Consider the following 126723-nt stretch of genomic DNA (forward strand, 5'->3'; position numbering starts at 1 on the left):
TAACAACACTTACGCTTTCTGCGTATGACGTCAAAGTTCATCGCATTTCGTGTCTGAAGTATCGATTTTATTTCAGTGATAAGAAGCAGGATTTTCGTGCAATTGATCGACGGCCAGTCTTGGTGTTCGGCTTCCGCTCCGAGAACTCTCGGATAATAATCAAATATTACTCATTTATTTTAACTGAGATCAAGAATGTGATTAATAAAATGAATGAATGAATCGATCGTTTTACAAGGTCTCATCTGGTGCCCCCAGTGTCCTTCAAACGAAGAATTTTATCAAACCAGGTGTCCTCTAATGCGGTGACCACCAACCGCCAATTGGCTCCTGATGATGGTAATCGTTCCCAAGTGTTCGCACTTTACTCCTGACGATGGAGACGCCTGACCTGCTGAGTCCCTCCAACATTTTGCGTGTGTTACTGCGAGCGTGCACAATGAATGCTGGGAATGTCGGCTTCCTTCCTATCACTCTAGTTACTTCTCAAATGCACAGTCCCAGAAGGGGTGTACATGGTTTGCATATTGAGTGACATAACGTACACGCAACGTATTGCCCCCCGTGGCCATTTTACAGGGTATAATATCGGAACCCCGTGTGGATTTCTGCGCCTGCAGCCCATGCACGGCAAGGTACTATGTTTCGTGCCTGCAGGGGTGTTCTCAGACACACTTTTATTATAACACGAAATTATTTAAGTTCCTGTTACAATCCTGTCACGTTAAACCGCCATTGCCGTTCTCCTCTGAACTCCACCACATCCCCGAGAAACAGCCTTCGCTGGAGGTTTCACTTCTCTTTATTTCTCGCACTAACTCTAGAAACGGTTCCGCGTGAGAATCCCATGAGATTAAGTTTCTGAGACACACATCAAGGTCTCAAGACCATTGGAGATTCCTCACTCAGGATCACATGAATCACATTTAGTCCCCACTCCAATGTTTGGTCTGATGTGAACAGCAATCAAACCATGTCTGCATGTTTTAATGCATTCGGCTGCTGCCACGTAATTATCTCATTGTACATGCACCTTAAAAGAACAAGTGAAGTGTCCACTGCGTGAATATTGTACAGTGAAACACGTAACCAGTTTAATTTAATCCAGAACGAAATGCTTCTCACTTCATGTAAGAAGGGCAGCACAGTTCTGTCCAAACACATTATTCTGCCATTTCAACAAACTTTTTTTAAAGAAAGCCAATTATAAACGTTCTTCCACGACTGCCGTTCTGTCAATTCCGAGCCATCGCACATTGCACAGGATTAAGTGCGCGTTAAACAGTGCCTTCGCATTTTAACAAGAATATGAACGGGAAAGAGCACCACAATCCTCAGCTGCTCCCTGAATTTGGTCTGGGTCACGCCGTAAATGAAGGTGTTTGTGCAACAGCTGAAAAGCTGAATCACTGCCCCCGCTTGCTGCGCCCGCCACAGTCGGATTGAGGTTTCCAGGTCCGTGTAGAGGCACCGCAGCAAAATGAAGACAAGCGTGGTTGTCGCCCAGCAGACGAGGAAGCTCCCCGACAGGGTGAAGAGTAGAACGATGGACTGTCTCCGGCTCTTCATCTCCGGATCCTGCCGCTTCTCGCTATTTCTCTGTCCCTTGAGCCCCTGGCGTATTCGGCTGGACGCCAGGATCCGTCTGACGGTCAGAATATTGAGGAACAAAATGAGGAAGAAAGGGAACAGCGGATTCAACAGACGGTCCACCCAGAAAAACCACTCAAGCGCTGACTGCATCTGAAGTCCACCTTTGGAGATGCACGTCCACCATTTCTCTTCCCGAAGAGTAATTCCTTCTTCCCTATGCAGGAAGTAATATGGGACGTTCTTAAAAAAGAAGGCCGAACATATTGTGCCAATAACCCACCCTGCAATTTTCGGTGTGCAGTATTTTGGTTTCACCTTGGGCCAGCAAATGGCCACAAAGCGATCGAAAGTGAACGCCACCATAAGCCACACGGAACAATCTAAAGCCACGTAACAGAGGGCGAAGTGGGCGAAACAAAACGGAGGTGGAGGCATAAGCCAGTACGCTCGGTAGGCATCAACGATCTGGAAGAACACGACTTCGATGATCACCACCGCAAGATCGGCCACGGCCATCGCCACCAGATACCGAGTGATACCTTTGGAGAGACCACACTTTCCTCGGCTGAGTATCCCGATCGCCAGCAGGTTAACTGGCTGAAAGAAAAGAAAAATAGAATTATGCTATGCATAGCGTAGAGTCGAAACGCATTTCTGAAGATAATTCTTCCACTGCAGTATATCTTGTGATTATATGCTTCTTTGAAGCCACTATAGATATTTGCAAAATATTTTGGGACACCGTCGCAGTTTGAGATTTCATTCCAGACCAGGTCGTCATTCAAATCTGCATTGACTGCAATCGCTAGAGATTCCTGTCACTGAAGCTTTAATTAGATCAGCAGATTCTGATCTACTCACACCACTCGACCGGGACCAATCATTCCACGGTCAAGGTCACTTAGATCACATTTCTCCCTCATTCTGAACCTCTTGCAGTGGCCTGCATGTTCTACGGTGTATAGACGGAAATCAAGGGTCCCACCAAAGCGACGACTGCTTGTTCATTTCCATAGATGCTGCCTGACCTGCTGAGTCCTTCCAGTGACTTGTGGGTTTTATATTTGATTTCAAGAAAACGTAGCAGTGTGTGTAAAAACACAACTACTCCCACCTCATTCTAAATCGATAGAGACTCTCAACACCATGATCTGCTGTAGATACTGGAACACCATGGAATTACAAACTGCTGGAGGATCTCACTACCTCACACGGCAGGAAGGTATAAGCAGTAGAAGTTTTTGGACGAGGAAATCCATCAAACTTTACGACTCCTCCTTTTGCAGAAATCGACACGCACCAACAAAGTTGGCCCTAAACTGTTTATTCAGTTCAGGGACAAGTCGGGATTTAAAATATGTTACTTTAAAAAAAATCACATAATCAGCCACATTCGTATTTCGAGAATGCATTGACGGAGGCAAAAACCGAATATGATTCAGCAATTCACTTTCGGTACGATATAGAAGAACATACTATATATTGTATGAATGGGAGTTCTGAACCTCAGTTAATAGCAGGGGGGTTATGGTATAATGAAAGACCGACCACCTTTGGTCTTATCAGAAAGCTGCCCAACACTGGGAGAGATTGTAAAAGAATCAGTTCCAGTATCACCGAGGACAATCTGTAACAGAGGACTCCGTGCATAATGAAAGCGTGGAACCACCGTGGAAAGACCTACAATAAGTATCAAAAGATGCCGCCACCGCAACACACCCAACATTGGAAAACGGAGAAAGGCACACAAAGTACTGGAGTAACTGGGTCAGGCAGCATCGACGAAAATGCACAATGAGTTTGCGCTTCGGACGGAAAACATTCAACTGGTATCCTTGATTCCCACATTCTTATTCTGCTTAGCACCCCCCCCCCCCCCACTAAGCACCTACCCACTTCAATTCCCCCCCCCCCTCCCCACCCCATTCAAGTCTTGATAAAAATGTATCGGCCCGAAACCTCAACCGTATATTTTCTCCACAGGACAATGCTTCCCAATCGAGCGTAAACAGCCACCTCTCAGTCACGGCATAAAAATAAGTTTGGGAACCGTGCCGTAGATGCTGCCTGGCCTGCTGAGTTCCTTCGTTACTTATGTGGGTGTTCTATTGGATTTCTCGGGTTAGCAGTATTCCACGTGTTTATAGTGAAAACCATCCGGAATGACCATGGCAACCCTCGACCATGTCGCGGCGGTTTAAGCCCGAAAAACCGTTGCGATGAATCAGGTTACCGGCGAAATGTGCAAAGCATTCTTCACCGTTCAGCAGACGGCTATAGGAATGAGGTTATACTAGTATAATTCTACAAGCTTATAGCATCATAAAGTTTACTGAAAAAGGAAACACAGTGGGGTCCAAGAAAAAAATAAAAAGCATATTAATGCATTAAATGGGAGGACAAATGACGAGCGCGATGCATAAAGCAATACATCACAATCTGGTCAGCAGTAACCGTTTGACAGCGCCACGCATGGAAGGCTTACCTGGGACACCGACGGCTGCGATCACAGGGTAGCATATTTCCTCTGCTCGCTCCATGCAGTTTAGTTTTCCCCGGTCGGTCTATTGACTAATATCCAGGTCTGCAGAAGATGTTCGGTTTATATTTCGCACTATTTCGAATTGATTGATGCACACTCACAGGAGGAAGCGGGGTGGGGGGGTGGTGCAAGGAAACGCAGTGTACAATCACTAACAAATTTCAGCGAAATAAAAGATGCTCCCTTTAAATTGCGAGAGGTCTGATAATTCGGTGCCGCTCAGTAGAACAGTCGCAAGTGCGGCAAAGACAACGAGATGCCCACCTTTTATAGAACATGATGAAAAGAACTTGCATAATCTTTGGTGTTAATTATAGTCACTTCGCAACTAACCCGCCATTTTCTGCCTCACGGGATCTGGATCCCAAGTGACGAGACATTTCTCTCCTGCACCAAAGCAAGCGGCAAGAGTAATGACGGCGTTTTCGCTCTAATGCTTCACAATCTCCGGCTCCAATCAAGTTGAAGCAGCGAGAATTCTATTCTCTGATCATGACAATATCTGTCTACATCGATTTGGTACAAATCGGGTCGTGACACTGAAGTTCTCGCTCTCGTCCAGCTTCGAGCCCCTCAACGTGACAAACACGTTATATTTATTTTGAATTTCAGTGGAATACGGCATTAACGTGGCTGCAACACACACAAAATGCTGGTGGAACACAGCAGGCCAGGCAGCATCTGTAGGGAGAAGCACTGTCGACGTTTCGGGCCGAGACCCTTCGTCAGGACAGCCACATGAACGTGGCTGCTCGTTTTCCCATTCTGACGTCACTGCTACTTCTGAGAGACGGGCGGTAGTAGTGCCGTCACTGCGTTGCGTCACCGTGGTCACAGCATCACCGCGCTGTAGAATACGAGAGCACAGAACGAGACCCTGCAGCCCATCTAGTCCGTGTTGAATCGTGCTCCTGCCTCGTCCCGTCGACCTGCAACCGGGCAATCCCTAACATGCACCTGCCATCCAAGTTTCCCTTAGATGTTGAAATCGAGCCTGAGTCGAGCATTTCTGCTGCCAGCCTCTTACGCACGTTTACCAAATTCTGAGTGAACAAGTGTGTCCCCCTTACCGAGAACAGGTGAACGTGTCAGTTCCAAAAACAACAGAATATCGGACAACGGTTTAACTTTTGTCGAGGTGGGGGAGGGTTCCTTCGTAGGCTCCATGTTATAAGCTATTCCAAATATGGATTCGTATATATAACAGAGGGAATATTGTTAGCTCGCGGGGACCAGAGTATTAAAGCAAGGATGTAATGCAGGGGCTTAATCACGCACTGGCCAGACCCTAGATAGAGTATTGTCAGCATTGTGCAATCTGGGACCGTTATCTGACACCAAGGATAAACTGCTATGGAGCCGGACCAGAGGAGATACAACATGAATGATCGAAGGAATGAAACGGAATTGAAGCATTCGATACCTCTGGGGCCTGTACTCGCAGGAATTTCGGAAAAAATGAATAGGGAGAGGGGATGTGGAGAAGGTGTCAGAGTCTCGGGACAGAGGGCACAGGCTCAGAATAGTAGGCCTCCTTCTCCGCCTTTAGGCGGAGGGTCGTGAATACTTGAAATTCATTGCCACAGACGGAAACGAACATAGAACATTGAACGCAGACATTTACAGCGCATCACAGGCCCTTCAGCCCACAATGCCGTGCCGACCATGTAGCCTGCTCTAGCGATTGCCTAGAATTTCCCTAGCGCATAGCCCTCTATTTTTCAAAGCTCCATGTATCTACCTAAGAGGCTCTTAAAAGACCTCATCGTGTCGGCATATTGAGTACATTTAAAGCGGCTGTTGAATGGTTCTTGATTTGTTAGGGCGTCGAAGGTTAAAGAGAAAAGCAGGAGAATGGGGGTTCACTTACGGTGCACAGTCTGAAGAGGCCCACATACATTGGGGCATTACTCTGTCCGGCAGCATCTGCTTAGGTAGACATTTGTAAAACGTACGGAATTTTGGTTCTCACCGAGGAGCACACGGAGTTTAAAAGCAGAAGTTATGTCAGGATTTTCCACTGCAGAAATTCAACGGAACTATCTATCCCAGAGTTCATTTACTCGCTTGGCTGCGTTATTTCTTTTTTTATGCTTTTGCGCAGCGTGCCTTCTTTTGCAAGTTGATTTTTTTTTTCTTGGCAATCTTCGCCTGTGTATAGTTCTTCGTTGAGCGCGATGTAGTCATTATCGGCTCTCCTGTGAATGCACGCCTGAGTTACCGTGGTATTTTCTGACCTTTGCTGTACGTACTTCGACGATATTTTTCTACCAGCTTTGAGCTTTCAAAATACAGTGGAGTGTTTCTCCGTGCCTCCGGCGCTGTGAGCACCAGCTGCCGCACTGTACTGAGAGACGGCTGGGGGAAACAGGAGGGAGAGGTTGCGGGCCTTGTGTAAGATGGGGCATCATGTCATTCGTTTTTTTTTTTCCCCTGCCATAAAAACTGCGCAGGGGAAGTGCAACTCCGCAGCGCCGTGACATCTGAACGCATTTTTGCCACTGCAGTCAACTCCAGCGCGATGCGCTGTGAAATATCTGTCCTCTATTTCCTCCGTCCACGGAGGATTGCTCATCATCAAAGCAGATGCTTAAACTGAAGCAGGCTTCGGGGCAATGTTCAGTCTGTTTGGAATCTGGGAGGGAACTGGATCACCCGGAGGAATACCACGCGGTCAGGCGGCGGCGGCGGCAGGACCAACTCCTTTCGGAGGGCGGCGGGATTTGAACCCTTCACGCTGGCGCTGTGGCAGCGTTACGGCCACCACGACGCTACTTTCTCGGAAGCAAAAATATATCAAGGAAGACGCTTTATGATAAACCTTTTCTTACTGCGTCCCGGGTGCAGTCCAGTCGTGAAACGACCCCAGCAAAGAAAAGAGCAGGTGAGAGACCGGGTTCGGTCTCCAGAGGCCCCCGGACATAATCGGAGTCACAGAAGCCGGGGGAAGGCGGGAGTGAGACAGTCAACTCGCAGTGTCTGGACATACGATGAGAAGGATGATGATTCCAAGGCGCAGAGGGCTGAACATGCCCTTGATGGATCAAACCTTCTCTTCCATCGTTTTCCAATGATTGAGGCCGCGGAGCTGAAGAGGTTTGATGCAACTTGTCCGCCTTGTTTTGTCTTCCACTGCTTCCGTGATGATTATTGGATTTATTGAGCACGTCCGGAAAAAAAAAACTATCTGCTATCAGCTTTACGTGTGGTGACGCGTCACGGTCTGTATCGTCGTCAAAACTGTGACTCTGGGGACGGCCCCCTTCCGCTGATTTCGGGCAGGTGCCTGATCCTTCTCAAAGTGAAATCAGAAAAGGCTGGGGAGCGTCAGGAGGAGATAGGAGCAGAATCCGAATGGTTCAGGCCAGTGATCCAAGCCTCCCACTCTTTCGAAAAACATCAGTTCAAACCGGCCCCTCTTCTGCAAACCCTCTTCCCCCGCCTGGCGCTTAGGAGGGAGGAGAAGAAGGCAGCAGCTTCTGCTTCATCGCTATCATTTCTTGCAAATCTGATCTGTAGCTGCCGGTCACTTGAACTGGCTCGGTCTGCACCTGCCTCTTGTCTTTTCTTTTTCCAGCCTTCTCAGGAACTCTTTTGCCTCCTGCACCGAGCTGATTATCTCCACTTAACCAGCTTTCAAACGACTTGTGACCCGCCCTCGCGTTCACTCGGACCATCTCGGCTACTGTTTGCCCCTTTTCCTGTTCTTCATCTCAAGAGGCAAACGAATCGCATCGCTTAGCGATGTCACCGACTAACACAGGTGTAGAATTTACACCACTTCGCTCTTGAGCCCATTTTAAAGGGCCCATCACTTCCTTTCAATTTCTCCGTCGCCGACGCATCTATTAACTAACTGAGTCCTTGGAGTCCCGGTCTTCTGAGCCTTAATCTCATCTCCAAGAAAAGTGACCTGCTGCCCGCCCACTGCTGTATTTTTTTTCCAGCCCCGATCCGAACCCCATCCGTGTTATGCTATTCCCTGGAAAAAAAAAGAAACAAATATTGGTAGATCTCCCCTGGCCCGCACCTTTGTCCCCACCAGTTTCGGCCTCTGGCACATCGTGTTTGATATTAACGTCAGCGACCACGTGGTCCCACCAGTCGCAACTTCCCCTCCCGATCAGTTTCCGAAGACACCGCACTCTCCGTTACCGTCTGGTTCACTGATCTCTCCTCGGACACTTACCACGCAGCCTTGACAGTTTCCCTCTGTGCTCTCATTGTGACCCGCTCTACATAGAGACGAGGGGACCGCGATGCTGAGCACCTCACGCTGTCGGCCATAGATAGCCACAAGAACTGCCGGATTGTCGGTCATTTTTAAATTTCTTTCCGATTCGCACACCTACACCATCAGGGAGCAAGCAAGCGAAAAGCAGGGGAACAGCACACCCTCTTCCACCTGGGTCGTTCACAGCCCGGGCGCGCACATGAACATCGAATATCCCAACTTCAGATAACCTGCTCGCCAGCCCTCTCCCTTTCTCTATCAATGTGATTCACCCGTATTCTTCTACCCGACTCCCACACACGACGTTTCTCTGTGCCCAGTGATTCCAGCGCCCCGTTGCCCAGGACCTCCTCCTCGCATTGTCCTCTCTGCTTCATGTGCCCATTTGCTTTTGCCGCCACCCTTATTTTTTTTTTCGTGCGCCGCCATCTTTTTTTTCCCCAATCGGATTCCATTATCTGCGGCCGCGTGTTGCCGCCCTCTGTCACCCCGCAGCCTCTTTCGCTCTTTCCGCCGTTCTCTCCTCCGTCGGCTGGGTCTACCCGTTTGTTCTTGACCCAGTCCTGACTATACTCCCTCTACTCTATTCGTGCAAGGGACCGGTCTCCATCCGAGAAATCGTCTGCGCGTTTTTGCTCCGCAGACGCTGACTTTCGCGTGAATCCCTCAGGCAGACTATGTTTGCTCCGGCGCATCGATGCCAGAGCAGAGCCGGCCGGGGTGATGTAAAATGATTATAGATGTCAAAATGTTACTGCATTACAGATCCTTGCCGAAGTATTATTCTGCGGAGCGCCATCGATCTGCTCCTGGACCATAGCCCTCCATAACCTCAGCATCCATTCACTTCTGAACACCTCCCTTGAAATCGAATTGGCATGTACCAATTTCGTTGGCAGCTCGTTCCACGCTTTCAGAGCGCAGACGATTCCTCTTAAACATTTCCTTTTCCACCCTTAACCCGTGAGCTCTATTTCTAGTCACACTCCGCCTTAGTGGAAGAAGCATGCCGATATTTACCGATATCGATACTCTTAACTGTGATTGCCTCTATCACATATGTGCTCATTCTCCTACGCTCCAGGGAATGAAGTCCTAAGCTACTCCATATTTCCCTTTAAGTCAGATCTTGGAAACGTCGCGCTTTGCTTTCAGATTAGACACGTGTTAACCGCCAAACCGGGGGGCCTTACATTAGCTTATTGTTTTCACGACGGCGGAATCTACAAATTAAATACTGAGTGGGCGGTCAATATGTGAGCATTTGGAACTCATTACCACAGATGGCTATGGAAGCCTTATGGGTATATGTAAAGCGGAGGTTGATAAGTTCCTGATTAGTCAGCTCATTAAAGACTACGGGGAGGAGACAGGAGAATGGGATTGAGGTGCAGAATAAATTAGCCATGATGGAATGGCGGAGCAGACACGATGGGTCTAATATACAGATTCTATCCAGGGTCTAATATCTATGTGGTATGGTGTTTTGTTCAAATGCAGTGGACTATCCTTGCCATGGGAAAGAAAAGCGTTGTCACTTAACGGTCAGGTCACTGGGAAGCTTCGGCGAGTTTTACCTTATAGTATGGAACAAGCCCTACTTCGTCGAGTTAAATTTAATCGAGTAATATTCCCGTTAAGCTAGTTTACGGGAAAGCAGTGTCAGGAGTTTCCTAAGTGGGACTGAAGACGCTGATCGTGAATAAGCAGATAAACCATTTATTTAGAAGCAGTAAAATATTCCACCGAACATCTACACTTTGCAAATCAAACAAGTACTGTACTCATGTAAGCCACTGTAAGCACTACACATTCAGTAACACTTTAAACTCAATGGATACTTCTTAAAAGTCCCCGCAAGTTAAATAATTACAAAATCAGACATACGAAAGTCTGCCTGCGCTGTTCTACACACTGCTGTTGCAACGCGCGGCTGTGTGAGTTGATCTCGCCTTCTCGACAGCTTGAACCACGGGTCTCGCTCCGAAACGACCACTATTTATTCCTCGCCAAAGATGCAGCATTGTTTCTCAATGGTCCTTCAGCACCGATCGCTTCCTCCGTGCACAGCGCAGTCCCTGGAGTCGAAGAAAAGCGAGCGTGTCTCTCGCGTACAGTACTCTTCCATCCCTTCTCCGTTGGTTGCCACCGCGGGCAAGGCAACCAATGGGAAAATTTGCTGCGTTACCCCGGACGGGCCAATCAACGACCGGCATGGCGGAAGCGGCTGGCAAGTAAGCTAACCATGCACGTTGTACGCCTTTGTCAAACACGCCCAACTGAACCATCATTGAGCTTAAGCTCTGAGATATATAGAACACTTGGCGAGTCATGGAATCCTACTGCAGAGAAGCAGGCTCTCTGGCTCAGGTTGTCCAATTTGCAAACATTTGCCCCACTGTCGTGGAATATTCCTTTAATCAAATAATCGCTGGACTCCGTGCCTCGGTCCCGGAACTTTCCTTCGCCATACTGGGTACCAAGGAGAGAGAGTGCTGATCTCCACGGGCACTCAAGTCTGGGCACACAGGAAGAGCAGGCACACTTTCGACTGATAATGCATCACGGGATACGTTTTACAGCATCCTCCCGACACGGGCTGGGCAGCGAGCAAAGGTAAGATGTAATGCAAGCCACTTATTCCATTCTAGGTTTGTGACTCACAGCAGGGACACAGGGCATCCTAAGGGCCCGGTGCCAGATGTATCCAGTCTGGAGGTTATCACATCATGTGATTGACGCAGTTCCAGCCGAACAGCTTTGGAAGAACAGCTAACCTTGCACCAAGCCCCAAAGTTAGTCAGGACACTTCTATGTCAAGTATCCCATCGGATCTTGCCAGATGACCTTTTTTTGTTGTCCATCCTCCCGCACCCACATCTTCGGAAAAGTTTCCTTGATCTGTACCTGGAAGTCCCAACGAGTGGGTGTAATTTGATATTAGGGACTGGTTCCGGGCAGGTGACGGACGCTCGTACAGTGGGAACGCATGCCATCACGTGATCACAATGCCACTAAGTTCAACGTAGACGTCTGGTCTGCGAGTTGAGATTCTAAATTGGAAAGCGGCCGATTTTGATGGTATCGGAAAGGATCTGGCAAGTGTGGCTTGGGACAGGCGGCTGTCTGGCACTGGTGCCCCTTGTAAGTTGGGACCTTCGACTAAACTTTTTAGTTCAACTAAACTGGCGACAGGTACGAGTCCGTCAGAGCAAAACATGCTGATAGCAGTTTCAGGGAACCTTTGCTGTCGAAAGATACTGAGGCTCTGATTTAGAAGAAAGGGGGTGCATAGCAGTTCCTGGCAGGTCGGAGGAAGTGAGGTGGTTACGGAGTATAGAAACGGCAAGAGGACGCCTCAGGCAAAAAAAAAATCTGAAAGGCTAAAAGAAATGGTGATATTGACCTAGCCCACTAGGTGAAGGACAGTCCTAAGGGATTCTGGAGACACGTCAGTAACAAAGCGATTGTATTGGACAAAATAAGTCCTCCATGGCGCCCATTCACGTGCCAGTCATCTCCTCAATTTTTTTTTTTAGCTCCTTTGCATGGTAACTACTGTTTCTGGTCGTTCTTTCCACCAATCCTGTCCGACATGTTTTGCAAGCACAATAGATTCTGTGGGCACTGATATGCTGGAAACCCAGCGGAGCGAACACATAATGCTGGACGTACTCGGCAAATCTGGCTGCACCTCTGGCGAGGAATAAAGAGTGGACGTTTCGGACCGAGACCCGTGATTCAAGCCGTCGAGAAGGCGAGATCAACTCGAACAACCGCGCGTTGCAACAGCGTTGTGAAGAACAACATCTCTGAACGTAGAGGTTACTGCTGAGGGATGGTAATTGTTTCTCTTAACAAAAATACAACCTGAATTAAGGTGTTCTCTAAAAATTTTCCCTGCCTTCGTTCTTTAAAACAGGCAACTGCAGTCAAGCCATACACAATGCTCTCCACCCCACCGCCCGCCAATGTGGGTACCTTGACCAAAGCTGAGGAAAAACTCAGTTCCTTTGGGCAGCATTCAGTTAGGAGGCCTGCAAACAAGTTAACATCTCCCCGGTCCACAGAACGTCTATATTGCAACGCAGCTGACCGACGGCATCACGCTCTGGAATGGAAACACAAATGCGCTGAAACTCAAAGGTCTAAAAAAGTTAGAGGATACATCACCACCAAAACTCTCGTCGGGAAGCAGCATCCATCGTCAGTTAACCCCAAACATCCAAGCTATGCTCAGTCCTCGGTGGTGACTTGAGGTAGGAGGTACAAGAGTCTCCGGTACAGCAACAGCATGTTCAGGAACAGCTAGTATCTTCCAGCCATCATTCTGCTGTAAGTAGAATGGATAACTTCACTCACCCCAATAGTGAACTGATTTCACGACATATCGATTCACTTTTAGGACTCATATTTTCAATATTATTCATTTATTCGCCTATCTATCTATCTATCTATTTATCTATCTATCTATCTATCTATCTATCTATCTATCTATCTATCTATCTATCTATCTATCTATCTATCTATCTATCTATCTATCTATCTATCTATCTATGTACTTATTATTTATTATTTTGTCTGCATTTGCACAATTTGTTATGTCTTGCACAGTAGTTGTTTGCCCATATTTATTGCGTGGCCATTTCTTCACTGGTTCAATTGTGTTTCATTGTATTTATTGCGAATGCCCGCAAAATGAATGCCAGTGTAGCATATAGAGACATATGCGTACTTTGATAAAAAATTGCCTTTGTCCTTTGAACTATAAACTCCACGTCTCACTGCCTTGCGACACTCTCAAGGAGTCCTTCCCTCGATTTCTTGAACTCCTGCATATACATTCAGGCTTCCGAAAAAGGCCATGCCTCCTAAACGGCCCCTAGAATACACCCTTTTACGCTTGTGATTTCAGACCTGGAGAACTAATTTGTGATAATGTTTATTGGACGGACGCATGGTTCCAAGACACAATGATCTATTCAGGCAGGTCTGGAAATAATCCATCCACTTTTATATATCTATATCTATATCTATATCTATATCTATATCTATATCTATATCTATACCTTTATCTATATCTACAGCTATCTATTTATCTGTCTATCTACCTATCTGTCTATCTATCTATCTATCTATCTATCTATCTATCTATCTATCTATCTATCTATCTATCTATCGATCAATCGGTCTATCTATCTATCTATCTATCTATCTATCTATCTATCTATCTATCTATCTATCTATCTATTTGTTTATTTATTTGTTTGTTTGCTTGTTTGTTTATTTATGAGACATCTCTCAAATTGTTGTCATTCTGAAACAGTCCACAATTATTTAATTAAAATAGAAGTGAGCGAGAGAAGAGGCCATTCAATTCGCCATGCCTTTTACTGTTCCTGTACCCCATAAAGAGGCCACTGAACGTATGCCATGATCTTCTACCCTTCTGTCCCATCTACTTCCGGGGTCGACGTGTTACTGTGTGTTAAGAGATGCTGTTCTGCCTCCTAGAATTACAGTCACCTTCCTGACAGCTTGAAGTAGATGATCATTCGCCTTTGGCGTCTTGTTAACGATGCGTTTTCGCCCAAAGTATGTATCTTTGTTTTTTTTCGCGCGGCTCTTTGAAAACCCTGGAGACTGATTCGTGAGAAAATCCAAGGAGATGGACGGTTTATCAGATTCTCAAGCCAGCCTGTACACCGGCTCGTTAACGCAAACGCCTATTCGGCCATTCACGCGGCAGCAACTCATCGCATAACAGCATGCAGACATGGCCAAGAGGTGCAGCTTGTATTCAGACCAAACACCAGAATCGGGGAGAGAAATTCTGTTCTGTGACTTTGCCATTGAAATGATTGTTGATGCCATATGGGATAATTTCAGCACGGAAAAGAGCATCTCTGAACGCCAAACATGTTGAAACTTGAAGAGGATGCGCTACGGCAACAGAAGACAGGAACGTGCACTCATCCGGCCACCTTGTGATGTCCAGCAGATACCCAAAATGATGGCATTCGCCTTTCCCCATTAAAAAAAAAGGACTTCCATCGGTAGTTGTTTCTATATTTATCCCGTAACTTCCCCGAAAACAGGGGTAAAGTACTGCAGTATATTTGTCATCCACTTCCTGGGTCAACGTGATACGGAAATGTCGAATAGTCACATGGCAATTAAGTGCATCTTGACCTCCTGTCCCCAGTGTTATTTATGACGACCGTGATTGTTTCTGCACTTCCGTTCAGTTGGTGACTCCTTCCGGTCTTTGGCTGAAGGATGGACAACTTCCGTACAGAGGAAGCTCCAAATATCGAAGACCCTAGAACATGCAGCCCCGGTGGCATCCCGTCCCAGTTCACTCGGGATAACGTCCTCCATCCCTTTCCCCGCTATTGCCCTTGATGAGAAACCTCAGTTAGTTTCATTCAGCTTGCTTCACTTTTCCCAATAGCAGCACACCGTCCTGAGATAACCCCTTCTCCGTTTTTACTCAATTCATCGCGTCGTACATCTTCGTCAGTCTGCTGTAGCCCTTTCGAAACCGGTCAGCCTTCAGGCGTCGCAGTTCAAAGACAAAACTGGAATGCAGCATTCAGGAAACAGCTGTAGCAACCACCTCACAAGCTGCTCGTGTGGCAAAGGCCCGTAAATGTGCGGGCAAGTTCCCCGTCCCGGGGGCCGTACCGCTCCCGGTGGCTTGCGAGAAAGTGGCGAATGCGCATGCGGCCGACCAGTCAAGCGGCGAGTCGATCGGGCCTCCTTCGTGCGGGAGGCTCTCACAATTTGGCGGGGCTTTCGATGGCGCGTGACTTTCCTCTCGGCGGGCTTGCTTCCTTGCTCCAACGAGAGTGTATCGTTACTTGCACGACAGTCATATTAATAAGAAGTTTTTAATCATGCGACGAAGTTACAGTTCTTCTTGAGCGCGTATTTAACTGGCTCCAAACCCAGATAAGCCAATGCAATTAATATTGAGGTTGCGTACAAAAAATGCTTGCAGCCATCTTTACTCCCGATGCTGTTGTTCTACAGCCACTGTCGTGACACGCGCTCCTGACGCAGAGGAATGAGGAAAATCTAAAAAACAAAAAGCAAGTGCTAAGATGTACAGAAGGCAAGGTGAGCAGAGGGGCGTGCCACCAGTTTCTAACTCATTTACCGGGTGCCGAATGGGGGTTGTTTACAGCAACAGAAGTGGGTGAGGTGGAGTCGCTGGTTTGCTACCGCCGCTGCGAGGAAGCGGGGTACAAGAGCCTTTTTACCGTCACTCATTCCTTCAGGTATGCTTCTGTTTTCGTGGATCTCTGCCAGCTGCAAGAATTTCCGGTGGCATATTGTATCCGTTGTCTGATATTGAAGCACGAGAACTATTGAGAACACGCTATGCATCAGCAACGATAGAACCGACAATGAGCCATTCAGCTGGTCTCGTTACTCCCAGCGGCCAAGATGCAGATAATCTGTATAAACTCTCAAGAAAGTACCCTTTTCTCTTAACTCGTGACCCAATTAATTCTTGCACTCCGCATGATCAGACGATTATCAATTAATTTTTCCAACGAACCGGATTCTGTTTTGTTTTGCTGTGTTTAATTTTTGTTTCTTCGTTTGTTTCTCGAGGCCCGTATGCATCCCGGTTCTCCAGCAGAGATGCTGTTTAAATGTTACTGGATGATTTGTTTTCTTTCATTCAGCATAGCAGTAAGTCAGATTTGTAGCAGCACAGACTCTCTCCTGCTAGCACCGGCACCCCCTGAGATGAAGATTAGCTTTGCCGGTCACGTGTATATTGAATTCCACAGGGAAATGCGTCACTTCCTTAACAACCGGCATACCCGAGGGTTTGCTGGGGGAAGCCCGCAAGTATCGCCACGCTTCCGGTACCAACAGAGCATGCCCACAACTTGCTGACGTTCAGGGCTTTCGAATTTAGGAGAAATCCTGAACACCCAGTGGAAACCCAGGCAGTCACTCGGAAATGCTTCCTTGAGGCGCCATCGGGAAACGAGGGCTAACCGGCAATCCCTGGCGCTAAAGGGCGATTGCGCTGACTGCTATGCTACCGGGCGTCCTGGAAGGCAGTGTGGAGATATGTCTCTACCAAAGGAGGTGTAAAGCGCTCCCTCCCTCCGCTGGTCTGCAGGCCATCATAGGGCACGGTGCAGCGCCTGCTTAGCCTCCGAATTGTGAGGCCGCGGGAGCAGGTTCTGGACGGTCGCCTGAGCAACTGAAGCATGCCACAAGTCCTGGTTATGCGAGCACTGACGCCAGGCAGACAACCCCTGCGGAGTACTGGCAATGGCTGGAGGCGAAAGCGTCTTGTAAAGGCTCCGCCCAGACGAACGCAGTGGCGAAGCACTTCTTTAGAAAAAAGATCCCAGGAACAACCATGGTCAAGACCATGATCGTCTGCGTCATACGACACGGCGCAAAATGATGATGAGCGTGCAATCACGAGCAGCACGTTGCTATAACGTTGGGGATGTTTCGGACTGTATTCAGGGCATTCCGCAAGGGCGGGTTGATTGGACATGGGTCGGTGTATACGCCTCAAGCGACAGCTTGCACCCACAGTAGGATGAGATCCTGCAAAGGGAAGTTCGCGAGTGGAGTAGCTTAAAGATGTTAGAACGTTAGAGGCAGTGTGGCGCACGATCGCGACCATTGGCATAAATGATACTACCGTCTTGCTAAGACGGGATATAGCAAGACCTGAGATTGCTGGGACGACTTGCAGGCCGGTGGGGTACCTATAGAAGCAAGACGGGTTGCCCGCAAATCGGAGGAGATCCAATATCAATGCGGTGAGGTCTGTCCAGGTCGAAGAGGAAGGTTCGGTTTCATTTGGCAGCGGGTGGAATTCAGAACAAAGTGCAGCAGGCGAGGAGAGAGTTTGCAATACAGAAGCCCAGGAGGTGGAGATGCCGAATGCACTAGGCCAACACGGTATCGTGTAAGCAAATAGGCTGGCTGGTAAAATTGGTGAGCTCAGTTTATCAGTCAGCGCACAGGAATATAATGTTATTCCAAACACGGGAACATGATTCTACAAAGTGCAAGGCTGGCAGCTCAAGGGTCCGGGATGCAGAAGGCCCAGGAGTCCCCGAAGTCCCCGACAGTATCTATGGTAATAAAAAAAAAAGTACAGTCGAAGTTTCGGGCCGAAACCCTTCAGCAGGAGCCCTGGGTCGAGGTGCTGTGCGTTCAGAGATGATTTTCTGTTCATCACTATTGTCAGGCATGAATTCTTGAGGTACTGCCGCCTTCTTGTCGGCTTCAACCGGTCGGGCCATTCTCTCCCACAAAACTGTCTCTCGCGGGGTGTTCTTTTTCCGCGCCATTCCCCGTTTGCTCTAGAAAGTGCCGCGTTTTTTTGCCCCCATGCATTGAGTTGCTGCCACATATTTGGCTGATGAAACACTGCACGAGCAGGTGTGTACATACGTGGCCAGTAAAATGACCAATGATTGAAATGAGTGATTTGCCAGCGGCACACGATGTTACGTCGGGGACAGAGAGGATAACTGCTTAGCAGGCTTTCTTTCTCGCCACTGAGAGTGGCCGAGGCTGCAACCAGAGGTCACGGGTCAAGGGGAAAAGGCGAAATACATCATCAGCTCCGGGGAATAAGTTCTTCACTTAGAAGGGCGTGCGAACGTTGAACGAGCTTTCACCGGAAGCAGTTAGAGAGAGGGGTTCAGCTGCACCATCTGAGGGAAGGGGTCCGGTCCGGTTGCAGGTGGATGGGACAAACCTGAACATCAGGTCGGCCTGGACCAGATGAGAAGACGAACGATAGCAACCGATGGCTCATAGTCAGCGGGCGACAGCAGGCGTGCAAATCGGTCACGCACAAGCAATGGACGACAGGTGCGGAATATGACCTCTCGGTGCTACTTGGAATTGCTTTGGCGAAATACGCATGGATTGGAGATGAGGAGCAGGTTCCTTTTATCTATCTGTCTATCTATCTAATTTATCTATTTATCGATCTATCTATCTGTATACCGACCTAGCTACCTAACTCCCTGGGCGCCTGTTTGTCCGACGGACCGACCACCGGGCTGACACTGTGTCTATATATTTATCCGTCTATCTCCTTATTTGTATCTTCATGTACAGTAGCTATTTATGTGCGTACTTATTTACTTATTTGTTTCGTTGCTTGCTGATCGTTTATTTATTTACTTTATAGCCAAACGGATTGACAGGGTCTCTTTGCGTGTACTCCGACAATATAGCAACATTCATGTTTGAACGTGCTTCACAAGTCTTACAAAGTTTCGGAGAAACTATCAGGAAAGTCGATGAATTTACATGTTCGGTCCCTCAGAGCATCTGCCAACGATTTTACTGCCTGGGCCGGCGGACCAGGTGAGGTGGAGCGGGTGTCGACATAGCCAGCCCTGAGACATCGGGCAAGGTAACTTGATACCAAACAATTCGTTTCTGATCATTACAAAATGTCTGGCTGGTGCTTACCCCTCTACCCCCTTTTTTTTCCCCAAGCCATGATATCCCTCTCCCGGCCCCCTTCCCACGCTCAATCACTTATTGAGACCCATATCCGAATCAGGTTTATCATTCAAGTGTGTCACCAGAGGGAGAAGCAGTATATGTGCAACGGACTTTTGCACATTAGTGTACTTGTTGTGTTATTGAAGGAGGCAAGAATCGAGATTATTGGGTCTTTGGCGGGTATCTCAATGGCCACCCTGAGCACGGGCGAGGTACCGGAGCACTGGCGAGTGGCTAACTAGTGCCTCTATTTCAGAAGGAAACAATGGAAAACCCTGGGGATTACAGACCGGTGAGTCTGGCGTCAGTTGTTGGGAAATCGCTGGAGAAAATTCTTCGGGATCTGGTTTATCAGCACTTGGAACCCGTGGCATTAATGGGGAGAGTCAGCAAGGCTTTGCGCTGGGCAGTTGGATTGGATTTTTTGATGAGGTGCCGGGAGGGATGGATGAAGTTAGGGCAGTGGATGCTGCCTACATGGATTTTAGGGAGGGGTCTGCCAAAATCCCTCGTCTGAGCCTAATCCAAACGGTTAAGATGCATGGGGTTTGCGGAGAATTGGATGTTTGGATTCAGTACAGGCCTGTGCATAGAAGGCAGAGGGGAGTGATTGAAGGGACTTCTTCGAGCTAGAGCTGTGTAAGTAGTGGCACCTATGCTGGGACTTCTGCTGTTTGTGATGGACTGGAAGAAAGGGAGGTGGTTGGGTTAGTAGGTCTGCCGGTGATACCAGGATTGGTGGAGCTGTGGGCAGTGTAGAAATCGGCGCCATCTTGATCACTTACAGATGTCGTCAGAGAAAGGCGGTTGGAGAACAACCCAGGTAAATGCGAGGTGTTGCACCTTCTTAGTTACATTGTTACGAACATGACGCTTAACAGTATTGCTGAGCAGAGAGATCTTGCGATTCAAGTTCATAGATCCTTACAAAATGTCCACAGAGGTCAGACAGACAGACAGCACGAGTGAATCTGCAGATGCTGGAAATAAATAAAATAAATAAATAAAAACACAAAATGCTGGCAGAACTCAGCAGGCCAGACAGCCTCTATGGGAGGAGGTAGTGACGACGTTTCGGGCCGAAACCCTTCATCAGGAGGGTACCTCAGGACACATCAGGATACATACCCTCCTGATGAAGGGTTTCGGCCCGAAACGTCGTCTTACCTTCTCCCATAGATGCTGTCTGGCCTGCTGAGTTCTGCCAGCATTTTGTGTTTTTATTAGACAGACAGACATGCTTTATGGATCATGAGGGAAATTGGGTTTCGTTACAGTCGCACCAACCAATAATAGTGTAGAAATATAGCAATATAGAACCATAAATAATTAAATAATAATAATAAGTAAATTATGCCAAGTGGAAATAAGTCCAGGACCAGCCTATTGGCTCACGGTGTCTGACACTACGACGGAGGAGCTGTAAGCTTTGATGGCCACAGACAGGAAGGTCGTTAGGATGGTAAAGAAGGTTTATGGAATGCTTGCTTCTATTAGTCAACGCATTGAGGTCGAACTTCAGGAGGTTATTTTGCAACTATATAAAGCTCTATTCAGGCCACGTTTGACCTATGCATACAGTTCTGGTCGCCTCAGTATAGGAAGGGTGTAGAGGCATTGGAGAGAGTGCAGGAGAGGTTTACCAGGATGCTATCTGGATTAGAGGGCTTTCGTGAGAGACTGGACGGACTTGGGCTGTTTTGTTTGGAGCAGAGGGGGCTGATGATCTACCGGGAAACAGATGCTTCCTGTCTGCTCTATCTGTGCCTTTCCTCATCTTATTAACCTCAGAACTCATACGAGAGGGCATGCGTGGATGTGAGGGATGCTTTTGTCTGTAACTCAGAGAGTGCTGGATATCTGAATTGCGCTGCTTGGTGGCAGAAGAGGCAATTTGGAGGTTTCGAGGAGACCTTTAGATAGGAACATAACTGTGAGGGAAATGGAGGGATATGGACATTGTGTGAAGAGGAGGGATTAGTTTTTGATTGTTTTTGATTCACTATTGAGCTGGTTTGGCACAACGTTGTGAGCCGATGGGCCTCTTCATATACTATGATCCATGTTTAAGACAGATTTTCTGCGTGCCTATGTTCATTATTACCGAGGAGTAACTCTTGTGAGAGACCTCAGTGGGCACCAGGACCAATGTCTCCGCTGAAACAGTGGGAGACTTGAGACGGACCATGTTGGTGAAGGGAGGACAGATCTGGGGCTGGATAACTGGTCATCATTCAACCATGATGAGGAATTCAGGGAATTCTGCAAGTGCGGATGACTTGGACTGTTTTTGCTCGGAGGGCATTTCCAGTGAAATATATATTGCAGCAAATGGAAATAATGCAGGGAGTATGGTAGTCTCACCAGCACTGAAGGGAATCTCGGCGGGGAATCTCGTGGGAAGATTGCGCGAGGGGAAATGGCTAGACGAGGAATTTAAATGACCACTGAAAGAGGACCGGTAGCTGTTTAATTGAGGATTGGATAGAACGTCGACAGACAGTTAGCATAGAATGAACAAAGACCAAAAGACACGTACAACCCTGTCACGTACACGCAACCCTGTAAAAGTATCAGCAGAAATGGAACACACGTGGAGTCTGGATTTGCTGTTAACAAAACACTGTTTTATTCGTAACTACGTAAGTTAAACCAGGGAAATCAAGAGTTAACGGTGTTATGCATATATTGGTGTAAATCAAGTTCCCAAACTTATTCAACGTCAGGTGGCAAGAGTTACAGTCTTACGATGGTATGTAAGAAAAGCTCAGTTCAGATGCGCGGGATTGAAGTGAGAGAGAGAGATATTTATAATCTGAATAAACAGGTGACGTCGATCTTTATCGATGTCCTCCAAAACATCCAAGTCAGCCAAACGTGACCAATTTAAGGGGGCCATCTTCGAGTGATAATCTACCAACCCAGGCAAGGGTTACACACACCGGCAGATTCCACAGAGTCGCCCTTCCACGCACTAATAGTCACGGATCGATTCCTCTTAATCGATCCTCAGCCCTACCCTTTGTGGGTATTTACAAGTTCAGTAGCAGTTTCCACCACCAGCTTTTCTGCCTCTGCGTGTCCGGTGAACAAACCGTAACGCTCTTTTAAATAACATTGTGCTGAGCACCAGCTATCCATCATCTCTTTTCCTCTCTCTCTCTTTCTCTCTCTCTCTCTCTCTCTCTCTCACACACACACACACACACCACACACACACACACACACACACACACACACACACACACACACACACACACACACACACACACACACACACACACACACACAGACACGGTATTTAAAGGCACAGTCCATAATGTATAAAACTTAAGAATCCATCACAACCCAAAGAGGAAAAGGTATTCTAACTGCAGAACGTCGTAACTGTGGTTGACAAGGGATGCCAAATTCAACATAAATGCATTAGAAGGGGTACAAAACGGACCAAAATACTAATGGTAGCTAGAAGATTGAGAGCCTTTTAAAAGCAACAGGAGGCAACTGAAAAAAAAACATACAGATGGAATATGAATGTAAGCCTAACCAATGACATCAAAGAGGATACTAAAAGTTTTTTTTTAATCAGTAGTAAAAAAAAGTAAAAGAGAGGCGAGAGTAGATATCAGAGCTCTGGAAATTGACGCTGGAGAGGCAGGAACAGGGCACAGGGAAATGACAAGCGAACTGAATAAGTATTTTGCATCAGTCTTCACTATAGGAGACACTAGCAGTAGGCTGGAAGTCCGAGAGTGTTGGGGGCAGTATTGTGCGCAGTTGCCATTATATGGGAAATGGTGCTGGGGAAGCTGAAAGGCCTAAAGATAGACATGTCAACTGGATTAGAAGGAATTCAGTCCAAGGCACTGTAAGTGCTAGCTGGAGATTGTGGAGTCATTAGTCAATATTTGCAACGATTAACAGATTCTGCCGTGGTTCCGGAGGACTGGTAAATTCCAAATGTGACCGAAGTGCTCAAGAAGGGAGGGGTGCGGCAGAAAAGGAATTATTGGCCAGTTAGCCCAAACTCAGTGGTTGAGAAAATGTGTGGAGTCTATTGTTAAGGACGTGATTTCCACCCACATAGATTGAGGAACCTCTTCGCCAAACACCTACGCTCTGGCAGCCAGAATTATAAAAAAGGATCTCCCAGTGGCCGCCCATTTTAATGCCTCTTCCCATTCCTATTCCAAAAATGTCTATCCAAGGCCTCCTCCACTGTCGGGGTGAGGCCATACTTTGGTTGGAGGAACAACACCTGATATTCCGTCTGGGTAGCCTCCAACCTGATGGCATGAACACCGATTTCTGAAACTACCAACAATGCCCCTCCCCCGTCTGCTACACCGTTTTCCATCCCCTTTTCCCTCGCTCTCCTTAACTACTTGCCCGCCCATCGGCTCCCTCTAGGGCTCCTCCCCTATTCATTCTTCAATGGCGTTCTGTCTCTTTCACCTATCAACTTTCAAGCTCTTCACTTCATTGCTCTCCCTCAGCTATCACATATCACCTTGTGTGTTTCTCTCTCTCCCCCTCCACCCCACCTTTAAAATATACTCCTCAGCTGTTCTCTCACTCTCTCTCTCTCTCTCTCTCTCTCTCTCTCTCTCTCTCTCTCTCTCTCTCTCTCTCTCTCTCTCTCTCTCTCTCTCTCTCTCTCTCTCTCTCTCTCTCTCTCTCTCTCTCTCGCTCTCTCTCTCTCTCTCTCTCTCTCTCTCTCTCGCCAGTCCAGGAAAGAGTCTCGGCCCGAGACGGCGATAATTCCGTTTTTCTATAGATGCTATCTGGCTTGCTGAGTTCCTCCGGCATCTTAGTGTGTGTTGATTAGATTTCCAGCATCTGCAGATTTATTCTCGTGTTTGTATTGGATTGCTACACTGCGAAGTCTCTTCCAGGAATGCCTACCCTGCCGAAGTTTAACCTCTTCCCTTCAACGGGAGTTCAGTGAACCCCTCTCTCAGTCCACCCACAGTGATCCCTGCGGCTCTCCGACTCTTTGTCCATGTGCTCAGCCGGACCTGCTACTACAGCCCACGTATCCTTTCCGGGAACATGGCTTCGCCGACAGCTTAGACCACAAGGCTTCCAGATTCATTTTCAAGCTTCTCGGTTCCGACCCTCTGAGGATTCCAGGTACTCACATTCCATTGACTGCTTCGCCCACCATATTCAACGCATCACGCTTTTTCCATAAGGAGGCTGTCCCTACCCCAGTCACTTCCACAACTCTGGAATTCCCTCTCCACCACCTGTAATGGACCTGTACTCTACTCTACTCTCCACCGGATCCACGTCCTGCCCTGGTCTTCTGCCTGTTCTGGACCTTTCTATTTCCATTTGCCAAGTGGACATCGACTGTCTAGACTGCAACACTCCTCTGCCCAACTCCAACATCACTCCTTTTGAAGGCTCGGCTCTGCTCTCCCTCCGCACCATTCATAAAGTCACTAAGAAACCCGCAGACGAGGGAGGTGTGGTGTACAGATCTCTATCTTGCTGAGGTCCAGCGCCAACTCTCAGACAATTCCTCTTGCTAGCTCCCGAAGAGGACCCCACTAAAGAACACCAGGCTATTGTCCCCAACACCATCAACAACCTTACTGAAACTGGGAATCTCCCCTTCACCGCTACTGACCTCATAGTTCCCGCACCCCGCTACTACCTTCTACCCAAGATTCACAAACACGCGAGCCCAGGTAGGCTCAGTTTCAGCTTATTCCTGCCCCACTGAGCACATATCTGCACACCTCGACTCTGTTTTATCCTCCCAAGTTTAGTCCCTTCCAACTTACATCCGTTGCACCACACACTCTGGAAATTTTCAATGATTTCAGGTTTCCTCGTCCCCATCATCTTATTTTTACTATGCGGGTTCAGGCCCTGTACACCTCCTTTCATCCTTAGCGAGACCTCAAAGCTCTCCGATTCTTTCTAGACACCTTACCTAACCAGCACTCCACCATCCTCACGTGACATCTCTGTCCCCTTTCTCGATCTCATTGCCTCTATAACTGGAGATAGTTTATCCAGTGATGTCTATTATAAACCTACGGACTCTCGCAGCTACCTGGACTATGCCCCTTTTCATCTTGTTCCTTGTAAAAACACCATTTCTTGCTCTCAATTCCTCAGTCATGTGGCATCTGCTCTCAGGATGAGGATTTTCATCCCACCATCAAACACATCTTTCCCTCCCCTCCCCCACCCCACCCAACTCTCTGCTTTCTGCAGGGTTCGCTCCCTATGCGACTCCCTGGTCTATTCGTCCTTCCCCACTGATCTCCCTCCTGGCACTTATCCAGGCAAGCGGAACAAGTGTTACATCTATCCCGACACCTCTTCCCTCACTACCACTCAGTGCCCTAAACAGTCTTTCCAGGTGAGGCGACGCTTCACCTGACAGTCCGCTGGGGTCGTTGTTACGTACCCGTGACACGTGACAGTGGTACCCTTGTCACGTGACTGGGGTTGAAGTTATACTGGACATGAGGTAATGGTGGAGTGATGTCATTTTCCCGCCAGTAGAGGTCATGTGACAGGTTTTTTCTACAGGGTATAAAAGGAAGACCCACCCTGTCAGGTGGGGCAGTTCGTGGCAGGATTTGCCAAGATGACTTCATGTTACTGTGTGATTTAATGTGATGACGCAGTTTAGTTAAAAATGAAGTTTTATATAATGCCTAAAGTTTTAAAAGGTCAGAGCCAACGGTTTCTTTGCTAATGGAGAGTGAAGTTTGGAAGACAAATCGAGAAGAATCGATTTTCGACGATGGATTGACTTCGACCTTGTGTGATCCTCATTCGGAAGGATTTCGTTTACTATTCTCATGATAGTCTCCGCTGGAAAAAGCGGGAGATTGAGAATATTGTGGAAGGAAGGTCAGTCACTTTAAGTTGTTATATTTAATAAAATTCGACGTGGGAGTTCGACGCTGGGAATCGAAGGACATCGACGTGGAAGAGAATTTACATCGCTTTAAAAAGTCTCTCCTTTTAAAAGTACCGTGAGCTTTTGAACTGTCGGCATATCGTTTTAAAGTCTGTTTTCTTTCGGCATACCGTTTTAACGAACTGAGTTCTCTTCAATACCGCTTTGAAGACTGTTTGGGACTGCAACGCTATTAAGGACTGTTTGAGCAGCTGAGCTCGGATCATTGTTTGGGTTTGTTTACATTTGAAGGGGGTTTGTTATCAGTGTTTAATAAACGTGTTATTTGTTATAAAACCCTTCGTCTAACTCATCTATAATTATTGTTGCCTGAATACGTAACAGTCGTATACAGTGTCCAGTGCTACCAGTACGACCTCCTGTATATCGGTGAGACCTGATGTAGATGGGGAGACCACTGCACCATCCTCCGGAAGAAGAGTTGGATCTCCGACCAGTGGCCACCCATTTTAATTCCACTTCCCATTCCCATATGTTAATCCAAGGTCTCCATCACTGTCGTGATGAGGCCTTAGGTTAGAGGACCACCTGATATTCCGTTTGGGTGGCCTCCAACCTGTAGGCATGAACATCGATTTCTCAAACTTCCGGCAATGCCCCTCACCCCTTTCACCATTTTTCATCCCCTTTTCCCTCTCTCACCTCACCTCCTTGCCCGCACTTGACTCCCTCTGGTGCGCCTCCCACTTTTCTTTCATTAATGGCCTTCTGTCTCTTTCACCTATGAACTTCCAAGCTCTTTACTACTGTATATCCTTTCCCCTTCAGGTTTCGACTATCACCTTGTTTTTCTCTCTCCCCTCCCCCCACCTTTTTAAATCTACCCCTCAGCTTCATTTTTTCAGCCCGACCGAATCGTTTCGGCTTGAAGCATCAGCAATACTCTTCACCATAGATGCAGCCTGGACTGCTGAATTCCTCCAGTATTCTCTGTGTGTCTGTTGTTCGGAGTTCCATCAGCTGCAGATGTTATCGGTTTTTTTTTCAGGACAAAATCAATATAGTTAAAGGCAAAATATGGCCTGGAACATTTGTTGGAATTCTTTGAGGAAACAACAAGCAGGTGAGGCAGAGTGAGCCCCTTAACTTTAAAAACATGAATGTGTTAATATTGGATGGGGTTCAGAGGGGGTTCATGGGAATGAGTTTGGGAAAGAAAGTGTTGTCGCAAAGATAAGGTGGGTTTGAAGGCTCTGGGCCTGTACTCGCTGAAATTTAGAAGAATGGTGGCTGGAGGGGGGGTGCGGGGAGAGTCTCATTGAACTCTATCAATACTAAAAGGTCCATGTAGAGTGGATGTCAGAAGGGGGGGTTTCCTATAGTGGATATGTCTAGCACCTCAGTACACAACGTCAGAAAAGACGGACATCGATTTGGAATGGAGATGAGGAGGAGTTGTTCTTATTAGCAAACGGATGATGAATCAGTGGAATTTCTTGCCATAAGCGGCTGCAGAGGCCCACAGGCAGGACCATGGGGTTGAGAGGGAAACGGATCAGCATGATGATTTTTTTCTCCACCAAATATACTTTATTCACGAATATTACAAAATAAAGTTATTTACATAGAAAAAACGTTCCTTAAATCCGAGTCTTTATACAATAAATAAAGTTATTTACAATAAATTATGCGTTGGCTCTCTGCTCCTATTCAAATTAAAGATGTTTACAATAAACCATTCATTGACTCTCAAACTTTCGGCAATGATTAAAGACTTATTTACAATAAAATAAAATTATCAAGAATAAACATCCGGTCGTGATGAAATGGCAGAGCAGGCTCAATGGGCTGAATGTTTATATCCCATCATGCCCTGGAGACTTGGCCACCTTAATGCCATCTAACTAATCTGTTACATCATAATAGCCTTACATATTAACATGCTTAGCACTGATCACCCAACCCTCCATATCCTATGGTAAATACTGATGCAAAGTACTCTTAAGACACCACCCCCCCCACCCCCGTATTCAACCGTTTCCCACTTTATCATTCACTACTTTTAATCTATCCCTGATTATCCTCTTGCTCTTGACGCAAGTCTTCGAATTTGCTTTAATCCTACTCTTCACCAGCATTTCATAGCCCCTACTCGCTTGTCTAATTCCCTTATAGATTTTTTTTTAAACTTTGATTATTTTTGGGCATTTTTATATTCCTTAATGGCTCTGTTTGATACAGAGCTTGACAGCCTCCTTAGCTTTACAAACCTTTTTTTCTTGGTGACTAAAATCATACCTTCGATCTCCAAGGTTCCAATACCTTACCATCACTGTCCATCCTCCTGACAGGAACATATCTGCCCTGTACTCTGTGCTGTTGTGTGGACTGTACCAAAAAGCAGCAGTTCCCAATGAACTCTCCATGCTCCTGACCAATATTGTAATTTGCCCGGCTCCAATCCTATTCTCTCCCGCAAGGTCCATATTTAACCTGATCTCTTCCTATCTTAAAACTTATTGAGTTCTGGTCACTGTTTCCTAACTGCTCACCACCTAAGTGGCCAATCGCTGGGCCGGGTCCATTGCAAATCCCTCCTCTTATTGGGACTACCTATATGTTGATAAACAAAAACACCCACTCTCCACCCTCCATATCCCCTACATGGATCTAACAAATTGTCCACTATTTGCACCTCTTATATCAAGATCCCGCATTATATTAGGGAAATTGAAGCTCACCGTGACAAATCTGCTGTTATATATTTATTTTAATCTTCCTCAATTCGTGTGTGTGTGTGTGTGTGTGTGTGTGTGTGTGTGTGTGCGCGCACGCGCGCATAGTGATTCTGATGTGACAAGAGGCACATAGGAAGTTTTTAGATGGAACAGGGAGGAAATGCAAGGATATCGATCATGGAAGTGCTTGGTAGCTCTGGGACTCTAAAGTACAAATGACCAGTCACCCTGGAACTCAGCAGGCCAGGCAACATCTGTGAGGGGAAAAACCTACATCACTTGTCAACCGTCAGTCCTCATCGTTTCAGTGCTCTTTTCCATAGATGCCGACTGGCCCGCTGAGTCCCTCTAGCATTTTGAGTGCCTCCCTTGGATTTCCGGAGTCTGCAGACTCTCGCTCGTTACTAACTGCATCCTTATTTTTGAGTTCCACCCGTATGTTCAGTGGACAAGCCGTCCATTCTGTTCCCTCTGATTGCAGCTGTGATAATTTTACTGGTTTGTTTTGCGGAACCCCGCCCCCAAACTACTTTCACCTCCCACCCCACTTTCCAAGACATCTGAAACCTGGGACAGTAAGCAGCCATTCCTGTCCCTCTCTCAACAGGTCCCTGTAATTGTCACGACATCACAGTTCCATGTACTGATCTACTACAGACAGCTGCTACAGATTTCAAATGGGCCAATCAATAACAGGCACGACAGAAGCAGCTTTTGACCAACATGTAGACCCATACATAACTTCTACCACCTTCAAGGGGGTAGAGACCTTTATGAGTTCACACCTCAGCCTCATCTGCTGCAGGGAAACCTATGAATTGTTTGATGGTCGTCACGTGTGCCGAGTTACAGGGGGAGCTTTGTTTTGCAAAGAGGTACTGCACGGGAAAATGCAAGAACGCAGAATACTGTTATAGAGGCAGTGCCAGTAGCCAATTTGGTGCAAACTTTTAAGGCATACGTTGTGAGGTTAGGAGATCATTCCCATCTGATTTCTGACAGCTTTCCATGCCTCCCTGATCCACATAGTCCTCCACACCTCCCCCAGAAGGGCAGGAGCTGTCACACTTGTTCCTGCACCTCATTTCCCCTGCACACTGCTGAGAACAGGTGTAGATTAGCAGACCTCTTTCACCTTGCTCCTCAGCTTTGTCCACCATGGTCGCTTGGTCTTCTCAGTTGTGAGCAATTTTAAATCCCCTCTCAGTTACAAGGCCCACCCGCCTGCTTTCGGCTTTCTCCATCAGAGTGAGGTCAAACACGAACTGGAGGAACGGCATCTCATATGCTGCACAGCTGGCCGTCAAGTCCCCACCACCGTGATTTGGTTCTTTGCTCCATCTTCCATTCCTATCAGGTTCCTTTATCTCTGTCCCTGCGCTGCCTCACCTATCACCACACAGCCTCTGGTACTACTTACATCTGTCCCTCCTCCATCTGCCAATCACTTGTCCACAGCTGGATTCGGCCAGCTTCTGCCAGCACTTCTGCAGTATTCCTCCCCACTTTATACCGGCTACCTTCCCAACTTCTCTCCGGTCGAGATAAATAATCATGTCCCAAAGTGTCAACTGTCCACTTCTTCCTCCTCAGATGCCACATGGCCCGCTGAGTTCTTCCAGCCGCTCATGATTGACTGCTATGTGGAGCAGGCAGGAGATGGCCGCACTGCAGTGGCGCTGCTCTGCCAGTGGGGGGCGCACTAGACTGCTACTGTAGGGCAACATTAAAACAGCGGTTTAACGATTTCATCACTACAATTGTAAATTATACAAGGTGTGCACTGGCAACATGTTTAACAAATATACTCACAATTTTATATACGAAGTTATGAACATAGAAATCTACAGCACATAACAGGCTCTTCGGTCCACAAACGGCCTTTTACTATGACCCTACTTCACTTCCAACGAGACACAACTAACTGTCCAGCATCAAAGAATGTCAGGCTGAGTATTCAGTCCCATTTCCCTTTTTTTACTTATAAGAAAATCACACTTCAGGACAGTGACTCAGATCTGATCGAGGTATTTTGTGAAACTGACATCATTGTATTGGCCACACTCCTGAGTGTGCCGTCCTCAGTACAGTGAGCAAACGATGCTCTCCCCTGAACATCTCACCGTGGGACACGAGTGTCCCAGACTAAGCTGCACCCCTGGCTCTTCCAGCCTGTACAATTCTCCTCTGGGGGTAACGGACGCCAGGCATCCAGAAGCAGAGCGCGGCTGACAGGCAAAGGAGTCACGTGGCTGCAGCATCACTTCTGACATCACAGGAATGAATCTTGTCGTTTAGCTCCAGTATGCATGCTTGTATGTTTATACGTATTATTCCATGATTGTTCAGAGAGTTTTCCACTTGTTACACTCGCCTCTGTAGTTTTACGGAAACTTCCTGCTTTCAGTGGTGGGTGACACCACTGGCTGTTTAATCGGTTAGCTGTTATCTGTTATCCATGGAATTTCAATGGGACATTAGTTATCTGTAGCCTGGTATGAGAAGACCACAATACTTTGAACCCCTCTTACCCTGTTCTTCTCGTTGCCTGCTTTCTCTTCTTTACCCCTCGTCATGTCTCTGTGTTTTCCCGCTCACTCTCTTAACACTTTATAAAAAAGGATCGTAAGCAACAGGCTTTACGCCCCGTTCTGACCTCTGACGTATCTTCTGATCGCAGAAGGACGAGTGCCTGGCTAGAGCCAGAGTTCATGAAAACCACCGGGACCGAAATCTGGATCATCATCGTCAAAGATGAAGAAGGGATATCCACTCCTGAATGGGGAGATCCGTCGGTGCATGCGTCGTCTGTGCATCAGAAGTTCCAGATAGTGCTTCGCTCCCTCACTGAAATGATTGCCCAGCAGCCTGAGACAGAGTGAGGAAGAAAGAGGAAACAAAAATTACACAGAAGTGTCAGTAACGGGACACTGGGATGAATGCCTCTTCAACACTTAGAGACAAATATCACTACAGATGCTCGTGGTTCCACTGATATGTTACCACATTAAACATTTGCTCAAACACTCACCCGATCTGCTTCAGATTCGGGAGGTTATGTGTGAGAATTCTGAGGCTGTGGACAGACTGGTCTGTGAGTGAGTTGCATCCCAGCTCTAGCTCCACCAGTGAGTCATTTGGAAAGAGATGGTGGATGAGATCCTCAATACCAGAATCTGTGAGACCGACATCCCGTAGTCTGGAGATGAGAGAGTGTGAGGGTAAGGGAAAAAATCATGAGACAGTGCAAATCCCCACTTATTAACCAGGAACACCAACACCGATCACATGAATGTTTAATGTCAGACACACAGTGACAGTAAACACAATCTCCCGCAGTCTGGTACTTACCCCAGTTTCTGTATTTTGCACTCTGGGTTCCCCAAAGCTGCAGTCACCATTCTCACCCCTGAATCTCCCAGGCCGTTATTGTAACTCAGATCCAGCTCCGTCAGTGATCGGTTGGCACTGAGAGCGGAGGAGAGATCCTCAGCACCAGAATCTGTGAGATGGACTTGGTCCATCCTGGAGATGAGAAGAAGCGAGACAGGAGATGGTGAGAATCCCCAGTGTTCATCAGTAACACGACTACTGATCACAATAGTGTTCAGCATCAACTACCCAGCGTCTGTAAACCCAATCTCTCTCCTTCTGGTACTTACCCCAGTTTCTGTATTTTACACTCCGGGTTCCTCAGAGCCGCAGACACCAGCTTCACTCCGGAATCTCCCAGTTCATTGTTCCCCAGTCTGAACAGAGAGAGTGAAAAACAAATTGACTCACATCCTGCGTCCAACAGCATACAACTTCGATATTACGGTAAGCTCTTCGGAAAGCTAGTAAAGCAAAATTATTGTCCTCAGAACCTTGTTTAGTGGTTCATGGAATGTCAGTAATTGAGTTAAGGAAGAGCTGTCAGTGTGTCTCCTGTAAAATTTCCTCGTTCAGTCCTATTCAAAAGACTGACCTATTCGCGTACGAGAGGAAGAGAACCATGGGTAGGGTAAGCTGGAGGGTTGTCAGGCACAGTTGGGACAGTGGGGGGAACGGAGTAAGACAGGGTAATTCACACACAGGGTGGGAGAGAGGGCAGAATGCACAAGCTGAAAGCTTGGAGAGTGGAAACTATAGGTGGACAGGGCAAGGGAGTCAACAAGACAGTGCCAATCCGGAGCAGTAAGGCATTGGTCAGGGAAAACCCAGCTACAGAAAAGATCAAAGTGGGGGAAAATACTACTATTCAGATTTAGAGACAATTAAACAGTTACCGCAACTCCAGGCATTTGTGCAGCACAGGTCCCAGCCGCTGGAGTCCCTCACACTGAATGCGACAGTTCCACACATCGAGGTGCTTTATTGTCTCACAGAGTCCGATGATATAGGACAGGACAGCGCAGTCAATTGGCATCAGTCGCAATTCACTGAATGAAAGGGTGACCACAGACCCCAGTGCGGCCTGAGCCAGTCCACGATTCTGACACTCAAATAAGTAGTGCAGTGTGTTCAGGAGGCTCCTTTTACTAGTTTCACTCCCTGCGTTTCCAATCTGCCGTTCAAACACCTCCTTCACCCAGTCGATCACTAGGCAGATTGTTTGATGAGGAAATGGACCCAGAAACTCCTGCAGGCCCTGGGTTGTCATTGGGGAGGAGAGACCTACAACAAAACGGAGAAACACCTCAAATCGCCCATCCTCTTCACCGTGAGCTTCATTGAGGGATTTAAGGATATCTGCAGGATGTGGATTCAGGAATTGTGCGAGTGCGGCTACAAACTCTTGGAAGGTGATGTGTGGGAATGTGTACACTACGCTCCAGGTGGAATCCTCTCTCTCCAAAAGCTCCGTCAGGAACCCAGACAGGAACTGAGAAGGCTGTAGATTGTAGCTGATCAAATCTCCATCCGTAAACACAACCTTCTTCTCAGATACTCCCCTGAAGGCCATCTGACCCAGGCTCAAAAAGACATCGCGGGGACTTTCAATCTCACGGCCGTGGTTTTTCAGGATGTTGTAGATATAGTAGGAGTAGAGTTGGGTGACGGTCTTGGGAACTCGCTGCGGGTCCCTGACTCTTTGTGTGAAGAAGGGGCCCAGTGCCAGAGCAAGGATCCAGCAGTAGGAGGGATTGTAGCTCATGGTGTACAGGATCTCATTCTCCTGCACATGTTTGAAAACAGCTGCTGCCACTGCCTGATTTTCAAAATGCCTGATGAAATATTCCTTCCGTTCCTCACCAACAAATCCCAGGATTTCAGCCCGGACACTGATCGCCGCCTTTTCCAATAAACGTAACGCAGTGGGGCGGGTGGTCACCAGCACTGAACACCCTGGGAGCAGCTTGCCCTGGATTAAACTGTACACAATGTCAGACACTTCACACCACCACTCGGGATCTGGGCACTGGTGCTGAGGTTGTGTGAACCTCTGACTGTTGGCAAAATCAATACTGTTCTCGAATTCATTTAAACCATCGAATATAAACAGCAATCCCTCTGGATTGTTCCAGATCTCTGTGAGGTTATTCCCAAAATAAGGATACTGATTCAGAATAAGTTCTTTCAAGGTTATTCTGCATTTAATTACGTTTAAATCCCGGAATTTGAAACTGAAGACAAATTGGAATTGTTGGTATATCTTCCCAGTTGCCCAGTCATAGACAATCTTTTGCACCATTGTTGTTTTCCCTATTCCAGCAACTCCAGCCACTACTGCTGAATTCCCAGACTGGGATTTACTTCGGGTAAAGCTGCTCTGGAACAATTGATCAGTTCGGATTTTTTCCAGCTCTCCACGGAGATGTCTCTTTCTCCATCGTTCATGCTCCCGGCCTTTGGCCAGCAGCTCACGTTCCACCAATCTCCGATCTCGAAGAGTGGAAATAACCGTGAGCTCAGTGTAGTGATCAACCAGCTGGAAAACCTTCACCTTCTCCCTCTTCAGGATCGTGTTCACTCTCAATGTCTCAGTCTCTGACCGTAGAGTCTCCTTGTGTTTCTGTTGAACATCTTCCATGGAACAGAGAGAATAAAAATCATGTTAAGTTTGGCATAAATTAACCTAGAAACTCTAACCAGAACTCACTGCTAAGATATCAAGAATTAATTCAATGCTTCTTCAGATGAGACAGAGTAAAATGATGTTCACAGGCCACTAACACAACAGTTATCAATGACCAGAGTATCAGATCTCTACAAACTGATATTTGCTGAAAATGAAGATGAAAAATTCCTCTTCACATTCCTTGAGTCACTGTGTGTAGTTTTTCCATAGATTCAGCTGTGTCTTTGTTCTCAATTTAATTTAATTATAATATTAATGATGACTGTTTACACCTTCAAGTTCTTCACAGCTCCTAACTTGTTGAAGATGAGAAATTGTTTTAAAACACAGAAAACCTACAGCACAATACAGGCCCTTCGATCCACAATGTTGTGCCGAACATGTCCCTACCTTAGAAACTACTAGGCTTACCAATAGCCCTCTGTTTTTCTAAGCTCCATGTACCTATCCAAAAGTCTCTTAAAAGACCCTATCGTATCCACCTCCACCACTGTTGCCGGCAGCCCATTCCACGCACTCACCACTCTCTGAGTGAAAAGCTTACCCCTCACGACTCCTCTGTACCTACTCCCCAGCACCTTAAACCTGTGTTCTTTAGTGGCAACCATTTCAGTCCTGGGAAAAGCCACTGACTATCCACACAATCAATACCTCTCATCTTATACACCTCTATTGGGTCACCTCTCAACCTCCTGGCTTGATTTATTTTCAGTCCTGGCTGCTTCTGGCATCTCCAAGCCTGAATGCTTGAAACAACATTGAGGAAAACATCTCTAAGTTGTCTTAATGCGCATGTCTCGCCAACTATCAGTGAGAAAAATCACTGCCTTTTGAATACAAACACACACAACTGATGATATTTAAAACCTCTTCAACAGCGGTGAGGAAAACAACTCTAAATAGTCTTACTGCTTATTTCTCTCTATCTACCAGTGACAAAAAAATCACTGCTTTCTGAACACAAACACACGCACCTGACATTATTTAAACACTGCTTGTTCTCAGGACAGTGTGGAGTCTAATGGCTGCACACGGTCACTCGACTGATGCTAGTTGGAAACTGTTCGACAACGGACTCCTGTCCCAATTAAGTAGCATAGTATCTCAAATAAGACTACACTGGGTTCCACTCATCAGAAATGAGTTCAAACGTTCATGGACCCATTTTGATTGGCTTAACTGTACTGGACCCTTTCACTTCATTTCCTGTTAACTGTTTGTTAAAGTTGAAATATCTGAAACTGTATTTCCATTTTAATGTTATGCTGGTGTAAGCTCTGCTACTTCCTGTTGAATGATAACCTTGCATGTCGCAGCATTTACACAGCATTCACCGCAATTTTCTTTACCCGATCAGAACATTTCCACTTTCCTGTTTGGTTGAACCTGAATCATACCAACCCTTGACCCTGCTTATTGATGGTGACCTTCTCACTGTTGCCCATGCAACACTGACTCATGTGGCTGTTAGGCGGAGTTAGATAACAAGCCAAATCTGCTACAAGCCACAGAGAGGGGGTTACAAATGACATGAAGTGTAACTTAAGCTCAGAGTACAAATAAATGATGGTTAAGTCAAATTTATTTTAAAAGCACATTTTAAAAACAACCCATATTGACCAAAGTGAAAGAACATCCCTTTCCCCAAACGCTGACATCTGGGCTCTCAGCTTCAATGATCCGCGAACAATCGCAGATCAATTTCAATTATGTGAAGTAATTGGTTTGTAATCAAGGTTTTCATTACTTACCCTTCAGAGAAGTTGATAAATCCCAAAAGGGTCGGGTGATATTCATGTGTTCATATGGATCAGGACCTGTTGACATCAAAAAGCTTCCATGAAATATCATCCAACATACTTCGTTATATCTGGATTATTTCAATAAGATTTAGGACTGCATGAGTTATTTAACCATACCGAATTCCTGGATTTCTTTCAGGATCTTGTCCAATTTTGGCAACTCATTCCTCATTTCCGCAAAGTATTCCCATGTTGCTCTTCGGGCTTGGGCTCCTTTCTCGATCACCAGACTGAACAAGAGTCTGGAACCCTCTGTCTGGCACCCTTTCTCTGTAAGCTCAATAACTTGCTGTGGAAAATATATTTTGGAGACACAGAACAATGAAGAAAATTTTAAAGTGCACAGTAAATTATCACCACATACTGCCCTGAGATTAACTTTCTTACAGGCATTCACAGTAGACACAAAGCAACATAACAGAAAAACTACATGCAAACAGACAACGTGCAAAACAATGCAAAGGAGGACAGCCGACATTTCGGGCCAAGTCCTGATGAAGCCTGCTGAGTTCCTTCCTCCAGCATTTTGTGTGTGCGTTGTGCTTAGATTTCCAGCATCTGCAGATCCTTTTGTTTGTGGTAACCTGGCTCGATGACTATTGTCTGGTGGCACTTTGCTCCACTGATAAAGTGCTTTGAGGAGTTGCTGATGAGCATATGAACTCCTGCCTGAGGAACGACATGGATTTTGCCTACTATCAAAGCAGGTCAACAGCAGATGTAATTTCATTGGCTTTTCAACAGCGAAGATGTATGATCGGGGTGGGCTTCATAGATTACAGCTCAGCATTCAATACTATCATCCCCTAAAAACAATTAAGAAGCTTCAAAGCCTTGTTGTTGCAAATGTGAACTGACTGGATTCTGCCACTGAGGAAATCAAGGAATTAATTGCACAAGACAGTATTGAGGGCAACAGCTTAAATAGGATGGAATTTGTTAAGTGTGCTCGGAAACTTCCCCCCACTCCCCCAGGCAACATAGTTGACGCCTTATCAGGGAGTCGACAAATCTTGACTAACAGACTGCAATGTCAGCGGGGATCACTTTGGGACTGAAGCCCTTCAATTTATTAGTCTTAAATTAGATCGATTTAGGGTGGCAGAGTAGAGACAAATCTCGACCAAAGGAGTGCAAGGTGTTCCTTCCCTTCAGTAGCCTGCAGATCTGGAAAGGGATGGTTTGGTCCACAAAGTTAAAGTTCTAAATTGGAGCAATGCAATTTTTGAAGGCATTGGGAAGGTGTGGAAGTTGATTGAAGTTGTTTGACAGAAAAAGCCAACATTTCTCCTCTGATTTACCATGGAGAAGGAAATGAAGGCTTTGGAAATTGAGTAAGTTATCGGGATATCTTGCATGTATCAAGAAGTTATCACTTTAAATATACCAAACAACATGGCCTCCGCGGACATCTGTGCCAATGTATTCCACAGATTCACAACCATCTGGCTAATGAAATTCCTTCTCATCCGTTCTAAAGGGACTGAAATTTTAGGGACAAATTTAAGAAAGGCTTCGAAGAAAAACCTGGCAACTATTGAGCAGTACACTTAAGTTAGAAGAGTGGAATTTGGAGATGATAAGACATTTGGAAATGCAGGATTTTTATTCTCTGGAGCATAGAAGGTTGAGGGGGGACTTGATAGAAGTATTTAAAATTATGAGGGGGATAGATAGAGTTGACATGGATAGGCTTTTTCATTGAGAGTAGGGGAGATTCAAACAAGAGGACATGAGTTGAGAGTTAGGGGGCAAAAGTTTAGGGGAACACGAGGGGGAACTTCTTTACTCAGAGAGTGGTAGCTGTGTGGAACGAGCTTCCAGTGGAAGTGGTAGAGGTAGGTTCAGTGTTGTCATTAAAAAAAAAATGGATAGGTATATGGACAGGAAAGGAATGGAGGGTTATGGGCTGAGTGCGGGCCAGTGGGACTAGGTGAGAGTAAGTATTTGGCACAGACTATAAAGGCCGAGATAGCCTGTTTCTGTGCTGTAATTGTTATATGGTTATATGTTATATATCGTTTGATTTAGTCAGCATGGCTTGATAGTAGAAAACAGTGGGTGGTGGTGTAAAGGGCATTTTTCATACTGAAGGCTTGTGACTAGTTGTGTAAACCATTGGTCCTTGACCTCTGTAGAACGATATGTAATTGCCCTCTATATAATGATTCGTACTTTTTTGTTCTTGTTTCCGTTCGTGCCTTGTCATTCTTTGGAGACAGTTTGCATTTCCCTAGTATTTGCCTGTCATTAAAGAGGCCAAGTTGTTAGCTTGACCCTCAACCCGGCACGGGGTTGAACTCAAAGTCGAATGCTGATGCCATCACACCACCGGCCACCAACAAATCGTAATTGTTGTTGGTATAATGATTTATACATGTCACCAAGTTCGCAGGTAACACTAAAATTGGCGGTGGCATTGTCAGTTAGTGAAGGATTAGGGAACAAGGGAGTACTGGAATGAAGGAACAAGGGAAATAACGTACAAGGGCAAGGTGTTGCATTTTGGGTAGATGTATCAGGATAGGACATTCACAGTGAATGGTAGGGCCATGGGCTGTGTTGGGAGCACAGTGGTAAGAAAAAAAAATGCACATGATTCTCTGAAAGTGACAACACAGATCAACAAGGTGGTGGAGAATGGCATTAGGCATGCTGGCCTTCATGTTCGGGCATTAAGAATTGAAGTTGGGATGTAATGTTTTAGTTGTACATGTTGGTGAGAGCACAGTTCCAACACTTTCTTCAGTTTTGGCCGTGCTGCTATATGAAAGATGTCATTAAGCTGGAAAGAGTTCAGAGGAGCTTTCTATGATGTTGCTAGGAATTGAAGGACTGACCTATGGAGACGGGTTGCTCAGGTTGGGACGTTTGTCACTGGACCGTAGGAAAATATGCAATGATTTTACAGAGGTTTATAAAATCATCAGAGTGTTTTTCCCAGGGTTGGGGTAATCAGGAACCGGAAGACAGGTTTAAGATGAGAATGGAGAGATTTAATAAGAACCCATGGGGCAATACCAATCCACATTTGACCAATGGCCTGGATGTCTTTCAATCAGATAATCATTTCTGATTCTGACTCACATTTCCCACACCACTGTGTTTTCGGCACAAATTATTCAGTGATCAACGTCACCACTACAATGAACGGAACTGAGAAGATGAGCCAGACTGCCTATTATCTCTCTTTCTATGCTGCAATCAGTTCTGTAACAGAATTCCCCAGCTATCCACCTGCTCACCTTGCGTTCCTGTACACTGAAATGTCCCCCCGTTCTCAACAGGAAGACCAGTTCTTCAACCCCGTCCTCAATCGCAGGTTTCAGTCTCTCCCGGTAGAAGTTCATCAGCTGCAACAGTTGGTAATCTGTGCATTGTGCCAGCAGCTCAAAAATTCCAGTATCAGTATCTGTGGTGCAAATAGGTAACTTAAGTTCCATCAAAACAACATCTGCCTCACATCCACCATCACTATGAGCCTTCCAAACCAACCATGCTTTCCAACCCACACACTGCTCATTGACACAATTACAACTTTCAATTCAGTTTATATATTTATTGTCTACAAGATTATTAAGGAGGTACAAAATATTGCATCCCCGCATGTCACCTGGATCCCTCTCCCACAATGAACAATGTACACTGGGTAACAAATTCCAGTAGGGTTGTCAAGAAGGTGTGTGGTGTGCTGGCCTTCATTTGCTTACGGATTGAGTTCGAGAACCACGAGGTAATGTTGTAGCTCTATAAATCCTGGTTAGACCACACTGGGAGAGTTGTGTTCAGTTCTGGTCGCCTCTTTAAAAGAGAGGAGGCAGAGATTCACCAGGATGCTGCTGTAACAAACATAGTCTTTGAGTGAGCGAGGGCTGAAAGGTGATCTGATAGAGGTAAAAAGATGTATAAAGCATAGATAGAGTGGATAGAAATGGCTAGTACAAGGGGGCACAACATCAATGCGATCAGATGGAAGTATATGGGGAGGTGGTGGGGGCTGTCGGAATTAAGTGCTTTACGGAGAGTGGTAGGTGTGAGGAATATCCGGCTGGGGTGGTAGTAGTGGCAGATACATCAGTGGGATTTAAGGAATGTGTAAGGACATGGATGAGAGGAAAATGGAGAACTATGTGGAAGGGGAAGGGTTAGACTAAGGGTAGTCTGCGCTTCACAGTAATGTTCTATAGAATTGCAATACTACCATTTTTCTTGTTGATCATGCATGCTGAGATTATTTCATAACATAACACCTTGCCAGATCTCCGTTAACATGTTCTTTAACAGGTTGTGAGCAGTCAGTCAGTTATTGTGTATCACGTTCTAGTGGTAGCAATTGTCTTCATATCAGTGGGCAGGTGAGGATTGGCTACATTACGTCTGGTGGTCACACTTAGTCAAGTATTAACAAAGCAGGGTTTCCATTGCTGAACGGAAGGCCTAATGTGCCCAAATATCACAAATTGCCAACATTTTGTTGAAAATCCAGTGACTTTTCTTCGCAGCAGTAATGCTTAAGTATGCAAGTTTACCGATCCTGCAGCTCTGCGAGAACCTGTTACCGTTTCCTTTGTCCCTCCAAAGACATCTGAAGACTGTCTGAATGTGAGTCTAATGGACTCTCGGTCTCTGCCTTCCAGATAAAGGGTCACACTTCTCCTTGAAGGATTGCTGGAAGGGACATTGCACAGACATCCACATCTGTCCTTATTAACAACCACGGCAACTTTCTTTTAACATTTTGCTTCCTACAGGTTTTTCCACCTGTTGGAGCCTCCTCTTTCATGAACATCGAGGGAAGCAGCTTCTGGCTGTCCACACAATCAATGCCTCTCATCATCTTATACACCTCTATCAGGACAGCCTATCCTCTGTCACTCCAAGGAGGAAAGGCCTATTCTCATAAGGCACACACTCCAATTCATTCAACATCCTTGTAAATCTCTTCTACACTCTCTCTATAGTATCCGCATCCTTCCTGCAGTGCGGTGACCAGAAATAGACACAATACTCCAAGTGGGGTCCAGTTCAGGTCTTATCTAGCTGTAATGTTACCTCACAGCATTTGAACTCAATCCCACGGTTGATGAATGCCAACACACCATAAGCCTTCTTAGCAGCACTGCCAACCTGCACAGCAGCTTTGAGTGTCTTCTGGACAGGACACCAAGTTCTCACTGATCCTCCACACCGCCAAGAATCTTTATATTAATATTATATTCTTTCTTCAAATTTGACCTACCAAATCTGTATCCTATTAATGTCCCGCCGTAACCTCTGATAACCCTCCAGACTGTCCACAACACCCCCAACTTTTGTGTTATCAGCAAACTTACTAACCAACCCTTTTACTTTGTCATCCAAGTCTTTTATAAAATTCAAAAAGAGGTGTTCCAGAACAGATCACTGAGGCACACCACTGGTCACTGACCTCCATGCAGAATACAAACCACCAGCAACCACCCTCTGCCTTTACAGGCAAGCCAATTCTAGATCCACAGAGCAAGGACTCCATGGATCCCACACCTCTTTACTTTCTGAAGGAGCCTTGCATGGTGTACCTTATCAAATGCCTTACTGAAATCCATATACACTACATCTACTGCTCCACCTTCATCAAAGCATCGCTAATGCTTTTAAAAAAAGCTCCCACACAAGGAGAAATAAATCACCTCATTTGGTGGTGCTCTGTCTGGCTTCTGCTACTGGTAATAATAATAACAACAACAACAACAACATCATCAACTCATCTCCTTCTACCTTAGGCCATGAACTTATCAATCACCCTTGATGAGTTATTAACTGATAGATATTAACTTCAAACTTTCTGCATAATCAAGGAGTTGAAATGCACATGCATGTAACGAGAGCTGTATAACTCATCTCCTTCTACTTGGGCTACAAACTTATCAATCACCCCTGCCGTGAGACTTTCTGGTGGTCCAAGATCCGTATGCTCCACGACTGCTGGACCAAGTGTGTAAATCTAGCAGGGGAATATCTTGAAAAAGAGATGTGCTAGGTTTTCTAAAATTGACTCCTTCTACATTAGGCCACAAACTTATCAATCACCCCTCGTATTCAGGGGGGCTATCAAAAACACCCAGTAGACTTATTGCCCCCTTCCTGTTCCTGACTTCTACCCACAATGACTCATTAGACAATACATCCACGATTTCCTCCTTTACTGTAGCTGTGTTACTATTCCTGATCAGCAATGCCATACCCCAACCTCTTCTGCCTCCCTCCATGTCCTTTTTGAAAGATCCAAAACCTGGAATACTCAGCAGCCATTCCTACTCCAGAGCCATCCATGACTCTGTAATGGCCACAGCATCATTGTTCCACATATTAATCTATGCTCTAAGATCATTCGCCTTGTTTATGATAGTCCTTGCTTAAAAACAGGCATATCTCGGGCCATCTGCCCGAGTGCATCATTGCTCTATCATCTGCTTATCCTTCCTCACAAACTCACTGCAAGCTGTCGCTACTCGTGCAGCAACTGCCCCACCCTCCCTCTCTTTTATGGTTTAAGCAATAAGAGAAAAGACCCACGAAAGTAGAAAGAAGTCACTGTATCTGGTGGTACACCGCCTGCAATCCACTGGTACCGAAAATAATAATACAGGCTATTATTAATATGAATGCACACATCCCTGCCCACTTGAACAGTAAGCTTCTTAAACACTGGTCAGCATAGGTTTGTCGGGGGTGGAGCTTCTGCATGTTGAGGGTGGTAAAGATGTAGATGAAGAAAAGTTTAGTGGAGACAGGTACAATAATGTCATTTTAGGGGTATCTGGCTAAGTGTATGGGTAAGAAATTTGCAGAGGGATACCAGACAATAACGGGTAAATGGCATCAGTATAGGAGGGCACATTGGTTGGCATCATTTAGAATGAACAGCCAGTAATCCCACTCTATGTGATTGACTATCTACATTTGTAAACAATCCCAATGGTTACTTCAATACAACTGATCATTCAATAAACATGCTCACTCCGAATGGCATCATTTCACTGAGCATTTAGTCAAACAATATTATGTTGCAATAACCAACAAGGCATTTATTATTTCCTCTGCAACTACTTTCATTCTACCAACCTGGAAAACGGAAACGCTGACGACTGGGGGGAAACAAATCACTTTTTTCTCCTTGATTGCTACTTGTTGATTGAAGAGGATATGGAGAAAGGAGATCAACTGGAGCTATTGAGGAACCACAGAGGATTTTATCAGTCTGTTGCGCTGTTAAAATTGCAAATCCATATTAAAAAAGAGAAGCACAGGAGAAATAAACCAAGAAGAGTGCCAAGCACTGAGAAAGAAACCCATTCCCAACATTGAGTACATCTACAAGGTGCACGATCTCAACGAAACAGCTTCCCTCAAATATCCTTCCCCCCCCTCATTCAGACTATTCTCTTTTCACTGCTGCCAGAAAAAATTGGTTCTTGAATTGTAACAACAGCAAAGGTTATGGGGAGCAGGAAATGCAGATGAGAGGGAATATTAAATCAGCCATGATGGAATGACTGAGCAGACCAGATGGACTGTACTGCATAATTCTGTTCCTTTGTCTTATGGTCCAAACAGCTACAAATCTCCCTTCAATTCACACATTCGTCAGTCACCTTTAAGAGACTGGAGGTAGAGATTGCCGATAAGTTCAAAATACTTGGCATTTCAATTTCAGAAGACTGGTCCTGGGTCTAGCATAGAACAGTCCTAACAAAGACGACACAAGAACACCCGTACATGATTTCAATCTTCTGCAAGTCAGCGTGTCACCTCACACTTTGACAAATTTCTGTAGCTACACAGTGGACAGTATCATAACTGGTTGCACCACTGCCTGTTCTGGAAACACCAATGCACAGGAAGGGAAAAGCCAACAAGGAGTGATGGAAACAGGCCTTTTCATCGCCGGGAATGCCCTCTACTCCACTGAGTGTTGCCACAAAAGAGCAGCCTCATGCATTTTTCTGTTAGTCAGAATAGGCAGATATCTTTTGAAAGAGAGATAAGGAGGATTTTGTTTTGTTTTGGGGTTTTTTTTTTACAGTCAATGGGTGATCAATCCATGGAATTCATTGGCAGAAAGCTCCGGAGGCCAGATCACTGGGGATACTTATGCAGAGGTCGATAGGTTCTGGATCAGTAAGACTACCAAAAGATACAGGAAGAACGCAAGAGAATGGGGATGAGCAGGAAAATAAATCAGTAAAGATGGAATGGTGAAGCAATCTCCAAGGCTCGAACAGCCTAATTCTGCTTGTATGTCTTATTGCCCATCACCTCCAGCTCCCCGTGGTTACCAGCTCTCAGGAAGCTTCTTCCTGCAGTTATTACTGATGAACTGTTTCAAGGGTAGATGTGGGGAACTTCCTCATGCTGAGTGTGATGAGAGTGTGGAACGAGACTCTAGAGCAAATGATGATACGGGCAGAATTTGAACAGTTGGTAGAAGCTTGACTAAGTACATGGATGGGATCGGTCTGGAGGTAAATGTCAGTGGGGCAAGGCAGAATACGGCTTCAGCATTGACTTGATGGGGCCCAAAAGGACCTGCTTCAGCTCTGCAGTGTTCAGAGACCATAACGCACCCGTGTCCTGTGTCACAACTGAGTTCACTGGATCCCCATCACTATTGACACCTTTAGGCGTGACAGGGATAGGTTATTCAACATTCAAGCTGTCTGGATAAACAGCAGAGAAACATCAGGATTATCTGATAATATGCAGAAGGCAGATATTGTGATGTGATCTGTGAACTACAGTTATTCGTTACCTGTCCGCAAAGTATACATTCACAGAAAAGAAGAGATACGGTTGAGTGAACTCGGCCTTTTCTCCTTGGAGCGATAGAGTATGAGAGCTGATCTGATAGAGGTGTCTAAGATGAAGAGAGGCATTGATGGTGTGGATAGTCAGAGGCTTTTTCCCAGGGCTGAAATGGCTAACACGGCAGGGCACAGTTTTAAGGTGCTTGGAAGCAGGTACAGAGGAGAAGTCAGGGTAAGTTTCTTTTTGACACAGAGAGTGGTGAGTGCATGGAATGGGCTGCCGGTGACTGTGGCGGAGGGGACTCGATTGGGTCTTTTAAGAGACGCCCGTATATCTACATGGAGCTTCGAAAAATAGAGACACTGGTAACCCTAGGTAATTTCTAAAGCAAGCACACGTCTGGCACAACATTGTGCGCCACAGGGCCTGTATTGTGCTGTAGGTTTTCTATATGCTGCAGAGAAACAGGCCCCTCAGCCGATCACATCTACACCAACCATCCACATGCAGCGTCTAATTTATTGGGTACACGTGTCGTCTTCTGCTGTAGCTCATCCATTTCGGTTTGAGCAAATGAACCTCTTGACCATGCCTGCATACTTTTATGCACTGAGTTTCTGCCACATGATTGTCTGATGAGATATTTACATCAATGAGCAGCTGCACAGGTGAAACTAATAAAGTTGCCACTCAGTGTGCACATGATCACTCAGTGAATTTGCCAGCAATTACAGTTGTAGTTGCCTTTACTTTTTCTGGAAACATTGTTCAGTAGCAAGTATCATATTACTTGATTCTGCCATCCTATAGGTTATCCACATAGAATACAAACACCAGGAAATCTGCAGATGCTGGACATTCAAGCAACACACACAAAATGCTGGTGGAACGCAGCAACCCGGGCAGCATCCATAGGAAGTACAGTCGGCTTTTCAGGCAAGATCCTTCGCCCTGTTTTGGGTCTCGGCCAGAAATGTCGACTGGACTTCTTCCTATAGATGCAGCCTGGGCTGCTGCGCTCCACCAGCATTTTGTGTGCATCCACATAGTATACATGTTTCTGTTATCACTATCCTTCTCCAGCAGATCACTTTAATTTTTTTGTCTATTTCAATTGACTTTGGCATAAGAACACTTATGAAAACAAACTTAAGCAATAAGGTTTACGCTTTTGGATCGTAAAACCAAAGGGATCCAACAAGCTGCATTTTGGTAGGTCAAATGAAGGTAGCAATTTCATTATAAAGGGTGGGCCTTGCAGAGTGTTGTGGAAAAGAGGGACATAAGAGTACAGGTAAATAGTTCACTGAAAGCGGCCTCAGAGCTAAAGAGCCAGATCAACAAATTCCAGTGATGGAACATAATGTCCAATAGTACTGGATGTTCGTGAGGCCATACCATAGATTTGGTCACCCTGCCACAGGAACATTTCATTCAATTTCAAAGAGTGCATTCAAACTCTAGGTCCTGATTGACAGTGAGTGGTTGTGCAGGATTATCATCAACTCCTTGGAGAGCAGGAAACTGAATGACACCCTAATGGAAGTATTCAAAGGGATAACGGGCATTATTATTGTGACTGCACACATCCCTACCCCATCACCGCCCTCATAGTAAACACAGAAAACCTACAGCACAATACAAGCCCTTCAGCACACAAAGCTGTGCCGAATGTGTCCCTACCATGTGCAGAAGTTCGCTGATGACACGGCCATAGTGGGGTGTGTCAGGAATGGACAGGAGGAAGAGTATAGGAAACTGATACAGGACTTTGTGATATGGTGCAACTCAAACTACCTGCGTCTCAATATCACCAAGACCAAGGAGATGGTGGTGGACTTTAGGAGATCTAGGCCTCATATGGAGCCAGTGATCATTAATGGAGAATGCGTGGAGCAGGTTAAGACCTACAAGTATCTGGGAGTACAGTTAGACGAGAAGCTAGACTGGACTACCAACACAGATGCCTTGTGCAGGAAGGCACAGAGTCGACTGTACTTCCTTAGAAGGTTGGCGTCATTCAATGTTTGTAGTGAGATGCTGAAGATGTTCTATAGGTCAGTTGTGGAGAGCGCCCTCTTCTTTGTGGTGGCGTGTTGGGGAGGCAGCATTAAGAAGAGGGACGCCTCACGTCTTAATAAGCTGGTAAGGAAGGCGGGCTCTGTCGTGGGCAAAGTACTGGAGAGTATAACATCGGTAGCAGAGCGAAGGGCGCTGAGTAGGCTACGGTCAATTATGGAAAACCCTGAACATCCTCTACAGAGCACCATCCAGAGACAGAGAAGCAGTTTCAGCGACAGGTTGCTATCGATGCAATGCTCCTCAGACAGGATGAAGAGATCAATACTCCCCAATGCCATTCGGCTTTACAATTCAACCGCCAGGAGTAAGATACGTTAAAGTGCCGGGGTTATGACTCAATGTATTTAAGTAAACTACTTAAGAACTTTTTAAAAGCTATTATTAATGCTTTTTGAGAGAGTGATTTAGATGCATATCATATTTTTACTGTTAAGTATTAGATGTAATTAGTTTTGCTACAATAAGTGTATGGGACATTGGAAAAAATGTTCAATTTCCCCATGGGGATGAATAAAGTATCTATCTACCTACCTTAGAAATTACTAGGCTTATCCATATCCGTCTACTTTTCTAAGCTCGATGTACCTGTCCAACAGTATCTTAAAAGACCCTATCATATCCACCTCTACCACCGTTGCCGGCAGCCCATTCTACGCACTCACCAATCTCTGATTAAAAGACTTAGCCCGGCATCTCCTCTGTACATACTCCTCAGCACCTTAAACCTGTGCCCTCTTGTGGCAACCATTTCAACCCTGGGAAAAAAGCCTCTGACTATACAAACGATCAAATCCTCTCATCATCTTATACACCTCTATCAGGTCATCTCTCATCCTCCATCACTCCAAGAAGAAAAGGCCGAGTTCACTCAACCTATTCTCATAAGGCATGCTCCCCAATCCAGGCAACATCCTTGTAAACCTCCTCTGCACCCTTTCAATGGCTTCCACAACATTCCTGTAGTGAGGCAACCAGAGCTGTGAAGCACAGTACTCCAAGTGGGGTCTGACCAGGGTCCTATACAGCTGCAACATTACATCTCAGCCAAAAGCTCAATTCCACGATTGATGAAGGCCAATCAACCTTACGCCTTCTTAACCACAGAGTCAACCTGCGCAGCTGCTTTGAGTGTCCTCTGGACAGGACACCAAGTTCTCACTGATCCTCCACACCGCCAAGAATCTTTATATTAATATTATATTCTTTCTTCAAATTTGACCTACCAAATCTGTATCCTATTAATGTCCCGCCGTAACCTCTGATAACCCTCCAGACTGTGCACAACACCCCCAACTTTTGTGTTATCAGCAAACTTACTAACCAACCCTTTTACTTTGTCATCCAAGTCTTTTACAAAATTCACAAAGAGAAGGTGTTCCAGAACAGATCCCTGAGGCACACCACTGGTCTCCGACCTCCATGCAGAATACAAACCACCAGCAACCACACTCTGCCTTTACAGGCAAGCCAATTCTAGATCCACAAAGCAAGGACTCCATGGATCCCACACCTCTTTACTTTCTGAAGGAGCCTTGCATGGTGTACCTTATCAAATGCCTTACTGAAATCCATATACACTACATCTACTGCTCCACCTTCATCAAAGCATCGCTAATGCTTTTAAAAAAAGCTCCCACACAAGGAGAAATAAATCACCTCATTTGGTGGTGCTCTGCCTGGCTTCTGCTACTGGTAATAATAATAATAATAACAACAACAACAACAACATCATCAACTCATCTCCTTCTACCTTAGGCCATGAACTTATCAATCACCCTTGATGAGTTATTAACTGAAAGATATTAACTTCAAACTTTCTGCATAATCACGGAGTTGAACTGCACATGCATGTAACGAGAGCTGTATAACTCATCTCCTTCTACTTGGGCTACAAACTTATCAATCACCCCTGCCGTGAGACTTTCTGGTGGTCCAAGATCCGTATGCTCCACGACTGCTGGACCAAGTGTGTAAATCTAGGAGGGGATTATGTTGAAAAATAGATGTGCTAGGTTTTCTAAACTTGACTCCTTCTACATTAGGCCACAAACCTATCAATTGCCCCTCGTATTCAGGGGGTCTATCAAAAACACCCAGTAGACTTATTGCCCCCTTCCTGTTCCTGACTTCCACCCACAATGACTCATTAGACAATACATCCACGATTTCCTCCTTTACTGTAGCTGTGTTACTATTCCTGATCAGCAATACCATACCCCAACCTCTTCTGCCTCCCTCCATGTCCTTTTTGAAAGATCCAAAACCTGGAATACTCAGCAGCCATTCCTACTCCAGAGCCATCCATGACTCTGTAATGGCCACAGCATCATTGTTCCACATATTAATCTATGCTCTAAGATCATTCGCCTTGTTTATGATAGTCCTTGCTTAAAAACAGGCATATCTCGGGCCATCTGCCCGAGTGCATCATTGCTCTATCATCTGCTTATCCTTCCTCACAAACTCACTGCAAGCTGTCGCTACTCGTGCAGCAACTGCCCCACCCTCCCTCTCTTTTATGGTTTAAGCAATAAGAGAAAAGACCCACGAAAGTAGAAAGAAGTCACTGTATCTGGTGGTACACCGCCTGCATTCCACTGGTACCGAAAATAATAATACAGGCTATTATTAATATGAATGCACACATCCCTGCCCACTTGAACAGTAAGCTTCTTAAACACTGGTCAGCATAGGTTTGTCGGGGGTGGAGCTTCTGCATGTTGAGGGTGGTGAAGATGTAGATGAAGAAAAGTTTAGTGGAGACAGGTACAATAATGTCATTTTAGGGGTATCTGGCTAAGTGTATGGGTAAGAAATTTGCAGAGGGATACCAGACGATAACGGGTAAATGGCATCAGCATAGGAGGGCACATTGGTTGGCATCATTTAGAATGAACAGCCAGTAATCCCACTCTATGTGATTGACTATCTACATTTGTAAACAATCCCAATGGTTACTTCAATACAACTGATCATTCAATAAACATGCTCACTCCGAATGGCATCATTTCACTGAGCATTTAGTCAAACAATATTATGTTGCAATAACCAACAAGGCATTTATTATTTCCTCTGCAACTACTTTCATTCTACCAACCTGGAAAACGGAGACGCCGACGCCTGGGGGGAAACAAATCACTTTTTTCTCCTTGATTGCTACTTCTTGATTGAAGAGGATATGGAGAACGGAGATCAACTGGAGCTATTGAGGAACCACAGAGGATTTTATCAGTCTGTTGCGCTGTTAAAATTGCAAATCCATATTAAAAAAGAGAAGCACAGGAGAAATAAACCAAGAAGAGTGCCAAGCACTGAGAAAGAAACCCATTCCCAACATTGAGTACATCTACAAGGTGCACGATCTCAACGAAACAGCTTCCCTCAAATACCCTTCCACCCCCCCCCCCTCATTCAGACTATTCTCTTTTCACTGCTGCCAGAAAAAATTGGTTCTTGAATTGTAACAACAGCAAAGGTTATGGGGAGCAGGAAATGCAGATGAGAGGGAATATTAAATCAGCCATGATGGAATGACTGAGCAGACCAGATGGACTGTACTGCATAATTCTGTTCCTTTGTCTTATGGTCCAAACAGCTACAAATCACCCTTCAATTCACACATTCGTCAGTCACCTTTAAGAGACTGGAGGTAGAGATTGCCGATAAGTTCAAAATACTTGGCATTTCAATTTCAGAAGACTGGTCCTGGGTCTAGCATAGAACAGTCCTAACAAAGACGACACAAGAACACCCGTACATGATTTCAATCTTCTGCAAGTCAGCGTGTCACCTCACACTTTGACAAATTTCTGTAGCTACACAGTGGACAGTATCATAACTGGTTGCACCACTGCCTGTTCTGGAAACACCAATGCACAGGAAGGGAAAAGCCAACAAGGAGTGATGGAAACAGGCCTTTTCATCGCCGGGAATGCCCTCTACTCCACTGAGTGTTGCCACAAAAGAGCAGCCTCATGCATTTTTCTGTTAGTCAGAATAGGCAGATATCTTTTGAAAGAGAGATAAGGAGGATTTTGTTTTGTTTTGGGTTTTTTTTTTTTTACAGTCAATGGGTGATCAATCCATGGAATTCATTGGCAGAAAGCTCCGGAGGCCAGATCACTGGGGATACTTATGCAGAGGTCGATAGGTTCTGGATCAGTAAGACTACCAAAAGATACAGGAAGAACGCAAGAGAATGGGGATGAGCAGGAAAATAAATCAGTAAAGATGGAATGGTGAAGCAATCTCCAAGGCTCGAACAGCCTAATTCTGCTTGTATGTCTTATTGCCCATCACCTCCAGCTCCCCGTGGTTACCAGCTCTCAGGAAGCTTCTTCCTGCAGTTATTACTGATGAACTGTTTCAAGGGTAGATGTGGGGAACTTCCTCATGCTGAGTGTGATGAGAGTGTGGAACGAGACTCTAGAGCAAATGATGATACGGGCAGAATTTGAACAGTTGGTAGAAGCTTGACTAAGTACATGGATGGGATCGGTCTGGAGGTAAATGTCAGTGGGGCAAGGCAGAATACGGCTTCAGCATTGACTTGATGGGGCCCAAAAGGACCTGCTTCAGCTTTGCAGTGTTCAGAGACCATAACGCACCCGTGTCCTGTGTCACAACAGAGTTCACTGGATCCCCATCACTATTGACACCTTTAGGCGTGACAGGGATAGGTTATTCAACATTCAAGCTGTCTGGATAAACAGCAGAGTAACATCAGGATTATCTGATAATATGCAGAAGGCAGATATCGTGATGTGATCTGTGAACTACAGTTATTCGTTACCTGTCCGCAAAGTATACATTCACAGAAAAGAAGAGATACGGTTGAGTGAACTCGGCCTTTTCTCCTTGGAGCGATAGAGTATGAGAGCTGATCTGATAGAGGTGTCTAAGATGAAGAGAGGCATTGATGGTGTGGATAGTCAGAGGCTTTTTCCCAGGGCTGAAATGGCTAACACGGCAGGGCACAGTTTTAAGGTGCTTGGAAGCAGGTACAGAGGAGAAGTCAGGGTAAGTTTCTTTTTGACACAGAGAGTGGTGAGTGCATGGAATGGGCTGCCGGTGACTGTGGCGGAGGGGACTCGATTGGGTCTTTTAAGAGACGCCCGTATATCTACATGGAGCTTCGAAAAATAGAGACACTGGTAACCCTAGGTAATTTCTAAAGCAAGCACACGTCTGGCACAACATTGTGCGCCACAGGGCCTGTATTGTGCTGTAGGTTTTCTATATGCTGCAGAGAAACAGGCCCCTCAGCCGATCACATCTACACCAACCATCCACATGCAGCGTCTAATTTATTGGGTACACGTGTCGTCTTCTGCTGTAGCTCATCCATTTCGGTTTGAGCAAATGAACCTCTTGACCATGCCCGCATACTTTTATGCACTGAGTTTCTGCCACATGATTGGCTGATGAGATATTTACATCAATGAGCAGCTGCACAGGTGAAACTAATAAAGTTGCCACTCAGTGTGCACATGATTACTCAGTGAATTTGCCAGCAATTTCAGTTGTAGTTGCCTTTACTTTTTCTGGAAACATTGTTCAGTAGCAAGTATCATATTACTTGATTCTGCCATCCTATAGGTTATCCACATAGAATACAAACACCAGGAAATCTGCAGATGCTGGACATTCAAGCAACACACACAAAATGCTGGTGGAACGCAGCAACCCGGGCAGCATCCATAGGAAGTACAGTCGGCTTTTCAGGCAAGATCCTTCGCCCTGTTTTGGGTCTCGGCCAGAAATGTCGACTGGACTTCTTCCTATAGATGCAGCCTGGGCTGCTGCGCTCCACCAGCATTTTGTGTGCGTCCACATAGTATACATGTTTCTGTTATCACTATCCTTCTCCAGGAGATCACTTTAATTTTTTTGTCTATTTCAATTGACTTTGGCATAAGAACACTTATGAAAACAAACTTAAGCAATAAGGTTTACGCTTTTGGATCGTAAAACCAAAGGGATCCAACAAGCTGCATTTTGGTAGGTCAAATGAAGGTAGCAATTTCATTATAAAGGGTGGGCCTTGCAGAGTGTTGTGGAAAAGCGGGACATAAGAGTACAGGTAAATAGTTCACTGAAAGCGGCCTCAGAGCTAAAGAGCCAGATCAACGAATTCCAGTGATGGAACATAATGTCCAATAGTACTGGATGTTCGTGAGGCCATACCATAGATTTGGTCACCCTGCCATAGGAACATTTCATTCAATTTCAAAGAGTGCATTCAAACTCTAGGTCCTGATTGACAGTGAGTGGTTGTGCAGGATTATCATCAACTCCTTGGAGAGCAGGAAACTGAATGACACCCTAATGGAAGTATTCAAAGGGATAACGGGCATTATTATTGTGACTGCACACATCCCTACCCCATCACCGCCCTCATAGTAAACACAGAAAACCTACAGCACAATACAAGCCCTTCAGCCCACAATGCTGTGCCGAATGTGTCCCTACCATGTGCAGAAGTTCGCTGATGACACGGCCATAGTGGGGTGTGTCAGGAATGGACAGGAGGAAGAGTATAGGAAACTGATACAGGACTTTGTGATATGGTGCAACTCAAACTACCTGCGTCTCAATATCACCAAGACCAAGGAGATGGTGGTGGACTTTAGGAGATCTAGGCCTCATATGGAGCCAGTGATCATTAATGGAGAATGTGTGGAGCAGGTTAAGACCTACAAGTATCTGGGAGTACAGTTAGACGAGAAGCTAGACTGGACTACCAACGCAGACGCCTTGTGCAGGAAGGCACAGAGTCGACTGTACTTCTTAGAAGGTTGGCGTCATTCAATGTTTGTAGTGAGATGCTGAAGATGTTCTATAGGTCAGTTGTGGAGAGCGCCCTCTTCTTTGCGGTGGAGTGTTGAGGAGGCAGCATTAAGAAGAGGGACGCCTCACGTCTTAATAAGCTGGTAAGGAAGGCGGGCTCTGTCGTGGGCAAAGTACTGGAGAGTATAACATCGGTAGCAGAGCGAAGGGCGCTGAGTAGGCTACGGTCAATTATGGAAAACCCTGAACATCCTCTACATAGCACCATCCAGAGACAGAGAAGCAGTTTCAGCGACAGGTTGCTATCGATGCAATGCTCCTCAGACAGGATGAAGAGATCAATACTCCCCAATGCCATTCGGCTTTACAATTCAACCGCCAGGAGTAAGATATGTTAAAGTGCCGGGGTTAGGTCTCAATGTATTTAAGTAAATTACTTAAGAACTTTTTAAAAGCTATTATTAATGCTTTTTGAGAGAGTGATTTAGATGCATATCATATTTTTACTGAGTTAAGTATTGGATGTAATTAGTTTTGCTACAATAAGTGTATGGGACATTGGAAAAAATGTTGAATTTCCCCATGGGGATGAATAAAGTATCTATCTATCTATCTACCTTAGAAATTACTAGGCTTATCCATATCCGTCTACTTTTCTAAGCTCGATGTACCTGTCCAACAGTATCTTAAAAGACCCTATCATATCCACCTCTACCACCGTTGCCGGCAGCCCATTCCACACACTCACCAATCTCTGATTAAAAGACTTACCCCGGCATCTCCTCTGTACATACTCCTCAGCACCTTAAACCTGTGCCCTCTTCTGGCAACCGTTTCAACCCTGGGAAAAAAGCCTCTGACTATCCAAACGATCAAAGCCTCTCATCATCTTATACACCTCTATCAGGTCATCTCTCATCCTCCGTCACTCCAAGAAGAAAAGGCCGAGTTCACTCAACCTATTCTCATAAGGCATGCTCCCCAATCCAGGCAACATCCTTGTAAACCTCCTCTGCACCCTTTCAATGGCTTCCACAACATTCCTGTAGTGAGGCAACCAGAGCTGTGAAGCACAGTACTCCAAGTGGGGTCTGACCAGGGTCCTATACAGCTGCAACATTACATCTCAGCCAAAAGCTCAATTCCACGATTGATGAAGGCCAATCAACCTTACGCCTTCTTAACCACAGAGTCAACCTGCACAGCTGCTTTGAGTGTCCTCTGGACAGGACACCAAGTTCTCACTGATCCTCCACACCGCCAAGAATCTTTATATTAATATTATATTCTTTCTTCAAATTTGACCTACCAAATCTGTATCCTATTAATGTCCCGCCGTAACCTCTGATAACCCTCCAGACTGTCCACAACACCCCCAACTTTTGTGTTATCAGCAAACTTACTAACCAACCCTTTTACTTTGTCATCCAAGTCTTTTATAAAATTCAAAAAGAGAAGGTGTTCCAGAACAGATCACTGAGGCACACCACTGGTCACTGACCTCCATGCAGAATACAAACCACCAGCAACCACCCTCTGCCTTTACAGGCAAGCCAATTCTAGATCCACAGAGCAAGGACTCCATGGATCCCACACCTCTTTACTTTCTGAAGGAGCCTTGCATGGTGTACCTTATCAAATGCCTTACTGAAATCCATATACACTACATCTACTGCTCCACCTTCATCAAAGCATCGCTAATGCTTTTAAAAAAAGCTCCCACACAAGGAGAAATAAATCACCTCATTTGGTGGTGCTCTGCCTGGCTTCTGCTACTGGTAATAATAATAATAATAATAACAACAACAACAACATCATCAACTCATCTCCTTCTACCTTAGGCCATGAACTTATCAATCACCCTTGATGAGTTATTAACTGATAGATATTAACTTCAAACTTTCTGCATAATCAAGGAGTTGAAATGCACATGCATGTAACGAGAGCTGTATAACTCATCTCCTTCTACTTGGGCTACAAACTTATCAATCACCCCTGCCGTGAGACTTTCTGGTGGTCCAAGATCCGTATGCTCCACGACTGCTGGACCAAGTGTGTAAATCTAGGAGGGGAATATCTTGAAAAAGAGATGTGCTAGGTTTTCTAAAATTGACTCCTTCTACATTAGGCCACAAACTTATCAATCACCCCTCGTATTCAGGGGGGCTATCAAAAACACCCAGTAGACTTATTGCCCCCTTCCTGTTCCTGACTTCCACCCACAATGACTCATTAGACAATACATCCACGATTTCCTCCTTTACTGTAGCTGTGTTACTATTCCTGATCAGCAATGCCATACCCCAACCTCTTCTGCCTCCCTCCATGTCCTTTTTGAAAGATCCAAAACCTGGAATACTCAGCAGCCATTCCTACTCCAGAGCCATCCATGACTCTGTAATGGCCACAGCATCATTGTTCCACATATTAATCTATGCTCTAAGATCATTCGCCTTGTTTATGATAGTCCTTGCTTAAAAACAGGCATATCTCGGGCCATCTGCCCGAGTGCATCATTGCTCTATCATCTGCTTATCCTTCCTCACAAACTCACTGCAAGCTGTCGCTACTCGTGCAGCAACTGCCCCACCCTCCCTCTCTTTTATGGTTTAAGCAATAAGAGAAAAGACCCACGAAAGTAGAAAGAAGTCACTGCTTTTGGTGGTACACCGCCTGCAATCCACTGGTACCGAAAATAATAATACAGGCTATTATTAATATGAATGCACACATCCCTGCCCACTTGAACAGTAAGCTTCTTAAACACTGGTCAGCATAGGTTCAAGGTCAGGGGTGGAGCTTCTGCATGTTGAGGGTGGTGAAGATGTAGATGAAGAAAAGTTTAGTGGAGACAGGTACAATAATGTCATTTTAGGGGTATCTGGCTAAGTGTATGGGTAAGAAATTTGCAGAGGGATACCAGACGATAATGGGTAAATGGCATCAGTATAGGAGGGCACATTGGTTGGCATCATTTAGAATGAACAGCCAGTAATCCCACTCTATGTGATTGACTATCTACATTTGTAAACAATCCCAATGGTTACTTCAATACAACTGATCATTCAATAAACATGCTCACTCCGAATGGCATCATTTCACTGAGCATTTAGTCAAACAATATTATGTTGCAATAACCAACAAGGCATTTATTATTTCCTCTGCAACTACTTTCATTCTACCAACCTGGAAAACGGAAACGCTGACGACTGGGGGGAAACAAATCACTTTTTTCTCCTTGATTGCTACTTGTTGATTGAAGAGGATATGGAGAAAGGAGATCAACTGGAGCTATTGAGGAACCACAGAGGATTTTATCAGTCTGTTGCGCTGTTAAAATTGCAAATCCATATTAAAAAAGAGAAGCACAGGAGAAATAAACCAAGAAGAGTGCCAAGCACTGAGAAAGAAACCCATTCCCAACATTGAGTACATCTACAAGGTGCACGATCTCAACGAAACAGCTTCCCTCAAATATCCTTCCCCCCCTCATTCAGACTATTCTCTTTTCACTGCTGCCAGAAAAAATTGGTTCTTGAATTGTAACAACAGCAAAGGTTATGGGGAGCAGGAAATGCAGATGAGAGGGAATATTAAATCAGCCATGATGGAATGACTGAGCAGACCAGATGGACTGTACTGCATAATTCTGTTCATTTGTCTTATGGTCCAAACAGCTACAAATCTCCCTTCAATTCACACATTCGTCAGTCACCTTTAAGAGACTGGAGGTAGAGATTGCCGATAAGTTCAAAATACTTGGCATTTCAATTTCAGAAGACTGGTCCTGGGTCTAGCATAGAACAGTCCTAACAAAGACGACACAAGAACACCCGTACATGATTTCAATCTTCTGCAAGTCAGCGTGTCACCTCACACTTTGACAAATTTCTGTAGCTACACAGTGGACAGTATCATAACTGGTTGCACCACTGCCTGTTCTGGAAACACCAATGCACAGGAAGGGAAAAGCCAACAAGGAGTGATGGAAACAGGCCTTTTCATCGCCGGGAATGCCCTCTACTCCACTGAGTGTTGCCACAAAAGAGCAGCCTCATGCATTTTTCTGTTAGTCAGAATAGGCAGATATCTTTTGAAAGAGAGATAAGGAGGATTTTGTTTTGTTTTGGGTTTTTTTTTTTTTACAGTCAATGGGTGATCAATCCATGGAATTCATTGGCAGAAAGCTCCGGAGGCCAGACCACTGGGGATACTTATGCAGAGGTCGATAGGTTCTGGATCAGTAAGACTACCAAAAGATACAGGAAGAACGCAAGAGAATGGGGATGAGCAGGAAAATAAATCAGTAAAGATGGAATGGTGAAGCAATCTCCAAGGCTCGAACAGCCTAATTCTGCTTGTATGTCTTATTGCCCATCACCTCCAGCTCCCCGTGGTTACCAGCTCTCAGGAAGCTTCTTCCTGCAGTTATTACTGATGAACTGTTTCAAGGGTAGATGTGGGGAACTTCCTCATGCTGAGTGTGATGAGAGTGTGGAACGAGACTCTAGAGCAAATGATGATACGGGCAGAATTTGAACAGTTGGTAGAAGCTTGACTAAGTACATGGATGGGATCGGTCTGGAGGTAAATGTCAGTGGGGCAAGGCAGAATACGGCTTCAGCATTGACTTGATGGGGCCCAAAAGGACCTGCTTCAGCTCTGCAGTGTTCAGAGACCATAACGCACCCGTGTCCTGTGTCACAACTGAGTTCACTGGATCCCCATCACTATTGACACCTTTAGGCGTGACAGGGATAGGTTATTCAACATTCAAGCTGTCTGGATAAACAGCAGAGAAACATCAGGATTATCTGATAATATGCAGAAGGCAGATATTGTGATGTGATCTGTGAACTACAGTTATTCGTTACCTGTCCGCAAAGTATACATTCACAGAAAAGAAGAGATACGGTTGAGTGAACTCGGCCTTTTCTCCTTGGAGCGATAGAGTATGAGAGCTGATCTGATAGAGGTGTCTAAGATGAAGAGAGGCATTGATGGTGTGGATAGTCAGAGGCTTTTTCCCAGGGCTGAAATGGCTAACACGGCAGGGCACAGTTTTAAGGTGCTTGGAAGCAGGTACAGAGGAGAAGTCAGGGTAAGTTTCTTTTTGACACAGAGAGTGGTGAGTGCATGGAATGGGCTGCCGGTGACTGTGGCGGAGGGGACTCGATTGGGTCTTTTAAGAGACGCCCGTATATCTACATGGAGCTTCGAAAAATAGAGACACTGGTAACCCTAGGTAATTTCTAAAGCAAGCACACGTCTGGCACAACATTGTGCGCCACAGGGCCTGTATTGTGCTGTAGGTTTTCTATATGCTGCAGAGAAACAGGCCCCTCAGCCGATCACATCTACACCAACCATCCACATGCAGCGTCTAATTTATTGGGTACACGTGTCGTCTTCTGCTGTAGCTCATCCATTTCGGTTTGAGCAAATGAACCTCTTGACCATGCCCGCATACTTTTATGCACTGAGTTTCTGCCACATGATTGGCTGATGAGATATTTACATCAATGAGCAGCTGCACAGGTGAAACTAATAAAGTTGCCACTCAGTGTGCACATGATTACTCAGTGAATTTGCCAGCAATTTCAGTTGTAGTTGCCTTTACCTTTTCTGGAAACATTGTTCAGTAGCAAGTATCATATTACTTGATTCTGCCATCCTATAGGTTATCCACATAGAATACAAACACCAGGAAATCTGCAGATGCTGGACATTCAAGCAACACACACAAAATGCTGGTGGAACGCAGCAACCCGGGCAGCATCCATAGGAAGTACGGTCGGCTTTTCAGGCAAGATCCTTCGCCCTGTTTTGGGTCTCGGCCAGAAATGTCGACTGGACTTCTTCCTATAGATGCAGCCTGGGCTGCTGCGCTCCACCAGCATTTTGTGTGCATCCACATAGTATACATGTTTCTGTTATCACTATCCTTCTCCAGGAGATCACTTTAATTTTTTTGTCTATTTCAATTGACTTTGGCATAAGAACACTTATGAAAACAAACTTAAGCAATAAGGTTTACGCTTTTGGATCGTAAAACCAAAGGGATCCAACAAGCTGCATTTTGGTAGGTCAAATGAAGGTAGCAATTTCATTATAAAGGGTGGGCCTTGCAGAGTGTTGTGGAAAAGCGGGACATAAGAGTACAGGTAAATAGTTCACTGAAAGCGGCCTCAGAGCTAAAGAGCCAGATCAACGAATTCCAGTGATGGAACATAATGTCCAATAGTACTGGATGTTCGTGAGGCCATACCATAGATTTGGTCACCCTGCCATAGGAACATTTCATTCAATTTCAAAGAGTGCATTCAAACTCTAGGTCCTGATTGACAGTGAGTGGTTGTGCAGGATTATCATCAACTCCTTGGAGAGCAGGAAACTGAATGACACCCTAATGGAAGTATTCAAAGGGATAACGGGCATTATTATTGTGACTGCACACATCCCTACCCCATCACCGCCCTCATAGTAAACACAGAAAACCTACAGCACAATACAAGCCCTTCAGCCCACAAAGCTGTGCCGAATGTGTCCCTACCATGTGCAGAAGTTCGCTGATGACACGGCCATAGTGGGGTGTGTCAGGAATGGACAGGAGGAAGAGTATAGGAAACTGATACAGGACTTTGTGATATGGTGCAACTCAAACTACCTGCGTCTCAATATCACCAAGTCCAAGGAGATGGTGGTGGACTTTAGGAGATCTAGGCCTCATATGGAGCCAGTGATCATTAATGGAGAATGTGTGGAGCAGGTTAAGACCTACAAGTATCTGGGAGTACAGTTAGACGAGAAGCTAGACTGGACTACCAACGCAGACGCCTTGTGCAGGAAGGCACAGAGTCGACTGTACTTCTTAGAAGGTTGGCGTCATTCAATGTTTGTAGTGAGATGCTGAAGATGTTCTATAGGTCAGTTGTGGAGAGCGCCCTCTTCTTTGCGGTGGCGTGTTGAGGAGGCAGCATTAAGAAGAGGGACGCCTCACGTCTTAATAAGCTGGTAAGGAAGGCGGGCTCTGTCGTGGGCAAAGTACTGGAGAGTATAACATCGGTAGCAGAGCGAAGGGCGCTGAGTAGGCTACGGTCAATTATGGAAAACCCTGAACATCCTCTACATAGCACCATCCAGAGACAGAGAAGCAGTTTCAGCGACAGGTTGCTATCGATGCAATGCTCCTCAGACAGGATGAAGAGATCAATACTCCCCAATGCCATTCGGCTTTACAATTCAACCGCCAGGAGTAAGATATGTTAAAGTGCCGGGGTTAGGTCTCAATGTATTTAAGTAAATTACTTAAGAACTTTTTAAAAGCTATTATTAATGCTTTTTGAGAGAGTGATTTAGATGCATATCATATTTTTACTGAGTTAAGTATTGGATGTAATTAGTTTTGCTACAATAAGTGTATGGGACATTGGAAAAAATGTTGAATTTCCCCATGGGGATGAATAAAGTATCTATCTATCTATCTACCTTAGAAATTACTAGGCTTATCCATATCCATCTATTTTTCTAAGCTCGATGTACCTGTCCAACAGTATCTTAAAAGACCCTATCATATCCACCTCTACCACCGTTGCCGGCAGCCCATTCCACGCACTCACCAATCTCTGATTAAAAGACTTACCCCGGCATCTCCTCTGTACATACTCCTCAGCACCTTAAACCTGTGCCCTCTTGTGGCAACCGTTTCAACCCTGGGAAAAAAGCCTCTGACTATCCAAACGATCAAAGCCTCTCATCATCTTATACACCTCTATCAGGTCATCTCTCATCCTCCGTCACTCCAAGAAGAAAAGGCCGAGTTCACTCAACCTATTCTCATAAGGCATGCTCCCCAATCCAGGCAACATCCTTGTAAACCTCCTCTGCACCCTTTCAATGGCTTCCACAACATTCCTGTAGTGAGGCAACCAGAGCTGTGAGGCACAGTACTCCAAGTGGGGTCTGACCAGGGTCCTATACAGCTGCAACATTACATCTCAACCAAAAGCTCAATTCCACGATTGATGAAGGCCAATCAACCTTACGCCTTCTTAACCACAGAGTCAACCTGCGCAGCTGCTTTGAGTGTCCTCTGGACAGGACACCAAGTTCTCACTGATCCTCCACACCGCCAAGAATCTTTATATTAATATTATATTCTTTCTTCAAATTTGACCTACCAAATCTGTATCCTATTAATGTCCCGCCGTAACCTCTGATAACCCTCCAGACTGTCCACAACACCCCCAACTTTTGTGTTATCAGCAAACTTACTAACCAACCCTTTTACTTTGTCATCCAAGTCTTTTATAAAATTCAAAAAGAGAAGGTGTTCCAGAACAGATCACTGAGGCACACCACTGGTCACTGACCTCCATGCAGAATACAAACCACCAGCAACCACCCTCTGCCTTTACAGGCAAGCCAATTCTAGATCCACAGAGCAAGGACTCCATGGATCCCACACCTCTTTACTTTCTGAAGGAGCCTTGCATGGTGTACCTTATCAAATGCCTTACTGAAATCCATATACACTACATCTACTGCTCCACCTTCATCAAAGCATCGCTAATGCTTTTAAAAAAAGCTCCCACACAAGGAGAAATAAATCACCTCATTTGGTGGTGCTCTGCCTGGCTTCTGCTACTGGTAATAATAATAATAATAATAATAACAACAACAACAACATCATCAACTCATCTCCTTCTACCTTAGGCCATGAACTTTACAATCACCCTTGATGAGTTATTAACTGATAGATATTAACTTCAAACTTTCTGCATAATCAAGGAGTTGAAATGCACATGCATGTAACGAGAGCTGTATAACTCATCTCCTTCTACTTGGGCTACAAACTTATCAATCACCCCTGCCGTGAGACTTTCTGGTGGTCCAAGATCCGTATGCTCCACGACTGCTGGACCAAGTGTGTAAATCTAGGAGGGGAATATCTTGAAAAAGAGATGTGCTAGGTTTTCTAAAATTGACTCCTTCTACATTAGGCCACAAACTTATCAATCACCCCTCGTATTCAGGGGGGCTATCAAAAACACCCAGTAGACTTATTGCCCCCTTCCTGTTCCTGACTTCCACCCACAATGACTCATTAGACAATACATCCACGATTTCCTCCTTTACTGTAGCTGTGTTACTATTCCTGATCAGCAATGCCATACCCCAACCTCTTCTGCCTCCCTCCATGTCCTTTTTGAAAGATCCAAAACCAGGAATACTCAGCAGCCATTCCTACTCCAGAGCCATCCATGACTCTGTAATGGCCACAGCATCATTGTTCCACATATTAATCTATGCTCTAAGATCATTCGCCTTGTTTATGATAGTCCTTGCTTAAAAACAGGCATATCTCGGGCCATCTGCCCGAGTGCATCATTGCTCTATCATCTGCTTATCCTTCCTCACAAACTCACTGCAAGCTGTCGCTACTCGTGCAGCAACTGCCCCACCCTCCCTCTCTTTTATGGTTTAAGCAATAAGAGAAAAGACCCACGAAAGTAGAAAGAAGTCACTGTATCTGGTGGTACACCGCCTGCAATCCACTGGTACCGAAAATAATAATACAGGCTATTATTAATATGAATGCACACATCCCTGCCCACTTGAACAGTAAGCTTCTTAAACACTGGTCAGCATAGGTTCAAGGTCAGGGGTGGAGCTTCTGCATGTTGAGGGTGGTGAAGATGTAGATGAAGAAAAGTTTAGTGGAGACAGGTACAATAATGTCATTTTAGGGGTATCTGGCTAAGTGTATGGGTAAGAAATTTGCAGAGGGATACCAGACAATAACGGGTAAATGGCATCAGTATAGGAGGGCACATTGGTTGGCATCATTTAGAATGAACAGCCAGTAATCCCACTCTATGTGATTGACTATCTACATTTGTAAACAATCCCAATGGTTACTTCAATACAACTGATCATTCAATAAACATGCTCACTCCGAATGGCATCATTTCACTGAGCATTTAGTCAAACAATATTATGTTGCAATAACCAACAAGGCATTTATTATTTCCTCTGCAACTACTTTCATTCTACCAACCTGGAAAACGGTGACGGTGACGCCGACGCCGACGCCTGGGGGGAAACAAATCACTTTTTTCTCCTTGATTGCTACTTCTTGATTGAAGAGGATATGGAGAACGGAGATCAACTGGAGCTATTGAGGAACCACAGAGGATTTTATCAGTCTGTTGCGCTGTTAAAATTGCAAATCCATATTAAAAAAGAGAAGCACAGGAGAAATAAACCAAGAAGAGTGCCAAGCACTGAGAAAGAAACCCATTCCCAACATTGAGTACATCTACAAGGTGCACGATCTCAACGAAACAGCTTCCCTCAAATACCCTTCCACCCCCCCCCCCTCATTCAGACTATTCTCTTTTCACTGCTGCCAGAAAAAATTGGTTCTTGAATTGTAACAACAGCAAAGGTTATGGGGAGCAGGAAATGCAGATGAGAGGGAATATTAAATCAGCCATGATGGAATGACTGAGCAGACCAGATGGACTGTACTGCATAATTCTGTTCCTTTGTCTTATGGTCCAAACAGCTACAAATCACCCTTCAATTCACACATTCGTCAGTCACCTTTAAGAGACTGGAGGTAGAGATTGCCGATAAGTTCAAAATACTTGGCATTTCAATTTCAGAAGACTGGTCCTGGGTCTAGCATAGAACAGTCCTAACAAAGACGACACAAGAACACCCGTACATGATTTCAATCTTCTGCAAGTCAGCGTGTCACCTCACACTTTGACAAATTTCTGTAGCTACACAGTGGACAGTATCATAACTGGTTGCACCACTGCCTGTTCTGGAAACACCAATGCACAGGAAGGGAAAAGCCAACAAGGAGTGATGGAAACAGGCCTTTTCATCGCCGGGAATGCCCTCTACTCCACTGAGTGTTGCCACAAAAGAGCAGCCTCATGCATTTTTCTGTTAGTCAGAATAGGCAGATATCTTTTGAAAGAGAGATAAGGAGGATTTTGTTTTGTTTTGGGTTTTTTTTTTTTTTACAGTCAATGGGTGATCAATCCATGGAATTCATTGGCAGAAAGCTCCGGAGGCCAGATCACTGGGGATACTTATGCAGAGGTCGATAGGTTCTGGATCAGTAAGACTACCAAAAGATACAGGAAGAACGCAAGAGAATGGGGATGAGCAGGAAAATAAATCAGTAAAGATGGAATGGTGAAGCAATCTCCAAGGCTCGAACAGCCTAATTCTGCTTGTATGTCTTATTGCCCATCACCTCCAGCTCCCCGTGGTTACCAGCTCTCAGGAAGCTTCTTCCTGCAGTTATTACTGATGAACTGTTTCAAGGGTAGATGTGGGGAACTTCCTCATGCTGAGTGTGATGAGAGTGTGGAACGAGACTCTAGAGCAAATGATGATACGGGCAGAATTTGAACAGTTGGTAGAAGCTTGACTAAGTACATGGATGGGATCGGTCTGGAGGTAAATGTCAGTGGGGCAAGGCAGAATACGGCTTCAGCATTGACTTGATGGGGCCCAAAAGGACCTGCTTCAGCTTTGCAGTGTTCAGAGACCATAACGCACCCGTGTCCTGTGTCACAACAGAGTTCACTGGATCCCCATCACTATTGACACCTTTAGGCGTGACAGGGATAGGTTATTCAACATTCAAGCTGTCTGGATAAACAGCAGAGTAACATCAGGATTATCTGATAATATGCAGAAGGCAGATATCGTGATGTGATCTGTGAACTACAGTTATTCGTTACCTGTCCGCAAAGTATACATTCACAGAAAAGAAGAGATACGGTTGAGTGAACTCGGCCTTTTCTCCTTGGAGCGATAGAGTATGAGAGCTGATCTGATAGAGGTGTCTAAGATGAAGAGAGGCATTGATGGTGTGGATAGTCAGAGGCTTTTTCCCAGGGCTGAAATGGCTAACACGGCAGGGCACAGTTTTAAGGTGCTTGGAAGCAGGTACAGAGGAGAAGTCAGGGTAAGTTTCTTTTTGACACAGAGAGTGGTGAGTGCATGGAATGGGCTGCCGGTGACTGTGGCGGAGGGGACTCGATTGGGTCTTTTAAGAGACGCCCGTATATCTACATGGAGCTTCGAAAAATAGAGACACTGGTAACCCTAGGTAATTTCTAAAGCAAGCACACGTCTGGCACAACATTGTGCGCCACAGGGCCTGTATTGTGCTGTAGGTTTTCTATATGCTGCAGAGAAACAGGCCCCTCAGCCGATCACATCTACACCAACCATCCACATGCAGCGTCTAATTTATTGGGTACACGTGTCGTCTTCTGCTGTAGCTCATCCATTTCGGTTTGAGCAAATGAACCTCTTGACCATGCCCGCATACTTTTATGCACTGAGTTTCTGCCACATGATTGGCTGATGAGATATTTACATCAATGAGCAGCTGCACAGGTGAAACTAATAAAGTTGCCACTCAGTGTGCACATGATTACTCAGTGAATTTGCCAGCAATTTCAGTTGTAGTTGCCTTTACTTTTTCTGGAAACATTGTTCAGTAGCAAGTATCATATTACTTGATTCTGCCATCCTATAGGTTATCCACATAGAATACAAACACCAGGAAATCTGCAGATGCTGGACATTCAAGCAACACACACAAAATGCTGGTGGAACGCAGCAACCCGGGCAGCATCCATAGGAAGTACAGTCGGCTTTTCAGGCAAGATCCTTCGCCCTGTTTTGGGTCTCGGCCAGAAATGTCGACTGGACTTCTTCCTATAGATGCAGCCTGGGCTGCTGCGCTCCACCAGCATTTTGTGTGCGTCCACATAGTATACATGTTTCTGTTATCACTATCCTTCTCCAGGAGATCACTTTAATTTTTTTGTCTATTTCAATTGACTTTGGCATAAGAACACTTATGAAAACAAACTTAAGCAATAAGGTTTACGCTTTTGGATCGTAAAACCAAAGGGATCCAACAAGCTGCATTTTGGTAGGTCAAATGAAGGTAGCAATTTCATTATAAAGGGTGGGCCTTGCAGAGTGTTGTGGAAAAGCGGGACATAAGAGTACAGGTAAATAGTTCACTGAAAGCGGCCTCAGAGCTAAAGAGCCAGATCAACGAATTCCAGTGATGGAACATAATGTCCAATAGTACTGGATGTTCGTGAGGCCATACCATAGATTTGGTCACCCTGCCATAGGAACATTTCATTCAATTTCAAAGAGTGCATTCAAACTCTAGGTCCTGATTGACAGTGAGTGGTTGTGCAGGATTATCATCAACTCCTTGGAGAGCAGGAAACTGAATGACACCCTAATGGAAGTATTCAAAGGGATAACGGGCATTATTATTGTGACTGCACACATCCCTACCCCATCACCGCCCTCATAGTAAACACAGAAAACCTACAGCACAATACAAGCCCTTCAGCCCACAATGCTGTGCCGAATGTGTCCCTACCATGTGCAGAAGTTCGCTGATGACACGGCCATAGTGGGGTGTGTCAGGAATGGACAGGAGGAAGAGTATAGGAAACTGATACAGGACTTTGTGATATGGTGCAACTCAAACTACCTGCGTCTCAATATCACCAAGACCAAGGAGATGGTGGTGGACTTTAGGAGATCTAGGCCTCATATGGAGCCAGTGATCATTAATGGAGAATGTGTGGAGCAGGTTAAGACCTACAAGTATCTGGGAGTACAGTTAGACGAGAAGCTAGACTGGACTGCCAACGCAGATGCCTTGTGCAGGAAGGCACAGAGTCGACTGTACTTCCTAAGAAGGTTGGCGTCATTCAATGTCTGTAGTGAGATGCTGAAGATGTTCTATAGGTCAGTTGTGGAGAGCGCCCTCTTCTTTGTGGTGGCGTGTTGGGGAGGAAGCATTAAGAAGAGGGACGCCTCACGTCTTAATAAGCTGGTAAGGAAGGCGGGCTCTGTCGTGGGCAAAGTACTGGAGAGTATAACATCGGTAGCAGAGCGAAGGGCGCTGAGTAGGCTACGGTCAATTATGGAAAACCCTGAACATCCTCTACATAGCACCATCCAGAGACAGAGAAGCAGTTTCAGCGACAGGTTGCTATCGATGCAATGCTCCTCAGACAGGATGAAGAGATCAATACTCCCCAATGCCATTCGGCTTTACAATTCAACCGCCAGGAGTAAGATATGTTAAAGTGCCGGGGTTAGGTCTCAATGTATTTAAGTAAATTACTTAAGAACTTTTTAAAAGCTATTATTAATGCTTTTTGAGAGAGTGATTTAGATGCATATCATATTTTTACTGAGTTAAGTATTGGATGTAATTAGTTTTGCTACAATAAGTGTATGGGACATTGGAAAAAATGTTGAATTTCCCCATGGGGATGAATAAAGTATCTATCTATCTATCTACCTTAGAAATTACTAGGCTTATCCATATCCGTCTACTTTTCTAAGCTCGATGTACCTGTCCAACAGTATCTTAAAAGACCCTATCATATCCACCTCTACCACCGTTGCCGGCAGCCCATTCCACGCACTCACCAATCTCTGATTAAAAGACTTACCCCGGCATCTCCTCTGTACATACTCCTCAGCACCTTAAACCTGTGCCCTCTTCTGGCAACCGTTTCAACCCTGGGAAAAAAGCCTCTGACTATCCAAACGATCAAAGCCTCTCATCATCTTATACACCTCTATCAGGTCATCTCTCATCCTCCGTCACTCCAAGAAGAAAAGGCCGAGTTCACTCAACCTATTCTCATAAGGCATGCTCCCCAATCCAGGCAACATCCTTGTAAACCTCCTCTGCACCCTTTCAATGGCTTCCACAACATTCCTGTAGTGAGGCAACCAGAGCTGTGAAGCACAGTACTCCAAGTGGGGTCTGACCAGGGTCCTATACAGCTGCAACATTACATCTCAGCCAAAAGCTCAATTCCACGATTGATGAAGGCCAATCAACCTTACGCCTTCTTAACCACAGAGTCAACCTGCACAGCTGCTTTGAGTGTCCTCTGGACAGGACACCAAGTTCTCACTGATCCTCCACACCGCCAAGAATCTTTATATTAATATTATATTCTTTCTTCAAATTTGACCTACCAAATCTGTATCCTATTAATGTCCCGCCGTAACCTCTGATAACCCTCCAGACTGTCCACAACACCCCCAACTTTTGTGTTATCAGCAAACTTACTAACCAACCCTTTTACTTTGTCATCCAAGTCTTTTATAAAATTCAAAAAGAGAAGGTGTTCCAGAACAGATCACTGAGGCACACCACTGGTCACTGACCTCCATGCAGAATACAAACCACCAGCAACCACCCTCTGCCTTTACAGGCAAGCCAATTCTAGATCCACAGAGCAAGGACTCCATGGATCCCACACCTCTTTACTTTCTGAAGGAGCCTTGCACGGTGTACCATATCAAATGCCTTACTGAAATCCATATACACTACATCTACTGCTCCACCTTCATCAAAGCATCGCTAATGCTTTTAAAAAAAGCTCCCACACAAGGAGAAATAAATCACCTCATTTGGTGGTGCTCTGCCTGGCTTCTGCTACTGGTAATAATAATAATAATAATAACAACAACAACAACATCATCAACTCATCTCCTTCTACCTTAGGCCATGAACTTATCAATCACCCTTGATGAGTTATTAACTGAAAGATATTAACTTCAAACTTTCTGCATAATCACGGAGTTGAACTGCACATGCATGTAACGAGAGCTGTATAACTCATCTCCTTCTACTTGGGCTACAAACCTATCAATCACCCCTGCCGTGAGACTTTCTGGTGGTCCAAGATCCGTATGCTCCACGACTGCTGGACCAAGTGTGTAAATCTAGGAGGGGATTATGTTGAAAAATAGATGTGCTAGGTTTTCTAAACTTGACTCCTTCTACATTAGGCCACAAACCTATCAATTGCCCCTCGTATTCAGGGGGGCTATCAAAAACACCCAGTAGACTTATTGCCCCCTTCCTGTTCCTGACTTCCACCCACAATGACTCATTAGACAATACATCCACGATTTCCTCCTTTACTGTAGTTGTGTTACTATTCCTGATCAGCAATACCATACCCCAACCTCTTCTGCCTCCCTCCATGTCCTTTTTGAAAGATCCAAAACCAGGAATACTCAGCAGCCATTCCTACTCCAGAGCCATCCATGACTCTGTAATGGCCACAGCATCATTGTTCCACATATTAATCTATGCTCTAAGATCATTCGCCTTGTTTATGATAGTCCTTGCTTAAAAACAGGCATATCTCGGGCCATCTGCCCGAGTGCATCATTGCTCTATCATCTGCTTATCCTTCCTCACAAACTCACTGCAAGCTGTCGCTACTCGTGCAGCAACTGCCCCACCCTCCCTCTCTTTTATGGTTTAAGCAATAAGAGAAAAGACCCACGAAAGTAGAAAGAAGTCACTGCTTTTGGTGGTACACCGCCTGCAATCCACTGGTACCGAAAATAATAATACAGGCTATTATTAATATGAATGCACACATCCCTGCCCACTTGAACAGTAAGCTTCTTAAACACTGGTCAGCATAGGTTCAAGGTCAGGGGTGGAGCTTCTGCATGTTGAGGGTGGTGAAGATGTAGATGAAGAAAAGTTTAGTGGAGACAGGTACAATAATGTCATTTTAGGGGTATCTGGCTAAGTGTATGGGTAAGAAATTTGCAGAGGGATACCAGACGATAATGGGTAAATGGCATCAGTATAGGAGGGCACATTGGTTGGCATCATTTAGAATGAACAGCCAGTAATCCCACTCTATGTGATTGACTATCTACATTTGTAAACAATCCCAATGGTTACTTCAATACAACTGATCATTCAATAAACATGCTCACTCCGAATGGCATCATTTCACTGAGCATTTAGTCAAACAATATTATGTTGCAATAACCAACAAGGCATTTATTATTTCCTCTGCAACTACTTTCATTCTACCAACCTGGAAAACGGAAACGCTGACGACTGGGGGGAAACAAATCACTTTTTTCTCCTTGATTGCTACTTGTTGATTGAAGAGGATATGGAGAAAGGAGATCAACTGGAGCTATTGAGGAACCACAGAGGATTTTATCAGTCTGTTGCGCTGTTAAAATTGCAAATCCATATTAAAAAAGAGAAGCACAGGAGAAATAAACCAAGAAGAGTGCCAAGCACTGAGAAAGAAACCCATTCCCAACATTGAGTACATCTACAAGGTGCACGATCTCAACGAAACAGCTTCCCTCAAATATCCTTCCCCCCCTCATTCAGACTATTCTCTTTTCACTGCTGCCAGAAAAAATTGGTTCTTGAATTGTAACAACAGCAAAGGTTATGGGGAGCAGGAAATGCAGATGAGAGGGAATATTAAATCAGCCATGATGGAATGACTGAGCAGACCAGATGGACTGTACTGCATAATTCTGTTCATTTGTCTTATGGTCCAAACAGCTACAAATCACCCTTCAATTCACACATTCGTCAGTCACCTTTAAGAGACTGGAGGTAGAGATTGCCGATAAGTTCAAAATACTTGGCATTTCAATTTCAGAAGACTGGTCCTGGGTCTAGCATAGAACAGTCCTAACAAAGACGACACAAGAACACCCGTACATGATTTCAATCTTCTGCAAGTCAGCGTGTCACCTCACACTTTGACAAATTTCTGTAGCTACACAGTGGACAGTATCATAACTGGTTGCACCACTGCCTGTTCTGGAAACACCAATGCACAGGAAGGGAAAAGCCAACAAGGAGTGATGGAAACAGGCCTTTTCATCGCCGGGAATGCCCTCTACTCCACTGAGTGTTGCCACAAAAGAGCAGCCTCATGCATTTTTCTGTTAGTCAGAATAGGCAGATATCTTTTGAAAGAGAGATAAGGAGGATTTTGTTTTGTTTTGGGTTTTTTTTTTACAGTCAATGGGTGATCAATCCATGGAATTCATTGGCAGAAAGCTCCGGAGGCCAGACCACTGGGGATACTTATGCAGAGGTCGATAGGTTCTGGATCAGTAAGACTACCAAAAGATACAGGAAGAACGCAAGAGAATGGGGATGAGCAGGAAAATAAATCAGTAAAGATGGAATGGTGAAGCAATCTCCAAGGCTCGAACAGCCTAATTCTGCTTGTATGTCTTATTGCCCATCACCTCCAGCTCCCCGTGGTTACCAGCTCTCAGGAAGCTTCTTCCTGCAGTTATTACTGATGAACTGTTTCAAGGGTAGATGTGGGGAACTTCCTCATGCTGAGTGTGATGAGAGTGTGGAACGAGACTCTAGAGCAAATGATGATACGGGCAGAATTTGAACAGTTGGTAGAAGCTTGACTAAGTACATGGATGGGATCGGTCTGGAGGTAAATGTCAGTGGGGCAAGGCAGAATACGGCTTCAGCATTGACTTGATGGGGCCCAAAAGGACCTGCTTCAGCTCTGCAGTGTTCAGAGACCATAACGCACCCGTGTCCTGTGTCACAACTGAGTTCACTGGATCCCCATCACTATTGACACCTTTAGGCGTGACAGGGATAGGTTATTCAACATTCAAGCTGTCTGGATAAACAGCAGAGTAACATCAGGATTATCTGATAATATGCAGAAGGCAGATATCGTGATGTGATCTGTGAACTACAGTTATTCGTTACCTGTCCGCAAAGTATACATTCACAGAAAAGAAGAGATACGGTTGAGTGAACTCAGCCTTTTCTCCTTGGAGCGATAGAGTATGAGAGCTGATCTGATAGAGGTGTCTAAGATGAAGAGAGGCATTGATGGTGTGGATAGTCAGAGGCTTTTTCCCAGGGCTGAAATGGCTAACACGGCAGGGCACAGTTTTAAGGTGCTTGGAAGCAGGTACAGAGGAGAAGTCAGGGTAAGTTTCTTTTTGACACAGAGAGTGGTGAGTGCATGGAATGGGCTGCCGGTGACTGTGGCGGAGGGGACTCGATTGGGTCTTTTAAGAGACGCCCGTATATCTACATGGAGCTTCGAAAAATAGAGACACTGGTAATCCTAGGTAATTTCTAAAGCAAGCACACGTCTGGCACAACATTGTGCGCCACAGGGCCTGTATTGTGCTGTAGGTTTTCTATATGCTGCAGAGAAACAGGCCCCTCAGCCGATCACATCTACACCAACCATCCACATGCAGCGTCTAATTTATTGGGTACACATGTCGTCTTCTGCTGTAGCTCATCCATTTCGGTTTGAGCAAATGAACCTCTTGACCATGCCCGCATACTTTTATGCACTGAGTTTCTGCCACATGATTGGCTGATGAGATATTTACATCAATGAGCAGCTGCACAGGTGAAACTAATAAAGTTGCCACTCAGTGTGCACATGATTACTCAGTGAATTTGCCAGCAATTTCAGTTGTAGTTGCCTTTACTTTTTCTGGAAACATTGTTCAGTAGCAAGTATCATATTACTTGATTCTGCCATCCTATAGGTTATCCACATAGAATACAAACACCAGGAAATCTGCAGATGCTGGACATTCAAGCAACACACACAAAATGCTGGTGGAACGCAGCAACCCGGGCAGCATCCATAGGAAGTACAGTCGGCTTTTCAGGCAAGATCCTTCGCCCTGTTTTGGGTCTCGGCCAGAAATGTCGACTGGACTTCTTCCTATAGATGCAGCCTGGGCTGCTGCGCTCCACCAGCATTTTGTGTGCGTCCACATAGTATACATGTTTCTGTTATCACTATCCTTCTCCAGGAGATCACTTTAATTTTTTTGTCTATTTCAATTGACTTTGGCATAAGAACACTTATGAAAACAAACTTAAGCAATAAGGTTTACGCTTTTGGATCGTAAAACCAAAGGGATCCAACAAGCTGCATTTTGGTAGGTCAAATGAAGGTAGCAATTTCATTATAAAGGGTGGGCCTTGCAGAGTGTTGTGGAAAAGCAGGACATAAGAGTACAGGTAAATAGTTCACTGAAAGCGGCCTCAGAGCTAAAGAGCCAGATCAACGAATTCCAGTGATGGAACATAATGTCCAATAGTACTGGATGTTCGTGAGGCCATACCATAGATTTGGTCACCCTGCCATAGGAACATTTCATTCAATTTCAAAGAGTGCATTCAAACTCTAGGTCCTGATTGACAGTGAGTGGTTGTGCAGGATTATCATCAACTCCTTGGAGAGCAGGAAACTGAATGACACCCTAATGGAAGTATTCAAAGGGACAACGGGCATTATTATTGTGACTGCACACATCCCTACCCCATCACCGCCCTCATAGTAAACACAGAAAACCTACAGCACAATACAAGCCCTTCAGCCCACAAAGCTGTGCCGAATGTGTCCCTACCATGTGCAGAAGTTCGCTGATGACACGGCCATAGTGGGGTGTGTCAGGAATGGACAGGAGGAAGAGTATAGGAAACTGATACAGGACTTTGTGATATGGTGCAACTCAAACTACCTGCGTCTCAATATCACCAAGACCAAGGAGATGGTGGTGGACTTTAGGAGATCTAGGCCTCATATGGAGCCAGTGATCATTAATGGAGAATGTGTGGAGCAGGTTAAGACCTACAAGTATCTGGGAGTACAGTTAGACGAGAAGCTAGACTGGACTACCAACACAGACGCCTTGTGCAGGAAGGCACAGAGTCGACTGTACTTCCTTAGAAGGTTGGCGTCATTCAATGTTTGTAGTGAGATGCTGAAGATGTTCTATAGGTCAGTTGTGGAGAGCGCCCTCTTCTTTGCGGTGGCGTGTTGAGGAGGCAGCATTAAGAAGAGGGACGCCTCACGTCTTAATAAGCTGGTAAGGAAGGCGGGCTCTGTCGTGGGCAAAGTACTGGAGAGTATAACATCGGTAGCAGAGCGAAGGGCGCTGAGTAGGCTACGGTCAATTATGGAAAACCCTGAACATCCTCTACAGAGCACCATCCAGAGACAGAGAAGCAGTTTCAGCGACAGGTTGCTATCGATGCAATGCTCCTCAGACAGGATGAAGAGATCAATACTCCCCAATGCCATTCGGCTTTACAATTCAACCGCCAGGAGTAAGATATGTTAAAGTGCCGGGGTTATGACTCAATGTATTTAAGTAAACTACTTAAGAACTTTTTAAAAGCTATTATTAATGCTTTTTGAGAGAGTGATTTAGATGCATATCATATTTTTACTGAGTTAAGTATTAGATGTAATTAGTTTTGCTACAATAAGTGTATGGGACATTGGAAAAAATGTTGAATTTCCCCATGGGGATGAATAAAGTATCTATCTATCTACCTTAGAAATTACTAGGCTTATCCATATCCGTCTACTTTTCTAACCTCGATGTACCTGTCCAACAGTATCTTAAAAGACCCTATCATATCCACCTCTACCACCGTTGCCGGCAGCCCATTCCACGCACTCACCAATCTCTGATTAAAAGACTTACCCCGGCATCTCCTCTGTACATACTCCTCAGCACCTTAAACCTGTGCCCTCTTGTGGCAACCATTTCAACCCTGGGAAAAAAGCCTCTGACTATACAAACGATCAAATCCTCTCATCATCTTATACACCTCTATCAGGTCATCTCTCATCCTCCATCACTCCAAGAAGAAAAGGCCGAGTTCACTCAACCTATTCTCATAAGGCATGCTCCCCAATCCAGGCAACATCCTTGTAAACCTCCTCTGCACCCTTTCAATGGCTTCCACAACATTCCTGTAGTGAGGCAACCAGAGCTGTGAAGCACAGTACTCCAAGTGGGGTCTGACCAGGGTCCTATACAGCTGCAACATTACATCTCAGCCAAAAGCTCAATTCCACGATTGATGAAGGCCAATCAACCTTACGCCTTCTTAACCACAGAGTCAACCTGCGCAGCTGCTTTGAGTGTCCTATGGACTCGGACCCTAAGATCCCTCTGATCCTCACTGACAGGAGTCGTACCATTAATACTATATTCTGCTATCATATTTGACGTACCAAAATGAACCACTTCACACTTATTCGGGTTGAACTCCATCTGCCACTTCTCAGCCCAGTTTGGCATCCTATCAATGTCCTGCTGTAACCTCGACAGCCCTCCACACGATCCACAACAACACCTCCAACCTTTGTGTCGTCAGCAAACTTACTAACCCATCCCTCCAATTCTTCATCCAGGTCATTTATAAAAATCACAAAGAGTAAGGGTCCTAGAACAGATCCCTGAGGCACTCCACTGGTGACCGACCACCATGCAGAATATAACCCGTCAACAACCACTCTTTGCATTCTGTGGGCAAGCCATTTCTGGATCCAGGAAGCAATATCCCTTTGGATCCCATGCCTCCTTACTTTCTCATAAGCCTTGCATAGGATACTTTATCAAATGCCTTTCTGAAATCCATATACACTACACCTACTGCTCTTCCTTCATCAATGTGTTTCGTCACATCCTCATAAAATTCAATCAGGCTCGTAAGGCAGGACCTACACTTGACAAAGCCATGCTGACAAATCCTAATCATATTATACCTCACCAAATGTTCATAAATCCTGCCTCTCAGGATCTTCTCCATCAACTTACCAACCACTGAGGAAAGACTCACTGGTCTATAATTTCCTGGGCTATCTCTACTCACTTTCTTGATTAAAGGGACAACATCCATAACCCTCCAATCTTCCGGAACCTCTCCCATCCCCATTGAAGATGCAAATCACCAGAGGCTCAGCAATCTCCTCCCTTGCTTCCCACAGTAGCCTACGGTACATCTCATTCGGTCCCAGCAACTTATCCAACTTGATGCTTTCCAAAAGCCCCAGCATATCCTCTTTCGTAATATCTACATGCTCAAGCTTTTCAGTCTGCTGCAAATCATCACTACAATCACCAAGATCGTTTTCCATAGTGAATACTGAAGTAAAACATTCATTAAGTACCTCTGTCATTTCCTCCGGTTCTATGCACACTTTCCCACTGTCACACTTAATAGGTCCTGTTCTTTCACGTCTTATCCTCTTGCTCTTCACAGACTTGTAGAATGCCTTGAGGTTTTCCTTAATCCTGTCCGCCAAGGCCTTCTCATGACCCCTACTGGCTCTCCTAATTTCCTTCTTAAGCTCTTTCCTATTAGCCTTATAATCTTCTAGATCTCTAACATTACCTGGATCTCTGAACCTTTTTGTTCAATCTTTTTATTAAATTTCAAATTAATAAACATATCAATATTGATAATGTTACATAGAGATCGGAATTACATTAATAACGGTTAACATGTATAAACACATATTTCAAATAACAAATGGAGTTTAGCCTCCCAATCTCTTACCAATTAACTATGAAATAGATATTTATAAAAAGAGAGGAAAAAATGCTAAACCGAGAAAAACTAAACTAAAAAGAAAACAAAGAAACAAAGTTGGTCGGCCATGTCTCACCAGTTAAAATTATAATTTGCCATTAACTCCGCTCCTCCATACAAGAACAGAAAAAAAACTAAAAAAGGATTCAGAAATGGTCAACTTACATCATATGAAAATATTGACTAAATGGCCTCCAAGTTTCTTCAAATTTAACTTAAGAGTCTAATTTTTTTTCCTCCAAATTTAGACATGCTATCGTTTGGGAAAACCACTGAAATGTGGTAGGAGTTTGGAATCTTTCCATTTAAGTACGATGGATCCTCTGGCTATTAATGTTAAAAATACAATTAAGCGACAAGCTGATGGGGATAAATGACCGGAGTCTATCACTGGTAGTCCAAAAATTGCCGTAATAGGATGAGTTTGTAAATGAACACGCAGAACTACTGAAATAATATCAAAAATATCTTTCAAATATTTTTCTAGAAGAGGGCAAGACCAGGATATGTGAATCAAGGAAGCTACTTCAGAATTACATCTCTCACAAAGAGGATTTATACGACGGTAAAAACGAGCTAACTTATCCTTGGACATATGAGCTCTATGAATTTTAAATTTTATCAAAGTGTGTCTGGCATACATTGAAGTATTAACTAGTTTAAAACTTTTCTCCAATTTCTCTGTGGATAAATATATTTTAAGTTCTCTTTCCTATTCGTTGTTAATTTTATCAGATGTACCTAGACATATTTTCATAATCAAATCATAAATAATTGCTATTAAACTCTTCTGATACGGGTTTAAACCTAAGATTTTTTCTTGTAACTTCGATTTGATATATCAGAAAGGTAGGTAAAGTGGCATTCAGAAAGTTTCTAATCTGTAAATATCTGAAAAAGTGTGATCTAGGCAAATTATATTTATCAGAAATCTTCAAAAGACATGAAAGGCATATTTTCCATAAAAAAAGGCTTGATCAATTCGAAATGTTTGGAAAAAAATTAGATATAATAGGACTTGAGAGAATAAATATATTCAATCCAAAAATTTACTTAATTGAAACCATATACGTATTGTCTGTTTAAATATCAGATTTATCATTTGTTTATTCAATTCAGTAAATGCAAAAAGTGCAGTTCCTAAGATAGAAGCCAGTTAAAACCCCTGTGCAGACTCTCACTCGAGGCTCATCCATCGTGGAGATTGAGTTTCATCCAACTCTTGTGTCCAAAACATTAAATATTGAATATTAATTAATATTAATAAAATCTAAGATTCAGCAAAGCCAAGCAGCCTTCCTTTTTATTTATTTTGTTATGTTTGAAGCCAAACAGAGCTGCAGAACGGATGCCGCTCATAAGACAGAGATAAGGGAGAGCCATTCAAAATGCTACTAAGAGAGAGATAACGAGAGAGAGATACATAATTCAGTATTTTGCCGTCTGCACTGATACTGCCACAGACATTTGCTTTGAACATGAACAGTTCGTTAACACTCCTGCTGAGACAACAGGAAGTGGTGAAGTTTGATGGACAGGTGACACCCCATCAGTGGTGGGGGGGGGGGGGGGGAGAGAATAGCGGGTTTGCTAAGACACAGGCAGACACGCCACGATACCCTGAAGAGAGCATTGTGCCCCCACAAGTTGGTGGGAGTTTGGAGAACTGATTCGCGGTAATCGGCCAGAGGCTCACAGGGAGTAAAGGTACGACTGGTGGGGACCTGTTGTGTGTCCACCCTTGGCTGGGTGACGGGTTCACCACGGAAGAACGGTCGCATCTGGGACAGAGGGGTCACAGTCGGTGACCACAACCGGACAAGAAGACAATGGAGGGTTTGCCTGAAACTTCAGCTGTATCTCTCACTCTCTCTCTCTCTCTCTCTCCAACGGTACCACAACAACTATCTCAAACTACACCAAACTGAACTGAACTCTGCTTCACTGGAAGACTGATCATTTACCCCTAGACTTCGCCCATATTTCTGTGTATATGTGTATATTATCATTGCTAACCTGTTACATTTATATCATTGCATTTAGTTTACTGTATTACTTAATTTACTAATAAACTTTATTAGTTTCTAGTAATTAGAGACTCCAACGAGTGTTCCATTTCTGCTGGTTTGACAATCCAGTTACAGGGCACGTAACATAAGTGGGGCCTCTGTCCGGGATCTTGAATACCAAAATTGAAACTGGTTGAAGTGATTGGGTTAAATTCCCGTATCTGATTTGGTCGTGAAAAAAAAACAAAGAAAAAAACAAAAAGGGCAAACAGCAGAAATGGAGATTGAGGAATTTCTGAAAACGCCAACCTTGGAGGCATTAGAGGATGCCAAGAAATCAGACTTGGTGAATGTTGCAAAACAGTCGAATCTTTGGAAGGGGAAGCAGGCAATGAGGAGAGATAAGATACAAAGAACCATCGTTGAGTATTATGTATCTAAGGATGTGTTTCCCGAAGGGGACCTGGAGGTGGTGTCTGAGAGCAAACCTGGTGGGGCTGCGATTCAGCTGCAGATGGAAAGGGCTCGAGCATGAGTTACAAATAAAACAGCTAGAAAAGGAGGAAAGAGAGAAACAGCGAGAAAGGGAGGAGAGAGAGGAGTGAGAAAGGGAGGAGAGAGAGGAGTGAGAAAGGGAGGAGAGAGAGGAGTGAGAAAGGGAGGAGAGAGAGGAGTGAGAAAGGGAGGAAAGAGAGGAGTGAGAAAGGGAGGAAAGAGAGGAGTGAGAAAGGGAGGAAAGAGAGTGGGAGCGAGAAAGGGAGGAAAGAGAGAGAAGGCGCGAGAAAGGGAGTTTGAGCTGGAGAAGTTAAAGAGAATGCGAGAGGGGAGCCAAATGCCGGACCTAGGTGGAGGGTTCAAGGTGACCCAGGAGGTTAAGTTGGTTCCCCCATTTGAGGAGACCGATGTTGATCAGTACCTTCTACACTTCGAAAAGGTCGCTGTAAGTCAGGACTGGCCGAGGGATAAGTGGGCTGTTTTACTCCAGAGTGTGTTTAAGGGGAAGGCTCAGCAAGCTTACTCAGCATTGTCAGCAGAAGATGCGAAGGAGTATGATGTGGTAAAAGAGGCTATACTCAGGATCTGTGAGTTGGTCCCGGATTCATACCAGCAAAGGTTCCGGAATGTGAGGAAGCAGTGGGATCGCACGTATTTAGAGTTTGCCCGTGAGATGCAAATTTATTGTGAGCATTAGTGCCTCGAAAGGGGTCACTGGGGATTATAAAAAACTGCTACAGCTACTGCTGATTGAGCAGTTTAAAGGTTGTGTCCCTGAAGGTATGCGGACCTATCTAGATGAGAAAGAGGCAGAAACCTTAGTCGCGACTGCTAAGTTAGCAGATGAGTTCGCGTTAACACACAAAGCAAAGTTTACCCCGAGTAAGAGCTGCCAAAAGGGTAGTAGAGAGGGCGGAGAAAGTCCGCCGGCTAAACCAGAAAGTAAGCCGGGGACTAGTGAGCAGGGTAAGGAAGACGGGAAACAGTCTGGCAGGAAGTCTCCTAGTTTTGTGTGCTTTAATTGCGGGAAAGCTGGTCATATTGCGTCTAGCTGCTTTGCTCCAAAGAAGGAGACGGCAAGGAAAGGTGACCACGCCGACAGGCTGTGTTAAGCCGGTTGAAACGCCGTTAAAAGAGGAGGAGCTAAACCGAGTTCAGGAGGAATGTGAGAAATTCCTTTCAACCGGGTTGGTATCTGTGAGGGAGTGTTCACCCCCAGTGCCAGTAAGAATCTGGAGAGACACTGGGGCTTCTCAGTCCTTAATCCTAAGAAGGGTGTTGGAATTCAATAGTGAGACAGATACTGGTGATATCATACCGTTACATGAAGTATTTTTGACGCATGATTTGGTATCCCGACCAGTCACGATAGGGGTACAGCCTGCACTCCCGATACCCGATGTAGATGTCTTGCTCGGGAACGACCTGACAGGTGGGGATGTGTACCCAGCAGTGAAGCTGACGAGCAAGCCTGCCAGTACTGAGGACCCGCCCATAGTTTCTGGTTAATCCCGCCTGCACAGTAACTCAAAGCATGGCCAGAAAAGCGGCAGAGACAGGCGCCAGTTTAAATGAGTCCAGCGTTGATTTAGCTGAGACGTTTTTACCAGCCCTTTACCAAGAGGGGTTAGAGGGTGGTAAAACGGAGAATAGTGGAGTTAAGGAAAGTAAGAGAGACGAGGAAAATTTAGGGTTGTCAAGAAACGAGATTTTGAGCCTTGCCTATAAGCTACCCCTAGGTGGACATTTTGGAATGAGGAAGGAATTTATGGAGGCACAGAGCCAAGTTGAGAAACAGATGTGGCAATTTTACAATTTATTTTGAAAAATAAAGACATATGACATGGTGATGTTGTTCAAGTATGTGATTTGGAGAGGAAAAACTTGGTGTTGTTTTGACCGAAAGAGACCATCTGCTAGTGTCATTAAGGAAACTGATCAAATTAAAGATCCGGAAGATAAAATTAATGAGTTGTTTGGAAGTTCAGCAAATGGGCTTAGTCTGGACAACATTGGTGATAAGCTAACACCTGTGAAGGGGGTCTCTGAAAGCCGTATCCAAGCTGATAAGCCGGCTGACCGCGCGGAAGTTAAATGTTCTGTTTCAGAGTGGAGAAGAGGCCACGGGTGAGCAAACACCATTTTCGAATAACAGGATCTAATTTTGCAGGAATTTGACTTTTTTCGTTTGTAACAAAGCATGTGAAAGATAAAAAAATCATGGAAGATTGACTGTTTGAATTAGGTTTAAAAGTAAACTGGAGATTAGAGTTTGCATACAGTTCTGTAATGTACCACATTATAATCACACATGTATTGGTTCACACTTTGTAATATACACCTAAGCTAAGAATTAACTCCACTGTAGGAAAAGAATTAGTCACTTATTCGGGTGTTACAACATTTTGAGGTTTATATTTGTCCAGCACGGAAGCCCCTGATAGTTTACACTGATCACAGTCCATTAGTGTTTTTGACCACCATGAAGGATAAAAACAAACGCTTGTTAAGTTGGAGTCTGACATTACAGGAATTTGATATAGAGATAAAACATGTAAAAGGAACTGAAAATGTGATTGCAGATTGTCTCCAGGTGTTAAAATTAAAGTTCTCTGTATTAGCCTAATAGCTGATGACTACCTGTATATTAGAGTGTATTTTGTAATGTGCATTCATGTCCTTAATTTTTACCCCTCCCCCCAGTAAAAATTTGTTTAAGGGTGGGGGTGTTATGCGTAAAGTCATTTGGCGTCTGCACTGATAATGCCACAGGCATTTGCTTTGAAAATGAACTGTTCGTTAACACTCCTGCTGAAACAACAGGAAGTGGTGAAGTTTGATGGTTGCCCTAACTGGTTGCACCACCTTCTGTTCTAGAAAAACCAATGCCCAAGAATGGAAAAACCAAAAAAAAAGTGATGGATACAGGCCTTTTCTTCACAGGAAACTCACGCTCCTCAATTGAGTGTTGCCACAGAAGAGCAGCCTCATGTATTTTGTGTATGTGGGAATAGATTAGAAAAATAACCCTTCAAAAGAAAGGAAGATTTTTTTTCAGTCAATGGGTGCTCAATCCATGGAATTCATTGGAGGAAGGCTGTGGAGACCAGGTCACAGGGAACATTTAAACAGCGCTTGATAGGTTCTGGATCAGTAAGATTAACAAGCATTACAGGGAGAACGCAAGAGAATGGGGATGAGCTAGAAAATCAATCAGCAAAGATGGAATGGTGAAGCAAACTCAAATGCTCGAACGGCCTAATTCTGCTCGTGTGTCTTATTGCCCATCACCTCCTGTTTCCCGCGTTATCGGTTCTCAGGAAGCCTTACCCTGCAGTTACTACTGATGCAATGTATCAGGGAAACACATGGGGGATCTTCTTCATGCCAAAGGTGATGAGAGTGCAGAACGAGCCGCCAGGGAAAGTGATGCTACGGGTTGGGATTGAACAGTTAATAGAAGCTTGGATAAGTACGTGGGTGAGATCAGTCTAGAGGTGAAGTTTGGTGGACTGAGGCAGAATACTGTTCTAGCATGGACTCGATGGGCCAAGGGACCCATTTCGGCTCTGCAGTGTTCAGTGACATTTTCACACCCGTGTAACACGACCGAAGTCACTGGATCCCCATCACTATTGGCACCTTTAGATGTGGCAGGAATGGGTTATTCAACATTCGAACTGTCTTCATAAACAGCATAGTAACATCAGGATTAGATGATATTCTGTGAACTACAGTTGGTCATTACTTGTCTGCAAAGTATTCTCTCATGAAGGAAGAGATGTGCTGCAGAGAAACAGGCCCTTCAGCCGATTAATTCGACATCAACCGTTCACATACGTTGTCTAATTTATCAGCTGCATGTGTGGTCTTCTACTGTAGCTCACCCACTTTGGATTGAGCAAATGATCCTCTTGACCATGTCTGCATGTTTTATGCATTGAGTTGCTGCAACTTGATTGGCTTATTAGATATCTACATTAAAGAGCAGGTGCATGTGGCCACTGTGTGTGAGCGTGATCCTTCGGTAAATTTTCCAGCATTACAGTTGCCTCAACTTTTATAGAAACCTTTTGGTTCAGAAGCAAGAGTGACATTACTTGAATCAGCCATCTTATTGGTTGACAATACAGAATGAATTTTTTTTACTAAGCAGTAATCTGCTGGAAGAACATGGTACTTTTTTGTCTCTCTCCTTTGAGCCTTTGGTCACCTCTTCTTTGCTCTTCTAACCCTCAATAAAATAAACTCAAATTACAGTGGTGGGTGCAGGTTGTGCAGGTTTGGAATTTACTCCCTAGTGAATACGGAATTGAAAGGATAGCTATTTGGGGTATTCAATATTAGCATGCGAATTATAATTGTGAACGCACACTTCCCTCCCCCATTACCACCCCTCCAAGTGCACGCCTCTTATATACCAAAGAGCATAGGTTCAAGGTGAGAGGGTGAAAATATTTAAAAGGGACAGAGGTGGAGCTTTGCACATGGAGTGTGGTGCAGACGCAGATGGTGCGAAGTTGTGCTGAATACGAGTACAAAAAAAACACATTTTAGGGATATCTGGATTTGTGTTTCGCTAAGAATATTGCAGAGTGATAATATGCCAAACATGGCATTCGCGTAGGAGAGCACCTTGGTTGGCGTGGGCAAGTTAGAATGAATCCTCTGTTTAGTGCTATATTACTGCACAACTCTGCATCCCCCCTTCATCTATATGACTGTGTACATTTTCAAACAATCCCAAGGGTTACTCCAATACAACTGACCTTTAAATAAACATGCTCACCCCGAACAGCATCATTTCACTGAGCATTATATTGAACAACATTCTGTTGCAATAATCGACACTTTCAGTCTACTAACATGAATAGTGAATGGGTCTGGTTAACACTGAGAACACAACAGAAAACTCACTCTCCAGATGCTCACTGGTACCTGAGGACCAAACACCTTGCTTAGCCGTCGCGCCGGCATCATTGGGTTGACTGGAGTTTCCACCCATTTCACTTGCGTCACTCCCTGTAACAATACAAAACTGAATTAAAGACAAAACAGAAGTGGAAAACAATGAGAGAGAAAGCCCTCCAGACCACTGAGTACATCTACATGGTGCGCGATCAACACAAAACAGCATCCATCATCAAATGCCCACTCTCTTCTCACTGATGCCATAAGGGCTGGTTCGTAATCAGTACCAGCTGCAGGTTCCCCTGCAATTCATTGTTTCATCAGTCATTAAGGGGTGACAGGCAATGAGGTCGTTCACCTCAAATTTGTTGTAGTTATAATTTCAGAGGCTCTGTCCCAGGTCCAGCATGTAAGTGCCATCGAAAACAAGACACAACAGCAGCTCTGCTTCATTTGACGTTTGTAGATATTCGCCATATCATCTAAAAATTTGTCAAACTTCTGTAGATGCACAGTGGACAGTATCGTGACCGGTTGCATTATGGTCTGGATAGAAACACCAATGTCCAAGAATGGAAAAGCCAACAAAAACGTGGAGAATGTCCTGTTCATCACAGACAAAGCCATCTCCACCACTGGGCTTTGCCACAAGAAAGCAGCGCCCATCAAAGACTCTCACCACCCAATCTATGCTCGCTTCTTATCTAAGTCATCAAAAGGAGGTACAACACCTTTTGTGGGACTTCCGCATAAAAGCATTGGTGTTTCCATACCAGATCGTGTTGCAGCCAGTAAATACCACACACCTACAGAAGTTCTTAATAGCATGCCAAATCTCTGCAGACTCCCTAGGAAGTAGAGGGTCTGCCATGCTTTCTTCACAATTGCTTGGATGGTCCTCTGAAATAGTAACACCCGTATCATTTAAAGCTGCTCGCCCTCTCTATCTTTGAAGCTCCAATGAAGATCAGCTCATGGACCTCTGGGTTTCTCTCTCCTGAACTCCACCACCAATTTCTTGGTCTTATTGAGTTCGAGGTTGTTTTCATGACAGCAGTCTTTGGTTACCTCTTCTTTGCTCTTCTAATTCTCAATAAACTGAAATAACAGTGGTAGGTGAGTGAAGTTGGATCCAATAGGGACTTTTAAGAGCCTCTTAGACAGGAACATAGAACGTTGAAAAATAGAGGGCTAGACACTTCGAAAATTCTAATTCTAGGCAGTTTCTAGAGTACATTGCATGATTGGCACAACAATGTGGGCCGAAGGGTCTGTAATTTGCTGCAGATTTCTATGTTCCGAACAACTTTTATGCCTTAATCTTGACTTTAGGATTGCCAAAAGCATCAGGATGCAACACAATTTATACAAACAATGTTGAAGAAAATGCATCAGTTGTGCTTAGTAAGTTTGAAGATTATAACAAATTAGCTGGTTTGGTACACAGTGAAGAAATCTGTCAAAAATTACGAGGGCATTTGGATCAACTAGTTCTGTGGGTTGAGGATTGTCACTGGCATTCAATCCATTTATGTGTGAAGTACTGCACTTTCATAGTAAAGGATAGGACCAGCAGAGTGTTGTGGAACAGGAAGATAACAGTAGAGATACAATTCACTGCAAGAGGCATAACAGGTAAACATCTGGTGTAATGTGATGTCTCAGGTAAACTGGATGCTAACAGAGGCATTCGACACACCGATCTGTATCAGTCAGGCCACTGAATTTCGGTGATGGAACGTAATGTTCCCATAGCTCGGGATGTTGCTGAGGCCATACATTGAGTATTGTGTACAGTTTTCCCCACTGGAAAGATGTCATTCAACTGCAAACATTGTAATGAGATTCCGGGGTCTAACATACAGTGAGAGGTCGTGCAGGTTTGGAATTTACTCCCCAGTGAGTAGGAAATTGAAAGGATAGCTATTTGGGGTATTCAAAATCAGGATGGGTATTATAGCTGTGAATGCACACTTCCCTCCCCCATCACCACCCCCTTCAAGTGCACGCTTCTATAAACCAGAGAGCATAGGTTCAAGGTGAGAGGGTGACAACATTTAAAAGGAACAGAGGCGGAGCTTTGCACATGGAGTGTGGTGTAGACGCAGATGGTGTGAAGCTGAGTTGAATACAAGTTGAGTACAAAAAAAAACACATTTTAGGGATATCTGGATTTGTGTTTCGCTAAGAATATTGCAGAGTGATAATATGCCAAACATGGCATTCCCGTAGGAGGGCACCTTGGTTGCCATGGACAAGTTAGAATGAATCCTCTGTTTCTGTGCTATATTACTCCACGACTCTGCATTCCCCCTTCATCTATATGACTGTATACATTTTCAAACAACCCCAAGGGTTACTCCAATACAACTGACCTTTAAATAAACATACTCACCCCAAACAGCATCATTTCACCGAGCATGTAATTGATCAACATTCTGTTGCAATAATCAACACTTTCATTCTACTAACATGCATATAGTGAATAGGTCTGGTTAACACTGAGAACATAACAGAAAGCTCATTCTCCACATGTTCACTGGTACCTGAGGGTTGAACACCTTGCTGAGCCGTCGCGCCGGCATCATTGGGTTGACTGGAGCTTTCACCCATTTCACTTGCGTCACTCTCTTTAACTATGCAAAACCAAATTAAAGACAAAACAGAAATGGCAAACAATGAGAAAGAAAGCCCTCCAGACCGCTGAGTACATCTACATGGTGCGCGATCACCACAAAACATTCATCATCAAATGCCCACTCTCTCCTCACTGATGCCACAAGGGCTGGTTCAGGATCAGTACCAGGTGCAGGTTTCCCTGCAATTCACTGCTTCATCAGTCATTAAGGGGCCAGAGGTGAAAAGGTCAGTCACTTCAAATTTGTTGGAAGTTATAATTTCAGAGGATGGATCCTGGGTGCAGCATGTAAGTGCCATTGAAAACAAGGCACAACAGCAGCTCTACTCTTCCTTTGACATCAGCACAGGTTAGCCATACCTTCTAAAAATTTGCCAAACTTCTGTAGATGCACAGTGGACAGTATCTTGACTGGTTCCATTATGGTCTGGATGGGAACACCGATGCCCAAAATGGAAAAGCCAATGAAAACATGATGGAGACAGTCCTGTTCTCCACTACTGGGCCTTGCCTCAAGAAAGCAGCACCCATCAGACTCTCACCACCCAAGCTATGCTCGCCTCTAATCCACGTCACCAGAAGGAGGTAGAAGACATTTTGTGGGACTTACGCTGAAAAGCATTGGTGTTTCCATACCAGGTCGTGTTGCAGCCAGTAAATACCACACACCTACAGAAGTTCTTGATGGCATGCCAAATCTCTGCAGACTCCCAAGTTACAAAGAACATATAACATAAAACTATACAGCACAGTACAGGCCATACGGCCCACAATGTTGTGCCGACCATTAAACCATGCCTCCCATATAACCCTCCATCTTAAATTCCTCCATATACCTGTCTAGTAGTCTCTTAAATTTCACTAGTGTATCTGCCTCCACCGCTGACTCAGGCAGTGCATTCCACACACCAACCACTCTCTGAGTAAAAAACTGTCTTCTAATATCCCCCTTGAACTTTCCACCCCTTATCTTAAAGCCATGTCCTCTTGTACTGAGCAGTGGTGCCCTTGGGAAGACGCGCTGTCTGCACACACTATCTATTCCTCTTAATATCTTGTACACCTCTATCATGTCTCCTCTCACCCTCCTTCTCTCCAAAGAGTAAAGCCCTAGCTCCCTTAATCTCTGATCATAATCCATTCTCTCTAAACCAGGCAGCATCCTAGTAAATCTCCTCTGTACCCTTTTCAATGCTTCCACATCCTTCCTATAGTCTGGCGACCAGAACTGGACACAGTTCTCCAAGTGTGGTCTAACCAGAGATTTATAGAGCTGTATCATTACATCACGACTCAAAATCTATCCCTCGACTTCTGACAGCTAACACCCCATAAGCTTTCTTAACTACCCTATCTACCTGTGAGGCAACTTTCAGGGATCTGTGGACGTGTACCCCCAGATCCCTCTGCTCCTCCATACGACCAGATAGCCTGCCATTTACTTTGTACTCTGCCTTGGAGTTTGTCCTTCCAAAGTGTACCACCTCACACTTCTCCTGGTTGAACTCCATCTGCCACTTCTCAGCCCACTTCTGCATCCTGTCGATGTCTATTGGCAATCTTCGACAATCCTCAACACTATCCACAACACCATCAACCTTTGTGTCGTCTGCAAACTTGCCAACGCACCCTTTTACCCCCACATCCAGGTCGTTAATAAAACTCACGAAAAGTAGAGGTCCCAGAACCGATCCTTGTGGGACACCACTAGTCACAGCACTCCAATCCGAATGTACTCCCTCCACCACGACCGTCTGCTTTCTGCAGGCAAGCCAATTCTGAATCCACCTGGCCAAACTTCCCTGGATCCCATGCCTTCTGACTTTATGAATAAGCCTACCGTGTGGTACCTTGTCAAATACCTTACTAAAATCCATGTAGATCACATCCATTGAACTATCCTCATCTATTTGCCTGGTCACCTCCTCAAAGAACTCTATCAGGCTAGTTAGAGACGATCTGCCCTTCACAAAGCCATGCTGATTGTCCCTGATCAGACCATGATTCTCTAAATACCTATAGGTTTTGTCTCTATGAATCATTTCCAACAGCTTTCCCACCACAGACGCAAGGCTCACTGGTCTATAATTACCTGGACTATCCCTACTACCTTTTTGAAACAGAAAAGGAAGTAGAGGGTCTGCCACACTTTCTTCACAGTTGCAACTACATGCTTGGATGGTCCTCTGAAATAGTAACACCCTTGGCATTTAAAGCTGCTCATCTCTCAAACTTTGAACCTCCAATGAAGATCTGCTCATGGGCCTCCGGGTTTCTCTCTCCTGGACTCCACCATCAATTTCTTGGTCTTATTGACATTGAGTTGCAGGTTGTTGTCATGACACCACTCAGCCAAATTTTCCACCTCCCACCCCCCCCCCCCACCCCGTATGCTAATTCGTCACCACACCTGATTCATCCTGCAGCAGTGGTGCCAGCAGAAAACTTGAATATAATGTTGGAGCTGTGCTTAGGCCGCACAGTCATAGGCACAAAGCGCATAAAGTAGGGAGACTAAGCACACATCCCTGTGGTGTATCTGTGCCGAAAGTGGAGGAAGTCCTGACTGGTTACACTGTGTCCTGGTATGGAAATACCAATGTCCAAGAACGGAAAAGCCAAGTTAAAGTGATGGCTTCCGTCCAGTCCGTCTCAGGCCAGACCCACCCCACCACTGCAGTCCTAATTTTCCCAGGACAGTCAATAAAGCACATTAACCATACAAAACTTCTGAGTTTCTGAATCTGGCGGGAGCAAAGGATGCTCGCAACGGCAAGAGTGGAACACCACATGAGAGTAGAGAGGGACAGGTGGCAGAGAAGGACTGCCAGGGGCGGGTGACACAGGTGCAGACAGACCATCTGATACTATGGTGCTTCCCTCTCCCAACCAATATCCCCCTCTCATTGTCCCTTTGTACACAACAGAGTCCCATATCAGAAATAGGTTTATCATCACTCACATGTGTCATGAAATCTGTTTATATTGGCAGCAGCAAGTTTACAGCACAATAAATAAAGTTATTACAGTACTGTGCAAAAAGTCCAGGATACCCTAGTTACAGTGCCTTTAATAAGTATTCAACTCCCCATGGATGTTTTTTTTGTTTTGGAACACTGAATCACCGTGGGTTTACTTTGGCTTTCTTTGACAACAATCAACAGAAAAAGACTGTTCCAAAGTGAAAGCTGGTCTCTACAAAACTATTGATATAAAACATTAAATGACTGATTGCATAAAAATTCAGGTCCTCTAAAATTATATCTGTCACAAAATTTGTTTTGGCAGCAGCAGCATTGCAGCACAATATATAAAATTATTACCGTTCTGTGCCAAATGTCTGGGTTAACCTAGTTACAGTGCCTAGTAGTAGTATTCAACTCCCCATGGAGGCTTTCATGTTTTATTGTTTCAGATCACCGAATTATCAGTCTGTTTAATTTAGCTTATTTGACACCAATCAACAGAAAAAGACTTTTGTTTCAAAGTGAAAGTAGATCTCTACAAAACTATTGAGATAAAAACATTAAATAACTGACTGCATAAGTATTCAGGTCCTTTAATATGACACACCAAATCATCATTGGTGTAGCCAGCCGGTCTCAGAGATTACATGATCAGTTAAATGGAGTTCGGGTCTCTGTAGCAGCAATGTTTAGATTTCGGCTAGAGAGGCAGCTAAATTGTTTGCAGCACAGAGGGGTCATTCAGGCAACTGAGGAGGATCAGTTAAGAATGGACCAGATAGCCGGGGGTGCCCAGTCCCAAGACATGATTACTTGTGGTCTCCGACGGTTCCGTAACAAGCACCCCCTCCCTCATTTGTTGAGCTGATTAGAGAGGTACAGGAGGAGGAGAGCGCGTCAGAGGCATGAGAGGGCTCCGTCAGAATGGTACAGTCCTCCATAGTAGCCCCTTTTGTGGCAGAGCTTAGAACTAAGATGTCCCGGGTGTTAACAATGGAGTGGGCCCGCGTTTGATATAACGGGTAAGAGAGGGGGACCCCACAAGGGATTCCCCACAAGGGATGGCACGGATTCCGCGAGAAGGGGGCGGCCGGTATTGTCTGGAATAACTGTGGTGAAGAGGGGCAGTTCAGGTGGGAAGTATTCAAGTGACTGCACACATCGCTACCCCATCACGACCCTCTCTCAGGGCAAGCTTCGTAAAAACCGGGCAGCATCAGCTGAAGGTGAGGGATGGAAATAATTAAAGGGGATCTGGTTGGAGCTTCTGCACGTGAATGGTGATGAAGAAATAAATAAAGCTACGTTGAGTTGACGTGTGTTTGCGCCTTTAACTCCTGGTGGAGTCGTCGGGGCGCTGTCATGACAAGCTGTTTGCACCAAACTTTTTGTTGACTGCTCATGTCTTGAGCATCTGAAACATGGCAGAGCCCATCCCTCTCCTGGTTTTTTGCAGCCGGCTGGATTCGAACTCCCGAGCCTTCACTCCAAATTCCGGCGCTGACGCTACAACTCCACCAGCCAGCCTAGACACTCTAGACATTTGGCTCAGTGTACAGATAAGAATAACATAAGAACATAACATAAGAGATAGGAGCAGGAGTAGGCCAATCGGCACCTCAAGCCTGCTCCGCCATTCAACAAGATCATGGCTGATCCAATCTTAACTCTAGTTTTCACCGAATCCCACAAGGCAACAGTGCCAACCAACAGGGCACCATGCCGCCCATTTTATTTTATTATTCATCCCGCCCAAACCCATGTGATCACCCGGGGAAAAAAACCGAGTTGCCAATTGAGGAGAAAAAATCTGGAAAATTCCTCTCCGACCCATCCAGGCTATCGAAAACTGGTCCAGGAGATCACATGGCTGATCTAAACCTAGCCTCATGTCCACTTACCTGCTCGCTCACTGTATCCCCTAATGCCATTTTTTGTGTTGAATACAAGTTGAGTACAAAAAAACACATTTTAGGGATATCTGGATTTGTGTTTCGCTAAGAATATTGCAGAGTAGTAACATGCCAAACATGGCATTCATGTAAGAGGGCACCTTGATTGCCGTGGACAAGTTAGGATGAATCCTCTGTTTCTGTGCTATATTACTCCATGACTCTGCATTCCCCTTTCATCTACGTGACTGTGTACGTTTTCAAACAACCCCAAGGATTACTGCAATACAACTGACCATTAAATAAACATGCTCACCCCGAACAGCATCATTTCACTGAGCATTATATTGAACAACATTCTGTTGCAATAATCGACACTTTCAGTCTACTAACATGCATAATAGTGAATGGGTCTGGTTAACACTGAATACATACCAAGAAAAAAAGTCATCTTCTTAGGACTAAGAACACCTTGCTGAGCCGACGTGCCGGCATCCTGGGGTTGACTGGAGCTTCCACCCATCTCACTTCCGTCACTCCCTGTAACAAGATAAAATCAAAATAACGATGAGAAAACAAAAGTGGCAAATACTGAGAAAGAAAACCCTCCGGCCCACTGAGTACACCTACATGATGCGCGATCACCACAAAACAGCATCCATCATCATCAAATGCCCACTCTCTTCTCACTGATGCCACAAAGGATAGTTCGGGATCAGTACCAGCTGCAGGCTCCCCTGCAATTCACTGCTTCATCAGTCATTAAGGGGTCAGAGGTGAGATGGTTGGTCACTTCAAATTTATTCAATTTATAATTTCAGATGATCTGTTCGGTCCAGCATGTAAGTGCCATCGAAAACAAGGCACAACAACAGATCTGATTCCGTTGACGTTTGCACAGATTCACCATACCGTCTAAAAATTTGCCAAACTTCTGCAGATGCCCAGTGGCAGTATCGTGACTGGTTGCATTAAGGCCTGGATGGAAACACCAACGTCCAAGAATGGAGAAGCCAACAAAAGTGTGATGGAGACAGTCTGGTTCTTCACAGGCAAAGCCGTCTCCACCACTGGTCCTTGCCACAAGAAAGCAGCGCCCATCAAAGACTCTCACCACCCAAGCTATGCTCGCTTCTCATCCGAGTCACCAGAAGGAGGTACAAGTGGGGCTTCTGCTCGAAAGCATTGGTGTTTCCATACAAAGTCGTGTTGCAGCCAGTAAATACCACACACCTACAGAAGTTCTTAATGGGATGCCAAATCTCTGCAGACTCCCCAAGGAAGTAGAGGGTCTGCCACGCTTTCTTCACAATTGCAGCTACATGCCTGGATGGTCCTCTGAAATACTACCACCCTGTCATTTAAAGCTGCTCGCCCTCTCTAACTTTGAACCTCCAATGAAGATCAGCTCATGGACCTCTGGGTTTCTCTCTCCTGAACTCCACCATCAATTTCTTGGTCTTATTGACATTGACTTGCAGGTTGTTGTCATGACACCACTCAGCCAAATTTTCCACCTCCTACCCCGTATGCTAATTCATCACCACACCTGATTCATCCTGCAGCAGTGGTGCCAGCAGAAAACTTGAATATAATGTTGGAGCTGTGCTTAGACCGCACAGTCATAGGCGCAAAGCGCATAAAGTAGGGAGGCTAAGCACACATCCCTGTGGTGTATCTGTGCCGAAAGTGGAGGAAGTCCTGACTGGTTACACTGTGTCCTGGTATGGAAATAGCAATGTCCAAGAACGGAAAAGCCAAGTTAAAGTGATGGCTTCCGTCCAGTCCGTCTCAGGCCAGACCCACCCCACCACTGCAGTCCTAATTTTCCCAGGACAGTCAACAAAGCACATTAACCATACAAAACTTCTGAGTTTCTGAATCTGGCGGGAGCAAAGGATGCTCGCAACGGCGAGAGTGGAACACCACACGAGAGTAGAGTGGGACAGGTGGTAGAGAAGGACTGCCAGGGGCGGGTGACACAGGTGCAGGCAGACCATCTGATGCTATGGTGCTTCCCGTTCCCAACCAATATCCCCCTCTCATTGCCCCTTTGTCCACAACAGAGTCCCATATCAGAAATAGGTTTATCATCACTCATGTGTGTCATGAAATTTGTTTTGGCAGCAGCAGCATTGCAGCACAATGCATAAAATTATTACCGTTCTGTGCCAAATGTCCGGGTTACCCTAGTTACAGTGCCTAGAAGTAGTATTCAACTCCCCATGGAGGCTTTCATGTTTTATTGTTTTAGATCACCGAATATCAGTGGGTTTAATTTGGCTTATTTGACACCAATCAACAGAAAAAGACTTTTGTTTCAAAGTGAAAGTAGATCTCTACAAAACTATTGAGACAAAAACATTAAATAACTGACTGCATAAGTATTCAGGTCCTTTAATATGACACACCAAATCATCATTGGTGCAGCCAGCCGGTCTCAGAGATTACATGATCAGTTAAATGGAGTTCGGGTCTCTGTAGCAGCAATGTTTAGATTTCGGCTAGAGAGGCAGCTAAATTGTTTGCAGCACAGAGGGGTCATTCAGGCAGCTGAGGAGGATCAGTTAAGAATGGACCAGATAGCCAGGGGTGCCCAGTCCCAAGACATGATTGCTCGTGGTCTCCGACAGTCCCGTAACACGCACCCCCTCCATCATTTGTTGAGCTGATTAGAGAGGTACAGGAGGAGGAGAGCGCGTCAGAGGCACAAGAGGGCTCCGTCAGCATGGTACAGTCCTCCATAGTAGCCCCTTTTGTGGCAGAGCTTAGAACTAAGATGTCCCGGGTGTTAACAATGGAGTGGGCCCGCGTTTGATAGAACGGGTAAGAGAGGGGGACCCCACAAGCGGACGGACTACACAGGATGGCAGGGATTCCGCGAGAAGGGGGCGGCCGGTATTGTCTGGAATAACTGTGGTGAAGAGGGGCAGTTCAGGTGGGAAGTATTCAAGTGACTGCACACATCGCTACCCCATCACGACCCTCTCTCAGGGCAAGCTTCTTAAAAACTGGGCAGCATCAGCTGAAGGTGAGGGATGGAAATAATTAAAGGGGATCTGGTTGAAGCTTCTGCACGTGAATGGTGATGAAGAAATAAATAAAGCTACGTTGAGTTGACGTGTGTTTGCGCCTTTAACTCCTGGTGGAGTCGTCGGGGCGCTGTCATGACAAGCTGTTTGAACCAAACTTTTTGTTGACTGCTCATGTCTTGAGCATCTGAAACATGGCAGAGCCCATCCCTCTCCTGGTTTTTTGCAGCCGGCTGGATTCGAACTCCCGAGCCTTCACTCCAAAGTCCGGCGCTGACGCTACAACTCCACCAGCCAGCCTAGACACTCTAGACATTTGGCTCAGTGTACAGATAAGAATAACATAAGAACATAACATAAGAGATAGGAGCAGGAGTAGGCCAATTGGCCCCTCAAGCCTGCTCCGCCATTCAACAAGATCATGGCTGATCCAATCTTAACTCTAGATTTCCCCGAATCCCACAAGGCAACAGTGCCAACCAACAGGGCACCATGCCGCCCATTTTATTTTATTATTCATCCCGCCCAAACCCATGTGATCACCCGGGGAAAAAAACCGAGTTGCCAATTGAGGAGAAAAAATCTGGAAAATTCCTCTCCGACCCATCCAGGCTATCGAAAACTGGTCCAGGAGATCACATGGCTGATCTAAACCTAGCCTCATGTCCACTTACCTGCTCGCTCACTGTATCCCCTAATGCCATTTTTTGTGTTGAATACAAGTTGAGTACAAAAAAACACATTTTAGGGATATCTGGATTTGTGTTTCGCTAAGAATATTGCAGAGTAGTAACATGCCAAACATGGCATTCATGTAAGAGGGCACCTTGATTGCCGTGGACAAGTTAGGATGAATCCTCTGTTTCTGTGCTATATTACTCCATGACTCTGCATTCCCCTTTCATCTACGTGACTGTGTACGTTTTCAAACAACCCCAAGGATTACTGCAATACAACTGACCATTAAATAAACATGCTCACCCCGAACAGCATCATTTCACTGAGCATTATATTGAACAACATTCTGTTGCAATAATCGACACTTTCAGTCTACTAACATGCATAATAGTGAATGGGTCTGGTTAACACTGAGAACATAACAGAAAGCTTATTCTCCAGATGCTCACCGGTACCCGAGGGTTGAACACCTTGCTGAGCCGACGCGCCGGCATCCTGGGGTTGACTGGGGCTTCCACCCATTTCACTTGCGTCACTCTCTGTAACAATGCAAAACCAAATTAAAGAAAACAAAAGTGGCAAACAATGAGAAAGAAGGCCCTCCGGCCCGCTGAGTACATCTACATGGTGCGCGATCACCACAAAACAGCATCCATCATCAAATGCCCACTCTCTTCTCACTGATGCCACAAGGGCTGGTTCTGGATCAGTAAGATTACCAAACATTACAGGGAGATGCAAGAGAATGGGGTTGAACGGGAAAATCAATCAGCAAAGATGGAATGGTGAAGCAAACTCCAATGCTCGAACAGCCTAATTCCGCTTGTGTGTCTTATTGCCCATCACCTCCTGCTTCCCGCGTTATCGGTTCTCAGGAAGCCTTACCCTGCAGTTACTACAGATGAAATGTTTCAGGGGAACACGTGGGGAACTTCTACATGCCAAAGGTGATGAGAGTGCGGAACGAGCCGCCAGGGAAAGTGATGCTACGGGTTGGGATTGAACAGTTAATAGAAGCTTGGAAAAGTACGTGGGTGAGATCAGTCTAGAGGTGAAGGTTGGAGGGGTGAGGCAGAATACTGTTTTAGCATTGAGTTGATGGATCAAGGGACCCATTTTTGCTCTGCAGTGTTCAGTGACCATAACACACCCGTCTAACACTACTGAAGTCACCAGATCCCTGTTACTATTGGCACCTTTATCCGTAGCAGGAATGTGTCTTTCAACATTCGAAGTGTCAGCATGAACAGCATAGCAAAATCAGGATTGGATGATAATTTGCTTCAGGAAGACGTAGCGATGCGATCTGTGAACTACAGTTGTTCATTACCTGTCTTTAAAGTACTCTCTCCCATGAAGGAAGAGATATGCTGCAGAGAAACAGGCCCATGAGCCGATCGTGTCAACATCAACCGTCCACATACAGTGTCTAATTGATCAGCTATCTACTATAGCTCACCCACTTTGATTTGGGCAAATGACACTCTTGACCATGTCTGCGTGTTTTATGCATTGAGTTGCTGCCACGTGATTGGCTGATGAGATATCTACGTTAATGAGTATTTGCATGTGGCCACTGAGTGTGCACGTGATCCTTCAGTGAATTTTCCAGCATTACAGTGGCAATTGCCTCACCTTTTAGAGAAACTTTTTGGTTCAGAAGCAAGAGTGACATTACTTGAATCAGCCATCTTACTGTTTGACAATATGGAATGGAATATTTTACTAAGCAGTAATCTGCTGGAAGAACATGGTACTTTTTGTCTCTCTCCTTTGAGTCTTTGGTTACCTCTTCTTTGCTCTTCTAACCATTCATAAAATAAACTGAAATAACAGTGGTGGGTACGTGGAGATGGATACAATAGGGTCTTTTATCAGCCTCTTATACAGGTACATGGAGCGTTGAAAAATAGATGGCAAAGCACTTGGAAAATCCTAGGCAGCTTCCAGAGTAGAGTGCATGATCGGTACAGCATTGTGGGCTGAAGGGCCTGCAATGTGCTGTAGATTTCTATGTTCTAAAACAACTTTTATGCCTCATTCTTGACTTTAGGATTGCCAAAATCATCAGGATTCGGCACTATTCATACAAACAATTTTGAAGAAAATGCATCAGTTGTGCTTAGTAAGTTTGCAGATGATACACAGATTGGTGCTTTGGTACACAGTGAAGAAAGTTGTCAAAAATTATGGGGGCATTTGGATCAATTAGTTCTGTGGGTTGAGGATTGTCAAGTGGCACTCAATCCATTTATGTGTGAAGTATTGCAATTGGGAAATCACTTTCATAGTAAAGGGTAGGTTCTGCAGTGTGTTGTGGAACAGGGACATAACAGTACAGGTAAATAGTGCACTGGAAGATGCATAACGAGTAATGTGATATCACAGTTAAACTGGATGCTGACAATGGCACTCGACACACCGATCTGTATTGATCAGGACACTGAATTCCATTGATGGAAAGTAATGTTCCCATAGCTCAGGATGTTACTGAGTCCGTACATTGAGTATTGTGTACAGTTTTCCCCACAGGAAAGATGTCATTCAACTGCAAACATTGCAAAGAATTTCTGGGGTCTGACATGCAGTGAGAGGTCGTGCAGGTTTGGACTTTACTCCCTAGTGAGTAGGCAATTGAAAGGATAGCTATTTGGGGTATTCAAAATCAGAATGGGTATTATAACCATGAATGCCCACTTCACTCCCCCATCACCACCCCCTTCAAGTGCACGCTTCTATAAACCAGAGAGCATAGGTTCAAGGTGAGAGGGTGACAACATTTAAAAGGGACAGAGGTGGAGCTCTGCACATCAGAGTGTGGTGCAGACGCAGATGGTGCGAAGTTGAGTTGAATACAAGTTGAGTACAAAAAAAAAAATCACATTTTAGGGATATCTGGATTTGTGTTTAGCTAACAATATTGCAGAGTAGTAACATGCCAAACGTGGCATTCATGTAAGAGGGCACCTTGATTGCCGTGGACAAGTTAGGATGAATCCTCTGTTTCTGTGCTATATTACTCCATGACTCTGCATTCCCCTTTCATCTACGTGACTGTGTACGTTTTCAAACAACCCCAAGGGTTACTCCAATACAACTGACCATTAAATAAACATGCTCACCCCGAACAGCATCATTTCACTGAGCATTATATTGAACAACATTCTGTTGCAATAATTGACACTTTCAATCTACTAACATGCATAATAGTGAATGGGTCTGGTTAACACTGAGAACATAACAGAAAGCTTATTCTCCAGATGCTCACTGGTACCTGAGGATTGAACACCTTGCTGAGCCGACGCGCCGGCATCCTGGGGTTGACTGGGGCTTCCACCCATTTCACTTGCGTCACTCTCTGTAACAATGCAAAACCAAATTAAAGAAAACAGAAATGGCAAACAATGAGAAAGAAGGCCCTCCGGCCCGCTGAGTACATCTACATGGTGCGCGATCAACACAAAACAGCATCCATCATCAAATGCCCACTCTCTTCTCACTGATGCCACAAGGGCTGGTTCAGGATCAGTACCAGCTGCAGGTTGCCCTGCAATTCACTGCTTCATCAGTCATTAATGGGTCAGAGGTGAGATGGTTGGTCACTTCAAATTTATTGGAGTTATAATTTCAGAGGATCTGTCCCGGGTCCAGCATGTAAGTGCCATCGAAAACAAGGCACAACAGCAAATCTGATTCGATTGACGTTTGCACAGATTTGCCACACCATCTAAAAATTTGCCAAACTTCTGCAGATGCCCAGTGGCAGTATCGTGACTGGTTGCATTAAGGCCTGGATGGAAACACCAACGTCCAAGAATGGAGAAGCCAACAAAAATGTGATGGAGACAGTCTGCTTCTTCACAGGCAAAGCTATCTCCACCACTGGGCCTTGCCACAAGAAAGCAGCGCCCATCAAAGACTCTCACCACCCAAGCTATGCTCGCTTCTCATCCGAGTCACCAGAAGGAGGTACAAGTGGGGCTTCCGCTCGAAAGCATTGGTGCTTCCATACCAAGTCGTGTTGCAGCCTGTAAATACCACACACCTACAGAAGTTCTTCATGGCATGCCAAATCTCTGCAGACCCCCCATGGAAGTAGAGGGTCTGCCACGCTTTCTTCACAATTGCAACTACATGTTTGGATGGTCCTCTAAATTAGTAACACCCTGTCATTTAAAGCTGCTCGTCGTCTCTATCTTTGAACCTCCAATGAAGATCAGCTCATGGGCCTCTGGGTTTCTCTCTCCTGAACTCCACCATCAATTTCTTGGTCTTATTGACATTGACTTGCAGATTGTTGTCATGACACCACTCAGCCAAATTTTCCACCTCACACCCCCCCCCCCACTCCGTATGCTAATTCATCACCACACCTGATTCATCCTTCAGCAGTGGTGCCAGCAGAAAACTTGAATATAACGTTTCAGCTGTGCTTAGGCCGCACAGTCATAGGCACAAAGCCCGTAAAGTAGGGAGACTAAGCACACATCCCTGTGGTGTATCTGTGCCGAAAGTGGAGGAAGTCCTGACTGGTTACACTGTGTCCTGGTAAATACCAATGTCCAAGAACGGAAAAGCCAAGTTAAAGTGATGGCTGCCGTCCAGTCCGTCTCAGGCCAGACCCACCCCACCACTGCAGTCCTAATTTTCCCAGGACAGTCAATAAAGCACATTAACCATACAAAACTTCTGAGTTTCTGAATCTGGCGGGAGCAAAGGATGCTCGCAACGGCGAGAGTGGAACACCACACGAGAGCAGGGTGGGACAGGTGGCAGAGAAGGACTGCCAGGCGCGGGTGAAACAGGCGTAGGCAGACCATCTGATGCTATGGTGCTTCCCGTTCCCAACCAATATCCCCCTCTCATTGCCCCTTTGTCCACAACAGTGTCTCATATTAGAAATATGTTTATCATCACTAATATGTGTCACAAAATTTGTTTTGGCAGCAGCAGCATTGCAGCACAATGCATAAAATTATTACAGTTCTGTGCCAAAAGTCCGGGATACCCTAGTTACAGTGCCTAGAAGTAGTATTCAACTCCCCATGGAGGCTTTCATGTTTTATTGTTTCAGATCACCAAATATCAGTGGGTTTAATTTGGCTTATTTGACACCAATCAACAGAAAAAGACTTTTGTTTCAAAGTGAAAGTAGATCTCTACAAAACTATTGAGATAAAAACATTAAATAACTGACTGCATAAGTATTCAGGTCCTTTGATATGACACACCAAATCATCATTGGTGCAGCCAGCCGGTCTCAGAGATTACATGATCAGTTAAATGGAGTTCGGGTCTCTGTAGCAGCAATCTTTAGATTTCGGCTAGAGAGGCAGCTACATTGCTTGCAGCACAGAGGTGTCAATCAGGAGGCTGAGGAGGATCAGTTAAGAATGGACCAGATAGCCAAGGGTGCCCAGTCCCAAGACATGACGCTAGTGGTATCAGACAGTCCCATAAGACGCACCCCCTCCCTCTTTTGTCGAGCTGATTAGAGAGGTACGGGAGGGGAGCGCATCAGAGGCACGGGAGGGCTCCACCAGCAGGGTATAGTCCTTGGTAGTAGCCCCTCGTGGTGAACTGACCACGGCTCTCCCAACCCGAAGAATAGTAAAGGAGATTGTGGCAGAGCTTAAAACTAAGATGTCCCAGGTGTTAACAGCAGGGGTGGGCCCCCGTATGAGAGGACGAGTAGAGAGGGGGACGGACTATGCAGAGGGCTGCGGATGGCCGGGGTTCCACGAGAGCTGCATCATTACCTCGTGACTCTTAAACTCTATCCCTCGACTTTTGAAAGCTAACACTCCATAAGCTTTCTTAACTACCCTATCTACCTGTGAGGCAACTTTCTGGGATCTGTAGACATGTACCCCCAGATCCCTCTGCTCTTCCACACTACCATGTATCCTGCCATTTACTTTGTACTCTGCCTTGGAGTTTTTCCTTCCAAAGTGTACCACCTCACACTTCTCAAGGTTGAACTCCACCTGCCACTTCTCAGCCCACTTCTGCATCCTATCAATGTCTCTCTGCAATCTTCGGCAATCCTCTACATTATCCTTAACACCACCAACCTTTGTGTTGTCTGCAAACTTGCCAACCCACACTTCTACCTCCACATGCAGATCGTTAATAAAAATCATGAAAAGTAGGGGTCCCAGAACCAATCCTTGCGGGTCACTACTAGTCACAACCCTCCAATCCGAATGTACTCCCTCCACCACGGCCCTCTGCTTTCTGCAGGCAAGCCAATTCTGAATCCACCTGGCCAAACTTCCCTGGGTCCCATGCCTTCTGGCTTTGTGAATAAGCCTATTGTGTGGAACCTTGTCAAATGCTTTACTAAAATCCATGTAGATCACGTCCACTGCACTACCCTCATTCATATGCCTGGTCGCCTCCTCAAAGAACTCTAACAGGCTTGTTAAGACACGATCTGCCCTTCACAAAGCCATGCTGACTGTCCCTGATCAGACCATGATTCTCTAAATGTCCATAGATCCTGCCTCTAAGAATGTTTTCCAACAGTTTTCCCACCACAAACGTAATGCTCGCTGGTCTATAATTACCTGAACTATCCCTACTACCTTTTTTGAAGAAGGGGACAACATTCGCCTCCCTTCAATCCAGCTGTACCATTCCCGTGGACAACGAGGACATAAAGATCCTAGCCAGAGGCTCAGCAATCTCTTCCCTCGCCTCGTGGAGCAGCCTGGGGAATATTCCGTCCGACCCCGGGGACTTATCCGTCCTAATGAATTTTAACAACTCCAACACCTCCTCTCCCTTAATATCAACATGCTCCAGAACATCAACCTCACTCATATTGTCCTCACCATCACGTTCCCTCTCAGTGGTGAATACCGAAGAGAAGTATTCATTGAGGACCTCGCTCACTTCCACAGCCTCCAGCCACATCTTCCCACCTTCATCTCTAATCGGTCCTACCTTCACTCCTGTCATCCTTTTATTCTTCACATAATTGAAGAATGCCTTGGGATTTTCCTTTACCCTACTCACCAAGGCCTTCTCATGCACCCTTCTTGCCCTCCTCAGCCCCTTAAGCTCCTTTCTTGCTACTCTATATTCCTCAATAGCCCCATCTGATCCTTGCTTCCTAAACCTCATGTATGCTGCCTTCTTCCACCTGACTGGATTTTCCACCTCACTTGTCACCCATGGTTCCTTCACCCTGCCATTCTTTATCTTCCTCACCGGGACAAATTTATCCCTAACATCCTGCAAGAGATCCTTAAACATCAACCACATGTCCATAGTACATCTCCCTGCAAAAACATCATCCCAATTCACATCCACAATTTCTAGCCTTATAGTCTCATAATTTGCCCTTCCCCAATTAAAAATGGTCACCCACTGAGAGATCTGTGACCTGACCCGGTTAGTTACCAAATACAAGATCTAGTATGGCATTCCCCCTAGCCGGCCTGTCAACATACTGTGATAGGAATCCATCCTGGACACACTTAACAAACTCTGCCCTATCTAAACCATTGGAACTAATCAGGTGTCAATCAATATTAGGGAAGTTAAAGTCATGCATGATAATAACCCTGTTATTTTTGCACCTTTCCAAAATCTCCTCGGTATCTCTGCTGCTACCAGGGGGCCTATAAAGTACCCCCCAACAGAGTAACTGCTCCCTTCTTATTCCTGACTTCAACCCATACTGACTCAAAAGAGGATCCTGCTACATTACCCACCCTTTCTGTAGCTGTAATAGTATACCTGACCAGTAATGCCACCCCTCCTGCCTTTTTCTTTTCTCTCTTTCCCTTTTAAAACACTGAAATACAGGAATATTGAGAATCCATTCCTGCCCTGGTGCCAGCCAAGCCTCTGTAATGGCCACTACATCATAATTCCATGCATGTATCCAAGCTCTCAGTTCATCACCTTTGTTCCAGATGTTTCTTGCATTGAAGTACACACACTTTAGCCCTTCTACCTTACTACCTTTATACCGCTGCTCTTTCCTCAAAGCCTCTTTACATGTTAGATCTGGCTTTACTCCATGCACTAAACTTGCAGTTCTCGCATGACCTTTATCCTCCTCCACCTCACTACCTGCTCTAACACTCTGGTTCCCTTCCCCCTGCAAATCTAGTTTAAACCCCCCGGAGCAGCACAAGCAAACCTACCCGCAAGGATACAAGTCCCCCTCCAGTTCAGGTGCAACGCGTCCTTTTCATTCCAAATTCATATGTAAGCACCTTAAGCTGAAACAGGAAAGAACACAAAATAAAAATTAATTTACTGTTGGCTTAAATAAGATGCCTCCCACCACCCCCTTCCTTCGGTATTCCATCGAGTACAGGCCCCAGAGCCATCCTCACACAGTAGGCTTCTCATTTCTGGGATCATTCTTGTGAGCCTTTTAAGAAACAACTGCAGTGAGCAGATTTTGCAGAGCAACGTGAAAGTTGGCAGCAGGACCAAGGAAAAAGTAACAGAGAATTAAAAAATGCGGGCAATCATTCAGCAGGTAAAGATCTGCTGCGGAGAGAGGAACAAAGTTCAGGTCCAGCATCCTTTGATCAGGTTGGCTTCAAACAAGCTGATTTCTTTTTTTTTTAAAAAAACGATGTCTAATATCCTTAAATTCCTCCGGCTCTCAGACAAGTGACAGTGAGGGGAAATTTCCAAACATGGTTCAAAATACGAACCAACTCCCCCCCCCCACCCCAATATATATCTAATCATGCAAACACTAAGCGGCTCATTTATTCATGTTCTCTCTCAGTGAAAGGGAGGGGGATCCCTTTCCTGAACGACACCCAAACATCCGAGCCCAGATGAAATTCAGCACCACATTCAAACCCAGGCACCAACGTTCCCAGTACCAGATCAGAAACTGTCTCATACACCCATCCCCCCACGACGCACACAGTCCAATCTGCGTATCTCCCCACCTGACGCTATCACACACCGTCCGTGTCTCATGCTGGGCTTCCTCACAACCAGAGTCCCAGCCACTGAACTTCTGCTTCAATGCAGAATGAGGAAACTCCAACCGTACCTGGACTGAAAATAATATACTGCCAGTTTCATATTCCCAGATTATGGTGGGGATCCCCTCCGAGACTTTCTGCTGCTGGCAATTTACTGCAGTGTTCCCATCACTAGTTCTGAAACTAGGGTGGCACTAGAACCTATCGTCCCTCCGCCTGGGCCGAGGCTCAGGCTGGGAAACCGGGTCACAGCCTGTCCAAGGGCACCTGTGCACTTCTTCACTTTTCCATCAGTTAAATCCAGCTCATTATGTTACAACTGAGTCACTTCACGCCCTGCACAATGGGCCACACGTTTCGTGTTGCGTAGCACGATGCAAAAAAATGCTTCCAACATAAAATTGACTGGCACTCGGGCTGCAGCTCTGCGAAGGGAAATGGTAGAACATGCGATATCAGCCCATTACAGCCTTCCTAGAAATTTCTCTTTTTACTTTGTAACTACTTTTTTTTTAAATTTAGGTGCACAAATATTAACCAACTGGAAAACGTTTGGGGCATCATGATATGGAAAAGGAATTAACTTAAATGGCAACACCATCTTCCTGCTCAGTTGTCACTTCTCACTTCATTCGAATGCACTGCATGCAGTAATTGCTCTGGACAATTCCAACAGCTCATACTGAGCCGCTGTGGTCAGAAAACGAGAAACATGCGAAAAACACGCAGTTCTGACATCCTGTCATCTTGGCCACAGAGGAAGTGGCTCAACAGAAATAACACTACCGAAAAACGGAAGTCACAAACTCAGCCCCACAAGCTCCACGTGACGAAGACTGAAACCGAGCATTCAGCCATTTTCTCTAAACCAAGCATTCAGCCATTTTCTCACAGCGAGACAGATATTCAAATGACCTTTTACGCCCGATCTCTCAGTGATTTCAACGAACCCTCTACTCGCTCCAGCTTACAGAACATTAGGCAGTGCAAAAACCACAAGAGCAGATGCAGTATCGCGACGTTGCCTGCTCTAAACACTCATTAGAACATGTAACAGGACAAGATTCCACAGGGTTTTCAGCCCAAGATGTTAACTAAGAACATTTTATGCCTTCCATCTCTCATCGCCCTCTATTTCTCCATCATCCATGTGCTACAGTCTCTTAAATGTCCCTGAAGTAACTTCCTCCACCATCTCTCTTGGAAGGGTGTTCCACACACCTTGAACTCTGTAAAATAGGGGGAAAAAAACTACGTCTGACATTTATTTGAAGAGGAATAGAAGAAAAGCAAGGAGATAATGCTGAGGCTTGCTAAGATACTGGTCAGGCTGCACGTGGAGTATTGTCAGCAGCTTTGGGCCCCTTATCGCAGAAAGGGTATGTTTTCTTTAGAGTCCAGAGGAAGTTCATGAGGGTGATTCCAGGAAGGAAGGGGTTAACCTATGAAGAGCTTGGCTGCTTTGGGCTTGGACTCACTGGAATTTAGAAGAATGCGGAGATTGGGTGGGGAGGATCTCATCGAAACCTACCGAATGTTGAAAGGACTAGACAGGGTGGATATGGAGAGGATGTTTCCTCTGGTGGGCGGTATCCAGAACTAGAGGGCACAGTGTCAAAATTGTGGAGGGGGGGAGGGAATCCTTCAGAACAGTGCTGAGGAGGATTTTGTTTTAGACAAAAAGCAGTAAATCTGTGGAATGCTCTGCCACAGACTGCAGTGGAGGCCAAGTCCGTGGGTATACTGAAGGCAGAAGTTGATCGTTTCCTGATCAGTGGGGGCATCAAAAAGGATATGGCGAGAAGGCAGGTATATGCGGTTGAGTGGGATCCGAGGATGCGGTTGATGGAACGGCATGGCAGACTCGATGGGCTGAATGGCCTAATTCTGCTCCTATATCTCATGGTCTTCTGGGCATTCCGCTACACGTTCCTGTAGTTATCTCTTTCCACCCTATCCTTGCCTCTTATGATTGTGTACACCTCTGCCAAGTCACATCTCATCCTCTGTCTCTCCCTACTTCGCTGAACCTACCTTCCCAAGACATGCTCTCTAATCCAGGCAGCATCCTGGTAAATCTCCTCTGCACTTTTTGTTTGAAGCTTCCACGTCCTTCCTATAATTAGGTAGCCAGAACTGATCACAATATTCCAGGGTTTTGTAGAACTGTAACATTACCTGGCGGCTCTTATGCCAAATTACCTGACTAACGGAGGGCAACACTTTGAGATAACTGTGGATGTGAACACGTAAGGTCGTTCTGATTCTCCACCATGCTACGAATTCTGCCATTCACCCTATTTTAAGCATTCAAAATTGACCTTTGGAAGTGTGTTGCTTCACACGTCCCAGTGGGTGTCGTAGGTACCAGCACTCAGAGCCCAATTATGCCAACAGTTTGGCCATGGGACCAAATTCAACATCTCCGTGTCTGTTATTGACACAAAATGTATAATGATATATTATTAATGACAGAGAATTGTATAATTTATGTTCGATATTTTGTCTGAATCTTTCTGTCTGCGCTGTTACCGCAAGTAATTGGCTGATTTTCATAACATTTATACCCTGGTTACATTTGCCTAGGGCAATAAACTTTTAACACTGAACTTGTGAGTGGATCCAATGGAGCCCGAGGTGAGGAACTGTTATTCTGGCCATGGAGATCGATGGAGCGATGATCTGCCCAATCCCTCACAGGCTGGTACACACTACAGTTTCTGTATTTTACACTCTGGGTCTCTCAGAGCCTCAGGCATCAGTTTTACAGCTGAATCTCTGTTTATTTTTAGCCGGGCAATATCCTGTTGTGCGCCTGTCATTTCTGGTTCTGTAACTAAGGTGGTACTGGAACTTATGAACCCTCTGCCTGGGCCAAGGCTCACTGGGTCACAGCCTGTCAAAAGTCCCCTGTGCACTTCTTCACGTTTCCGTCAGGTAAATCTGGCTCATTTGATCATTATGTTACTACTGAGTTGGGTCACACCCTGCGCAATGGGCCACATGCTTCCTGTTGCCTAGCAGGATAAAAAAAAATGATTACAGTTCGGTATTTACAAGTCTATTTCTTGCAATACAAGTGTTCGTCAGAGGCTCAGACACCAGCTTCACCGCTGAATCTCCCGGTATGCTTTTTGACAGAACCAGCTCGCTCCATCAATGAGCAGGTTTGTACCGAAATCGCAGCCAAGATGCACAAAACCAGCAGATGTGAGACCGACACATCGTAGACTATGGATCAGGGACAGATGAGAAGTTTAATCCCACTTTCACTAATACCTACAGTAATGTTCGGTGTTTATTAACCCCACAATTATTGATAACACCAATGCCCAGCATCAGACATGAATGAGTATAAACATCACTGCACCTTCCGAACTGGAAACACTCAAATCTCCCCAGAACAAATGGCAGAACCCAGGGGACACTGTATATTTGTGTTCACCCTCTACATCCCAGCCCCACTCCACAGTACACCACCACTCTGGACCTTGTGCTCTGTACTGAATCACAGGGAGGCAGCGTAACCTTCCACAGAGCGAGCTTCCCCTCCACACTGCAAACTGGTTTCACCTCAGCAAGAATATTCTCCAACCTCACACTGAGAGCTATGGGTTGCAACAGTTTACTGTTCAGTGAGAATATTAAACTAGATCCAGGATGAAAGTTGGAGAATTAAAGTTACCAATAACACTGAGCCAATTTTAAATCCATCAGTGAGGAAAGTTCATCACACAATCTGACCCTGAACGTTTTGTGTTCCGGGTCCATGTTCTCTAACACCTTTCTCTGTGAGACTGATGGTGTCCAAGTGGCCAGTAATTTCCTGTTGTGTCCATGTCCCCACAGGGAACTGGGCAAAGGCAGCCCCACACTCTTTCCACACACGGAGACTGTAGTGTGTTAGAAGAGCTGATTTCCCACACACTAGACACACAACTGTGACCCGAGGTCAACAGACTGAACTGAAAACACACTGACTTTTGCAGAAAGCTGAAGATTACTCCTGCCTCATTGTAGACCTGATCCCCCTTCAATTCACCTATCAGAATAAGGTTTAATATCACCAGCATATGCCAGGAATTTGGTTAACTTCATTATGGATTTATTTGCATAAATGTGCAGAAAGTGGACACTGGGTGTACAATGCCTATCATTCTTCTGTTTGCCCTGATATAGGGTTCGACCCGATATGCTGCCTGGCAACTTTTGCCTTCAAAGATGATTCTTGACTTGCTGAGTTCTTCCACCAATCAGTATTTTTCTAACTGTGCTGGAGCTGATTCGGTCAATTTAGTAAAATTATTTTGAGTGGCATTTCAAGGCGAAGTTAGTTGAAAGAAAAATAAACGAGGCTTCTTTGGCTTCAGTACTGAATTCATTATGTGATTTTAAATATTCCCTAACTTGTGAGAGGGACCTTGACGTTTGTGAAGACTGTGCCAAGCAGGGTGACATGCTGCAGCAGGTCGATGTTAAGAAAGAGATTGTGCCGGAACTGTTAGAAAATATTAGGATAGGTAAGTTCCCGGGACCAGGTTGGATACACCAGGAAGTGAAGGAAGAGATGGCTGCACCATTGACAATGATCGGTATGTCACTAGACACAGGAATAGTGCCGGATGATCGGAGGGTGGCAATTAAGACCACAAGATATAGCAGCAGAATCAGGCCATTTGGCCCATTGAGTCTGCTCTGCCATTTTTTCATGGCTGATGCAATTACCCTCGCAGCTCCAGCTTCCTGCCTTCTCTCTGTAATCCCTCATGCCCTGACTGATGAAGATTCTATCAACCTCTGCCTTAAATATACATAAAGGCTTGGTCTCCACAGCTGCCATTGACAACGAACTCCACAGAATCACCACTCTCTGGCTAAAGAAATTTCTCCTCATCTCCATTCTTTTCTGAGACTGTGTCCTCTGGTCTTAGACTCTCCCACCATTGGTAACATCATTTTCACATCCACTCTATCAAGTCTTTCACCATTGGACAGGTTTCAATGAGGTCCCTCCTCTGTTCAAGGAAGGAGGGCAAGTTTTATTCCATCTGCATGCAGACTCCAGCAGCAAGGTCAGTTCATGCAGCTTGCCCCATCGCTCAATAAAACCCCAGCCGATCCGACCTCACCCACAAGACAACTGGCTCCGCCAACCTCCAACTTTCCTTGGACCATTGTCCCAACTTGCAGGTCAACAGTCTGCTGGTATCTGCCCCCACACCCCCCCCCCCCCCCGTGGGGGTGAACCTCTCTATGCCACACCCCTATGGGAGCAGAGTCTTCCAAAGATGAAAGAATCAGCCCCTCTTGGACCCTCCCCAGTGTAAATGGGCAAACTCCTCCCCATCCTGAACCCGATGCCTCTGGCTCATTGATTGACCACTCAACACCCGACACCCCCCCCCCCCCAACTCCGCGGCGTAAACCTCTAAGACTGTATCCCCGTATCCTGACCACACTCTCCCATTTACTAAGATTCGCCCTCCTTATCCTTCTGCCCGGATCCCTTTCCTGGAAGCTGGCAGGGAACAAAATTGCATGTCACTCGCCGGAGCCGTTTGCACAACATCCCTCGGGAGGGAAAGGAAAGCGGGACATTTGTTCTGAAGTGGGAACGGAAGACATATCGCTGTGGGGCTCTTCCCCGAGTCGCTTTCGGGCATGACCGAGCGCACACCAACAGCAGCCCGGTTCTCTCATTGTTAAGCAACACGCACAGAATGCTGGAATCCTTCATCAGGATGCTACCCGGCCTGCTGAGTTCCCTCACCTGTTTGTGGGTTTTTAAAAACTTTCCAGCATCTGTAGATTTTCTCGAGTTTGTGTCAGAGGCGTATCGAGCAACGCTATTCTCATTGGTTTCAGGAGATGTCAATCACTGGTTATACCCAATAGCAGACTCGCTATGGGTGCCAGGGGTGTTACCTCCCGCAGTCCGAACCGGAGCGGGCGAAAATAAGTAGCAGGCCAGGACAAGAGTACAGTCGATGTTTCGGGCCGACACCCTTTATCAGGCCTGCTGCAGAATTTACCTTGTTTGCGAGCGAAATCAGGTCTGCCAACCGCCAGAGAAAGACAGTGACACGGCTGGAGTTGAGTCCCGAAAGTCTGACACTCTCCCCTGGAAGGGCACAAAGGGCTGAGCGGCCAGTTGCGGTATCGAAGACTATAATTGATCCCTAACATCGGAACAGGGTGATAGGGGTACGTGGCTCCCACATGCAACTGAACCGGATAGGCGAGGTCTCCGCGTTACGCAAGCTGCCAGGGCCCGCAGCCACCCGCTTCTGCCCAGGACGAAAACCCCTCCCGACCGGTACGGATACTCACCGATGACTGCGAAGAAAGCACAACAGCAACTCTACTTTCTCCGGAGTCTGCAAAGGGTCAGCAGGTCATCAAAAACTCAAGTGGCGAAGGTCCACCTCTATTCTCAGAAAACGCACTGCGAACCGTTTCAACAAATGAAAGCAACCGTCACCCATCCGGGAACAGTGAGCATGCGCAGTGTGATCAATGTGATATCAGATCGGGGCGGGGCCTCGGGAACATTGGGCAGGTCTGCGGTAAAACTGGATCACGTGACCGGCGGGGGAGGGGGGGGTCCTCCTGCCTTAATAGATGGTTCTGCTTCTCGCCCCTCACATGCTGCCCGACCCACCTGCAGCCATTCATCGGTTGTTTCACAATTACAGCATCGGCATACAGGAGGGAGATGGAAAATTTGGCCAGTTGGTGTCATAACAATAACCTCTCACGCAATGTCACAGACATCCCATCCTGCAAAAACTAATTTCAGGCAGGTAGCACCATCAGTTTGCGGGAGACTCCCGGGAGAGGTGGGATGTCTGCAATAGGGTCGCTCCTTAGCAGCTAGCCAGCTAGTTTAAATAACATTAGCTATGCTAATGAACGAGCGACAGCTGTCAAACTCACCTCAACATGTCTTTTACATTTTAACCCTCCATGGGCAATAGAAAAGTCACTGTTGCAAACAGTGCAGTGAGCAACACTGTCCGTCTTTTTGACCCCTATTAGGCAGGAGTACACTTTAAGTATAGTCTGGGGAGAAGCACGTTTTTTTTTGTAACGCTCTGGCATGTCGTGCTCTTTCTCTCTCGTTCGCTCTCTCACTCTCCCTCAAAAAAAAATCGATTTCCGGAATGTTGTATATAATTTGCGCGTCAGGGAGCCGCTTTCAATATGTGGGAGACTCCTGGAACTTCCGGGAGAGGTGGGATGTCTGACATGACCAAGGAACTGATTGTAGATTCAGGAGAGGGAAATCAGAGGTCCATGTGGCAGTCCTCATTGGAGGATCAGAGGTGGAGAGGGTGTCACTTTCTCAGAGGACCCGCCCTGGACCCATCATATAAATACAATTGCAAAGAAAGCACAACAGCACCTTAACTTCCCCGGGAGTCTGTGGAGGTTCAGTATGTCATCAAAAACCAAGGCAAACGTATAGATATATGGCGGACAGTTTCCTGACTGGCTGCATGATGGCCTGGTATGGGGACACTAGTGCCTTTCAGCAGAAAATCCAACAAAAGGAAATGGAGTCGGCCTAGTACATCACAAGTAAAGCCCTCCTAACCGTGGAGCACATCTACATGAAACACTGTTGTAGGAAAGTAGCATCCATCATCAAATATCCCCACCACCCAGGCTGTGCTCTATTCTCGCTGCTGCCATCAGGGAGAAGGTACAGGAGCCTCACGATTCACACCACCAGGTTCAGGAACAGTTCCTACCCCTCAACCTTCAGGCTCTTGAACAAAAGGGGCTGACTACACTCACTTAAGGACTCAGTTGTATTGTTATTTCCTGCCAGTTACTTGCTGCTATTTATGTATATGTATTTTCAGTATATTTACAGTTAACAGTTCCTGATATTAACACTTTGCACTTACTATTCTACAGTTTTGCGAAGTATGCCGGCAGAAGAATAATTTCAAGGTTGTATGTTGTGTGTGTGTGTGTGTGTGTGTATGGAGAGAGAGAGAGAGGGGGAGAGGGAGAGAGAGAGTTTTACTTTGAACTTTGTGTTTTTTTCTTTTCTCTGTCTCCTCCCAGCATCAAATACCCTCACCCTCCAGGTCACAGTGTCCCGATCTCAAACCCCAACCTGTTCCGATACACGATTCACGCCAGAACTCGGAATGTGCAGGTTTAATTCAAAACACCGAGTAACAAAAGGAGAACATGAGAAAGGGACCTTGGGGTTCAAATCCATACATTCCTCAAGGTCGCTGCACAGGTTGATAGGGTGGTTAATAAGGCCTATGGGTTGATAAGGCCTGTGCTGGGCTTCATTAACGGGGGGGATTGAGTTCATGAGTAGAGAGAGGTCATGTTGCAACTCTCCAAATCTCTGGTGAGACCGCACTTAAGAGTACTGTGTTCAATTCTGGTCACCTCATTGTAGGAAGGATGTGGAAGCTATGGAGAGGGTGCAGAGGAGATTTACCAGGATGTTGCCTGGTTTGGAGAACAAGTCATATGAAGCAAGGTTAGCAGAGCTGGGACTTCTCTCTTTGGAGCATAGAATAATGAGGGGACTTGATAGAGGTCTACAAGATTATGAGAGGCATAGATAGGGTGGATAGTCAGTACCTGTTTCCCAGGGCACCAATAGCAAACTCCAGAGGGCATATGTACAAAATTAAGAAGGGAGGGAAGTTTAGGAGAGACATCAGGGGTAAGTGTTTTTTTTTACACAGAGGGTTGTGAGTGCCTGGAATGACTTGCCAGCGATGGTGGTGGAGGCTAAAACATTAGGGGTATTTAAGAGCCTCTTGGACAGGCATATGGATGAAAGAGAAAATGGAGGGTTATGGGGTAGTGTGGGTTTAGTACTGTTTTTAAGGATTATATGGGTCAGCATAACATGGAGGGCTGAAGAGCCTGTACTGTGCTGTGGTGTTCTATGGTTCTAACATGAGAATGTCACAAAGAACGGAAAGGTAGGTTCTGGCCGTCCACCCCCTCAAACCATCAACAAGATTAGAATCGGGTTTAATATCACCGGAATACGTTGTGAAATTTGTTGTTATTAAGCAGCAGTACATTGCAATACATGATAATTTTAAAAAAGCAAATTAAATTAGTTCAATTAAAAACAGTACTGACGTAGTGTTTCTGGGTTCAATAATTCAGAAATCGGATGGCAGAGGGGAAGAAGCTGTCTGTGAATCATTGGCTGGTGTGCTTTCAGGCATCTGTACCTCCTCCCTGATGGTAGCATAAGGAGATGGCATGTCTTGTCCTGGAGGGTCTTAATGATGGACGCTCTCCCATCTCCACCACATTTCTATCTCATCGTCATCTCAATCCCTCCGGTCCCTACAGATCAATATCTACTTCAAACGGACACCCTCTGCAGTTGGGATTTCCAAAGATTCGACGCCTTGGAGTTCAGATATCTTTCCTGGTCACATTTCATTCCCGAGCAGTACCCTCCACCCCCCACCCCTTTTCACTGAGTCTGGAACCTTAGTCCACACAAAACATCTCCACGAAGCGTTGCCCAAGGAAAGCAGCATTCATCACCAGGCACCCCGACTAGCCAGGTTCTCCTCCTGCCATCAGGAAGAAGGTACAGGAACCTCAGGACTCTCACCATCAGCTTCAGGAACAGTTATTACCTCACCGACATCAGGCTCTTGAGCCGAAGGGGATAACTTCACTCACCCCATGACTGAAATGTCACAAACATGAGAAAATCTGCAGATGCTGAAAATCCAAGCACCACACACAGAATGCTGCAGGCATCTGCCTGGCCTGCTAAGCACCCACAACCTATGGACTCACTTTCAAGGACTCTACATCTTATTTCTCCATACTTATTGCTTGTTAATTCATTTACGATTATTTCTTCTTTTTGCATTTGCATAGCTTGCATCTTTTGCACACTGGTTGGATCCCCAGTTGGGTGTGGTCTTTCATTGATTCTATTATGGTTATTATTCTATTATGGATTTATTGAGTATGCCCACAAAAATGAATCTCAAGGTTGTCTGTGTGCTTTGATAATGAATTTACGTTGAAATTTGATGATTTTGTACACTTAAATGAGTTTGCCTTTTGGTCCTTGGAACTCTAAACAAAAAGAGCATCTAGTCTCTCTTCCTATGATGTCCCCTCTACTCCAGGGATTAGTCACGTGAATTTCACTGCACTCTCTATAACAGATACTAATGGTAGGGCATTGAAGAATGCAGTAGAACAGAGTGATCTAGGAATAATGGTGCTTAGTTCCCTGAAGAAGGAATCTCATGTGGATAGGGTGAAGAAACCTTTTGGTATGCTGGCCTTTATAAATCAGAGCATTGAGTATAGGAGTTGGGATGTAATGTTAAAATTGTACAAGGTATTGGTAAGGCCGAATTTGGAGTATTGTGTACAGTTCTGCTCATAGAATTATAGGAAAGATGTCAACAAAATAGAGAGAGTACAGAAAAGATTTACTAGAATGTTACCTGGGTTTCAGCACCTAAGTTACAGGGAAAGGTTGAACAAGTTAGGTCTTTATTCTTTGGAGTGTAGAAGGTTGAGGGGTGACTTGATAGAGGTATTTAAAATTATGAGGAGGATAGATAGAGTTGACATGGATAGGCTTTTTCCATTGACAGTGTGGGAGATTCAAACAAGAGGACATGAGGTGAGAGTTAAGGGGCAAAAGTTTAGGGGTAACATGAGGGGAAACTTCTTTACTCAGAGAGTGGTAGCTGTGTGGAACGAGCTTCCAGTAGAAGTGATAGAGGCAGGTTCGATATTGCCATTTAAAATAAAATTGGATAGGTATATGGACAGGAACGAAATTGAGCATTATGGGCTGAGTGTGGGTCGGTGGGACTAGGTGAGAGTAAGCATTTGGCACGGAATAGAAGGGCCGAGATGGCCTGTTTCAGTCCTGTAATTATTATACGGTTATACTATATAACTTTTTGTTGTGTTACTATGGTATTAGCTTCCATGTGTCGTCCTTTACCTATCATCTACCAGCTCCTCATCTGGATCCACCTATCACTCCACAGCCCTTGCACCACTCCGGGTAAGGGGCCTCAGGCCAAAATGTCGGTTGTCCATCCACCTTCGCAGGTGGTCATGCACGTGAACCTCCTCTGGACCCTCTCCAATGCCAGCACATCCTTTGTCATTGCCCTGGGGCATCACCATTGCCCCAGTCTCACTGAGTTTTGTCAGCTCAAGAGAAGGTGAAGGCCACGTGCACAAGTGAAAAGAGGTACAGTGATTAAGGATCTCAGCCCTGCATATTACTCTCTGTAGCTAATAGAAACATAGAAACATGGAAAACCTACAGTGTAATACAGGCCCTGCAGCCCCCAATGCTGTGCCGAACATGTACTTACTTTAGAAATTACCTCGGGTTACCTATAGCCCTCTGTTTTTCTAAGCTCCATGTATTTATTGTAAATGCCTGCACTGTTTTTGTGCACTTTATGCAGTCCTGTGTAGGTCTGTAGTCTACTGTAGCTTTCTCTGTGTTCTTTTTTTTATGTAGTTCAGACTAGTTTTTGTACTGTGTCATGTAACACAATGGTCCTGAAAAACGTTTTCTCATTTTTACTACGCACTGTACCAGCAGTTATGGTCGAAATGACAATAAAAGTGACTTGACCTATCCAGGGGTCTCTTAAAAGACCCTGTCGTATCTGCCTCCATCAGTCACCAGCAGCGCATTCCACGCACTCACCACTCTGTGTAAAAAAAAAACTTACCTCTGACATCTCCTCTGTACCTAATTCCAAGCACCTTAAAACTATGCCCCCTCGTGTCAGCCATTTCAGCCCTGGGAAAAAGCCTCTGACTACCCACACGATCAATGCCTCTCATCATCTTATACACCTTTATCAGGTCACCTCTCATCCTCCGTCACTCCAAGGAGAAAAGGCCGAGTCCACTCAATCTATTCTCGGAAGGCATGCTCATAATGTCTGATCTGTGTTGTTTTTTTTGTATCCTCGGGGTTTCCAGCATCTATGGGATCTCTTGTATTTCCAGCAGGAAAAAAAAACTTACTTGCAGCAGATTCAGACAACACATGAAAGATAAATTCTGCAGCAATAACGATATATAATTTCTATGTCAACAAGACTTAGAAATATTGCATTTGGATCCTTGGCCAAATTGTTGACACAGTTTGGGAACAACTAGGCTCCGAGCACCTGTCCCTCCAACATCGTCTGGGACATCCTGCAGGCCCAAGGAGCGTCTATTTGTTTCTTCTCTTTAAAATAGAACAGGCCACTCTGCCCCTCGAGTCCCCCTTGCCAATGACTTTGGCCAGTACATCCCCAACACCACTCTCCTCACTTCCACCAGACCACTGGCTCCACTTTAGGTCAACAGTCTGCTGGTGTTTGCCTCCCAATGTGGTGAATCCCTCTGCTCCCCACCAACATGGGGTCAGACATTTCCACAGAGAATCAGCATCTCCTGCCCCCTCCCCACTGTCAATAATCAGATGCCGCCATCTTGCACCGGTGACCCCTACTCTTCGATTTCTCTTCAGGACAAGTATCCTCTCAGGCCCCATAATGTCCGACCCCACCACCTTTTCCCTTTCAATGAGATCCCCTCACCCTCTCAATCCCTGCATCCCCAAACATCTCCACCTGCTAACTCCCTTGCAGTCCCACCCCCTCACACAACCTTGCTAGTCCCATACCTCCTCCCACCCTCACTCCTTCCCCCGTTCCTTCCTCTCTCAACTGCTCCCTTTTCCACCTTCTTCTCTATATCTCACCATCTCTCTACCCCGCCCTGTCATTCTCACCCGACACTCTCCACTTCCCTCCCATTTTCCTCTTCCCCTTCCTCCAAAACTCATCCCTCCTTTCTTTCCTTCTCCACACTCCCTCGACCCTCTCTCTTTGTCCACCCAGTCACTCCTCACCCCATTCCGCACCTTGCATCCTTCCTCTCCATCCTTTACCTCCTGCATCCCTCTTCACCGTTCTCTCTCTTCACTCCACATACCCACTCCTCTTCCCCTCCATCCACTAACTTGACCCTCCACCTTCTTCCCGACCCTTTCCGCCTACTCTATCCTTCCCCCTTCCTTCTTCACCCAGCCCTATCACTCATCTCCCCTCCCTCTTCACCTCCACTCTGCTCTTCCCTCTTCCCATCCTATCTTCCTCTATATTCTCTGTAAATTCTTGCCCTCTCTCCACCCCTGCACACGCCTCTTTATCCTCCGTCTCCCTTCTCCCTTCATCTTCACGTCTCACTTCAACCCCTTGTCATTCACCTCTCATCCCTCACCCTGCCTCCCCTCCCTTGCCATCACTCCCTTCACTTCCCCCACCATTCCCCTTGTTCCGTCCTCACTTTTGCCTCCCCCTCCCTTCTTTCCTCTCTCCCCATTCCCCTTCCAGAACTTCATGCCCCTCCTCCTTCACCTCCTACCATCTCCTCTTTTTCGCCACTCTCTCCCCATCTCCTCTTCTCCCTGGCACTCAGTCACCTCTGCACTCCCCTCCCTCTAAATTTTATGCTCCCCCCGGAGCTTCTGTTCCTCCTCTTGAATCCCTGATCTCCCTCTCTCCTTTCTGCTCACTGCCTCCTCAATTCTAAAATAGTTTTTAGAATGTATTCATAAAGAATTTCTTCCCACTTCATTAACACAGGGCCTTATTACTTTAATTCCTAAACCAAGAAAAGATAAATTATTTATTGATAATTGGCATCCTATTTGCCTTCTGCTCCCACCCACCTGCCCTCTCCTCCTCTCTTATACCCCTCCTTCCTCTTTCCCCCTCTGCTCTCCACTACCCTCTCCCTACCCCCCTTATTGCTTCCCTGTGAATTCCTCCCCCTACCCTGCCCTCCAACTTCTTTTCCCCTTTGCTTTCCTTTCCCCTTAATTTTCCCCTTTCCTCTTCCTCCCTTCCCCCTCCTCTTCCCCTTCCTTCTCCCTTATCGCACTTCCCCCTCCTCATCCACTACCCTCTCTTCTACTCTCCTTTACCCCCCTCCCTAGCCGTCCCCTTTTTCTCCTCTTCCCTTCCCCACCTCCCTTACCCCTTCCTTCTCTCAATTCTCCCTCCTTCCTCCACTACCCTCTCCCCTCTTCCCTACCCTCCTTTACCTTCTGTCCCCTTCCCTCTGCTCCTCTTCTCCTGCCTTACCCCCTATTTTGTCCCCAAATCCCCCTCCTCACTGCACTACTCCTTGTGTTAGAACAAGTTAGAACAAAAGCTGCAGGAAAAAAGCATGAAGGAGGTGTGGGATGGGATGAAGATCATCACCGGATGTGGTGCAAAGCGGGGGGCAAACATAAGTGGAGATGTGGAGAAAGCAAACCAGCTGAACAACTTCTTCAATAGGTTCGACAGCACAATCTCACCCTCACTGCAGAACTCCACACCAGGCTTACTTCCCTCACAGGAAAATATCCACTCACAGGAGACCTGGCCCACGCCCAGGTTTACGGCTGCACAGGTGGAAGGTCAACTGAGGAAGATCTGTACCAGCAAGGCGGCTGGACCGGATGGAGTTTCCCCACGATTACTGAGGGCCTGTGCGACTGAACTGGGAGAACCACTACAGCGCATCTTCAACATGAGTCTAGATCAGAGAAGAGTACCCAGACAGTGGAAAACATCTTGTATTGTCCCGGTACCGAAGAAACCACAACCAAAGGAGTTGAATGACTTCAGACCTGTTGCCTTGACGTCGCACGTGATGAAGACCATGGAGCGGCTGATAATACAGAATCTGAGGCCACAAACCAGGCACGCCCGGGATCCGCTTCAGTTTGCGTATAAGGAGAAGGTGGGAGTGGAGGATGCTATCACGTATTTGCTGCACAAATCACTCTCTCACCTAGATGGGGTCAGTTGTGCTGTGAGGATTACATTCCTTGACTTCTCTAGTGCCTTTAACACCATCCAGCCCAAGATCTTAAAGCACAAACTAACGGAGATGGGAGTAGACTCTCACATGGTGGATTGGATAGTGGACTACTTGACAGATAGACCTCAGTATGTGCGGTTGGGAGACTGTAGGTCTGACACAGTGGTCAGCAGCACAGGAGCGCCACAGGGAACCGTACTCTCTCCGGTCCTGTTCACCCTGTACACATCTGACTTCCAATATAACTCGGAGTCCTGCCATGTGCACAAGTTCGCTGATGACACGGCCATAGTGGGGTGTGTCAGGAATGGACAGGAGGAGGAGTATAGGAAACTGATACAGGACTTTGTGATATGGTGCAACTCAAACTACCTGCGTCTCAATGTCACCAAGACCAAGGAGATGGTGGTGGACTTTAGGAGATCTAGGCCTCATATGGAGCCAGTGATCATTAATGGAGAATGTGTGGAGCAGGTTAAGACCTACAAGTATCTGGGAGTACAGTTGGACGAGAAGCTAGACTGGACTGCCAACACAGATGCCTTGTGCAGGAAGGCACAGAGTCGACTGTACTTCCTTAGAAGGTTGGCGTCATTCAATGTCTGCAGTGAGATGCTGAAGATGTTCTATAGGTCAGTTGTTGAGAGCGCCCTCTTCTTTGTGGTGGCGTGTTAGGGAGGAAGCATTAAGAAGAAGGACGCCTCACGTCTTAATAAGCTGATAAGGAAGGCGGGCTCTGTCGTGGGCAAAGTACTGGAGAGTTTAACATCGGTAGCTGAGCGAAGGGCGCTGAGTAGGCTACGGTCAATTATGGAAAACCCGGAACATCCTCTAAATAGCACCATCCAGAGACAGAGAAGCAGTTTCAGCGACAGGTTACTGTCGATGCAATGCTCCTCAGACAGGATGAAGAGGTCAATACTCCCCAATGCCATTAGGCTTTACAATTCAACTGCCAGGACTTAAGAACTTTTTTTAAAGCTATTATTAATGCTTTTTGAGTTAGTGATTTAGATGCATATCATATTATTACTGAGTTAAGTATTGTATGTAATGAGTTTTTGCTACAACAAGTGTATGGGACATTGGAAAAAATGTTGAATTTCCCCATGGGGATGAATAAAGTATCTATCTATCTATCTATCTATCTCTCTTCCATAAGCTCCCTTACCCCTTTCCTACCCCCTCTTCCCTGCCTGCTCCACACCCCTTTCACCTTCTTCTGTGTTGACGGCGACTGTCAGGAAGCTGCATGAGCGCCACCTACTCCGAGGGGTTGTGAAGAGCCCAGGCGGGGATCAGGTCCCACTTCCCAAACCTGGTTTAATTAAAAATCGCCACAGGGCCCTGCACAAAATGGCCGACGGATGGAGCCAAACGGGACATCACCTCCCCCGTCCCGTCCCTATCCCACCGTTTCAGCCACTCTCCCAACACCCACCAACCTAAGACAAGACCTGGCTTCATATTTTTGCACTTTGACTGTAATACCTACCTCGTTCTTGCTGCAAATTTTCGCCTTTCACTCAAGGGCACTTTGTTTGATTTTGACTACAGCGAGTTGACGGCGGTCGGAAGGCGGGGCCAACGAGACTTATGCGGAATTCATCTCCGCCATTGCGTACAATCCGTGATCGACATCCAGCCGAACCAATGGGAGTAGAGTAGCACCTTCCGCCTCTGTTGACAGTTGGGCGCGCGCTCCGACATTTCGACCGCACCCAGCTGCGCGTGTCCGACGGAAGGTTGTTTTTAATTTTTAAAATTTTTATTGAACACAAACAGAAACACTAAACTTACGCTAACAAAGCCGGGGAATCACACATAGGCAGCAACAAATATTACATTTAAATATACAAATAAAAAGAAACTCCACTCTAAATACTGTTGGACAGAAGGAACTATATACCTAGAAGGAGTCACAAAACAGAATCATTTACAGAGATAACCCGAAACGCTGACAGATCTGTACAATCTTTACAGCTTTCAATTTATGGGAAATTTTCAGATATTAACGTATAGTTTGAAGTCTGACGTTAAAAAATGTAAATGAAGGTTTCCTACTGCTGCATTTATGGATATAAAATTTGCTGTAAATTAACAAAAGATTTATGATAAAGAAGTGATCCCTATGAGATTTGGTATTATTAGTAAACCCAAATGACATTTTCAAAACAAAAAGTAAAATCCACATTAGTATGTTGATCTACAAATTGACAAACATCAACCCCAAATGTTTTAACATATTCACAATCTCAAAACAGATGAAATAAATCCTCTGGATAAAAACCACAAAAAAAAACAGTTAGTTTCAATATCAAAATTAAACCTTGTAAAATAAACATTGGTTGGATAATATCTATGTATAATTTTAAATGAAATTTCTTTAAATTTAGATTGGATCAGCTCATGATGAAATGACGGAGCAGACTCGATGGGCCGAATGGCCGAATTCTGACCCTTTGTCTTGTCTTATGGTCTCATTATTTTTTAAAAAAGACGGAGGAAATCAAATCTTTCCTACAGCTGTGCTGGATGGATCCAAGTTGGGTAATTCAACTACCAAATATGATGTATTTCTAAACAACATAATTACACCAGAGGGAATTGCATCCATAAGAGCAGCAAATTCTTTTGGAGTCACAGGAAATTCTAAGGTGGATTAAAAAAAGTAAGATTACATAAAAATTGTTTAATCCAAATAATTTTAAAGGTATTATTAAGACTGTCAAAATCAAGAAAATTTAGACCCCCCCCATCATAACTGTTCATGACAGCAGATTTTTTTATATAATGAATTTTGTTTTTCCATAAAAAGCTAAACAGCATGGTGTCTATCAATTTACAGATTTTTTAATCGACACATGAGGGGAGAGCTATATATATATAAACCTGGAAAGACCTTCTGCTTTACAAAGCAGAACCCGGCCTCTCAAAGATAAGTCCCTTTGAAGCCACTGGTTTAATCTTATCTTCGCTTTGTCCAGAAGAGGTTGAAAATTAGCCACACACCTTAAATATTCATTTTTAAACGATAGATATCCCCAAATATGTAACTTTGTCTTTTACTGTAATATTATTAATTATGGATTGAGTGCAACCTTTAAGAGGAAACAATTCACATTTCTGAATATTTAAACAGAGGCCTGAGGCTTTGGGAAAAAAAAACAGAAATACAGTTTAAAGCCAATGAGATTTCCGAATTATCACTTTTTTAAAAAAGAGTCCTATCATCTGCAACCTGACTAATCAGAAAATTGGAATTTGCACGGGAAATGCCTTTTAGAGGACTAGACTTGATGGAGCAGATGAGCAGCTGAGCACATAAAAGGAATAAATAAGGTGAGATAGGACAACCTTGTCTCACCCCCCCCCCCATTCACATTGAACCTCGGTGAAGTCCCCAACTTCGACTTTATAGAACTATTAGCATTTGTGTACAAAGCCTTAACAGCCTTACAAAATAATGGACCAAATCCAAATCTACCAACAGCAGTGAAGATAAACTGATGCTCAATAGTGTCAATAGCTTTGCAGAAATCTAAAAACAGCATAAAACTATCATTCTGAACAAGATGAGAATAATCAATAAGACCTAAAACTACTCAGACATTGTTAGAGATACGACGACCCTTCATGAAACATGACTGTGTTTCATCTGTTATGTGTGCTGAACAAACCAGATGGAAATGGGGTCCAGAGCTGACCCCCGGGAACTATGCTGCTAATGAGAGAGAGAGATGAAGAACAGAGGGAGAGGCGTCCAACACAGATAAGAGAGAGAGAGAGACGGATGATTTATGTATTATGGCTTCTTCACTGATTGTTTACCATTTGCTGCGAGGACACTTCTTTGCTCATTAGCATTCTTGCTGAGACAGCAGGGAGTGGCCTAGTTTGATGGACATGGACATGGACAGTTGATGGATGGCTGATACCCCATCGGGGGGGGGGGGATAAAAGACAGATCTGCGGGGAAACCCTCAGACACACCAGTGGACACTGAAAGATTGTTGTGCACCCACAGGAAGGGGTGGGTGCCTGGAGGATCGGTTCAGGAGAGTCGGTCTGGAGCACGGTGGATGAAGGCAGACCGGTGGGGACTTCTGTGTGTGTGTGTGTGTGTGTGTGTCCGCCCTTGCCTGGGTGACGAGTCCATCACTGGAGAACGGTCTAGCCTGGAACGGAAGGGTCAAAATTGGTGACCTCAATGGTACAACGGAACAAGAAGACGACGGAAGGTTTGCTTGCTGCAACTGCTCATCTCTCTCTCTCTCTCTCTCTCTCTCTCTCTCTCTCTCTCTCTCTCTCCCCCTCCCTCCCTCCCTCTCTCTTGCTCTCTCCCTCCCTCTCTCTCTCTCTCTCTCTCTCTCTCTCTCTCTCTCTCTCTCTCTCTCTCTCACACATTGCAATGCAACAACAACTACCTCAACACGAACTGAACTGAACTCTATATTCTCTTATGACAATTCATTTACCCCAAGACTTTGATAGAGCTTGGTTTTGATTCTTATTCCTACACTTCTGTATTTATCATTGCTAACCTGTTTTATATGTATATTGGCATTTTTGATACTGTATTGCTTAGTTTACTAATAAACACCTTTAGTTACAGTGCCACCAGACTCCAACGTATCATTCCATTTCTGCTGGTCTGTTAACCCAGTTACGGGGTACGTGACACATCATTAATGAATGGTAAAACTACTTTCATTCTGTTAGCAAAGATTTGGGCCAGAATTTTATCACCACTATTGAGAAGGCAAATAGGACGCCAATTATCGAAAAATAATTTATCTTTTCTTGGTTTAGGAATTAAAGTAATAAGGCCCTGTGTTAAAGAAGTGGGAAGACTTTCTTTATCAATACATTCTAAAAACAATTTTAGTAAAAAGGGATTTAAGGTGTCAGAAAGCATCTTATAATATTCTGCAGTCAGGCTGTCCACACCCAACGACTTATTATATTTTAAGTTTGAAATGGCAGCCTTAACCTCTCCCAGGGTAATAAGAGCATCACACAGGTCTTTCTGATCATTGGACAGGTTCCTAAGAATATTAATATCATTCATGAAATGCAGTGTGGATGCTTCACAATATTTTGAGCTATGCAGTTTACTACAAAGAGCAGAACAATATTTTGTGATTTTTTTAGTCCTCTGTAATCACACCATCAATATTAAACTGACGAATGGAACTGAATTGGCAACGCTGCTTTTCTAAACGAAAGAAATAAGCTGTACTCTGTTCACCCTCTTCCAACCACTGTTTTCTAGATCTCATATATGCACCTTCTGCCATTATAAGATAAAGATGGTTTAACTCATATATGTCAAACTCAAGGCCCGCGGGCCAAATCCGGCCCGCGGTGGAATTATCTTTGGCCCGCAAGATAATATCTAATTACTATTACAGCTGGCCCCAGTAATCGAAGCGCCTATGGCGTATGATATGGCTAATGCTGAGTTTATTCAGGTACCAGGTTTTCAGGGTTTTTAGTGTTTATTCGGCAGTCTTCTTCATAAGAAACAGAATTTGTAAAGTGAAACACTTTGTAGTTATAGCAGAGACTGAGACACACGAGAGCAGGCTGAAAAAACGGAGGCAACGAAAGCTGCGTTCGCACGCGTCCGACTGATCCGGCTCGCATGAAGTTGCATTTTGCTCAATCCGGCCCGTGACCTCAAATGAGTTTGACACCCCTGGTTTAACTTATCCTTTAACAAAGCCAGCTCCTCTTTATCTTTCCCGGAAAGGTTATCTGGAAACAATTCACATAAATTTGCAATCTTTGAGATCAATGATCGTTCTTCCAATTTTCTTTTCTTTACCAAATCACTACTGTATTCCCTAAAGAATTTGGCAGATTCAAATTTTAAAAGTTCCCAAATTGTAGAGAAATTATTCTCTACCATCGCTTTACGTAAAAAGCTGGTTGCCAGCTTTTTAATGTGCAAAGAGACAACTTCATGCCCAAAATGGAATTATTTAATTTCCAATAAGATTTAAAATTGGATTCAGCTGAAGATAATGCAATTTGTATATGGATAGCTTTATGATCTGTTAAAGGTGAGGGGAAAAAATTCAAAGTGACATGATTATTTCTTAAGGTATGGGATAGTAACCAGTAATCTAGTCTAGACATGCATGTAATAGATTTATTAGTCCAAGTATAATTTCTAACTTCAGGGAAGTTCTCTCTCCAAATACCTATGATATTAAACTTCTGAATAAAGCTGGTAAAGGTATTATAAGTAGAGTGTTGCCTTAGTGGCCATCGATCCAATATTTTCATCTAATATCATATTAAAGTCTCCTCCCATAACAATAAATACATCAGGAAATTTAGAGAGACAATAATCAAAATGTTTTTTTTCCAAAATCTCCAGTAATCTATCATTATAATTTCTAAGATTATAACCATAAATATTAGCAATAAGAAACTTTTTACCACGTGTGTTTACCAGGAACTACAGTGGGGCCCAGCAGCTCCTTCAGCACGCATCTACACTACACCTCCTGACTCCGCCTCCATTTTTCATTGAATTTGTTGAGAGTTGATGTATTTTTAGTTACCTAAAACCTTCCCTAACCTTAACTGCTACTCCGCTGTATCTCTTTGCGCCCAGCATCATGGAGCCAAACGCTCGGCAGATGCGTGGTGATCAGACGTTTGTGGAGAGCTTCTTTATTCACAAATGCGTTCATCGACGTTCTCGGGGTTTCTGTTGGACAATGGGGGAAACTTCACGGGATTCACCACTGACCTGTGTGATGTCACGTCCCCCTGTAGAAGCGGAATGTCACTGGAGTATGTGTAGAAATTTGATTTTGTACAATAGTTCCATTTAATATCAGAGGACGGTAAGCCGTATACATACTGAAATTCTAGTTCATCGCAGACATGAACC

At 45.1% G+C, this 126723-nt stretch overlaps 1 protein-coding gene across 1 annotated transcript; it reads right to left on the reverse strand.

Annotated features, from left to right (window-relative positions):
• Positions 1-27792: 27792 nt before the first annotated feature.
• Positions 27793-121521, reverse strand: LOC140722851 (NACHT, LRR and PYD domains-containing protein 3-like). Its single transcript, XM_073037492.1, has 21 exons — positions 121309-121521; positions 104118-104195; positions 99227-99316; positions 96408-96497; positions 92684-92788; positions 87299-87388; positions 84759-84863; positions 70991-71095; positions 64099-64215; positions 57225-57329; positions 50347-50451; positions 43485-43589; positions 39626-39792; positions 36498-36669; positions 36330-36395; positions 32786-34523; positions 32180-32266; positions 31869-32042; positions 31549-31716; positions 31174-31385; positions 27793-30230 (listed from the first exon to the last, which is right to left on the reverse strand). Exons 3-20 carry the CDS (start codon positions 99297-99299, stop codon positions 31214-31216), a joined length of 3744 nt encoding a protein of 1247 aa, XP_072893593.1. The 5' UTR covers positions 99300-99316; positions 104118-104195; positions 121309-121521; the 3' UTR covers positions 27793-30230; positions 31174-31213.
• Between the last annotated feature and the right edge of the window lie 5202 nt (positions 121522-126723).

Source organism: Hemitrygon akajei, unplaced genomic scaffold (genome assembly GCF_048418815.1).
Source record: "Hemitrygon akajei unplaced genomic scaffold, sHemAka1.3 Scf000091, whole genome shotgun sequence".
NCBI lineage: Eukaryota > Metazoa > Chordata > Chondrichthyes > Myliobatiformes > Dasyatidae > Hemitrygon > Hemitrygon akajei.

Bases quoted from the DNA above. Each gene is read 5' to 3' on its own strand.
- LOC140722851 (XM_073037492.1), bottom strand. From the start codon at position 99,299: ATGGGTGGAAGCCCCAGTCAACCCCAGGATGCCGGCGCGTCGGCTCAG. The intron at 92,789-96,407 runs GTGAGCATCTGG...ATCTTGTTACAG, and splicing joins TGTTCAACCCTCGGGTACCG to GGAGTGACGGAAGTGAGATG. The intron at 32,267-32,785 runs GTAACTGTTTAA...CTCTCTGTTCAG, and splicing joins CACAAATGCCTGGAGTTGCG to ACTGGGGAACAATGAACTGG.